Raw genomic sequence first — 144,179 nt, 5'->3', positions numbered from 1 at the left:
GGTCTTTTCTCTTTCAATCCACACGAGGACTCGCTGGCCCCGCCCTCTACCTCTGACGTCATGACGTCATCACATTTCCCGCCGAAGGGGACGTCACGTGACCCACGTGATGATGTCATCGCGTCAGATCGCGATGTTGTCGATCTAGCTCTGTTTAACCAGAGCCAACTTGAAAGGTAATAACATTGGTTACAGACAATTAATGCTAGAGGTAATAACATTGGTTATAGACAATTATGTAAGTCACTGTAAGAGTCTCTTAGTGGTTTTGCCACACATTTAAGGGGAAGCTAGATAAACACATGAGGGAGAAGGATATGCTGATGGGGTTAGATTAAGCAGGGTGGGAGGAGGCTCGTGTGAAGCAACATTCCCGCTAAGCCACCACTCACTGGCTTCTACAGAGAAGAAACCGTGCATGCGCGAAAATTTGATTGGGCTGCGCACCCAGTTAAAGGGACCGCGCACTAAAAAAAAGAGGGAACATTGGTGTGGAGCATAAAAAACCGGCATAGACCAGTTGGGTTGAATGGCCTGTTTCTGTGCTATAAATTCTATGTACAGTAAAAGGTCCCACAGCACTATTCAAAGAAGAGCAGAGGAGTTCTCTCCAGTGTCCTGGCCAATAGTGATCCCTCAACCAACACCTACAGCAGATTATCTGGTCATTTTGACATTGCTGTTTATGGGATCATGCTGTGTGTAAATTGGCTGCCGGGTTTGCTACATTACAACAGTGACTGCACTCCAAAAAGTACTTCATTTGGCTGTAAAGTGCTTTGGGACCTCCTGAGGTTGTGAACGGCGCTATATAAATACAGGTCCTTTCTTTCTCGTTCTTTCTGGGCAAAGACAGGATTGAGGTTGGCTGCGATGCTCCATGTGGCTGAATAGCCCACTGTCCAGGTTCACACAAGCTATGCACTGGAGAGGCGGCAGCTGCCTGTGTAACTGTAGCCCAGCGTGAGGAGGGGAGAAAGCTGACAGGGGAAAAAAGTATGCCCCTTCTCTCGCCTTGTCATTGCTCCTACATTGGTTTTCTCCTCCACCCCACACACTCAGATGAGCCACTAGGAGAGTGTTTTTTAACAAATAAGTTCGTAAAAGAAATCAGCACTGAACAAAAAGAGGAGCCGGGACTGAGAGTCCAGTTTACAGCCAAGGGTAACACTCAAGTCTTGCCACCTCCAGACTATTAATGGTGCCAAATGGCGACTGAGGTAATTGGGTTTTATGGCTGACAAACACACAGGATTCCACATGGAGAGGGACCTGTAATACTTCCCAGCAGAGTGATAAATGGAGATAGTTCATTGCATACAGCCACCAACCCTCCTCTTGAACAAGACGCGAGCTTAAAGAGAAACTGCAGCCAACTGACATCTGTCATTCAGTGAGATCCTCCCTGCCTCTTTGAAGCGGCCTCCAGTCCCTTTGATTTACAAGTAAGAACAACTTGAAGGGCCAGTCTCCATGTGTTCCATCAGACGTGTGATTTGAGCACCAAAGAGGGATTTTTTTCACCCCCCCCCTCTTTTCTTTAAAAGGGGGTATAGTAACCAGGAATTTCAAGCCTGGAATTCCTCGTGACAATGGCCCTTTAACAGACGGGACAATGGAGGATCTGTGCAGTTTTTCTGTCAGCTCGCTGTACTGTACAGCCTCACAGAGACAAAGAGTGGGGCCTGCTCTTTGTGAATGAGCAGCGTGGAATCCACTGCAAAGGCAGAAATGTCAAGAATTCCCCATTCAATGGAGACCGAGCAGCCCCTTTTAGGCGGGAGGGGGTTAAAAGCGACAGCATCAAAAATAAATGGAAAGATAAACATAGCCAAGCAGTGCCAGGGTTTTTTTTGTGTTGTGTGTGAGTTTAACAAAAGCAGGAGGGCCTCCTGAAAAAACAGCAGCACAATGATCACACCGAGGTTCCCAGTTACATGGCCTCCTGCTTAAAAACAGGAGCTAGGCCTCAGCTGATGCTCTGCTGGTTTGTACAGTGAGAGCCTGAGCCATACAGATCAGGCCTGTCCCGGGTTCAATCCCCGGTCTATGCTAAGTTAGCTGATCTCTGGGATCAACGACAGCGAATTCTATTACTGGCTTCGCTACTCCTGATTGTTCTCCAGCGACCTCTACTGGAGACGGAATAACAACAGAAAATGCTGGAAAAACTCAGCAAGTCAGGCAACATCCGTGGAGAGAAATTTGAGTTGACGTTTCGGGTTTGACCCTTCTTCAAAACTGGAGAGAAAAGGAACTAGATCGAAGGCAGGGCTGCGATCGGACAAAAGAATAAAAGAACCAAAAGAAGTAAAAGAGATTAGAAGCTAGACGAGATGGTAATAGGCTGTGATGAGGTGTAAAGTGTACTGGCAGGGCAAAAGATAGCTGCCAGGTGTGAGAGAGAAACAAAAGGAAAGCGGGGGGGGGGGGAAAGGAAAGGAATGGAAAAATATAAGTGAAAATGAAATAGGGGCCGAGGTTATGATCTGAAATTGTTGAACTCGATATTGAGACCGGAAGGCTGCAGAGTGCCTAATCGGAAGATGAGGTGCTGTTCCTCGAGTTTACGTTGAGCTTCCGTGGAACAGTACAAGAGGCCAAGGACGGTGAGGTCCGAGTGGGAATGGAGCGGTCATTTCAATTCACCGCTCCATTCCCACTCGGACCTCACCGTCCTTGGCCTCTTGTACTGTTCCACGGAAGCTCAACGTAAACTCGAGGAACAGCACCTCATCTTCCGATTAGGCACTCTGCAGCCTTCCGGTCTCAATATCGAGTTCAACAATTTCAGATCATAACCTCGGCCCCTATTTCATTTTCACTTATATTTTTCCATTCCTTTCCTTTCCCCCCCCCCCGCTTTCCTTTTGTTTCTCTCTCACACCTGGCAGCTATCTTTTGCCCTGCCAGTACACTTTACACCTCATCACAGCCTATTACCATCTCGTCTAGCTTCTAATCTCTTTTACTTCTTTTGGTTCTTTTATTCTTTTGTCCGATCGCAGCCCTGCCTTCGATCTAGTTCCTTTTCTCTCCAGTTTTGAAGAAGGGTCAAACCCGAAACGTCAACTCAAATTTCTCTCCACGGATGTTGCCTGACTTGCTGAGTTTTTCCAGCATTTTCTGTTGTTATTTCGGATTTCCAACATCTGCAGTATTTTGCTAATCTACTGGAGACGGGCCTGTTTGGACATTGGGAGAGGACAGGATTGAACATAAGAACAGGAGTGGGCCATTCAGCCCCTCGAACTATTCAATTAGATCATGGCTGATCTGTATCTTGACTCCATTTACCCACCTTTGCTCCATATCTCTTAATACACTTGCCTAACAAAAATCTATTATTCTCAGTCTTGAAATTTTCAACTGACCCCTAGCCTCAACAGCTTTTTTGGAAGAGAGAGTTCCAGATTTCCACTAGCCTTTGTGTGAAGAAGTGATTCCTGACAGCACCCCTGAATGGCCTGGCTCTAATTTTAAGATTATGCCCCCTTGTTCTGGACTTCCCCACCAGGGGAAATAGTTTCTCGGTATCTACCCTTGAACACCTCCGTAACATCGCCCATCTATGCCCCTGCCTCAGCTCATCCGTTGCTGAAACCCTCATCCATGCCTTTATTACCTCTAGACTTGACTATTCCAATGCACACCTGGCTGGCTTCCCACATTCTACCCTACGTAAACTTGAGGTCATCCAAAACTCAGCTGCCCATGTCCTAACTCGCACCAAGTCCCGTTCTCCCATCACCCCTGTGCTCGCTGACCTACATTGGCTCCCGGTTAAGCAACGCCTCGATTTCAAAATTCTCATCCTTGTTTTCAAATCCTTCCATGGCCTCGCCCCTCCCTATCTCTGTAATCTCCTTCAGCCCCCCGCCCGCCCCACCCCCCCCCGCAAAATATCTGCACTCCTCTAACTCTGGCCTCTTGAGCATCCCTGATTTTAATTACTCAACCTTTGGTGGCCGTGCCTTCAGCTGCCTAGGCCCTGAGCTCTGGAATTCCCTGCCTAAACCTCTCCACCTCGTTACCTCTCTTTCCTCCTTTAAGACGCCCCTTAAAACCTACCTCTTTGACCAAGCTTTTGATCACCTGCCCTAATTTCTTCTTATGTGGCTCGGTGTAAAATTTTGTCTTATAACATTCCTGTGCAGCACCTTGGGACGTTTTACTACGTTAAAGGCGCTATACAAATACAAGTTGTTGTTGTTGTTGAATGATTGAATGAATAGCCCACCGACAAGGCTCTTTCATGGATAATGGTCACTCCGGGGTGACATACCAGAGAGTGAGAGACACCAATGCATTCAAGAGAGGAAGGGAGCGGGGAAAATTGGTGGTGGGGTAGGGAGAACCAAGAGACAGTGCTTCCAAAAGGTTTCAGATAAACGTTGCAGGGCAGATATTCTTCTTTGTTGCGTCTGTGAGCGCTCAGTTCCCTTTTCATCAGGTTTCCAACCCCACTCCAAGGCTTCCTCAACTGGGTGGTGTGGGACCAGCAGGTGGAGGCCCAGCATGGTTATTGGAGTAAGGCAGCAGAGGGTCGTTCCTGGTCTCCTGTATAAACTCTCCTTTCTCTGCACCCATGGGCTGCCCAAACAGAGGGGCACCTGAAGAAATAACAACAACTTGCATTTACGTAGCACCTTTAACAAAGTAAAACGTCCTAGGGTGCTTCACATGAGCATTATCAAACAAAGTTTGACACCGAACCACATACAGGGAAATCAGGACAGGTGGCCAAAAGTTTGATCGAAGAGGTGGGTTTTAAGGAGCGTCTTAAAGGAGGAGAGAGAGGTAGCGAGGCGGAGAGGTTTAGGGAGGGAATTCCAGAGCTTAGGGCCTAGGCAACAGAAGGCACGGCCACCAATAGTGGAGCGATTAAAATCAGGGATGTGCAAGAGGTCAGAATTAGAGGAGTCCAGAGATCTCGGAGGGTTGCAGGGCTGGAGGAGGTTACAGAGATAGGGAGGAGTGAGGACATGGAGGGATTTGAAAACAAGGATGAGAATTTTTTAATTCGAGGCGTTGCTTAACCAGGAGCCAGTGCAGGTCAGCGAGCACAGGGGTGATGGGTGAACGAGGCTTGGTGCGAGTTAGGACATGGGCAGCAGAGTTTTTGGTCACGCTTTTCTGTCCACATTTATCATTGTCAATTGTTATGTCAACAGTTCCCATTTAATCTTAAAATAAAAGCAAAATACTGCAGATACTGGCACTCTGAAATAACAACAGGAAATGCTGGAAACACTCAGCAGGTCAGGCAGCATCGAGGAGAGAGAAACCAGAGTTAACGTTTCAGGTCCAAGACCTTTCAACAACCCAAAAATGAATTGAACAACTTTAGATCTTAACCACTGCTCCCATTTTCTTGCGGACGGCAGGTTCTGGTAATGGAGCATGGCCGTCCCAGAGCTCCGGGGGATGGAGGAGGTGTGGGCTAGTGCTTGGGGTGGAGATTCCCCTATCAGTACACGGCCGGTGGGGGGGTCTGCACCCCTGCCTTTCTTTCGCCGCATTCCCGGGCCACGGGAGCCTTCTGTTCTTTGCCAGATTTTCCATGCTTCCTCCCCCCCACTCTCTGCTATTCTGCTGTAAACATTCCCACCTCCTCTAGGCCCATCTTTTGTTACCATGTATATCCCATTATCACCTCATTTTGCCTGGCATCATCATCCCTTTTGTCATTTAATCACTCCTGCCCTCCACCTTATCACAGACCTTCCTCTTTATTCTTTCCTCCCCCACCCACCATCTTTTCCCTGGTTCTGTATTTGCTTAAAAGCTGTTGTATCTCTAACAGGTCAGAAATGGGGATGTTCACTGATGACTGCACAGTGTTCAGCGCCATTCACAACTCCACAGATAATGAAGCAGTCCATGCCCGCATGCAACAAGACCTGGATGACGTTCAGGCTTGGGCTGATAAGTGGCAGGTAACATTCATGCCACAGAAGTGCCAGGCAATGACTATCTCCAACAAATGAGTGTCTAACCACCTCCCCTTGACATTCAATGGCATTGCCATCACCGAATCCCCCCACCATCAACATCCTAGGGGTCATCATTAACCAGAAACTTAACTGGACCAGCCACATAAATACTGTGGCAACAAGAGCAGGTCAGAGGCTGGGTATTCTGCGGCGAGTGTCTCACCCCCTGACTCCCCAAAGCCTTTCCAACATCTACAAGGCACAAGTAAGGAGTGTGATGGAATACTCTTCACTTGCCTGGATGAGTGCAGCTCCAACATCACTCAAGAAGCTCGACACCATCCAGGACAAAGCAACCCGCTTGATTGGCACACCATCCACCACCTTAAACATTCACTCCCTCCACCACCGGCGTACCGTGGCTGCAGTGTGTACCATCTACAAGATGCACTGCAGCAACTCGCCAAGGCTTCTTCAGCAGCACCTCAGAAACCCGCGACCTCTTCCACCTAGAAAGACAAGGGCAGCAGGTGCATGGGAACACCACCATCTCCAAGTTCCCCTCCAAGTCAAACACCATTCTGACTAAGAAGTATATCGCCGATCCTTCATCGTCGCTGGGTCAAAATCCTGGAACTCTCTCCTTAACAGCACTGTGAGAGTGCCATCACCACACGGACTGCAGCGGTTCAAGAAGGCGGCTCACCACCACCTTCTCAAGGGCAATTAGGGATGGGCAATAAATGCTGGCATTGCCAGCGACACCCTGATTCCATAAAAGAATTTTGAATTTTTTTTAAAACATCTGCTTCTGCTGAAAGGTCATCGACCTGAAACGTTAACTCTGTTTCTCTCTCCACAGATGCTGTCTGACCTGCTGAGGGTTTCCAGCATTTTCTGTGTTTACTCCCATTTAATCTCAACTGTCACGATGTAGTTGCTGGCTCTGACCACTAGGTGGCCCAGTGGAGTGAGGTTCTGAAGCCTCTCTCCCAACAACCTTTGAACCTTTGAAGGTGGCAGGACAAGGTGAGATGGCTGTTTAAAAAACCATACAGGATCCATGGCTTTATAAATAGGGGCATAGATTACAAAGGCAAAGAATTTACGGTAAACCGTTATAAATCACTGGTTAGGCCCCAGCTAGAGTATTGTGTCCGATTCTGGTCATCATACTTTAGGAAGGGTGTCAAGGCCTTGGAGAGGGTGCAAAGGAGATTTACTAGAACTTGCATCTTTCTCCAGTTTCTCTCCGATCTCCCATCATGCCCTCTCCGTGCTCATCTTGTTCATGAGTCTCACTTCGTGTTTCCTCGACCCTATTCCCAATAAACTGCTGACCACCCAACTTCCTTTTCTGGCTCCCATGTTAGCTGACATTGTTAACAGTTCTCTCTCCTCAGGTACTTCCCCCTCTCCTTCAAATCTGCCATCATTACCCCCTCCTCAAAAAAAACAACCCTTGACCCCTCCGTCCTTGCAATCTACCGCCCCATCTCCAACCTCCCTTTCCTCTCGAAAGTCCTTGAATGTGTTTTCGCCTCCCAAATCTGTGCCCATCTTTCCCAGAACTCCATGTTTGAATCCATCCAATCAGATTTCCACCCTTGCCACAGTACCAAAACGGCTCTTATCAAAGTCACAAATGACATCCTATGTGACTGTGACCGTAGTAAACTCCCTCCTCATCCTTCTCAACCTGTCTGTAGCCTTTGACACAGTTGACCACTCCATCCTCCTCCAATGCCTCTCTGCACTTGTCTGCTTCCATTCTTATCTATCTAATTGTAGCCAGAGAATCACCTGTAACGGCTTCTCTTCCCACCCGTGCATCCTTGGGCCCCTTCTTTTTCCCATCTACACGCTGGCCCTCGGCAACATCATCCGAAAACACAGCGTCAGTTTCCACATGTACACTGACGACACCCAGCTCTACCTCACCACCACCTCTCGCGACCCCTCCACTGTCTCTAAATTATCAGACTGCTTGTCCGACATCCAGTACTGGATGAGCAGAAATTTCCTCCAACTAAATATAGGGATGACCGAGGCCATTGTCTTTGGTCCCCGCCACAAACTCCGTTCACTAGCCACCAACTTCATCCCTCTCCCTGGCAACTGCCTGAGGCTGAACTAGACTGTTCACAACCTTGATGTCATATTTGACCTTGAAATTAGCTTCCGACCACATATCCGCGCCATTAATAAGACTGCCTATTTCCACCTCCGTAACATTACCCGTCTCCGCCCCTTGCCTCAGCTCATCTGCTGCTGAAACCCTCATCCATGTCTTTGTTACCTCTAGACTTGACTATTTCAATGCACTTCTGGCTGGCCTCCCACATTCTACCCTACGTAAACTTAAGGGCATCCAAAACTTGGCTGCCCATGTCCTAACTCGCACCAAGCCCCGTTCACGCATCACCCCTGTGCTCGCTGACTTACATTGACTCCCGGTTAAGCAATACCTCAATTTTAAAATTCTCATCCTTGTTTTCAAATCCTTCCATGGCCTCGCCCCTCCCTATCTCTGTAATCTCCTCCAGTCCCACAACTGTAGTGTATGTACCTTTAAGGGGAGAACTACTTTTTACAGCTCCTGTATACTGTAGTACCGGCAGTGACCACACCTGTATATAAACCCTGAGTAGGGATCTGTACTGTTAGTTTTGGAGTGACCCTCATCCAGTAACCACCTGTTGATTGTTCCTCTGCAGTCTCTGTCTATTTGTTGAAGGACACCATACATCAAGATTCACGGATTTAACTTTGGCGATGAGTCGATTCGAACCTACCTGCAACTCTGCAGAAGAAGGCCGACTCCAGGGGCACGGGCGTCGACCATCCGGCGGAGACTCCAGCGAGACGGGCTGGCAGCAGGTACGGCGCAGACCCTTCCCGGACGGCGGCGGCTGGAGCTGACCGACGGCACAGGGGAAGGCCGAGCAGCATCGACAGGGTAAGAGAGAGGGTAAAGCACACAGGGCGCAGCCGGGGTTGAAGACCGAGCGGCGTCAACGAGAGAGGCGCGTAGGAAAACGCGCAGAGCGCGGCCGGTGTTCAAGGGCTGAGCAGCGTCCGCGGGGGAAGAAAGGAAAGCGCGGGAGATGCCATTTGAGCCGCAGCGGAGAAGAAGGGAGAGCGCGGGAGATGCCATTTTTGAGCCGCAGCGGAGAAGAAGTGAGAGCGCGGGAGACGCCATTATTGAGCCGCAGCGGAGAAGAAGGGAGAGCGCAGGAGATGCCATTTTTAGCTAGTCTAACCACACCCAGGGATGCCGAAGAGTGGCAGTGTCACAGCATTCGACAATGAAGTCGAAGATTGGGCGACATATGTAGAACGCATAGAAGTGTACTGCAAGGCGAATGAAGTGCCAGATGCCAGGAAAGCACTGGTATTGTTGAATTCCATGGGTGCAAAAACATATGGCTTACTGCGAAACCTAGTAACCCCAGAGAAGCCAGTGGAAAAGGATTTTGAAAGCATAGTGGCAATCCTACAGGACCACTTAAACCCCACACCGCTGCTGATAGCAGAAAGATTTAAGTTTCACAAAAGGAACCAGCATAAAGACGAAAGTAATGCTGAGTATTTAACGGAACTGCGCAAGCTATCGAAACACTGCCAGTTTGGAACGGGACTAGCAGATACTTTAAGGGACAAGTTTGTGTGTGGGCTTCAAAGTGAAGGAACCCAGAAATGACTTCAATCAGAAAAGGATCTTACGCTGGACAAGGCTTTCAGCATGGCAGTATCACACGAAGCAGCCGCATGGGGCGCTGCAGAGATACAACGGAGACCGCAAGAATATGGCACAAATGAAATGTCATATGGAGCAGTGAAGTGTTATCGCTGCGGCAGAACAACACACGACCATAAGGATTGTTGGTTCAAGGACCAAGTGTGCAGACAGTGTGGAAAAGTAGGACACATAGCAAGAGTCTGCAGGTCGGGAAAGAAAACCAGCAGCAAGAAATCTCCACAGGAGAAGTACAAAAAGGTACATAAGGTGACGGAGAGTAGTTCAGACGAACAGAAAAGTGATACAGACTCCGGAAGCAAGGAGCTGGGTTGTCTGAAACTACATAATGTAATCAAAATGGAGGATCACCAAACTATCTGGGTCACGCTCAAGATAGACGGAGTCCAAGTGAAAATGGAATTGGACACAGGATCAGCCCTAACAGTCAAAAACCAAAGGGACTACAAGCGGCTATACCCTTGAGAGATACAGAGATTGTCTTGAAGACGTACACGGGGCAAAAAGTCTACCCCAAAGGAAAAATAAGGGTGAACGTTATATATAACAGCAAGGAAACACCAAAAATGGACCTATATGTATTGCCAGATGGAGGACCACCACTACTAGGACGTGAATGGATCCGGAAGATACAGCTAGATTGGCATTCCATACAAGCACTGACTGTAGATGCCAAAAAGGATGACGACGTCACACCTGGACGACTGTCAAAAATGCTAACTGACGCACAAGAAGTGTTCCAGGAGGGACTCGGAACACTAAAAGGCATAACAGCGACGATCAAAATAGAGGAAAATGCAAGCCCAAAGTTTTTTAAGGCCAGACCGGTGCCTTATGCGATCCGCCCAGCCGTCGAAGCAGAGCTGGAAGGTTTGGAACGTTCTGGAGTACTGTCCAAAGTGGACTGGAGCGAGTGGGCTACACCCATCATTCCTGTAATGAAGAGGTCGTTGAGTAATACGCCTGGGGAACCAAAGAAGGTTCGCATCTGTGGGGACTTTAAGGTGACAGTGAACCCAGTCCTTCACACGGTACAATATCCGCTTCCGCGGATTGAAGATATTTTCGCCTCGCTATCTGGAGGAAAACGCTTCACTAAGATTGATCTGGCCCAGGTGTACCTGCAAATGGAGGTGGAAGAAGCCTCGAAACAGTACCTCACGATCAACACTCATAAAGGTCTCTACCAATACAACCGGCTGGTGTTCGGGGTAGCATCAGCTCCGGCTATTTGGCAAAGGGCAATGGATCAAGTCCTGCAAGGGATTCCAGGGACCCAGTGTTATTTGGACGACATCCTGGTCACGGGCAAAAATGACAGTGATCACCTCGCCAACCTGGAGCAGGTGCTCACTAGATTGAAGGAATATGGGCTCCGAGCTAATCGCCACAAATGCAAGTTTTTCCAGAAGCAGATCTCGTATTGTGGCTACGTTATTGATGAAGAGGGGTTACATAAGTCCCCTGAAAAGATTGAGGCAGTAGTCAAGGCTCCAGCACCGGAAAATGTGTCACAACTGAAGTCGTTCCTCGGGCTGGTGAACTACTACCATAAGTTCTTGCCGAATTTGTCTACAGTACTACACCCACTGAACACCCTACTGCAAACGGGGGTACCATGGAAGTGGTCTTTGTTACCTCTAGACTTGACTATTTCAATGCACTTCTGGCTGGCCTCCCACATTCTACCCTACGTAAACTTAAGGGCATCCAAAACTTGGCTGCCCATGTCCTAACTCGCACCAAGCCCCGTTCACGCATCACCCCTGTGCTCGCTGACTTACATTGACTCCCGGTTAAGCAATACCTCAATTTTAAAATTCTCATCCTTGTTTTCAAATCCTTCCATGGCCTCGCCCCTCCCTATCTCTGTAATCTCCTCCAGTCCCACAACTGTAGTGTATGTACCTTTAAGGGGAGAACTACTTTTTACAGCTCCTGTATACTGTAGTACCGGCAGTGACCACACCTGTATATAAACCCTGAGTAGGGATCTGTACTGTTAGTTTTGGAGTGACCCTCATCCAGTAAACACCTGTTGATTGTTCCTCTGCAGTCTCTGTCTATTTGTTGAAGGACACCATACATCAAGATTCACGGATTTAACAACAACCCCCTGAGATATCTGCACTGCTCCAATTCTGGCCTCTTGAGCATCCCTGATTTTAATTACTCAACCTTTGGTGGCCGTGCCTTCAGCTGCCTAGGCCCTAAGCTCTGGAATTCCCTGCCTAAACCTCTCCACCTCTCTTTCCTCCTTGAAGACGCTCCTTAAAACCTACCTCTTTGACCAAGGTTTTGGTCACCTGCCCTAATTTCTCCTTAAGTGGCTCGGTGTCAAATGTTGTCTTATAACACTCCTGTGAAGCACCTTGGGATGTTTTACCACATTAAAGGCACTATATAAATACAGGTGGTTGTTGTTATTGTTGGTACCAGGGATGAGGGACTTCAGTTATGAGGAAAGATTGGAGAAGCTGGAATTTTTCTCCTTAGAGCAGTGAAGATTAAGGGGAGATTTGATAGAGGTGTTCGAAATCATGAATGGTTTTGATAGAATTGATGGGGAGAAACTGTTTCCAATGGCAGGAGGGTCAGTAACCAAAAACACAGATTTAAGATAATTGGCAAAAAATTCAGGGGGGGAAATGAGATGAAATATTTTTTTATGCAGCGAGTTGTTGCGATCTGGAATGCACTGCCTGAAAGGGTGGTGGAAGCAGATTCAATAGTAACTTTCAAAGGGGCATTGGATAAATACTTGAAAAAGAAACATTTGCAGGGCAATGGGAAAAGAGCTGGGGAGTGGGACTAATTGGATAGCTCTTTCAAAGCGCCAGCACAGGCATGATGGGCCAAATGGCCTCCTTCTGTACTGTATCATTCTATGAACTCCATCACCAATTTGTATATAAGAAAACATCTATTCAATAATTGACTGTGGCCAACACCACAGGCTAATTATGAGCATATTTAAAATGTTTGACCGCTGGTGCATGTGTCACAAGTCTGGAGGATGTGGGGAGATAACCAATTGGTCCATAAGGCTCAAGTGTCATGTTCCCTAAAATTCAGCTAATCAAAAAACATTAGAGGCTTGCCAAGCCACAGGCTATTTCATTCTGTCGCAAACAATTTGCTTTCACATTCCTCAGAAACAAGTGAGAAAGACATTTCCTGCTTTGACCATTATCCGTTTGCTGCTCATTTTCCCCCGAATTCCACCCCCTCCGCATCCTCATTATTTTAATGGCTATTGTCATGGAACCACTGATTTGTCAACCTGCTTCCTTTCCGTTCCTGTCCCTTTGCATCATATTTCTTCGGGAGCCCCAAGTGACAGCCCTCTGCTCACTCACTTGTTGATTCAGCCTTTCTTTCAGAATGTTTGTTTTTTGGGCCATTTGCATGCACAATCTTTCCACGCTTCACGACAGCACGATTTTCCTGGACCGTAACTAGAGAGAAACCGGTCACACAGCGAAATAGAAAAGAAAAGGGGACCCACAATAGTGAAGAGAGAAAAGGTAAAAGGGAACAGTTGAGAGAGCTGAGAGAAAAATCATAATGCAGAGAATATGGCTGAAGATTTAAAACAAATTAAAGGAAGAAGTAATGACAGAGAAAAAAATACTGCCAAATATCAGCAAAGAAGGAAGCAGAGAAAGAAGTTGCATTTATGTAGCGCCTTTCAGGACATTGCAAAGTGTTTTACAGCCAATGGAGTATTGTTTGAAGTCTGCTGTAATGTAGGAAACGTGGCAGCCAATTTGCGCACAGCAAGATCCCACAAACAACAATGTGGTCATGACCAGATAATCTGCATTTAAAACAGCATTTTCTGTTTTTATTTCAGATTTCCAACATCCGCAGTATTTTGCTTTTGTACCGGATAATGTTTTTTTGAGGGATAAATATTGGCCAGGACACCCAGGGGGAACTTCTCTGCTCTTCTTGGTCCAAAGGTGAGCCCAGTGGTAAGAACTGCTTTAATTCTGTGGAGTCGGGCGTGCTCCTCCAGGCCACATGAAACCAGCCTGAGCCTCTGCCACTCCAGCTCCCCCACCACAGAGATTGGGCCACCACCACACCCCTTCCCCCCACCCCCGTCCACGACAGACCCACCTTCCTCTGGCCCGGCTGCCAGATATTGCAGTGAGCTGCCCCAGGGCACTCAATTTGCGGCTGCAGTCCGCCGGCCCTCAAAATGGGCTGGGTCTTCCACCAGAAATATTGAGTGACTGGTCAGCCAGCCACCTGAAGTCTGCTCAGGATGGGGGGGGCAGAAATCTACCCATCAATGTCTACCACTTCAAGTTTTGTTATTGGTTTATTTCAGTGTGCACCATCTCCCCTGTGCTCGCTGACCTACATTGGCTCCCAGTTAAGCAACGAATCGATTTTAAAATTCTCATCCTTGTTTTCAAATCCCTCCACGGCTTCGTCCCTCCCTATCTCTGTAATCTCCTCCAGCCCTATAATCCCCCTAGACCTCTGCACTCCGCCTATTCTGGCCTTCATCTGCCTAGGCCCTAAGCTCTGGAACTCCCTCCCTAAACCACTCTGTCTCTCTTTCCTCCTTTACGGTGCTCCTTAAAACTTACCTCTTCGGCCAAGCTATTGGTCACCCGCCCTAACATCTCCTTATACGGCTCGGTGTCACGTTTTGGTTTTTTATGATAAGGCGTTTCAGAGACGTGTTGAGATGTTTTAGTACCTTAAAGGCACTATATAAATATAAGTTGTTGTTGAATTTAGGACTTGTTTATTTCATAGCAACAGGAGTAGGTCATTTGGCCCCTCACGCCTGCTCCTCCATACAATTAGATCATGACTGACCTGCACCTCAACTCCCTTTTCCCGCCTTTGCTCCCTATCCCTTGATACTTACCTAACAAAAATCTATTGATCTCCATCTTGAAAGCTCCAAATATCCCCCGGTATCCACAGAGTTTTTGGGGGTGACTGAGTTCCAGATTACTACAACCTTTTGTGTGAAAAAGTGCTTCCTGATTTCACTCCTGACTCTAATTTTAAAATTGTGTCCCTTGTTCTGGATTCCCCCACCAGAGGAAATAGTTTCTCTAGTAGGTCTGGGGAGATTTTGGGCTCTGGCAGCACTGGAGAAGGGGGAAGTCTTTGTGTTGGCACTGGGGAGAGAGATATCTTTAAGGTTGGCAGCAATGTAGAGAATGAATTTTGAACTATGAGGGACAGGGGCATTCAGGGGCTTACCAGCATGGGGAGGTGGTTTGTGGGGTTTGGCAGCATTGAAGAGGATATTGAATTGTGAAGTGGTTAGCTTTTGGCCTGCTCTGTGGTAGAGGTCATGAGGAGTGAGGTGCTTTCAAAGTAACCTTGGTGAGTTGCCATAGTGCATCCTGTAGATAGTATATATTGTAGCCACAGAGGGGGCGGTGAATGGGGGGGGGTGAGGGTGGGGCGGATATTGAGTCCAGTGGTGGGGGCACTGATCAAGCAAATTGTTGTATCCTGCATGGTGCTGAGCTTTATAAATGTTTTTTACGGTGTTGAGCTTTATGAATGGCTTATGGCTGCACGCATGAGTGGCGAGTAGTCCATCACACTCTTGACTTGAGCCTCGTAGATGGTGGAGAGGCTATGAGGGGTCAAGGGGCGAGCCACTCATCACAGCCTATACCCTGCTCTTGTAGCCACGATGGCGATATTGCTGTTCCTGTAAAGATTCTGATGACCCCCGAGATGTTGATGCTGGGGGCTCTGCAATAATGGAGCCATTGGAGGTCAGGTAAAATGGTTGAGCTTTCTACTGTTTTGAAATGGCCATTAAAAAGGCACTTACATGATGTGAATGTTACCCAGGTCTTGCTGTAGCTGCCATGGACTGCTCCATTATTGGAGGAGTTGTGAATGGAGATGACCACAGTGCAATTGTCAGTAACTGCCCTATTGCTGACTGTGTGATACAGGGAAGTCTTTGATAAAGCAGCTGAAGATAGTTGGGTTGAGTGAGGACACTCCCTGGGGTTGCAAGATTACCCTCCAAACACCACAACTATTTTATTTGGTATCAGGTTCAAATTCACTATAGGGTGGGTTTGCTCTTTGATCTAGTTTTACTAGGGCTCCTTGGTGCCATACTCAGTTGAATGTTTCCTTGATTTTGAGGGCAGCTACTCCTACCTTGCTCTGCCATTCAGCTCTTGCTTCGATGTTTCGATCAGAGCTGTAATTGGGTCTAGAGCGGAGTGGCTCAGGCCCAACCCAAATCGAGTTTTAAAAAAAATCATTCACAGGATGTGGGCGTCGCTGGCAAGGCCAGCATTTATTGCCCATCCCTAGTTGCCCTCGAGAAGGTGGTGGTGAGCTGCCTCTTGAACCGCTGCAGTCCGTGTGGTGAAGGTACTCCCATAGTGCTGTTAGGGAGGGAGTTCCAGGATTTTGACCCAGCGACGATGGACGATTGGCGATATTCTTCCACATCAGGATGGTGTGAGACTTGGAGGAGAACTTGCAGGTGGTGGTGTTCCCATGCGCCTGTCCTTCTAGGCGGTAGAGGTTGGGGTTTGGGAGGTGTTGCCGAAGAAGCCTTGGTGAGTTGCTGCAGTGCCTCTTGTAGATGGTACACACTGTAGCCACGGCGTACCGGTGGTGGATGGGCTGCTTTGTCCGGGATGGTGTCAAGCTTCTTGAGTGTTGTTGGAGCTGCACTCATCCAGGCAAGTGGCGAGTATTCCATCACACTCCTGACTTGTGCCTTGTAGATGGTGGAAAGGCTTTGGGGAGTCAGGTGGTGAGACACTCTCTGCAGAATACCCAGCCTCTGACCTGCTCTTGTTGCCACAGTATTTATGTGGCTGGTCCAGTTTAGTTTCTGGTTGATGGTGGAGGATTCGACGATGGTAATGCCGCTGAATGTCAAGGGGCAATGGTTAAATAGATAGTCATTGCCTGGCACTTGTGTGGTGCAAATGTTACTTGAGTGTCACTGGGCAGGTTATTAATGAGTGGGTGTTGCACGGTGGGACTATTAATGACTCATGCCATCACTTTATTGGTGAATGGGATGATGTCGCTAGGATGATCATGGCTGGGCAACAGTTATCCTGTTTTTTGTGGCTAAGACAGTGGGGCAGGTGTGTTTCTGTTTTGTAGAAAGCTGTGGGCTACCTCCAAGGAGAGTAAATTGAGCTTGTAGTGGGTTACCTTTTCTTCAAGCACACAGACCTCTACTTCCTTTATCTTGTGCTTCACTCTTGAGTATCCATTATGGAGTTCTATGACCTCTGTCAATGGACTGGACATTAGACATAAAATTTTCATGTGACTTTCTGGATTTCTGTCTTTCAGCTCAGGTGGTTATCTGGGGATGTCAGTTTAGTTTGGGTTATTGTGTGTGTTCTGGCTAGTTCTGTTCAGGTAATCCTCCAAGGCAGGACCTGGTCTATGGGTAGTGGAAAGGCACATATTGCTGCAACTGGTATCACACTCATGGAATTGGCTAGATGCAGGGCAAGAAGACCTGGCCCACTGCATGGGGTATGGTGGAGAATTTTAGGGGCAGATGTACACAGGAGGGGGGAGTGGGAAGGGTCTTCTCCTCGTTATTTTATCAGGCTGAAATGGGGGTGAGGGCAAGAGAAATCTGTTCATCCTTTGGGATACCAGGGTCCCTGGCAGGAGAGCAGGTTGGCAGCTCCTTTAGAGGGGGTTGCTAGCCGGGTAGCAGGAGGCGAGTGCAATTAAGCAGCAAAAAATTACATGGCATCTAATTGTCCTATTCTCCACACAAGTCTCCTCCCACCCTATTTCCTCTAACCCTATTAGCATATCCTCCTCTCCCTTTCTCCCTCATATGTTTATCTAGCTTCCCCTTAAATGCATCTCTATGCTATTCACCTCAACTACTTCTTGTGGGAGCAAGTTTCATTCTCACCACTCTAAGTAAAGACATTTCTCCTGAATTCTTTATTGGATTTATTAGTGATTATCTTATATTTATGACGCCTAGTTTTGGACTCCCCCACAAGTGGAAACATCTTATCTACATCCACTCTAACAAACCCCCATCATCACTCAGCCTTCTATTTCCTGATTGTTATAACCTCTCAGTTCTGGTATCATTCTTGTAAATCTTTTTTACACTTTCACCAGTGCCTCTATATCTTTATTGTAATATGGAGACCAGAACTGTGCGCAGTACTCGAGTTCATGTCGTTCACTGTGAGGCACCTGTTTGGACCATGACAGAAGCACAGTCAGTAGCAGAAGCTCATGGATCTGCAGGCAGCATTACTCCTTCAGGCACTGCTCCCACCATTACCACGGTGCATCGCCCAGGCATTTTGGGCAGGTGATTTAAACGGTTGAAATTAGACTCATCTCATAACAGACTGAAAGCTCGTCTCTTCTTGCATGTACCGATCTAGTCATATTGGACAAGGTCATCCCAAAACTTGATTGGTCTGTATTAACTGCTCTCAGCCAGGATTGGGCCAAGTAGCATAATATCTTGCCTTTGTTAGCTGTTCAGCGATTCTGCGAATCATGCAATGATGTTAACGAGGCCAAATGAGTTGTTCAGTGGAGAATACGATTTGGCACGGCTACGAGGCTGCCACATTTCCTCACAGAACAGCCATCTTACAAGTGTCGAGGCCTTCCACAGTTGGTGGGTACAGAGGCCCATATAAAGAATGGTCACATGGGAGAAAAATCCATGGCCACACTTGGCCCCATCTTACATGGTTTCTATACACATGCACTTTCCAGCAGAGGTCACAGGATAGTGATCAAAAGCAGAAATGTTTCAGGCTGTGCTGGCTGAGACCAGTTAACTCAGACCAGGGTTCAAACAGGTGACCCTCCTTGCCAGTATATTAAAAGCACCACACTTACTCACCGAGTCATGAGGATACTCCTGTAAAATGGGACGGGTCTTCTGTTTCAACAACAAAAACAGGCACCAACTGTAGTCCCTTCAACTTCGTCTAAGCAGTGGGAGTGAACGGATCAAATTCCTAAAACTCAAGATGGCTGCTTTAGGCAGTGACGTTTGTAGTAGAGATGATGCAATCACAGGCATCCCAATGCCCTGACCAGTCATCCAATGCCAAAGGCCTGGCAAACAAACCCAAAATTTAGATCAATGGTAGACACTTTGGGGGATCTGCAACTCCTTTTCTCCTCTACACCATTTGCCTAGATGTCCAAGCAGACATGGTATGTGGCTCAACCCAGTCCTCGTACTTCCTCCCCTGAACTCCATTGTGCCAGGAAGAGTCAAGCTTGGATATTCGAGACCAGCAGATCATTCTGGGAAGAAACAATTGTGCAATTAAGGTAACAGGTGAAAGGCAGATCGTTGGGAATGAGACTACGGATATCATCAACCCAAGGGGAGACAAGGTGAAGTAGGGGGCAGAGGGGATCCGAAGGCCTACTTCAGACAGGCTAGGGTAGAGTACAGTGAATAAAGCACCTAGGGCATGAATTTCTGAAACAGATAATGCGCCTGGCGATTTCCCCTGTAGCCCAACATCAAGTATGTGGAGTGTCAAACGAAGGTTGTTCCTGATCTGAGACATCTCATTAGTAGGAGAGGTTGCTACAATTTGTCTCCATGCCCTGGGCAAGGGAAGAAAAATAGTCCAGAACTTCTACTTCTGACCTCTATCCAGTGAGACCTGCTGGAAAGTATTTCACAGAATCACAGAAACCCCACAGTGCAGATAGAGGCCATTTCGGCCCATCGAGCCTGCACCGACACATATTCCACCCGATCCCCGTAACCCCACGTATTTAATCCCCCTAACACTAAGGGTCAATTTATCATAGCCAATCAACCTAACCCGCACATCTTTGGACTGTGGGAGGAAACCCACGCAAACACGGGGAGAATGTGCAAACTCCACGCAGACAGTCGCCCGAGGCCGGATTCGAACCCGGGTCCCTGGCGCTGTGAGGCAACAGTGCTAACCACTATGCCACCGTGCTGCCCTTTTGTGGGCAAGTCAGGCTCAGCTCCAGTTTGTGTTTCGATGTGGTTTAGCTGCTGAGCTATATATTGTTGCCCTTAGAAATGAGATGATGTGTAGGCCCCCCCTCCTTTCCCCATAACCTTTAACAGTTTTTGTTTTAGCCACTTGTTTCTGGTGCTTCACCGACTTGCCTTGTTTTTGTTGGGAGCCAGCACACGTGGTGGAAAAGGGGCACAGCAGCATCAGGAATGGGATACTTTAGATAATAAAATGGAAGCCACTAAAACTTCCAAGAAAAATTGAGGGCTTAACTGCTTTATAATGCCAGAAGCACTGAACTTCAACAGCTGTTCTGAATTATATATCTTTTGTATTGTGAATCAAATGTACAGCAACTTTTGTTTGTAATTAAATACCCAGATGCATCTTTAATAGATCAATTTTTATGATACTGTAGCAAGCCACAGCTTCCTGTTAGTTAGCCTGTCCGCTGTTTTTTAAAGAAAAAAATCATTTTCAGCACTTGGGTGTCACTGGCATTTATTGCGTATACCTAGTTGCCCTGAGGTGGTGGGCCTCAGTGGCTCGCTAGGCCACTTCAGAAGGAAGAGTCAGCCACGTTGGTACGGGACTGGAGTCACATACAGGTCTGACCAAGAAAGGACGCCAGATTTCCTTCCCTAAAAGGCATTAGTGAACCAGTTGGGTTTTTACGACAATCCAACAGCTTCATGGTCACATTTATTTATAGATTTTTAAAAAAGCAAATGAATTAAAATTCTCAAACTGTCATGGTGGGATTTAAACACTCATGCTCTGAATGATTAGTCCAGGCCTCTGGATTACTAATCCAATAGCATAACCACTACACTGCCATACTCTGTTTAACTGAACAGCAAGGCAAGTTTAGTTTGCATTCTGGGAATTGTAATCTAGCAGCATCTCGCGGACACTGGCGCATTATGAAAGTTGTAGTCCACTAGTATGACATGTACTGGTCTTCTGAGCCCCGTTACTTGGTGGAACCGCAGGTACCTGGGGATCATGCAACAATGCTCAAAGCCCTAGGTTAACAGATTTCTGAATGGAAAAGTTCAGAAGTTTAAAACACGAGTACTCTACAGGGGCTGTTTGCCAATTCTTGATTGATAGTTTTCAATTCCATTTGCTAACTGGCAAGGTCCCTACTTGTTCCGATATCTGAATCAATTAGAAGAAAGTGCAACATTCACACAATACCCAAAAATATGTAGAGATTACTTATCTCAGGGTTCTATTTCAGTGAGCTCTGGTCCACTGATTTAGGGTGTCATGTGATCCCTTTGTAATTGCTCCGATATTATAACCCATCAATCAGGGCATGCACAGCAAGGAAATTAGTTCCAGTGTCACTTCACGTCTGCTTTTAAACCACCATTTTTTCACATTCTGCAAGAGTAGGCTAAAGAAATGAAACAGAACGTAGGACTTCGACATAACCAAGATCAAAACTCTTGTAAATCAAAGAACAAATCTGAATTTTATGGAATCAGAACGGATCAGAATAAAATTGAGTCACACTGTTCATTCCCATCCATTATTCCACACGTAAAGTCTTGAAGCCATCCAGGGGTATTCAATATTCAGGAAGGACAGGAAAAAGGGAAAAGGAAGTGGGGTAGCATTGCTGGTTAAAGGGATTAACACAATAGTAAGGATATTAGCTCTGATGATGTGGAATCTGTATGGGCAGAGCTGAGAAATACCAAGGGGCAGAAAACGTTAGTGGGAGTTGTATACAGACCCCCAAACAGTAATGCTGAGGTTAGGGATGGAATTAAATGGGAAATTAGAGACACGTGCAATAAAAGCATAGCAGTTATCATGTGCGACTTTAATCTACATATAGATTGGGCTAACCAAATTAGTAACAATACTGTGGAGGAGGAATTCCTAGAGTGTATACAAGATGGTTTCCTGGACCAATATGTCAAGGAACCAACCAGAGATCAGGCCATCTTAGACTGGGTATTATGTATGTAGGATTCGCAAAAATCCATGAAATACAGTATACGGGTAGGGCCCCTGAAGTGGCCACATTGTGAGAACACAGAATGGAGTTGGCAGTTCTCATGGCCCAGTTCAAAAGGACACACACACAGTACCTTAAAGCAGTCTGAGTCATCATCGATTAGAAGAATCCAGAACCTTACTGTTTTTGATATTGTAATGTGGTTACAGCAGTAAACAAAACTATTAGCACCTGGAGGTGCGCTAATCGCTGGCAGAGCGGTAACTGATCTCAGAAACCGCTGAGCACACACAAACGGAGGGACACTAAACGGATTCCCATTATGGCAAAGCGGTAACCGATCTCAGAAACTGCTGAGCACACACAAACGAAGGGACACTAATCGGATTCCCATTAGTTCGATTTGCGAGCAGTTAAAACTAATGTGCTTGCTTTTGTTAAAGCAACCTTAACAAAGGAAAACGGTTGATTTGGCGCCAAGATTAGGGCCAGAAGAGAGTATAACCATTCAGGTAAATCGTCAGCAAGCCAGTCTAAGATTCGACCAGAGTAAGGAAGACTCCTCCGGAGACGGTTCACACCGTGAAGTCCAAGTTCAGTTACCATCAGGAGTTCGAGGACCGCGCGGAACAGAAAACGGCTCGAGGATTTCGGAGGACTTCCAAAGTTTGTACAGGAGAGCGAGTCCAGGAGCCGGTCCCATAAGGAAGGTCGGAGGTCCCGGACGACACCAACTAACAGGGTCCAGGAGCCGGTCCCATAAGGAAGATCGGAAATTCCAGACATAACAAGAAGTACCAAGGTCCAGAAGGGTTTTGAAATTCTGGTGAGCATAAAGGCCCAACTCTACCTAACTGACATAATTGAGGTATATTCAGTAACGGGAGGGATTGTAACGTTAAGGGTATTTGTAAGTCAGGAGTGTGATTTATCCCTCGATGTGTCCGTGCGCTTCCCTCACCCCCGCTTTTAGCTTATCGCTATTTTAGAACTGTTTATATGCTTTAAAGTTATTTTTCTCAGTGTATAATTTAGTCCTCTGTGAGAAACGTTATTTTTCGTCTGCATTTATTCTTGCCATTTTTCTCTGTGTACATTCTCTTTCAAAAATAAAGATCGTTTTTGATTTAAAACTCAATCTGTCTCATCTGACCATTTGTCTTCCGAGTCACGAGTTGGGCCAACACACAAAGGTTGTCTGGCAATAAGCCCAGTGTCTAGAACAGTGAGGGGGGAGCGCTTCGAAACCGCTCACGAGTAGTGCGAAAATCAAAACCGATTTAGCACACCATAAGCTCGTTAAAACGACCCCTTACAGAATGGCGACCGCGGCAGGACACTGGCTACAGAAACCTTGTGTGGTGGACAAAGACTCGGGTGAGACAGATGTGATGGAAGATAAGTTAGCTTCCTACGTGTGTGGGAAAGTCAATGTAGCGAAAAAATGGGTGTATGACGTTAGGAGCCGAGCATCCCCTAAAGGCAGCCGCTCAGTGGACGGCTAGTAAAAAGCACCGCAAGGGCATTGAGAAAACGGTATGGCTCATGTGTTACAAAAAGCAGGTTCTGGTACTGGACCACGCGGTGGCCAGTAAAGAATCTAAGATTAGGCATTTGTCCCAAGAGCTGCAGGAAAAGGTTGCAGCAGAAGGGAAAGTGCTAGTGGCCCTGGAAGCAATAAGCCAAGAGAGGGCAGCGATGGTCCGGGATCATCGGGGGAAAGTAGAGCACATGGAAAGCCAGGCCGCTGAAGTACAGCATGAGCACCAAGCCAGGGGAGAAAGGCTAAAGGGCAAGATAGCGGAGTTAGAGGGGAGTGCTAGTTTTAGGGTAGAACATGTTGAGTACCAAGCAAGAGAATCTAGGGAAAGAGAAAGGAAGTTAAAGGCGGAAATTAACAGTCTCACGGGGGAACTTAAGGCACAGGAAGAGAAAGTAGCCGAGGTAAAAGCAGCTTGTAAGGTGGCTTGCGCTCAGGGGTTTGAGGAAGCAGACCACGGCCCCTGTAGGCAGGAAATTGAAAGCCTACGTATGGAGTTGGCCAAAGCAAAGGGGATGATATGTCTCATTAGCCCAAAAATCGGCCAGGCCGAATTTAACGTCAACCCAGTCAGGGCAGTCCCGCAGGCAGCCCCCAGAACAAAACGGGTTAGGGAACCTGAGGTTGCACAGCCACCACCCCTAGCCCCTAGTTTTCCAGAGGTCTGGGAACAGGAGCAGGTGGGGGATGAAGAACCCCAGGTAGACCAGGCTAGCCCAAGAGAGAGTCAGGGACCGGGACCGGTGTACCCCATTATACAGCGGAGGTACGGACCACCCAGTAATGACGGGGAAACTGGGGACATCCAGAACCAATTCCAGATTCCACACGGTACGCAACAATTGCATTCCATGGTGAGCTACATCCCCAAGCTCACCATGAGGAGGGACCCTTCCCTGCACTTTAGGGAGATAGAGCAGGCGGCCTGTGTGAATGACTGCGATGAGGCAGAAAGGGCCAAAATGATGCTGTTCTCCCTGGGTAGCGATCTCCTCCAGACGCTACCCGATGAGTGTAAGAGGGGTCAGGAGAATTATGGCAAGCTCAAGGAAGAGATCCTGGAGGCCATGGGGATGAACGAGGGGAGTCCGTTCTCCCGGGTAGAGAGAACAGTCCAGCTCCCCGGGGAATTCCCGCAGGCGTTCGCGGACAGGCTGTGGCCAGTCTACCAGGATGCGTGCCCGGGAATGCCGGCGCGAGCGCACCTGGACGAGGAACCGTTAGTTCACTGGCTAAGGTGCCTTACGAATAACTCTCTGCCCCGCGTTCGAATGCAGTCAATGGCTTGGTTCGACCCCCGAAACCCTCTGACCACGGAGGCGACGGTAATCCGTCAACTCACAGTCACTTTTAGAAATGGTAGAGATAGTGAAACCCCCCCCGAAAAATGGGAAGGTTTGAGAGGTCAGGCCTGGTGACCAGCCCCGTAAGGAGTGGCGCCAGGAAGGGAGCCGTCCCAACCAAAGCAGGCAAACTTGCTACAGTTGCGGAAAGGAAGGGCATTGGCGCAGGGACTGCAAAAATCCTTGGAAGGATAATAGGGAGAAGGTCCCAACTGCCCCAGCCCAAGCCCCGGCTACAACCCCGACCTCTGCCCCAGGAAAAGAAACGGAGCCAAATGCTCAAGAGCTGCTGGACATGATGCTAGCTTCAGTGAGATCATTGGTCCTCACAAAGGGTAAGATAGCAGCCACCACCGGTCCAGTGGTTCCCCCAACCCCTTCCCAAGGTGGCCCGCAATGACTGGAACCCGCGCAGCCCGTCTATCTGTGTGCGCTCCGGTATAACGGATGGAAGAGACCGCTCGTGCAGATGGAGGTAGAGAAGGGTACGGGGACTTATCTGTTGGATACGGGGGCTTCCTGCACCGTGATTCATACGGAGAATCCCAGCGCCTCACCTCTGTCTAGCGGGGTTCCATACGTCTTATCGGGGTTCACAGGGGCAGAGCAGACGGGTGCGTTCTCCAGACCGCTCTCGATCCGCTTGGGCACACTACACACAAAGTGGACATGTGTCCTGGCGAGATGGGACGCGGAGGGAGGTAAAGGGATCCTAGGGGCCGACTTCATCGTCGGCCATGGGATCCTCGTAGACTTCAGGAACCATTGTCTTTGGGGGGCCAATACCGGGAAGGAAAGTGGAGTAGTAGTAATCCCGGGAAAGGATGGGAAGGGAACCCTGTGTACCATGAAGCCGAAAGGGAGTTACGACCTCGGTGAAATGATGGAGGGTATCCCGGTAGTATTTAGAGCCGAAGTGCAGGCTCAGTTAGGTGCGTTCGCCACGCACAAACACGACTGTGGGAGAGTCGTCAGCTTTGAGGTCAGGGTAGATGGGGATCCCATGGCCCGGCCCCAAAAGCAGTACAACTTCCCAAAGGAGGCAGAGGCTGATATGGAGGTGGCCATATCAGCGCTGGTACAGCAGGGGGTGCTAAGGCCTATAGCCACCCATGTGAACTCTCCGCTTTGGCCGGTTAAGAAACCAGACAAATCCTGGAGAGCCACGAACAGCAACATCCCCGCATGTGCCCCTACAGTGGCAGCAGTGGCCGACCTCATTGGGAGTATTCCCGCATCCGCGACCACGTTCACGGTGCTGGATATTTCTAATGGGTTCTGGTCAATCCCTGTGCGGAGGGAGGACCAGTATAAATTTGCCTTTACTTTTAAGGGGCAACAATATACTTGGAACTGCTTGCCACAAGGCTTCCACAATAGTCCCAGCATTTTCCACCAATGCATGGTGGACAGCCTGAAGGAGTTCAGTCAGCCCCTTCAGTTAGTGCAGTATGTGGACGACCTGCTCCTGTTCATCGACACGGTCGGAGAGCACGGCCCACTGCTGGCTGAATTGTTGGAGCTGCTGACCCGAAAGGGGTTTAAGGTTAACCCAAAGAAGGCGCAGATCAGTCAGAAGGAAGTCAAGTTCCTGGGGCTGACCATCCGCGCCGGAGAAAGGGCCATCGATAGGGCTAGGAGGGAGGCGGTACAGGAGTTACCAGTCCCCGTCACTATAAAGGGTGTGAGGTCGTTTCTAGGGCTAACCGGGTACTGCCGAGACTTCATGGAGGACTATGCGGCCATGGCAGCCCCGCTACTCCGACTCCTGCACAAGGGAGTGGAGTGGTCGTGGGATGAAGGATGCCAGACCGCGTTCGAGCTCCTAAAAAGGAAGCTGCAGACCGCACCGGCCCTGGGAGCGATAGATGGGGGAAGGGAGTTCTTCCTGGAGGTGGCGGCCAGCGGGGACAGTCTGAGTGCTGTGTTGCTCCAGGAGCGACATGGCAAGCTGAGACCCGTGGTTTACTCCTCCAGGGTGCTCACCGACGTGGAGAGGAGCTACTCGGTTTGTGAGCGGCACCTTTTGGCCACACACTGGGCTGTGAAAAGATCCGCCATCTTCACAGGCACCTCCCCCATCACCCTCCTCACACACCACACGCCCACCAAGATGCTTTTAGATGGAAGGATTAAGGATGGGACAGTAAGCAGTGCCCGCATTGCGCACTGGACCCTACTCCTCTCACAAATGGATCTGCGGGTAAAAGGCCTGTGCGAGCCCAGATTAGCCACCAACCTGGCTTACCCTGGGACAGCCCATCGGTGTTCTGTAGAAGGGGTATGGGAGGTTGACGTGGGTCTCCGGGTTGGGACCGGCCGTGAGATCTACGTGGATGGTTCCAGCATGGTATCTGCTGGAAAACGGCTCACGGGGTGCGGAGTTTATGACCCGACGGCAAACATTGCGTTGGCAATTAAACTCCCCAGCACCATGAGCGCCCAGCAGGCAGAACTGTCCGCTGTGGCGTATGTGGTCACCCACCCCGAAGTCTTCCCTACCCTGTACACGATTTGCTCGGACAGCATGTTCACATGCAATTCGTGTACTGAGTACCTGGCCATCTGGTCCCGTCGTGGATTCACTTCTGCGGATGGGAGACCCTTGGTGGTCAAGCCCCTGCTGGAAAAGATCCTGGCAGCCGTGGGGGAGAAGGGGGAGGTCTTCATCCACAAAGTGAAGGCTCACTCCTCCACAGAACCTCGCGGTCAGGGAAACCAGCGAGCTGACGCACTGGCGAGAGAGGGTGCCATGTCCGGCATTCTCTGGGACCCCTACGGGCCTGGACCAGTGGCAGCTGTAAAAGGCAGGGATGGGATTCAGAAGAGTGTAGGGGTAGCACTAGCCCCAGACCTCAAATCGGTCCAATCTCAGGACCCTGCCCTGAGAGGGGTATTTAACGCGGTTAGCGAGGGGAAGAAAATGGAAGGCCCATATGGCACAGCATCGCTTTCCATAAGAGAGGGGATGCTGTTTAGAGAAGAGCAGTGGGTGGTGCCTCAGCAGCACCGGAGGGAATTCCTTCAACTGGCCCATGAGGGGCTGGGAGCGGGGCACCCCGGGCCTGAGGTCACTTGGCAGCAGGTAGAGCAGGCAGGATGGTGGCCAGGACTCCGGGAGGACGTCTGGGAGTTTTGCGCGAACTGTCTTGTGTGCGCGGCAAATAACCCCGACCCTCACAGGAGGAAGGTGCCAATGGGACACGTTAGGAGGGTAGAGGGACCATGGCAGTCAATACAAATTGACTATATTGGACCCTTACCCGCCACCCAGGGAGGCTATAAGTATTGCCTCGTTCTGGTGGACGTGTTCTCTAAATGGGTTGAAGCCTTCCCCTGCCGAACAGCCACAGCGTTAGGAACTGCAAGAATCTTGGTGCGGGAGGTGTTCTCGAGATGGGGACTGCCCCAGTTCGTGGAAAGCGATCAGGGAAGCCAGTTCACCGGCCAAGTTATGCAGAATACCCTGATGCTGCTGGGCATTCAAGGGAAATGGCACGTCGCCTACAATCCCCAGTCATCTGGGATTGTGGAGCGGATGAACCGCACCTTAAAAGAGAAAATAAGGAAGGAGATAATGGGTTCGCCCCAAAGGTGGGCAGAAGTCCTGCCTCTTATCCCCATGGGGGTCCGCGCCAGCCAATCAAAGAGTACGGGGTACTCTCCGCATGATCTCATGACCGGCAGGGTCATAAGAACCCCCACTCATGTCCTGGCCCCAGTCCTAACGGAGGGGCAGCTAAGGGAGGTGAATCGGGACAAATTTGCCCGCACGCTCCTTGAACGCCTCTAAAGGATTTATGAGGGAGCCACAGGTAACATGGGGAGGCAGCATCAGGGAAATAAAATGCTGCTCGAGCCCAGTAAAACCCATCGCTGGGAGGTAGGGGACCTAGTAATGGTAAGAAACTTCGCCCGTGTGGGGAGTTTCGAGCCACTTTACATGGGTCCCTACAGTATTGTAGATCAGGCCAGCCCCATGGTGTATGCTGCGAAACTGCCCCGGCGCACTAAATGGTTTCACATTAACCAATGTAAACTGTTTAAACCGGAGGCAGGGAAACAGGCAGCGGGGGCTGAAAAGGCCAGTAAAGAATCAAACGCTGTAGGGGAGCTGCAGCCACAGGTCACACAGGCTGGATGTGCAGCCTGCGTGAGGGGAGGAGTTGTCCCATCTAAGCGGGAGACTCCCCCATTGTTCTGGGACCCAGGAGGGGAGGAGCCGGAGGTCCTAGGTCCTGTCCCTGGCCAAAGTGAAGCCGAGTCGGAGGACGAAGTTCCCGCCCCCGACAGCGGTGAAGGGGAGGAGCCAGAGGTCTTGGGTCTTGCCCCTCAGTGTAGCATTGAAAAGGTCTGGCCGCCGGTTACTGTAAAAAGACACCCCCGTAGGAAAGCTGTGGGAATTTTAAACAGTTCACAGCCAGCAGCTACAAGCTGCTAGGGACCAGCAGCTGAAACTGAGGTGGGAACGCCGCAGGGGGAGGCCTGCGACAGTCCCCACAGATTTTAAGCTGGCCGTCCGGAGACGGACGGCACATGTACATACACCATAGTTTGCTAAGTAAGGTTTAGTTATTTGTAAATTTAGTATGTATGTATAAGGTTTTTCTGAGGTATGGTGGCATTTTGGAACGGTACAGAGTGGCAAGTTAAGTGAGCTAGGGTCGCAGGACCCACTCACCCCACACCCAAGCCATGGAGCCCGGCTCGAACATTCTCTTTTATCTCTCCAACAGATATTAATCCAATGATGCTACTAAGAAGCATCATCCTCGCGGCCCTGGTGGGCCTCAACATCGCGTGGCGAGGGGAGACGGAGGATCACCACATCTTCGGATGTACCGGGGAAACGGCGCCCCTGGCTCACGACGGGCAGGGCCTGCGCAAGGCAGAGGAAGTCGCTGGATATACCCACGAGGGCAACTGGCCGGGTTGGCTGGGATCGAACGCCACTAAATACTCTAATGACATTGGTTTCACTTATGGAGAAGTTTCACTATTGTGTCCGCAGGTCACGATCAGGGCCACGCAGATCAGTGTTACTGTGGGAAAACGAATTTGTTTAACGTGCAGGGGGAACGTCCCCCTGGATAGGTGGTGGTGGCTCAGGAAACTGAGCAAGGACATGGGGAACCCCAGAGGACAGTGGGAAAGATTAGGGAACAACACTCACCGGACCATCACAGGGCTGACAGTGTGCTGGGATAAATGGTGGGAACCCGATCAAGGGATTTACGTAAGTATGTGGGGTTCAGGAAAAGTCTGCCCCGCAGGTGTTTCCATCATTTTCCACAGCCAGTGGCAAGATAACGGGAGGGGGATGGACTGGGAATCGTGCTTGGACGCATGCGCGGTCCCCTACTCCCCAATCGCAGTTAATGCCACTGAGTTAGTGACCCGCCCCCGACAGCCCCTGCCCACGACACCACGGACGGTAACAGAGGGGTGCCCCACCACCACCACCGAGGGACCGGGGAACGGTTTAGTTTTAGTTCCGACTGATCAAATGGCTTACCAGGGGGTCCATTACGCAGTGGCCTCGGTCATCCTCAACCTGACTGAGGTGCACCTGCCGGAATGGTGCCCCGTAGAAACAGGAAGGCTATATCAGGCCCTGCTAAAAGAGACCCTGCAGAAGTTCTTTGAATTTGACTTCGCAAGGGTCAACAGGACCAAACTCTATACCGAGGGCCACAAGGAATGGGAGCAAGTGGGGAGACAAAGAAGGGGCGCCGTGAACAACTGGTTCACAGGGTTTAACACTGGGTCGTCCATCATAAATAGTTTGGACGACATTGAACTGCAGCAGCAGGTCAACAGGTTAAAGACCCAGTTGAAGGGAATCCTCACGGACGAAAATCAGGTGGTGGGTTCGGAGCTCCATGAGGATCAGGCTATGACTCTCCACTTAAAAGAGATCATAGCAGAGCTGGAGAAGCAGGCTCGGACGGTCAATGCTCTCATTAGGGAGGACAGGAACGCCTCAGATCAGGCTGCCCAGAATGAGGTGTGCGTACTATATGGAGCATGGTTGCTGGGCGAGGGCCGCAGCAATCTGGAGGACTTGAAACAGGGTTTGGTCCCCTCCTGGATCAGTAACAAACACCTCGCAGCCCTCCACCCTTTTGAGAACGCGTTAAGTCCATGCCAGCTCCGGCTCGCTTCTGAGGCCTACCCAGTCCCGGTGGACTGTGGTCGCTCCAACCACACCATCATGGGGGTCGTCGTGCGGATCCCCATAATGAGGACAGCCCGACCTGCGCCGGTGTATAGGGTGGTGAACATTGGAGTCATTCGGGGGGGAGCTCATGTCTGTTTTGCAGAGGTCCCACCCTACGTCGTTAAGTGGGAGCATGCTATGACGGGGACTGACTTCTCGGGGTGCCGTAGCCGGGGAGCACACATAATCCTGTGTCCCCAGCACTTGAACGCCTATTCAATACCACAATGCGGGTTCAGGTCTGCTGACGCTAAGCCTATCAATTGCACTATGGAAGCCATGGCACAGGGCCATGTCCCCCCACAGGTGGCATACATAGGAGGTGGGACATAGTGTCGCCACCGCAGCGTCTCACTACCGGCACGGACAGCACGGCTGGTGCGCGGTCAGTGACAGCAGCTTCTGTTTTAAACCCGAGGCAATAGTTCAAGTGGCACAGCTGCAGATTATCCCGATCCCCGAACCATCCACTGTTCACCTCACCGTTAAGGAGAATTTCACTGATCTCCAAAAGTACGTAGCACATTTTGGTTTTACAATTCCCTCTCCCAGAACACCTAACCGCGCTACTCAAAGCGGTCGCCATCTCGCAGAAACACTTTTTCCACTTTGGAACAAAAGACCGTTGATATAGGGGCAGAAATTCAGGATATAGTGGTTCAACCGTGGTGGGACCTTTTTGATAAGAGAGGTCCCATCATGGATCCGACTGGCTTCCCACAGTTTGGTGGCGTGCCAACTGGGGATAGTTTTGTACCTGGTCTGTGTACAGTGCAGAAGGAAGGGACACAGCAGGGAATTCCCTAGTCAGCCGAATTGGCGGGGCCACTATGTCAGTATAAACGGGGAGTCGCCTGTGTAATTACTGTTGTTCTGTACCTTGTTTGATTTCGCATATTGTATTATGATTATTCCGTTATGACTCTAGGTGAGTCTGTATATTGTTTAAAGGTTTGTCTCCAACAGGAAAGGTTTTCTCAAACTTCATTGTTCGGAATGAGGAAAGTGTGGGCGAGGTACACTCCTTAGCAAGGTAAATTACGGGGAAGGTCAGTTGGGGAGGGAACGGATTTGCGCTCACCCAAAGACATTTTATGATACAATGAGCATCTTCAATCGTCTTTGTATCACGGGGGGACTGTAGGATTCGCAAAAATCCATGAAATACAGTATACGGGTAGGGCCCCTGAAGTGGCCACATTGTGAGAACACAGAATGGAGTTGGCAGTTCTCATGGCCCAGTTCAAAAGGACACACACACAGTACCTTAAAGCAGTCCGAGTCATCATCGATTAGAAGAATCCAGAACCTTACTGTTTTTGATATTGTAATGTGGTTACAGCAGTAAACAAAACTATTAGCACCTGGAGGTGCGCTAATCGCTGGCAGAGCGGTAACCGATCTCAGAAACCGCTGAGCACACAAACGGAGGGACACTAAACGGATTCCCATTATGGCAAAGCGGTAACCGATCTCAGAAACTGCTGAGCACACACAAACGAAGGGACACTAATCGGATTCCCATTAGTTCGATTTACGAGCAGTTAAAATTAATGTGCTTGCTTTTGTTAAAGCAACCTTAACAAAGGAAAACGGTTGATTTGGCGCCAAGATTAGGGCCAGAAGAGAGTATAACCATTCAGGTAAATCGTCAGCAAGCCAGTCTAAGATTCGACCAGAGTAAGGAAGACTCCTCCGGAGACGGTTCACACCGTGAAGTCCAAGTTCAGTTACCATCAGGAGTTCGAGGACCGCGCGGAACAGAAAACGGCTCGAGGATTTCGGAGGACTTCCAAAGTTTGTACAGGAGAGCGAGTCCAGGAGCCGGTCCCATAAGGAAGGTCGGAGGTCCCGGACGACACCAACTAACAGGGTCCAGGAGCCGGTCCCATAAGGAAGATCGGAAATTCCAGACATAACAAGAAGTACCAAGGTCCAGAAGGGTTTTGAAATTCTGGTGAGCATAAAGGCCCAACTCTACCTAACTGACATAATTGAGGTATATTCAGTAACGGGAGGGATTGTAACGTTAAGGGTATTTGTAAGTCAGGAGTGTGATTTATCCCTCGATGTGTCCGTGCGCTTCCCTCACCCCCGCTTTTAGCTTATCGCTATTTTAGAACTGTTTATATGCTTTAAAGTTATTTTTCTCAGTGTATAATTTAGTCCTCTGTGAGAAACGTTATTTTTCGTCTGCATTTATTCTTGCCATTTTTCTCTGTGTACATTCTCTTTCAAAAATAAAGATCGTTTTTGATTTAAAACTCAATCTGTCTCATCTGACCATTTGTCTTCCGAGTCACGAGTTGGGCCAACACACAAAGGTTGTCTGGCAATAAGCCCAGTGTCTAGAACAGTGAGGGGGGAGCGCTTCGAAACCGCTCACGAGTAGTGCGAAAATCAAAACCGATTTAGCACACCATAAGCTCGTTAAAACGACCCCTTACATGTAATGAGAAAGGATTAATTAGCAATCTTGTTGTGCGAGGCCCCTTGGGGAGGAGCGATCATAATATGATGAATTCTTCATTAAGATGGAGAGTGAAGTAGTTGATTCAGAGACTAGGGTCCTGAATTTAAATAAAGGAAACTACGATGCTATGAGGCGCGAGTTGGCTAGGATGGATTGGGGAACGTTACTTAAAGGGTTGACGGTGGATAGGCAATGGCAAACATTTAAAGATCTCATGAACTACAGAATTTGTTCATCCCCGTTTGGCATAAAAATAAAACAAAAAAGGTGACTCAACCGTGGCTAACAAGGGAAATTAGGGATAGCATAAGATCCAAGGAGAGGACATATAATTTGGCCAGAAAAAGCAGCAAACCTGAGGATTGGGAGCAGTTTAGGATTCAGCAAAGGAGGACAAAGGAATTAATTAAGAGGGGGAAAATAGATTACGAGAGTAAGCTTGCAGGGAACATAAAAACAGACTGTAAAAACTTCTATAGATATGTGAAGAGAAAAAGATTGGTGAAGTCAAGTGTAGGTCCCTTGCAGTCAGAATCAGGGGAATTTATAATGGGGAACAAAGAAATGGAAGACCAATTAAATAGAACCAAAGTATGTGTCTTCACAAAGGACACAAATAACCTCCCAAGAGATGTCAGGGAAACATAGGGTCTAATGAGAGGGAGGAATTGAATGAAATTAGTATTTGTAGGGAAATGGTGTTAGGGAAATTGACAGGATTGAAGGCCAATAAATCCCCAGGGCCTGATAATCTACATCCTAGGGTACTTAAGTGGCCCTAAAAATAGTAGATGCATTGATGGTCATCTTCCAAAATTCTATAGACTCTGGAACAGTTCCCATGGATTGGAGAATAGCTAACGTAACCCCATTATTTAAAAAAGGTGGTAGAGAAAACAGGGAATTATAGACCGGTAAACATGGCATCGGTAGTGGGGAAAATGCTAGTCCATTATAAAAGATGTAATAGCAGAGCACTTGGCAAACAGTGACAGGATCGGACAAAGTCAACATGGATTTACAAAACGTAAATCATGCTTGACTAATCTACTGGAATTTGAGGATGTAACTGTTAGAATAGAAGGGAGAACCAGTGGCTGTGGTGTATTTAGACTTTCAGAAGGCTTTCGATAAGGTCCCGCATAAGAGACTAGCGTGCAAAGTTAAAGCACACGGGATTAGGGGTAAGGTACTGTCTTGGATAGAGAACTGGTTGGCAGACAGGATGTAAAGAGTTCGAATAAACGGGTCTTTTTCTGAGTGGCAGGCAGTGATTAGTGGGGTGTATATAAAAATAAAATGATCTAGACGAGGGAACTAGATGTAATATCTCAAGTTTGCAGAGGACACAAAGCTGGGTGGGCATGTATGCTGTGAGGAGGTTGCAGAGAAACTCCAGTATGATTTGGACAGGTTGGGTGATTATACTGCATTTGCCATGCATCTGCCCAATGTGGATAAATGCGAGGTGATCCACTTTGGTGGCAAAAAACAGGAAGACAGATTATCTGAACGGCAATAGATTGAGAAAAGGGGAAGCGCAACGAGACCTGGGTGTCCTTGTGCACCAGTCGCTGAAGATAAACATGCAGGTGCAACAGACAGTTAAGGCAGCAAATGGTATGTTGGCCTTCATAACGAGGGGATTCGAGTACAAGAGCAAGGATGTCTTGCTGCAGTTGTACAGGGCCTTGGTGAGACCACACCTCAAGTATTGTGTGCAGTTTTGGTCGCCTTATCTGAGGAAGGATGTTCTTGCCATGGAGAGAGTGCAGCAAAGATTCACCAGGCTGATACCTGGGATGGCAGGAATGACGTACGACGAGAGATTGGGTCGATTAGGCTTATATTCGCTCGAGTTTAGAAGAATGAGGAGATCTCATTGACACTTATAAAATTCAAACAGGACTAGATGCAGGAAGGATGTTCCCGATGGCAGGGGAGTCCAGAACCAGGGATCAGTCTAATGATAAGAGGTAAGCTATTTAGGACTGAGATGAGGAGCAATTTCTTCACCCAGGGAGTGGTGAACCTGTGGAATTCTCTACCACACAAGGCAGTTGAGGCCAATTCATTAAATATATTCAAGGAGTTAGATACATTTCTTAAGGCTAAAGGGATATGGGGAGAAAGCAGGGACAGGGTACTGAATTTGGATGATCAGCCATGATCTCATTAAATGGTGGAACAGGCTCGAGGGGCCGAACGGCCTACTCCTATCTTCTAGGTTTCTCTTTCTAAGCCACAATTGTACAGTGTGCACTGATTTAACACGACTTCTGAAAGAAATTGCACAAGAATATATCAATTGTAAACAAATTTTATTGAACTTTCATCCAGATAAAATTGCACAAACATCAATTTAGGCTTTCAAACACACAGGAATAAGAAGTGTTCCAGGTCAGTAACCCTCATTCTTTGGTGCAGAGGCTGGGTCTTACATTTCAGAGGTAAATTATACAAAAGGGGGAAACAAAGAATTACCCGTCACCTTACTGTAAAGACAACCCCCAAGAGGAATTCTCTTTTAAAACAAACACTTTTCTGGTAGTCTAGGACCCCAATTTCCCCTCTCTTAAGCAGTGGTTACCACCGATGAACATTAAATGCTGGGTTGTTGCACAACAGTAACTTAAACAATACTGCTTGGACATCTTTAAATACAGAAACAGGCTCCGTCATTTTGAGGCACTTGTCTAAGTTTGAGAAAAGGGCCTTTGAACACTTGCACTAGACATTTTAATGCTATCCCCTTAATCTAGAACACAGACTAAAGTTAAAATTAGAAAAAAAGAGGCAATATGCAAAATCACTTCTTACACAACTCAATAGAACTTTTGATTTTACTGTAGCTCTGCCTCTGTAAAATAATTTGAGCCCAGAACTTAGTTTCACTGTTTTTAGAAAACAGCGAAAACTTCTTTAAGCTATATATTACGTCTTCTCAACCAGGATTTCTGGATCTTGGACCAGACACTTAAATTCTCAAGAATAAATTTTGAATAAAGTCTGCTTAACTAGTGGTTTGAAACCCAGTTTCACAATATAAAAAAACAACTTAAGCACTTCATAAAATCAGTTCACAAAAACAAAATTTGTTTAAACAAACAGCACATCAGGTGCTCCCACTATCAACTGGGGTCACATTTTGTCAATGAAAAAGTCAACAACTCCTTTGTCTACATTTTAACAACATCCAACTATTCGGTGTGTGAAACGGGTTATTATATTTCCAAATCATTCAGCTTCGAGTAAACGGCACTGGCTTGTAAATGGCCAAACCCGGCAAGACTTCAATTGAACCTGCTGGCAAGCTTAGAAAACCATCAACTCCAAGTGAACTTAATCAAATTTCTACTTTGCAGGCATGCACAGACCAAATTTCTACTTTGCAGGCATGCACGGACCAAATTTCTACTTTGCAGGCATGTACGTGGATTATGAACAACCTAACTGGCCTATAGTCCAACTGCGCCCCAAAACCTACCTTACCCTCGACTCCTCCCCCGACCCCAAGCATGGCACTGCCACCTCTTTCCTGCAATTAACCTGAACAGACAGATCTTCTACTCTTTTGGTACATCGATTCGACTTGTAGAAAAAGGAAACCGAAGGTATGCCACGTTATCAACTCAATACCCTTAACGAGAAACTCCAATCATTTGATCAAACACTCGCCCATCTGCCACCATCCACAACACCTCCCACTATAGGGACCTGCAAGTGAAAAAACATTTTGGAACAGTAATAAGGGCAAACATCTTTTGGGCCAGCATGTTTACCAAGTTGATGTGAATGAACCACCCCACATTTTGTGTGTGTATATTATATATATATCCATAATGTGCAAAGGCGAAGAGGTTTTTGTTTGGCCTGCTCGGTGATGTCACTAAATCAAATCACAGTAATTATTCATAAAATGGCAACATCCAGCACAGAGCAGGGCTAGATAGAAAACTAGTCACCTGCCATCACGTTTTCCTGGAGCTTCCCTTTGATGCCAAGTTGATAGAAAATGCTTGGGAGTTATGTAGTCTTTCATACTTGTAAACAATGTATTCAACAAGGAAAATCCCCATTGTAAGGAGGGAGGAAGGAGTACTGCTGAGATTGTTAAAAGGGTGCTTTTTTTTTTTTGCAAAACTGTTTTCTGAAGTTGAACTTCAGATGCTATCAAACTGATGATCCCAACTGCACGCTGAACGTGAATTTCTAAAACGGTGGCTGGAGGAGATAACTTAGCTTTACCAGTAAGGTGTTTTTTACATCAACCAGCATTCATATACTTTTGTCCAAAGCCCTTTTCAGCAGCTGATTCATGGGTTCCATTAAAATCCCGATATCAAAAAACTGCACATTAGCCCCCGGTGCAAGCTGTTCGCCCAATGGCAGGTGAGCCAATTAGGTTCCAACATGAGGTAGTTTGAAGCTGCTGTGGAAAGAAGCACCGAGGTAGACAAAAGCCATTACCTGACAAGGCACCAGAACCACATCTTGCACCCCGATTACCTTCAGAGATGGTAGGATCACTTCCCTGAGAATTATGCATCATTTAGACCCTAGTCTCTGAATTATTGGCTTCTTGGGGTCCTGCAAGCTGATCTTTTGTAGGTTATTTGAGGTAAGGTACTGTGCCTGATTAAAAGTTTAAGAATTGTGAACATAATCCATTAAGCACTTTTAGTGAATTCTCTCTGCATTTGCTTGTAAGGCTGTGTGAAATTGTTTTGTGAATTCTGAAGCTAAAACAGACTATGGGGATTTGTCCAGTTACAAAATTGGAAAGTGATGAGTTTTAAACACTCCAAGCCCTGACTCACCCAATTCAAAATGTACAGAAAACTGAATGAAGATCATAAGTTACCAATTGGATAGCAGACACTTAAGCCAAATAGGAAAGATTAAAGGATGAATTTTTAAAATAAGGACTTCATCTTCTCCCCTGAACCCAACCTTTAACTTGAAGTTTTACATCTGGAAAAGGGCACCTAATCTTTCAGATCAATAGATGGTCTCATTAAAACAGAATGTTCAAAAGACAAATTCAAAAACAGATTTGACCAACCACTCCACTGAATGTTATCTGATGACCTCATTATGAGCAACATGATCAGAGGGGTCATCACACTTTAGATTAACAAAGTTCACCAGGAGCCATCAACAAAGCACAGTACTGGACTAGAGTCATCATAACTGCATCATTCTGCCCAGACGACCATTTTGAATCCTACATCATACCAATAACCTGAAACTCAATAACTAAAGGTATATTTTGAACACTGGGTTTTAATGAAGGACACATCCCATAATCTTTTTTAGAAGGTTCAATTTGGTTTGGAGATTGCATCAATTCTGCTATCCCAAGGGAACGCGATAATATGGTAATGATAACCAAGTTCTTACTTGGGTTTGTAAAAGTTTATTTTTTGAATTATATATATTTTTTAAAGGCTGATTTCTTTTTTAAAACAACCCAAATGGGGCTGACAAGTGTGTGCTTGTATCTTTAAATTTGTGCTAAAAAAGGGCTTCAAGAGATATCTCGAAGGCAGTCCACCCAAAGTTGTAACTGCATAAACCTCAAAGCTAAAGAGCACAGCATTCAAAATACAGGAACTAGACTTTGTAGGGCTTTATTTAATTCTAGACTTTGTAGGGTTTTATTTAATTCTAAAGACAAAACTTATTTTATACTTCAAAAAGTTGGAGAGTTTGAATGTATATTTCAAATTGATGGGGCTCCTCAACAGTTTTGCATTAATTAACCACTGCTCATGAACAATTTCCCAATGTGTAAAACAAAAGCCATTCTATGCTACAACATCTAACCACGACATATTCAACCAACTGCTACAATCCATCTGAAGCAGCACATTAGCCAGTTTCACCTTGAAAGCTAATCAGATCCATTAGGGAGCTCCTGATTATGTAGGATACAAACATTTTTACATGGAGTCTGTTCCACACAAATGCTGAAGCAATTTCCAATCTTACTGAAGATTAACTAGAAACCACCACCCTTCTCCAGACTAGGGGGCTGTGGACCTCACTTTACATCAATGCTGCCCCATTATGATAGATTTCCCATTACAATTTTACCGGCTAGCCTGGCTCTTCCTCCAGCCCTGCCAAGAACTCAAAAGTAAGGCATTGTTTCAACCAGCTGGGAGCAGGGATAAAAACAGCCAAACTGATGGAGTTTTTGCACTTGAACTCTATCCTTTGTGGTTCAGAGTTGAGCTCCAACTGTGTTCAGAGGTTGGCCTGGTAATTCATTCTTCATCTTTGTGCTTGGCCTGCTTAGCAATACCGACCATTTCTAGAGCAACCCCTTGATTTGGGAAGCTGCCCTAGATGAGTTGACCTTCAGTAATGTCTCCAAAGCAAGCCTGCTTCCATAACTGAGCATGTCACTTTTGATCCAAAAATCAGGTCATGCAGTCTTATGAAGAAAACAGTGCCACATTTGGAAATCACCAACCTTCATAGCTTTTAAACATTTGGACCCATTTCCTTTCCAAAAGGCAATGCCCAATCATTACCGTAAAGATAGAAAAGATCATTTTTGCAGACTGCAGCATGGCTAAAAAGTGAAATGGAAATGGGATTGTGTCTTTAACTCTGATCATCAAACTAGCAAGGCAGGAAACTAATGGAGCATCTTAGCAGGTCAGATGAAACTGGCTCAGAGTTAAAATTATACAATTTATGGCTGTTAACCACTTCTAGATTTTGCAATAATATTCAGTGTGGATTCTGTAAAATGTCAAGTTTATATGCTGCGGTTCCTAGACTGTAAAAATACTGTTTTTTCTAAAATCTGTATTTAAGAGAAGGCGGTGATGGAAATAATTTGCATAAACTTAATTTAAAATAGTTTTAAAGAGACATTGTCTCATTTCTAAACTAATTGGTCACTTTTGGGCTACAGGGAAAACTGAAGATTCAGAGCTGGAAATAAATCCATGGATTCTACCCATGTTCCTACTACTACAGCATATATATATTTCCTTAACTATTAGCTACAACCAGAATTCTGGCATAATATTCACATAACAGCGCTGTTACAATCAGCAATTATTGCCAGTCCTTATGGGTCTTCACAAGTGTTACTACTGCTCCAGCGCATGACACACACAAACCATTACAATCATGCTCTGTAAAGAATTGACCTATTCTCTGCTTAAGGGACACAACAATGCAAACCCCATTGTCTAAATCCCACCAGTAAAGAACTGGCCAGCTCTTCTCGAAATACAACAGAAATATTGCAAAAAGAACCAGTCACATCCAAATCCATCATCACTCAACGAAGCACTGGATGATTGAAGATTTCCCTATTTAGAAAGCTTGGCATGGAGAATGAATTGGGATATTCAAGTTAGGTGTACATTTCATTTCTGTTGAGAGCATGTGTAACAGTGTGTGTGCATCAAGCAGTGCCACACCAAGCAGGACCAGTGGACTTTCCCCACCCTGAACTCATTTTTCTGCAGATTCCCAACTAGGACTAAACAAGACCCAAGGAAAAAGTGATACTGTCTTTTAAATCAGCCAATTCACACTTCCAACACAAAGTAATACTGCCTCGGAGACCAAATACAGCCTACCAATTCAGTAGGAAATTGATTTTTTTGTTTTTTTTGTTTGTTTTAAATACAGGTACCTGAGGTAGCAGTCGAGGTAAATATATTTTGATTATCCCAGGTGCCTTAATATACTTTGATCTTCAGGGTATCAAATGACAACCCAAATCTTCCTTACACAAATACCCCAAATAAACACTCAGAAAAACCCTCAACAACTTCTATGTTCACCATTATGTGCATCAGGCCAAAGAACATTACACCCTAAAAACAAAAAACAAAATGAAGAGGTATTTAGTTTACATTCAGGTGGAGTGTAGGGCTACATTCAGAAAGTGTGTAGGGCTAAACATACAAGATATTCAATATCAAATAATCCCTGAAAACAAAATGTATGCAGGTAGGCAGCCAAAGCCTTTATCAGTCACCCACAAATGGCCATTTTTAGGCTGTAGAAGTGGCCAATAGTCTTCCTACCTGAGAGATTTTTCTTTAAATAAAGCTACAGGACAATTTTAATACTAAGAAACAAGTCTTTGGATTCAGGTCATAAAGGCACCAATTGCCTGGACACATTTGCACAGTTCCATGGAAATATCCAAACATTAGTCAGCCCAACATCTGCAGGCAGTGAGGTAGGTCTGCTATAAATTTATGTAGTTTTGAAGTAGTCTCACAGCTCACACTTTACCAACATGAGGTAGATGACTGCAGCACAGAAAAAAAAATACCTGTCTTCTCTAGGGAAAACAATTAAGACATTGTCCCTGAGCAACAAATCCACAATATAGAAAAACAAGCACACAGCATTATTAAAACAAGAGGATACGATTGTTGCCAAAGTCAACGACTACTATCAGTCCATCTGGCATCAGGGCTATTCCGGACGGACGATCCATCTGCCCAAAGCCGCTGCCTTGGGTCCCAAACTTGCACAGGAAGTTGCCGTTTGGTTCGAAGATCTGAATGCGATGGTTCCTGGAGTCAGCTACGATGATGCGCCCTTCTTGGTCAATAGCCACACCCTGAGGTCGGAGGAATTGACCATTACTTGTGCCTTCGGAACCAAGGAAACGTGCCGACTGGAAGTCGGGGTGGATTACCAGCAGCCGGTGGTTGTTGAAATCTGTGACCACAAGGTGTCCTTCATGGTTAAAGGCCACTCCACGAGGAGAATCAAAGTGCTTCCACAATGCTCCCTCAAAACCATATTTACTTACAAAGTTTCCATCTGGGCCAAAAAGCTGAACTCGATGATTGCGAGTGTCAGACACCAGGATCTTTCCATCAGTATTGACTGCAACATCCCAAGGGTAGTTGAACTGGCCATTCTTGCTTCCTTTCTCCCCAAACTTAAGGATGAATTGTCCCTCAAAGGTGAAAACCTGAATGCGGTGGTTGTCCTTATCGGCCACTATGATACGACAATTCTGATCACAGGCAACACCAGCAGGACGATCAAATTGCCCAGGTCTGGCACCTGCTGCCCCAAACTTGTGGTGGTAGGTTCCACTTGGCGTGAACACCTGAACTCGGTTGTTGCTACGATCAGCGATGATAATATAGCCCTCTTTGTTGACACAAACTCCCCATGGCCGGCAAAGCTGCCCATCTTCATCCCCTTCTCCGCCAAAGGAGCAAATTGGAAGCCCAATTCCAGCGTAGTTGCGACCCGCTTTGACAATTACTCGAAAGGGACTGTTCTCAATATGCTGGCCGCGAATCGTGACAGAGACCACATGCTCTCCTTCCAGATGTGGGGAGTAACTAACCGTGTAGGTGCCATCGTGATGATCAAGGACATCAGCCCGAAAGAGGCATCCGTCAGGTCCCATGATAACAACGACCACCAAATCACCACCTGATGATCTCCCTTCGCCAGTGTGATCCTTGGTGATCACAGTGAAGCTGCTCAATTTCCCACGCAACGCCCGTTTCAATCCCTCTCCAGTGGCTGTAGATATGGGGGCATATGCACTGCTACTGATTATGCCCAGTGACTTGATGGCTTTGTACAGTACACCATCAGGTGGAATGAATGAAAGTGTGTCATCGTCTTGAGGCTGGAGGAGATTCCGAAGTTTCTTCAAGTCCTGGATTTGGACAAACATTTGCTCTTTTGCCAAGAGTACATCCACATCTCGCCCATCCAATAGGGCTTTTTGCACACAGTCTATAGTGCTCTCCAGCCTGGTTAAATTCTCACGCAGCGCTTCCACCTGGAGGTGCAGAGTCTTGGCCTTCATCTGCCGGATCTTTTCTACCTGTTCACGAGAGAGAAAAATTAAAGGAAACTTCATTCAGAATATCCAAGTTATTCCGATGATTTCTCCCCCCATAAAAAAATTTTACCCAACCAATTTTCTCCCCTCATTGGCAAAAAATGTTGGTTTACGTTTTGCCCTCCGATGCCTTGCTTCAGTGGCCTATTTTTATTAAATATGAGCCCAAAGAGCCAGGCCAGATCCTGTCCTCAAGACAGCCACACCTGACGTTTTCCCAGTCGGGGTTACTGGGTTAACAATCGGAATCAGGTACTGAAGCAAGACTTCCCTCTAATTTAGGGGGACTGAATCCAAATGAAACACCCAAACTCCCACCCAATTGAGATCAGCTCATGCTGGAAACTATTTCTTTCTAATCTGTTATGATTCAACTGCATACTATATTGATCCGAATTATTGAAGGAGCACTTAATGCTGTGCAATACACTATTCATTACCTCAAATTGTTCCCAGCAAAAACCAACCACAATTAGGCCCTAGCATGACACAGCTTAAAATGCTCTCCAGGCACACCAAAGCTTGGAAGGACAAAAATCTATAATTGTGCTGAAGGTTCTTCACGTTGATGAGCACAATGTACAAAAATATCTTCTTGCACTCAGACACAAGCTACTGGATTTCTGCAAAACCCAGTGATTTGGATTTTAGGAAATGACGACAAAGGAAATAAGAGGCTAAAATAAAACAGGAAAAGGAGTGTTACGACAAAGGTCAGGTACAGAATGCAGTAGAAAACCAGGCAGAATAGTGTGTTCAGGGAGAAATTGAAAAGGGATACAAAAAGGGCAAAGAGAGTATGAGAAAAGATTAAGATGGAAGCTAACTATTTGTTCTGTCTGCTGCTACTGCACAGGTGTAAACCAACTGATTTGTTTTCTTGAAGGGAGAAGAGGAGAGGAGAAATGAAAGGGATTCTGTCAACACTGTTCAAGCCCAAGGCACAAACCCGCATATACTAATTCAGTAAAAATGTACAAGAGACACAATGATGCAGAAATCCAGCGCTTCGAGTTTGAATCCATTCCACTGAAGTGACATCACCTTGATGGGTACAAAAAATGTTAAAATAATTCTGGAAACTGCATGCTTCTGGGGAGATCAAATTGACAGCAATAGTAATGTATTGGGAAAAGAGGAAAACAGAAGCGGACGACAGCTAAATTCACTATGTAGCTATACTGAGCTACTAAAGACTAGGAAGGTCTTGATACAACTGGCCTCAGTGGCCACTTCTGGGGCAGGGGAAGGGGTACATTGAGGAAGAGAGAAGTGGCTGAGTTTTCTACTCCTGATCACTACCCACTGCTAGAAAGTACATAGAGACTCTGGCTTAATGATATTAGCTCAACCAGTGTTCCCCATCATTTTCTGGGGCCGCGCAGGCCATTCAAAAGTCAGCACGTGCTTAAATTTAAAAGCCAGCTCACTGGCTGCGCGGGACACCTGGAACGGCCGCGCGGCTTAAAGGGAACATTGAGCTCAACTATGATACAACACCCATATTACCATAGTCCAACAGCTGCAACTCACCAGCTAAGCACAGGACAATAGAACTATATTGCAGCATGAGTTACCACCTTCAGGAGAAGGGGGGGAGGAACAAAAACTGACGAGAAAGGTTAATTTGGGTTCTCATGCAAGAACACAGCTTCAGTGGTGAACCACAAACCCAATGAGATCAACCAGGTTGTTCAAACACCATAGTTCACATCGTAATCTGCAAGAGTAACTCACCTTTCTTAATAGGTCACATTCGCGTTCCTCTAGAGCCTTCTTGTGCCGTGAAGTTACTGCTTTGACTTCTGATCGAATCACTTGAGCTTTCATCTCGACTTGTTCCACCATGGCCCTGACTTTCTCTATACTGAGCTGTAAGGAAATGGTGGGGGGGAAAAGTATAATTAATTTGAGCCACCAAAATACCTCTTCATACATTTACACAAACATGCCAACAGACTCACGGCAGCTTCCTATGTTCTCAGGCGCCACAGCAATCAATGTACAAGGAGTGAGCGAGTGTCAAGTCAGGGCTTGTGCTCAGCTAGTCAGAGTACAAGTTTCACAATTAGCCTTCCCTAGATTGCAATTCTTTTCCCAACTGATTTTCAGTAGAACTGTTCCTAACCAACTCTATTACCCACCACCTGAAAATTGACTCACTGACCTGCACCATTTCCCAAAACTTCAAGTCTCAAGATGCTATTCTATCCAATCCATCTTTAGAGATGAAAATTCCCAGGAAATTTCAAATGAAGAGCATGAACTTACTTGGACCTTCATCTTATACAGTGTCAAGCACAAAATCTCCCCCCACCCCCTCCCAAAAGTTCACAACCCATCTACAGGGAGTATCTTCACAGGTCCTAGCCAGCAATGTGCCACCCAATGACCAGTTTTGCATTCATGAACCAGGACAGCAAACACAACCTTGGCTAATTTTTTCTTTTCCCTCCCTTATCCAGCAATACAGTAGCCAACTGGGCACTCTCCATTCCAGGTTCAGCAACTTGGGCAAGGTACTGAAGAGTAGCCAGTATGCATGAGTTTTGTTGTGTAGCCACCTTACACAATGATGCAGAGCTTTAGTAAGGGGGAAGCCCAGATAATGGGAGCTGTTAGGCTATTTGAATGTTTGTAGAGGGGCAAGAGAAATCACACCAGTTGCAGAACTGTCTGTAGCCAACATCTACACTTTCCAAGGACACCTTGTGGTCACAGATCCCAACAAGGAGTGGGGATCAGGACTAGCATCATTAATTTTGCCCTCCCTAACCCAGGGGCACTGTGGCCATCTATCACACCCTACTGCAGCATACAGGATCAACTTTTTGGGTCTGTATGGCTCAACTTTCACAGCCTTAATCAGCTGCACCATTAGGGCATCTATAGACAACTGTTTTAACATGGACAGTTGCGACAACATTAATCCACCGTACAATAGTAACCTGAAATTTCTACTGCAAATGGAGCTGCAGCCATTAATGCAGAACTACTTTGATTCAATTCATGACCAGTCTAATTTCATTCCCAGACTACTCGACACCCGTCTAGGTTCTTGGTGTAAGCTGTGGTAATGTTAAGAAAAGGGAGCTGCTCAGAATGAATACCAAGAGGATCAAATTCACTCTGGATTAGCCGGCCAAAAATTTCTGATGTTTAGTCAACGGGTATTAGAAGGGAACAGGTTGATATTCTCATTTTACAGCAATCTAGATGTGTTTATTTTTAATCTAAATGGTTTGACTGACAGGCAGGAATGCTTGCATACTGTGGTTTGAGCTGGAGTAGACTAGGCTCTATGTGGAAAACCATTTCAACATTTACAAAATGGACCCAACATCACACGAGCACCTCACCAGATGTCATTTGGAACACTGTTACAGCCTAGGACCCTTCAATAAAGAGCAGACTCATGCCACCTGCTCCTGACTTTATCTTACTTGCTCAGTGCATGAGCAAGTGATTTGTAACCTCCAGAAATATCATGAGTATTAATTTTTGGTCAAAATATGGGTTACAGCTAGAAATTGGGAGCATCCTCTTCTGATCCAGACACAGATCCCTGATGGCACGCCTGTTTGTGTTGGTGAACTTAATCCCAACTGCATAACCAGTTCATGAAATAAACATGTTACCATGGAAGTTTTTTTATCCCTTTTATTTCATGGACTGGTTATGCAATTGGTGATGAAGTTCACCAACACAAACAGCCCATTTGTTACTAAATCCTGAGCATGCCCTGGTGCTGCTGTTTATGCTGGAAAGTAACTGGAACTAGTCACTAAACTGTGCAAATAAATTTTCCTTTGTTTCTTTACCCCACTGTGTAGTATATAATTTAAAAAGCCAACTGCTAGTATGCTGTTCGCGCACATCCTATTGATAGGCATGCTGGGGTCATCAGCCAATAACAGCGTTTGATACTTCGCCTTATAGATGAGTGGGGAAACCAGGTTTAGGCTTCCCTTCACTAGCCCAGAGCACTAAAGTCAATTGTAGCATCCCAGAGTTGCTTCTAGCTGAAGGAGGAGAATTCTAGGTTCAATCTATAGAACTCTGTATCACACACTTACTAAGCTTTAAAAGGAGGTTTTATAATGTGGTTCTATGAAGATTACTCAATTGTATGCATCTCTATTCTTTCTCCATTCCACCCAAACTGCTGAGCTCCCAACATGAATTTCAAAAACTCTATAGCCTTGATGCAACTGTGAGTTCTTTGTTATTTTTCCCATTGTAACCTTGGACAAGTAGAGAAGGAAATTGCATCAAAACATAGCTCCTCTCGTTCTACATGTACAGAGTGCAGCTCAAAAGGCTTTATGCTATTCAAAGTAATATTGTTCCAAAAGCCTTCCATCAGGACCATCAAAGCATAGTTTTTCCAAGGACAAAATTTAAAGCTCAAGTCAGGTTTTCTATCAGAAAAAAAAACAGGAGATAAGAAGAGACTGGACATTAGAAACAAATGCAGAGATCGGTCAAATCTCAGGAAAAAAATCAAAACATCTTTCTTGGTATGTTTTTTCCAGCATTTTCTTTTCTTAAAGATTTAAAGAACAGAGTTTAAGCACTTGTAATGTAGCTTCATTTTGGAAGGGGATCCCCCAGTCCTCAAGGGGAAATTTGAATTGAAGCAGACTTCATTTTCAGCAGCTATCAGCAATTTGTTTGCAAACAGCATAATTTTCGGGATGCAACATAAACTTCAATAATATCACAAGGAGATGTCCCTGTGGAGCTCAGAATGAAGAGCATCAGCCTAGAAACTTAACTTGGGCATTTACAGCCAGGTCACTCATTACTGGTTGCTAAGGAGTTCAGCTGCAACTGTGCTAGCAATATGGGAAGGCAGCAAACCTCAAATGATACATCATACTCCCAAGCATTTGTGGGGAGGGTAGAATTGCCCCACATGTTAAGATGGAAGGTTTATGCCTGCCACTTTGCTGTGTTCCAGCCATATCTCAAGAGGAAAAGCTAAAGGAATCACCCCATGCCACTAACTCACCTCATATGAACTTAAGAAATAAGTGCAGGAATAGGCCATACGGCCCCTCGAGTCTGCTCCGCCATTCAATAAGATCATGGTGATCTTCGACCTCAACTCCAGCTTCCTGCTCTATCCCCATATCCCTTAGTGCTCAAAAATCTACCGATCGCAGTCATGGTCTTTTACAAAACACCATCTGCAGAGCTCCGGGAGAGAGAGAGAGTGGTTCTGCCTGACCCCTCAACCAAGTAACTGTGCATGGCTCAAGGAAAACAGGCATCATCCTCAAACCAGGACCACTTGGCTCCAGACCTCATTACAGCCTTGGTCCAAACTTGGACAAAAGAGCTGAATTCCAGGTGAGGAGAGTGACGGCCCTTGACATCAAGGCAGCATTTGTCCGAGTGTGGCATCAAAGAGTCCTAGTAAAACTGAACTCAATGGGAATCAGGGGGAAAACTCTCCACTGGCTGGAGTCCTACCTAGCACAAAGGAAGATGGTTGTGGTTGTTGGAGGCCAATCATCTCAGCCCCAGCACATCATTGCACGAGTTCCTCAGGGTAGTGTCCTAGGCCCAACCATCTTCAGCTGCTTCTCAATGATCTTCCCCCCTTCATAAGGTCAGATGTGGGGATGTTCACTGATGATTGCAGAGTGTTCAGTTCCATTTGCAACTCCTTAGTGCCAGGCAATGACCATCTCCAACAAGAGAAAGTCTAACCACCTTCCGTTGACATTCAATGGAATGACCATAGAATCCCCCACCATCAACATCCTTGGGGGCAGGTCACCATCGACCAGAAACTTAACTGGACCAGCCACAAATACTGAGGCTGAGCAGGGTAGAGGCTGGGTATTCTGCAGCGAGTGACTCATCTCCTGACTCTATAAAGCCTTTCCACTATCTATAAAGGCACAAGTCAGGAGTGTGATAATACGCTCCACTTTCCTGGACGAGTGCAGCTCTAACACTCAAGAAGCTCGACATCATCCAGGACAAAGCAGCCCACTTGATTGGCACCCCATCCACCACCTTAAACATTAACTTCCTCTACCACCAGCACACCATGTCTGCAGCGAGTACCATCTACAAGATGCACTGCAGCAATCCTCAAGGCAACTTTGACAACCTCTACCACCTTGAAAGACAAGGGCAGCAGGTGCATGGGAACACCACCACCTCCAAGTCACACACCATTCTGACTTGGAAATATTTTGCCGTTCCTTAATTGTGGCTGGGTCAAAATCCTGGAACTTCCTATCCAACAGCACCGTGGGAGTACCTTCACCACACAGACTGCAGTGGCTCAAGGAGGCAGCACACCGCCACCTTCTCAAGGGCAATTAGGGATGGGCAATAAATGCTGGCCTTGCCAGCGACGCCCACATCGTGATTGAATTTAAAAAATGTATAACAATGTTAACAGATTTAAAACAAGCATCATTAAATGCATATTTCAAGTGTACACCTATGCAATATGATCTATACAAATACACCAAGCAGCACTGTACATCCAGAATTTGAATCGCAGTAAAGACAGCTGCCCATACAGTGCCAAGATGGCTCTGATTCGACTGTGGAATCAGTTAATACTGCAGGCATATACCGAGTCCAAAATAGTAGTAATCCTACAAAAGGACATACCAAGGAAACATGTCACAACAAGGGAATGCCCTACAAGTGTCCTGAAGAAGCTGGACCACAGCAAGGTAAACTCTTTGTAAAGAATGGATGGAAGAGGAAAAACAGAGCAGGGAAGAAAACCATTACAAATTACCATTTTTGAAATCAAATATGAAATTTCCCCTATAGCAATATTTTGTAACGTCCTCCTAGTCTGTCCTCGCTAATTTCTTAGAAACATAGAAAAATAGGAGCAGAGGTAGGCCATTCGGCCCTTCGAGCCTGCTCCGCCATTCAATACGATTATGGCCGATTCTCTATCTCAATACCATATTCCCGCTCTCTTCCCCTTACCCCTCGACGCCTTTTGTGTCTCGAAATCCATCTATCTCCTTCTTAAATATATTCAGTGACTTGGCCTCCACAACCTTGTGTGGTAGAGAATTCCACAGGTTCACCACCCTGAGTGAAGAAATTTCTCATTAGTCCTAAATGTCCTACCCCATATCCTGAGACTGACCCCCCAGCCCGGTCAGAAATTTATGTTTCAAATGAAATCCCCTCTCATTCTTATAAACTCTAGTGAATACAGGCCTAGTCGAACCAATCTCTCCTCATAAGACAGTCCTGCCATCCCAGGAATCCGTCTGGTGAACCTTCGCAGCACTCCCTCTATGGCACGTATATCCTTTCTTCTTAGGTAAGGAGACCAAAACTGCACACAGTACTCCAGATGTGGTCTCACCAAGGTCCTGTACAACTGTAGTAAGACATCCTTGCTCCGGTATTCAAATCCTCTTGCAATGAAGGCCAACATACCATTTGCCTTCCTAACTGCTTGCTGCACCTGCATGTTTGCTTTCTGGGCTCTGGATGCCGAAAACACTGATACCGCAACCAAGTGGGCATTCAGTGTGTGAGCAGGATAGTCCTGATTGTAGAGAGTATTATGACTTAACTCAGTCCTGTCCTGCTATTCCATTCATTAGTACAATTTTATCAATGGGTCTTTCTTACAACTTCAGTGTCAAACTCAAGGATATGTTATGCTCAGAAGAGGATTTAAACAAACAAATTCTTTTTTTAAAGGAACATTAAACCCAGAGTTAAAAAAAAACTGCAGTAAAGGCAACACTCAGGTTTGATTCCCTGTCAAATTAGCTAAACTCAAGCAGTGGACCACTTGAGCCACTAGAATTAGGCTGGGGACGGGGAGGAGAAAGTCAGCACAGTTCACCCTCCCGATTACTGTCCAGTAATTTTCATTGGAAAGTGCCATGGACAGGACTGAGTTAAGCTATAATACTCTCTACAATCAGGACTATCCTGCTCACACACTGAATGTCACTTGGTCGAGGTATCAAGAGTTGTCAGCATCCACAGCCCAGAGTGCGTTAGCGCGTCCAGGTGACAAAAAAAAAGCTAAAAACTGAGTGGATAGATCAACATGAGAGCGGGTGCGGAGAGAAGATTGATTATGTGCATTTACAGCAGTTTGTTTTTAATAAATATTAATTTACAGAAGTAGCCTCGTCATTAGTGCACATATAGGTAAAGTAACATGTAATACTGGATGTTGGTCCTGTAAGGCAAGGACAAGGCATCTGGTAGAGCTAGTTGAAGCCCATGGAAGGGGCCACAATTGGCCAGTGGTGCTAGCTACCAGTGGATAGTTTGGGAGGGAACTTTGAGGACAGAGTAAAGCAAAGGATTGGGCTACCAAGCTTGTTAAGTCACTTGTTCAGGAGTGAAGACAAAGATCCATTGGTCTCAGCTGGCTGGCTGTTTTCCCTTCCGCCCATCCCCTCATTCCAACCCAGTACTTTGAAGTAATTCAGCAAGCAGATGTAATGAGAGCCTAGCACTGACAAACCACTCAAGGAAAGGGGACCACATCCATAGGCATATGTCTTGCCTCAGGATTTGAACAGGACTGTGGTCCATGGTATGCGGTTTCAACCAGAGCATGGTGGGAGGCCCAACTCATGCCACAGCAATGGAACATTCCAACTTGCAGTGATTATAAAATAATTCAAAAACCACTACACCGAGACTAAACAGATAACCACAGCTAATCACGCAAATTTAATTTTAAGAGCAAATCTTCCTTTGTGAACACCAATGCTTTAAGTATCACAGAATCACAGAAACCCCACAGTGCAGATAGAGGCCATTTCGGCCCATCGAGCCTGCACCGACATATCCCACCCGATCCCCGTAACCCGTACACCAACACATAACCCCACTTATTTAATCCCCCTAACACTAAGGGTCAATTTTTATCATAGCCAATCAACCTAACCCGCACATCTTTGGACTGTGGGAGGAAACCGGAGCACCCGGAGGAAACCCACGCAAACACGGGGAGAATGTGCAAACTCCACACAGACAGTCACCCGAGGCCGGATTCGAACCCGGGTCCCTGGCGCTGTGAGGCAACAGTGCTAACCACTATGCCACCCAAGTATCTTACGGTTTATTTGATACTTCACAGATCTCAGACAGTACCACACTCAAGTCCTAGTTTTGGCCAGAGGGTGGAAAAAAGAACTTCATCATAACTCTGGAATCAATAGGGTAGCTCAGGTCTTTCTAGTAAGGACTAGGGTCTTTGTCAATAACGACATTACATTCCTATTCTAGAACTTCTTAAAGTTTTAAAGAGTCATGAAATGTTATCTTACTTTAGGAATGAATTATATGTATAAATACCTAAGCTTATTTATTGGGAGCAATGGGAATGATAGAGCTGAAGCACTGTACGGAGTAACAATTAGAGACCAATATTTAAAATCTTCTGCTTCAGCAAAAGTATCTGCTCTGATCAATTCCAGGATACTCTAAACTTGTAACAGTAATCCTAGGATAACCAGGGAGTTTATATTTCCAATTAAAGGTGGGCCAGTCATCTCTAAATTCTTCTCAGATTCCATTTTGTTTCAGAATCCTAGATTGAGAAAGGCGGGGGTAGTTTGCATCCTTTTACAGAGTGCCAGACCAAAAAAAACTCTGAAATAAGAGGGGGAGAGATCCTGACATCCAATATATCATGCACAAACTTACCAGGCATTTTTCAAGCAGTCCCGCACCCAACCCCAACAGTCATGCAATCCTGCTGACAAGACAGGCCAGAAGCAACTCACTCCATTCCTGGCAGTAAAACCTGTCTCCAATCCTGCACCCACACAAACCAGTCAGTTAATTGCTGGATCACTGCTGACTCAGGAATTCCACACCACAAAGGATCGTCCAAGCTACTGCTTACCAAAGCCTAGACTTTTGTTTCTGATGAAGGTAGTTAACCCTTTCAGGCCAACTGAAAAAGTTGCCTGAATTTATCTGCAGAATGCTATTCTTTAAAGTGAGCGTGGGAGCAGTGGGTTCAGAAGCCTGGGTGGGGTCCCTGTGTATGCATTACAAACATGAAACCATGGGTATTACTTCCACATCATTCCAGCCACTAGAAAACATACTTCTCTTTCTGGTGTGATGTCCACATTAACAGCTTACATGAAGAATTTTCCATATTGGGTTTCAAAATCAGTTTTTCTACATATGCAATGCAGCCTTTCGCAGTGCAAGAGCTCACTATGAAGACTTGACATTAATCCAGACTAGCTCCATTATCTGCACAAACTACTGCTACAAGGAGCTTGTCTCTTCTGGCCCCAGTACAAAATGTTTTTTCAGCTCTCGTCCCACAATATCAAGAGGGTAAGCAGATGATTTGTTCCCCTCAAATCAGACAATAAGTATCTGTACAGCCCATTTCTCCACCCTCCCGCCGCCCCCCCCTGCATTTCTAAAATCAGGACTCACTTCACCTAGGGGACATTGGCACATTTTGTTCTCAGTTGCTGTACAGGTACTGCTGGTGAGCAAGTTAACCGAAGGGCAGGCATTATTGATGGCTCGCTAGGTAGATACACTGTCAGACTTAACACTGAACCATACAGATCCGAGATTCCAGTTCAATCCTGTTAGGATAGTCTATGTCAGCCAAGACGATTGGCTTTTGAGGCCAAGGATACAGGTCTTTTGACAAAAATGTATGGTTTCACTATTAAATTTTTGATTCAGCTGCTTTATATCCCCTTTCATGCTGATTCAAGACCAGACCCTCAGGTCACAGGATATTTTGCAACAGAAAAGTTCAGACAGGCTAGCTGCAGGGCTCCACAAGATGCAAGTTTCTACAGCAAGCACGGCGGGTTATTTAAATTTTAACTGTTTAACTGACCATAAGCCATTCATAATCAAAAACCATTGCCAAAGGTTGGCTTTCTGTGGATCTGATGTAATTATGAGATGTAATTATGAGATGTTGTCATCTGTTGCCATTTGTTTCAGTAGATCTTGAAAGCAGTTTTGAATACTTCTGTAGATGCCTTGGCAAAGATCAAAAAATCAGGCCCAGGGTAGTGGGTTTGATTGACAGTTGTATCAGACTTTTGAGAAGGGGACGTGATCACAGACAGCTTGGACAGGGCATTCTATTGACTATGGGGTGGAACATCCCCTGATCTCCCGCTGATCAGCAGCAGAATTACCAGACAAATGGCGTAAATGGCCATTTACACAGCTTTGCCGTGGCTTCTGAAGTTGCAGTGGCAGACCGGGGAGAAGAAGGAAAAAAAAACCACTGTGGAAATTCTATCGCCATGTGTTTAGTCTACAGCGAGTGCTTCAGCTTTGCAGCCAGCAGCCAGAGTGCTCGGTGTTGACCAGAAGAGCTGGGTCAATTCGGAGACTGTGATATGTTACACAGCACAAGTAGAAAGTTTATGTTTTAAAGTCTCTGTTTAGAGCGAAAAAAGTGAATGGTATTTTATTCACCAAGGAGAGCAGAGAAATGCAGGATTCACTTTTATACCATTTACATCTTATGTAAATAAAACCAATGTTGGTTCAGTCTCTGCTGAAGTGTAGATTCATTCCACTTTCAGAGAGAGGAGACCATGAGGCAGTGCATGATCCAGTCCAGTAGCCAGTGTACAAAGCAAGGGTCCAGAGTCATGATCCCTGGGTCTTGCCATTATTTACTCAGATAATGGACAATAAAGGCAGCATGTTGGGTCCGAGCGTGTGAGGTGTGCTCAGGCTGAATCCAAGAAAATATCTAGCGTAAGAACCAAAAATTTGATCACTATGTAGCAGCCTTGCCAGAAATGCACTTATTGACACCAGGGAAGATAACATCAGGCTTGGCCGTGACAACCCCCCATAGACCAATAGTTGACATTCTTTGTCCCGGCTCACAAGTTAGGTCACTTCAGGAGGTGTACTGGAAAGCAGATTCCATTCAAGGAACTGTAGAAAAGGGAAGTTGAAACCAAACCTAAACTGAATCCCATTATTTCACCAAAGCTTGTTCAAAGCACTGATATACTGCAGCATTGAGGTGGGGGAAACAGGTGTAGAGGCCAGCTCAGGTTCAGTGCTGCTCCTGAAGTGCAGGCATTAGACACCAAGCTCAGGCCAAGCACTACCCCCTATGGGAAGCTCAAGTGCAAGGAGGCTGCTAATCATTTAGGTGGGGGGAGTTGGCAAGTCGAAGATGCAGCAAAAAGCAGAACTGTTAATCTCACTTTTCACCAACTTAAAACTTCCCATTCATTCTTTTAGAACAAAAAGGTACAGCACAAGGTTATTTAAATAGCAGGTATTGTATAAAAGCAAAATAAAATTACTTTGAATTTCATTAACAATTTGAGGATGCTGAAAATATTAAACAGCTAAACTGATAATGAATAGCCAAACACATGCCATTTCAATTGCTGGCACTTGAAGTTACAGATTTACTAACTTTTTAAACAGTCCTGACTGTATAGCCAGAGACAAATTCATTGCAGCCACATAGTTATGACAAAGTTTGTGTCTCATTAGAGGCCTTTACAAGATCCATTAATCTGGCAAGTTTCCCAGTTTTCTATTTCTCTCCAAAGCTCAGTCTGCTTCCATGCTACCAACTGGAGAAAAATACTAAGAAAATGAATGCATTTGTTGTACTTGCAGTTCCCCATCCCCACAACTGATTCATGTAAAAACTTGGTGACTCATCAAGTCAGGACAGCTTAACCAAACCAAACTCCCAACAGCCATTGACAAGGAGCGTCAGCAATAATGTAATGAGGACAAAAGCAACACAACACAGATCATCTCTGTTCTATGACATGCTTAACATTACATTTCATCTTCAAATGTGCATTTAGGAAGGTGCTTTACTGAATGCCAATATATCTGCACTGCAGTGAAAGGATCGTGTAAATACAGTCTTCACAGACATTTGGCAGCATGCCCAATTTATTGAGCATGGCTGATTTGGTAAAAGGAATGTAAATATAATCCAGCCTCTCCATTTAAATGGTCTTTAGAATTCAAGTCAGATCTTTTTGAACTTGAAGAAATGAACCAACTAACTTTCAAGGCCTTAGGATCAGTGTCTTTATAGTTAAATTGTGTCCGACATATAAATCACATTAGTAGAACCTAGATTATACAAGATGAGGTTAGCTGCTTGCTTATGAAATCAAGCCATGGTTGTTCAGTCAGCTCCTGAAAGTGGAACTGTTCCATAATGTTAAGCCACCACTCACTTGGACAACAAAACACATTATGCTGTTCATCTTCACAAGTACTTTTAAATTCCACCAAATCGGAATGGAAGGAAGCTTTGGTCAGATTGATGAAGTATGCACTTCCAAATTGGAACTCTTCGTATTTACTATGAATCTATATAAAAGTTGAATTTTGTGGAATTTATTTTATAAACCAATTATATACATACTCATATTATAGACTATAAATTGTCACCATCTCACAAAAAGGGTGAAAAAAATTGTAATTCAGTCCATTAAAAATTGATAAAGCACACATCTCTGCTCTGCCTCATTCTTGTATACACCAACAACTCAAGCTTAAAAAAGGATAGAACTTATAAACTTCACTGAGTGCGCCATTAGTTGAGTGGGTAAATGCAACTCGCCCAACTAGCCAATCTTACCATGAAAGAAGCGGAGAGACTTTCTGACCATGTCTCAAACAAGTCCAATGCAGTCTCCTCAATTTACAAAAGGTCAAACTTTACAGTAGGGTTCACTGGATAATAAATAGCACGAAGCCTGACTGTATTCTTTCCCCATCCAGGGGCCACAGAACACAGAGTCCAAAGTCAGTAACTTATTGTTGCCCCAACTTACTCAGCTTAGAATAGAGATCGAACCTGGGACATCTGCAACCTGTATGGCTCACTACCACACCAGATGCATGCTCTGAACAAATGAGTCATCAGGGGACAAACTAAAGTTTGGGAGGCTAGGGAAGAACAGTGGAAGGAGTATATTTTATAAAAGAAATTCTCCGTAGAATGTTGTTTGATGGCAGGGGATGTAAATTTCTCAGCCTATGACATGGCTTTCTGGGGTCCTATGGCTCTCAGGCAAGGTTTAAGTCAATAGGGCACATCCTGAAGCAACTGCACAGGAACAAGCATCAATGGTGTAGCCAGAAAACTGACAAAAAGGCTAAAAATGTTCTTCCATTAACAAAAAATTACACCAGAGACATTCCTTTTTATTTGATGAGCTCCCTGAAGGAGGAGGTGGTTACTGCTCCAATAAGCACAAAAACAAAGCGGCAGCTTAGTGAAGGAGGTTGCGCAGAACATGCCAGTGACAACTAACCTCTAGTACCTCTGCCGCAGCCTTGTATGCAAGCACTGACCATGGTTTATCTTTAAGGGAGTGGTCTTTCTGAATGTTGCTTAAACTTGAAATCTCTTAACAGGACAAAAATTAAGCCGGAACATTCTGAAGGCCAGTGCGCATTTGAACAACTGAGTCAAGAGTCTTGAAACAGGCATCTCCAAGTGAAAAAAATCATTTTTAGTAACGGAAATTAACAAAGACAAAATTCTATTGCTGGGAAGGACTTGTTATGCATTGTGCAGTCAACAGACGGCATCCCGGCTCATTTAGAACAGCTCTGGCCCCAGGCTAAAGAACCGCACACAAGTTTCCTGCAGTTACCCTGGTTCACCAGAATTTTAGGCGCAGCAGAAAGGAGTCATTTTTCTGGTGTTTCATTGCAATTTTAAGCCTTTTTAAAAAAAGAAATCCTCATTAAGACCAGCTCTGTATTTTCAGTTTCTTTGAATGCATTTCTATGGCACCAGTATGAGTCACATTAAAAATTGAAAAAAGCTTCCATGAACTTGTATTAGAGGCAAAGGATGTACAACAATATCCTATAATACCCCACATAAGGGCAATAGAGCTACAGTATATAGTTTGTTTTTCCAGACTGGAGGGAAGTATAAGAATTAAAAGGACAATTGCTCTTTTTGATATATGTTAATGTCCTGGACTTGGGGGTACAAGGCATGATTTCATAGACAAACGGGTGAAATGGGCAGACGTGGCAGATGAAATTTAATGCAGAGAAATGTGAATGGATTCATTTTGGCAAGAAGAATGAGGAGAGGCAATATAAATTAAATGGTACAAATTTAAAGGGGGTGCATGATCAGAGAGACCTGGGGATATGCGTACTCAAGTCTTTGAAAGTGGCAGGGCATGTTGAGAAGGCTGTTAACGCATACGGGATCCTTGGCTTGAAAAATAGAAGAGTACAAAAGCAAGGAAGCCATGCTAAAACTTTATAAAACACTGGTTAGGCCCCAGCTTAAGTGGTGTTCAATTCTGGGCATCACACTTTCAGAAGGATGTCAAGGCCTTGGAGAGGGTGTAGAGGAGATTTACTAGAGTGGTACCAGGGATGAGGGACGTCAGTTATGTGGAGAGATTGGATAAGCTGGGGTTGTTCTCCTTGGAGCAGAGAAGGTTAAGAGATTTAATAGGTGTTCAAAATTATGAATGGTTTTAAAAGAGTAAATAAGGAGAAACCGTTTCCATTGGCAGGAGGGTCGGTAAACAGAGGACCCAGATTTAAGGTGATTGGTAAAAGAACCAGAGGCGACATGAGGAAACATTTTTTCCACACAGAGTTGTGATCGGGAATGCAATGCTTGAAATGGTGGTGGAAACAGATTCAATAGTAACTTTCAAAAGGGAATTTGATTCTATGACAATATCCTATATGAAACCCAACATCGAATGTATCTGACGTTTTATTGAGAAGCTCAGGTGAAGACCAAGGACTGTAGTGCCTGCTTAGATGGAGCAGGACAGAAGGGGAAGAGAATCATGAAGTAGTGATGAGGTGGCAACAATCTTTGGGTTTGAAAAGCTTGCCGATTGCAGGAAGGTGGGAAGACCCTGAGGTAAAGAGAGCCACAGTCTCGAAGGCCTGAGAAAGGAGTTGTTGCAGTAGGAGATATTGTGAGCAGTCTTCATTTCAATGCAGTGAGGAGAGGGAGAGGCTGTTGGGAGGTTAGGAGGATAAAAGAGGAAAGTTCAGTGAAGGACTGACCATTGTCAAATCGATAAAATAGAACCAAGGTTGGCCGACAGAGATTGGAGCCATCAGAAGAAACTTCTTTACTCGCTACCACAGGGAGTAGTTGAGGCAAATAGTGTAGATGCATTTAAGGGGAGGCTAGATAAGCATATGAGGGAGAAGGGAATAGAGGGTTACGCTGACAAGAGTTAGATGATGAAAGACGGGAGGAGCCTCGAGTGGAGCATAAATGCCGGCATGGACTGGTTGGACCATATATCCTATGTAATGCATGTTCTTAAACATGCTGTGCCTAATGTGCATGAATGACTGGAACCTAAAAATCGGCAGAGTTAGGAAGGAAATTTATGCATAAATTGACTGACAAAAGGGGCACACGAATGGGCGTAACTTCCACAGGAAATTCCACCCCTTGTGAATCATTCTGTGCACCCTTGCAGCTGCACCTAAATATAGTCTGCAGCATCCTCGCCTCGAATATCAGAAAAACAAGCTGAATGAGAAATACATCCCAAGCAACTAAGTGGACAAACCACTTCTTTGCAACACTTCATTTGCCCTAAATCTTAATCCTCCAATAGCTTAGTGGGTAAATGCAAGGAGGAATGTCCCTAGTCTGTGCCATGAACTGCAGCAGCGGGAGCATAATCAGTTATCAAGCAGACAGAAACCAGGGCTCGTGCTCTAACCAGTACCCATTGACCCTGGTGGAAATGTGCACTAACAGGCTTTTTAAGACATGATTAGAGTCAAGTATGGTATCCTTGCAGTTAAATAACCTGCCATCATATGGGCAAGATGTCAGAGGGCTCATTACAAGGAAGAGGATATCATTCTAGGATGTCACCTTCAGGAGACAAGAATGTTAGCATATAAAAAAAAACTGAAGTTTATGGTTTGTTGTATTTTTAAAAAATTCAGCCACATCACTCTTGCAAAGGTTTGTATCCTCATTTCTAAAAAGTAAAACCTAATTTTACAACATTAAACCCCAACTACAAGTACACTATTCATCCCTACAAACCAGCCAACTTCATTTTGTGTATACAAATTATTTTCCCAACACGAAGGTATGTCCTAGCAAGATAAAAGTTTTAGGTATACCCGCAAGCAACATTTGAACAGCAGCCCAAAATAAATATACTGCTGGTGTAAGCATTCATTTAACTTTGAAACCACAATAGGAAAATCAGTGCACAACATGAATAGATGACCGTTGTGAGTATTGCACACACCCCTCTAACAACCCTTTGGTTGGTTATGGGGATGGGGGGGGCGCGCGGGGGAAAGAGAAGCCATGATGATAGACAAGTTATTGACATGGTAGTAGCCCAAATCCAAGGGGGGCAGTTATGCTGGCTTTTAATATCGCCCCCCGCTTATGACTCAGCAAGTTTACACAACTGATAGCTAAGCCATACAAAACAGAAAGGTCCAAGGTTCAATCACCAGTTAAGTTAGCTGATCTCATCATTCTCTGGGTTAAGGAAAAAATCTTTGGCCAGGGCTCTAGCTCCCCAACACAACTGAGCAAGCCCCTGCTGGAAGTGTGCATGTATGCTACAAGAGAACAGAATTAGGCTTCACTGCAATTTTCTTCCTTTTTCACCTTTTCCCCCCCCTCCACCCCAAGTTGGCGATCTTGCTGTCCAGGCTTACACATGAATAGTTCCTCGGGTGCTATATTGGAGGGTGAAAAATGTTTATTAAATGTACAATGGATATGTTTGAACTTTTATAACCATAAATTTAACAAACTGAAGAATGTAGGGCATAGACTAGGAGTGGGCAGATATGTGGTAAATACAGTACCAACATATGTTGTACATTTTGGAAGAGAACACCATAGACTATATTAGTAAAGTTCCAAATGGAGTGGAGGAACATAGATCATGGGGATACACAAACAGCAAAATTGTAGGTGGAAAAAAGTTATAAAAGCACAAATGAGATTCTGGTTTTGATTACTAGGATCCGTGAAAATAAAAACAAAGTGGCAATGAATAATCAGAAATAGACTTCTACAAGTGGTTTGCAATTTGGACACCCATCGACTTGCATTTATACAGTGCCTTTAACATAGAAACACTCCAAGGTGAGTCACAAAAGCCAAAAATAGATGTCGAGCCAAAGTTTTAAGAGGGGTGACTAAAAGTTTGGTCGAAGAGTGGGTTTTAAGGAGCATCTTGAAGGAATGGAGAGGCAGAGGGGTTTAGGGAAGTAATGCCAAAGCATGGGGCCTAGGCAGCTGATGGCACAGCTGTAAATGGTGGGGTGAAGGGAAAGGGGATGCACAAGAGGCCATAGTCAGAGTAATGGAGAGGAACAGAAAGCGGCGCATTCATCTTCAGATAGGATAAATAAAACATTTAAACTAGAGAAGGCCGGGAGGGGGCGGAGAGAACAGAAGGGAGGAGGAGGGGACAACAGTGTGGAACTATTAGTAGAAAGTCAGGTCATACATACAACAAGGAATTAACTAAGATGCACTTACAAAAGAAATAAAGTGGATAAGTTAGAAGTATAGATAAAGAGCTAACAGATACTTGCTTAAAGGAAGAGGATAAGTGAGGAACAAATCTGGCTAGCTATGGGTGCTGCAAGAGGATAGCGAAAGAAAGGCGTGACCTGGCACTGTACATTGGGGAAACTTTATGTGCTGCTGAGAGAACAGAACTGCAAACTTAGCAGAGGCTCCAAGGATGGATCTAGAAGATAAAAAGGGGTAAATGTCAGCAGTAGGTATAGGGTACAGGCCACTACAAATAAAACAAATGCACTGCTATGGAAGAAGTGATAAAGATCAGTGCTGAGGCCTCAGTTGTAATGATGGGGATTTGAATCTTCTTGACATAGACTGGGACTTACTGTGGGGACAATCTGTATGCATGAGGACGTTTATTGAATTATTTTAAGGATCTTTTCTTAAACAGAAGCTGAGGAAACCCACAAGTGAGAAGACAAAACTGGAGGCAGATGATGATTTGGGGTGTTGTGATCATGAAGTTAGGCTGAAATGAAAACAGAACAAATGAAGACTCAAGAACAATGCATATGGGAGTTATAACCAGACTTACTCGAGTTACTTAAAGTTCACGTTTACAAACCTGAATAGCCTGCCGGCCTTGTTGCGCATCTGCCAACAACTGTAGGGTAATTTCTTTGGAGTCCTGTACGGCATCCTGGAGGTAGACAAAGCTGTGCCCTACATGACGGCTCATTGTGCATTCTCGACAAATCGGTACGGCGCAAGTATCACAGTACAGACGCATCACCTGGAAGAGAAAAAAGCCATCAACGTTGGTTATCATTTTAAATTGGGGGGGGGGGGGGGGGGCAGTTTAATCTGAAGTCGAGGCTAATTTTGCTAACGAAAGTGAAACTTGCTCTGACCAAAGAGAGAACGGAGCTCAGATTCTAAAAAAAATCTCAAAAGCAACTGTAGTTTATTCCACTGAAATAATAGTGCAGCTGTTTCTGTAGAACAAAAATATTCCAGATTATTTATTGCAATCATGGCCCTATTTATCTCCCAAAAATCATAGGATTGTTCAGCTAAAACAATATTCCAAATTAATTTCACAGTATGGCACATTATAGGTGCAATACTATGTCTTTAGGAGCAAATACTCCTTCACCCTCGTGCCTCCCTTGGCCACAGGTAGCAGATAGCATAGAATGGACCAACTCCCAGGGTTCCATTCGTGCTGCTCGGAATCTGGTGCTAGGAGGAATACAACTGCCCAATGACAAGTCCCACCAGTCCCCGTATCACTATGGGAGAACGTGCATGGTCTTTACTTAGCACCGCCCACGGGCATTGGAGAAAATATCACTAAAACTATGTCTGGGGGGAATCTTGGGCATCAACCTAGTTCCCACCACTCAATTGCACACAGCAGGACGAGGTTCAAAGATTCCAGCGATCAATTAAATATATGGGTCATATGAGAAAGAAGGAATGTGTTTCAATACCTGTTGAATTGTTCCTATTGTTTGTGAAGTTAGCAATTGTCAAACACGACTCATTTGTCTACACACAAGACATATACAAACAGATGTTCAAGAGAAGCACTTGCAATGAACACTAAAAAATGAAAATCCTGGAGATCAAATAGTAGGTGGGGCGCCAAACTAGAGTCCAATTAAATATTATTTAGCAATTAACAGATGTCAGATTTACCTGGAGATGTAGGCTGGGGCAGCAAATCCTACTTTATTTAGGATAGCAAAATACTGCGGATGCTGGCAATCCGAAATAACTTCAGTTTTTTCAACTTACTTAGTGTTACATACACATCTAGATTCCCCTTTACTGGTACAATTCTAAACAGGTTGCACATTTTTCACATGTGCAACAGTAACCATTTTCACTGGATTGATGGCAATACAGACTGCATATAAAGCACACTGTGAAGACAACAGGAACTGTGGCACTTACATAACATAAGAAATAGGAGCAGGAATAGGCCATTTGGTCCTTCGAGCCTGCTCTGCGATTCAAGATCATTGCTGATCTTCTACCTCATCTCCACTTTCCTGCACTATCCCCATATCCCCTTGATTCCCTTAATATCCAAAAATCTATTGATCTCTGTCTTGAATATACTCACTGACTGAGCCTTTAAAGCCCTCTGGGGTAGAGAATTCCAAGATTCACCACCCTCTGAGCGAAGAAATTTCTCCTCATCTCAGTCCTAAATGGCCGACCCCTTATTCGGAGACTGTGACCCCTGGTTCTAGACTCCCTAGCTGTGGGAAACATCCTCCCTGCATCTACCCAGTCAAGCCCATTTACTATGGGTCTAGATAAAACTTTATCACAGACCACAGGCACAGGATTTGAACATCACTAAATGATACATGCCACATTTCAACATCCCAGATGAACACAAATTAGTAAGTCTTGAAGCAATATCCAGTCATGTAGGGTGGTGGACCATTAAACAACCAACGGGAGGAGGAGGCTCCATGAATATCCCCATCCTCAGTGATGGTGGAACCCAGCACGAGTGCAAAAAGACAAGGCTGAAACGTTTGCAACCATCTTCAGCCAGAAGTGCCAAGTGGGTGATCCATATCGGCCTACTCCTGAGGTCCCCACCATCACAGAAGCCAATTCAATTCACTCCGCGTGATATCAAGAAACAGCTGAGCGCACTGGATACAGCAACGGCTATGGGCTATAATGCTGAAGACTTGTGCTCCAGAACTAGCCGCACTCTAGCCAAGCTGTTCCAGTACAGCTACAACACTGGCATCTATCCGGCAATGTGGAAAACTGCCCAGGTATGTCTTGTCCACGAAAAACAGGACAAATCCAACCCAGCCAATTACTGCCCCATCAGTCTACTCTCAATCATCAGCAAAGTGATGGAAGGTGTCGTTGACAGTGCTATTAAGCGGCACTTACTCACCAACAACCTGCTCACTGTTGCCCAGTTTGGGTTTTGCCAAGACCACGTGGCTCCTGACCTCATTACAGCCTTGGTCCAAACATGGACAAAGGAGCTGAATTCCAGAGTGACTGCCCTTGACATCAAGGCAGTATTTGACCGAGTATGGCATCAAGGAGCCCTAGTAAAACTGAAGTCAATGGGAATCGGGGGAAAACGCTCCATTGGCTGGAGTCATACCTAGCACAAAGGAAGACAGTTGTGGTGGTTGAAGGTCAATCATCATAGCCCCAGGACATCGCTGCAGGAGTTCCTCAGGGCAGTGTCCTAGGCCCAACCATCTTCAGCTGCTTTATCAATGACTTTCCCTCCAACATAAGGTCAGAAATGTAGATGCTCACTGATGACTGCAGTGTTCGGCGCCATTCACAACGCCTCAGATAATGAAGCAGTCCATGCCCGCATGCAACAAGACCTCGACGACGTTCAGGCTTGGGCTAAGTGACGGGTAACATTCGCGCCACAGAAGTGCCAGGCAATGACCATCTCCAACAAGCGAGAGTCTAAACACCTCCCCATGATATTAAATGGCATTACCATCGCCGAATCCCTCACCATTGACCAGAAACTTAACTGAACCAGCCACATAAATACTGTGGCAACAAGATCAGGTCAGAGGCTAGTTATTCTGCAGCGAGTGTCTTGCCTTCTGACTCCCCAAAGCCTTTCCACCATCTATGAGGCACGAGTAAGGAGTGTAATGGAATACTCGCCACTTGTCTGGATGAGTGCAACTCCAACAACACTCGAGAAGCTCGACACCATCCAGGACAAAGCAGCCCGCTTGACTGGCAACCCCATCCACCACCTCACTCCCTCCACCACCAGCGTACCGTGGCTGCAGCGAGTACCATCTACAAGATGCACGGCAGCAACTCGCCAAGGCTTCTTCGGCAGCACCTCCCATACCCACGACCTCTTCCACCTAGAAGTCAAGGGCAGCAGGCGCATGGGAACACCACCACCTCCAAGTCAGACACCATCCTGACTTAGAAGCATATTGCCGATCCTTCATCGTCGCTGGGTCAAAATCCTGGAACTCCCTCCTTAACAGCACTGTGGGACTACCTTCACCACACGGACTGCAGCAGTTCAAGAAGGCAGCTCACCACCACCTTCTCAAAGGGCAATTAGGGATGGGCAATAAATGCTGGCCTTGCCAGAGACGCCCACATCCCATAAACAAATAAAAAAAAATATATATTTCACTTGAAAGCCCTCCCCATTTACAAACTCATTTCCCACCTTAGCTTGTTCCAAGATATTGCAACAAATCTTTCTTCACCGTTTTCCCACAATGAGCAATCCCTTCTATAAATGTGTGGCCTATCTCCCTGTAGACTGGTTGCACCTTGTGGACCCACCATTACATGCAGATTTGTCAACATTTTGGCCAATACACATGTGCAGAATAGCAGTAATCCTATAGAGAATTGTGTCATGTCAGACACACACTGCTGCTACCTCAGCAGGAAGACTGGCAGCAAATTGGGAAGACCCAATCAAAAAAAAAAAAGGCCTTAATCTGTCAGTTTCCCATACATCTGACTGTGAAACAACTGGGCTTTGGGAGCCAGTGGCCAAAGATCAATACAAGCAGCTCAATTTACCCCAGGTCAACCATAAAAAAACCATATTCATGCATTTCAAAATGCAACTTGCTTCAATGGGAGACAATTGGTTCCCTGCCCAACTCCTACAGTATGTGTGCAAATAATGGTACAAAAAAAAAAAAAAAATCACAAGATTGATTCTGATAGAGTTCATTCAAACCCATTTGGGCTCATCCTCCCAAAATATCATCTCCAACAGCCTTTTATTTCTGCATTTAGCTGATAAATTGGTCAAATTAAATGTTAAATTCAGCAGTGGAGCACCTGCTTCATAAAGAAATGCTCCTTGATGCCAGTCAGAACTTTATCATAATCCTCGCCCTGCTTCTCTACTCTTTCTAAACACAAGAAAAAATAAACCCAAAACAATATCTAAGCGTCCATAAAGGTCTGCTCGGACATTTTAGGCAGAATCATCAAGCAGTTTGTTCCTCATAGCTCTTCCCTCCGACAGGGAGGGGGGCGGGGGAGAAGGCGGCGATCAGCCTCACCGCTCGCTTTTGCACAGCTTCTGGGACCGGTATGGCCACAACTGCAGAGTATTACAGATACAGCCAGAATAGGCCACTATGGAATTTCAGCATGACCTCTGGATTCGAACACAACTAATCAGGCAATATAAATTGAAGATATTTACTTTGTTACAGATAAATTTCAAGGTCCTGATAACATTCAGATACTGTCTGCTATTAACTGAATTGTTGGAGAGGGGATGAGAAAGGGGGAAAATGTATACAGGAAAGCGATTTCAAGTTGCGTCAAGGATGCTAATGTTCTTTTCACCATAAATGATCTTGTCTCTTCATCCCCAAGAGAAAAAAAAATCCAGATACACGCAGCTTAGTTCACTTTAACTTGATGCAAATGCATTGCATCAGTACCGTTATACAGACATGATTATGTCATCCAGATGGATGCCAGAATAGCACTGCTCAAAATCGGAGATCATAAGTTTCAATGTGCTGCTCTCCCGGACAATGTTCCCCCTAAGGTGCACAGCCGCACACCAATCGGGAGGACCCGCGCAGGCCACTCACCAGCTGCTGCCACTGGAAAAGATACCGCACAGCAAATTTAAAGGGACTGCACACCAAAGAAAAAAAATTAGAGGGAACATTGCTCCCAGTTACTTGTTGCTATTCCAGGCAGATCAATTGTGCTCTAGAGATTCCCCAATGGTAAAAGGAAGTACAACAATTTTAGCGATGTAAATGTGAGCTCCAGATTTCCCCATCTCTATACTGGAGTGGTACTTGTAGTGTCCGTGTGTAGATAAAGACACTGAAGACAGGAGTTGGTTCATAGGTATTTACTAAGCAAGTCTGGGGGGGGGGGTTTCTAAAGGATATACACAATACACAGGCTTATATAGCCCAAGTGGCAATTACCGGCATTACGCACACCTGGGGCTCTTAAAGGCACATACACCACAATTCCTCCCCTTCTAGCTAACTAGTACATCATATTTTAAGTAATTATTAATTACATGTTATATGCAAAATAATATACATTGCTGTATTAATTAATTATAAGTTAGTCTCTCAGGAGGCTTCCTGACTCGGTCCGGATAACGCCTCGGGGGTGTCGTAGTTTCTGGTGGTGTAGTAGGTTCTTCTGGCAAGGCTGATTCGGCTTGAAGGCCAGTGTCGGGTTCATCGGGCTCCAGTATCACCGGATCGGAGGTAGATATGGGTATCTCTACTTCATCGTTAGATGTATAGAGTGGTGGTGTAGGTTGTCCCTTTTCGGATGACTTGATCAGCATGGCGCCTTATTATGCTGTCTCCGATGTCCACGGTATACATCAGTGGTCCTAATCGTGTGCAGATAGTTCCAGGCTGCCATTTCTCGGTACGGTAGTCCCGGGCCAAAACCGGTTGGCCTATCTGGAAGGCCCTAGTTGGCCTTTCATTCATGCCCTGAAACTGCCGGTTCTCCACGTCCCTTCGGATGTTGGGCTTGACCAAATCCAGCCGGCATCTTAGGTTTCTATTGTAGAACATCATGGCGGGAGTTTGGTTAGTAACCATATGCGTTGCATTCCTATATGCAAATAAGAAGTTATCCACCTTGTGCTGAAGTTTTGTGTCTTCATTACCCATGGCCTTGATGGCCTTCTTAAAGGTCTGGACAAACCTTTCAGCCAATCCATTGGTGGCGGGATGGTATGGGGCGGACGTGTAGTGCTTTACCCCATTGTTCTGTAAGAACTTTCTGAATTCTTCGGACACAAATTGCGGTCCATTATCAGAACATATCTGCTCCGGCAGCCCATTCCTGGCAAATATGGTCCTTAATACTGTGATGGTTTTTTCCGTGGTGGTGGAGGACATCTTTATTACCTCCGGCCACTTGGAGTGTGCATCAACTGCGATTAAGAACATTGAGTCCATAAATGGACCAGCAAAGTCGATGTGCACCCTTTGCCAGGGAGATGAGGGCCACTCCCATGGATGTAGAGGGGTCTGTGGTGGAGCATTTTGGACCTTCTGGCATCCTAGGCAGCTCTTGGTCAGGTCTTCGATGTCTCCATCGATAGCTGGCCACCATACAAACGCCCTAGCTAGGTTCTTCATTTTCACTCCACCCAGATGCCCCTCGTGAAGCTCCTTTAGCACTTTATCCTGGAGTTTGGGTGGAATCACCACTCTGGATCCACACATCAAGGTTCCTCGGCACACTGACAGCTGTTCTCTTCTTTGCGAGAATGCTGGCAACAGTGGTTCGCCATGTGCTGGCCATCCCTTCACTGTTAAATCGTAGACCCGAGAGAGAGTAGGGTCATTTCTTGTCTCCCTTTCAATGGCAGAATTTGTCACCGGTAGACATTCCACTATGGTAGAGTGGAATATCTCTACTGGGTCTACTGTAGGTGCCTCTTCTATCGTTGGCAACGGTAGGCGTGATAAACCGTCAGCATTCCCATGCTGTTTTGACCCTTTGTATTCAATGTTGTATTGGTGTGCCCCTAGAAAAAGGGACCACCTCTGTAGTCTTTGTGCCGTCATAATGGGGACACCTTTTTTAGGGTTGAATATGGAGATGAGGGGTTGATGGTCAGCAAGGTAAATTTTTGTCCGTGTAGGTAATGGTTGAATTTCTTCACTCCCCATACCAGGCGGAGTGCTTCCCTGTCTATCTGGGCATAGTTACGCTCAGCTGAGTTCAATGAGCGTGACGCAAAAGCTATCGGCCGTTCCGAGCCATCAGGGAATCTATGGGACAATACCGCTCCTATGCCGTAAGGGGATGCATCGCACGCCAGTCTGATTGGTAGTGATGGGTTGTAATGAGCCAAAATTTTCTCGGATGTGATTAAGTCTTTACATTTATGGAAGGCACGTTTACAGTCTTCGTTCCATTTCCAAATCACTCCTGTCTGTAGAAGATCATTAAGAGGGTGTAGAATAGTTGATAAGTTCGGTAAAAATTTATGATAGTAATTTATTAATCCCAGGAATGACCTTAATTGTGAAACATTTTCAGGTGCTGGGGCTTTTATAACTGCTTCAATTTTTTCAGGTGACTTATGCAACCCTTCCTTATTAATTATGTGGCCACAATATGATATCTGATTTTGGAAAAATTCGCACTTGGGGCGATTTGCTCGTAGGCCCCGTTCTTTCAGCCTAGTGAGCACCTGCTCCAAATTGGCAAGGTGCTCGTTGTCGTTTTCTCCTGTTACAAGGATGTCGTCTAGGTAGCATTGAGTCCCCGGAATCCCTTGCAGGACTTGCTCCATAGCTCTTTGCCAGATAGCTGGAGCTGATGCTATTCCAAAAACCAGTCGATTGTACTGGTACAGGCCTTTGTGTGTGTTTATTGTGAGATACTTTTTAGGGGTCTCCTCAACTTCCATCTGTAGATATGCCTGTGCCAAGTCAATTTTTGTGAAACGTTTCCCTCCGGATAGTGAGGCGAAAATATCTTCTATCCTCGGAAGAGGATACTGTACCGTGTGAAGGACCGGGTTTACAGTCACCTTAAAGTCCCCACAGATGCAAATTTTTTTCTGTTCCTCAGAGTTATTTTTCAATGTTTTTTTCATGACTGGAACGATGGGTGTTGCCCATTCGCTCCAATCTATTTTGGATAATACGCCTGCCGTTTCCAAATTCTTCAGCTCTGCCTCGACTGCCGGACGTATTGCGTATGGCACCGGTCTTGCCTTAAAAAATTTTGGAATTGCTGTATCTTCCACTTTTATTGAGGCGGTGATGCCTTTCAAGGTTCCTAGTTTCTCTTGAAACACTTCTTTGGCGTTGGCCAAGATGTCTTTTAATCGTTCAGGTATGATGTCATCCTTGTTTTTTTCCTTACTGGTCACCGTCAGTGCCTGAATGGAGTGCCAGTCTAAACGTATCTTCCTTATCCATTCACGTCCCAACAACGGTGGACCACCATCTTGTAGAATGTATAAATACAACTTTTGTATTTCTTTGCCGTTGTATACCACAGGCACCCTTATTTTTCCTTTGGGGTAGACTTTCTGCCCCATATATGTTTTTAAGATAATGGATGTGTCTTTTAGAGGTATATGCGAAAATAGCCTCTCGTAATCTCGTCGATTTATTACGGTCAGAGCTGATCCTGTATCTAGCTCCATTTTAACTGGGGACCCTGCTATTGTGAGGGTAACCCAAATGGTTTGGTAATCCTCTTTGGCAAGTACATTATGTAATTTGAGACAGCTTAGTCTCTTGTTTCCGGAGTCGCTATCGCTATTCTGGTCTTCGGAGCTACTGTCCGTCATCATTTGTACCTTCCTGTACTTTTCTTTATTGATTTTTTGTTTTCTGTCAGTGGATTTATTTTGTCCAGATTGGCATACCCGTGCAATGTGTCCAATCTTACCACATTGCCTGCATGCTTTGCCCTTGAACCAGCAGTCCCTCTGGTTATGGGTGGATCTGCCGCAGCGATAACATCTTCCGAACTCCTGTGTCATTTTATGGGTGCCGAAGTCCTGTGTCTCTTGTTGTATCTCTGCAGCTCCTTTTGCTGCTGCTTCGTATGATACAGCCATACTGAAAGCTTTGTCCAATGTTAAATCTTTTTCAGAAAGCAGTCTTTTTTGTGTTCCTTCACTTAAGAGACCGCAAACAAATTTGTCTCGAAGATAATCCGATAGTCCTGCTCCGAATTGGCAGTACTTTGATAGCTTTCTTAATTCGGTTAGGTAATCAGCGTTACTTTCATTCTTGTGTTGATTTCTCTTGAAGAACTTGAATCGTTCCGCTATCAGCAGCGGTGTTGGGTTTAAATGCTCCTGCAGGGTATCAACAATTTCTTTAAAAGTCTTGTCCTTTGGTTTGGCTGGAGTGATTAAATTTCGTAACAGCCCGTATGTCTTCGCGCCCATTAAGTTCAGAAGTACTGAAGCTTTTTTTTCATCTGTTATTCCATTTGCAGTGCAATAAACCTCTACTCTTTCCACGTATGTGGTCCAATCTTCTATTTCGCCATCAAAAGCCTCAACATTACCAGATTTTTCTCTCTGTAGCAACGATATGGCGCTTCCCGCGCTTTCCCGCCGCTGCTACCGATAACAACGCTGTTTTACTGTGGTTTCCGTTTATTCACTGTTGGAGACGCGTTCCCGGCGGAGGTCTAAACGCTGACCTGCTTGCCGCGCCGGCCGTCTCTCGAGTGCACCCTCCCAGTCCGTTATTGCTTGCCTCCGATTTCGCTGCCTGTCTCAGCTGTAGAGCCCACCGCTGGAGCTCCAGCCTGACGCCCAGGAAGGATTAGCGCAGTACCTGTCACCAGCTTGGCCAGCTGGTGAAACCACAGTTTCTCTTACTTCCTTGAGTCTTCTGGACGCTGGAGGAATCGATGTCCTTGAGGTGCTGCCGAATTGCAGGTAAGTCCATTTCCACTTCGTCGCCACTGTAGTGTCCGTGTGTAGATAAAGACACTGAAGACAGGAGTTGGTTCATAAGTATTTACTAAGCAAGTCTGGGGGGGGGGGGGGGGGTTTCTAAAGGATATACACAATACACAGGCTTATATAGCCCAAGTGGCAATTACCGGCATTACGCACACCTGGGGCTCTTAAAGGCACATACACCATAATTGCTCTTAAAGGCACATACACCACAGTACTGACTGTGGAAGGAGTGCACATTTGCAATCAACAGCACTCGTAAAAATGACTTTCCCTCTACTCAAGGGGGCATTACTGGTACTTTTCATGACACAAATAACTGAATAATTACAGAACCGTGGCATAGACAGTTTCATTGAACACTCCAAACCACTGACAGCCTGAATCAGCATTGTGTACTTTCTTCCAACACAACTTGCATTCATTGGAGAGGCAGTTCCATAACGAGTCCGCTTACAAACTGACATCTGCATGATTATACAGGTTACAAGTGGGAGTGTGTGCCGCTGTATTCATTATCTCCTAACTACAGTGTATTGCACTAGAGAGCACATGGGTTTCTTACCACTTTCTCCTGTCTAAAGAACCTGCATTTATACAGTACTTTTCACATCCTCACGACTTATTTTGTAGTGAAATGTGGACGCCAATTTGCACCTACTCTGAAAGGCAGTAGACAGCACACTGTCAGGCCACTACATTCAGGCTGAAACCAAGATGTATTTGCAAGTTAGATAATATATAGCAAAGAAATACAATACATTGCTAAAGGCACAAATACGTAAACAAAAACGATCACTCCCATTAGAATGTATTTTTCAGTTTAATAATCCACAAGATTTTTGTATTTATGGTCTTTTGTAGACATCCCAGTGAGGCTCCTACATCAACTTCACAAGTACAGATCAACCGAGGATGCAATCACAACTGCTCTACACTCGGCACTGAATCACCTAGATGGTAAGGAAACCCACATCAGAATGCTGTTCATAGGCTACAGCTCAGCATTCAACACTATCGTCCCCAACAAGCTGGCCACCAAACTCCAAACTCTTGGCCTGAACACTTCCCTCTGCAACTGGACCCTGGACTTCCTAACAAACAGACCCCAGTCTGTCAAATTAGGTAACCACACCTTCCCCCGCCCCCCCCCGACCCTGAACACAGGGGCCCCACAAGGATGTGTGCTGAGCCCCCTCCTCTACTCCCTCTTCACCCACGACTGTGTGGCTGTTAATGGTTCCAACACCATCATCAAGTTTGCGGATGACACCACGGTAGTAGGCCAGATCACCAACAATGATGAGTCAGCCTACAGGGAGGAGGTCCAGCATCTCGTGAAGTGGTGCGCCGATAACAACCTGGCCCTTAACACCAAGAAAACAAAAGAAATCATTGTGGACTTCAGGAAGTCCAAAGGCGGAAGTCACACCCCCATCCACATTAATGGGGCTGTGGTGGAAAGGGTGGACAGCTTTAAGTTCCTCGGAGTCCACATCACGGAAGACCTCTCCTGGTCCCTCAACACCTCCTCTCTGGTGAAGAAGGCCCAGCAGCGCCTATATTTCCTAAGGAGGCTGAAGGGATGTAATCTGTCACCCCTGATCCTCTCTAACTTTTACCGCTGCACTATAGAGAGCATCCTGACAAACTGTATCACAGTATGGTATGGCAGCTGTAGCTACTATGACTGGAAAGCCCGGCAGCGGGTAGTTAAAACTGCCCAACGCATTACTGGCACCCGGCTACCGACCATAAAGCACATATACCAGAAACGCTGTCTACGGAGGTCACGGTCCATCATCAAAGACCCTACCCACCCCAGCCACAGTCTGTTCGCCCTCCTGCCATCTGGGAGACGCTACAGATGCATTCGCACCCGTACGACCAGATTTAGGAACAGCTTCTTTCCCAGGGCTGTCATCCTACTGAACTCCACAAATAAACCCTAAAGCCTGCACATCTGCCAATGCACTTTATTATGGTTATATTTATGTTAATATACTACAAGCCAAATGTATGTTGAATGTTTAAATGTCTTAATCCAAATGTACACTCTCGGGAGCCGCAAGCCTACATTTCGTTGTACTGCACTTGTGCACTATAATGACAATAAAAGTTGATTTGATTTGATTTGATTTATCCCAGGCCCAAAGTCTTTGAATGAATAGCTATTAAGGTACAGTGGAGCTCACTGTGCATGGAATGCCTTGACAAGGTGCTCCAATCTTGCCAAGTTATGACATTTCTGTTAATTCTTGAACCATTAGCACCTAGAAACAAAGCCTTTGCCTATTTGCTACTTTACACATTAAAACAGCAAATGGTTTCCAGACCTCCATCTTGGAATTGGGCAAGGGAAGTCCATTTTCATTTCAGCTACTTCAACATCACATATGACATGGAAGGCTTCCCCTGTTTGACAGGACAAAAACCCTTTTGTCACACACAGCTCTGAATTTGGTGACATTCAGCAGAGCCAATTGACAACAGAAGAAAAGGATGTCAATCCCCACTGCATTAACACAAGACAGACGCAAACTTTAGCCTAGCAAAGATCAGGATATCGACCCTACTACTGAGTTTTGTCTCTCTGGAACTATCGTGCAGTTCTCTGAACAGATTCTTTGTTCCCATCTCTTCTGAGGGCATCAACTCATGCTGGTGTACAGCTCCAGAAAGGACCAATTCATCGCCAGCATCTCATCTAAAGAGTAATTCTTCATACAAGAGCATAGACTACGTCAGCAGGCTATGTAACCACAGGTATCACAAAGCCCTATCCTGCCCTCACCCAGGGTCTAGGCATTCATTTTCCAGTTGTCAAGGGAAACCTTGAATTCTCCCCTCTTACACCAATTCCATGGGTACCTGCTGCCACCCTACCTGAAATCAGCTAACCAGAACAGACCACGGTTGAAACGGAGTTTTAAAAAGCATTAGGGGAATAGCAGAGATATGTGAAACAGGAGGGGAGGAGAGTCACAGTAAATTTAGTTCAAAAAGCTTCTTTTCCCTCCTGTTAAAAACCCTAAACTATGAAACTCTATCTCCAGAACTCTTCCTCAAAACACTCACCTGTCTTCTGCCTTGGTGTACAACCCATTGTATCCAATTTGGACAAAATCATCTATGTATTAACTGAAAACAACTATACCAAACCCACTGAAAAGCAGAGCTTGAGGCATTCCAGCCATTTACCCACAGGCCAAAAGAAACCTAACTTCTTTAAATACTTTCAAGACACACAGCAAGGCTACCAACTAACCAGGCTGAGTAAAGTCCTGTTTTGTATGGAATTAGCATACAAAACAAAGGCTCCATTTCCATTGAGATCCTTCTTGGGGGGGAGGGGGGGGGGGCAGGAGGGAGGGAAGAATAGGAAACATGATCAGGAGGTCAAGAGAATCACCTTTCACTCCCTCCCCCAAAGGAGTACAGCAAAAGGAGCATATGCTAAACGCCTCAATGAGACCATTGCAAAGAAAACGCTAAGTTCATGAATAGCTCCTCTGGTGGTCACACAAACACACGCAGCTTTCTTCCAGCTTTTTTTTTTAAACAGATGCATTTAATGGAATGCCATGCTTCTGAAATCCTATACTCGCAGCAGCACAACGGTGAGGAGGAGGGGCACTATTCTTTCAAAGTTCAAGGAATTAACAAAATGGATCCAGCAAAGACGTACACATATGCATTAAATGTTCTTCGTTCAAAACTACAAGATTACTAGGAATAAACAAGAAGCCGCCCCAAAGTGGATATGTGCATTTTGTCACATTGAAGATTCTAAATTGCAGTAATGTGCATAGATGACCACATCAGCTCAGAGTGGTAAGTATAAACTCCACTGTGGCCCACACTGCATTTGATGTAACCTGCTTTAATAACAGGCACCTATTTGTTCAAACAATTTAAAGAATCAAATGTGATATGCACCACGAAAACAAATACTTTTTCCAGAGACTTCCTAATCAATACTATGCTGCAAGTTATCCAGATGATTCTTTCTGAAATCATTTACATTTTGCACATTTTAAATACTATAAAATTGTCACTTTTAGTAGAAGTGAAATTAAAATGATTTAATTCATCTAGTCACTAGTTCTACAAGTACATACCACAGTACCTCATCAGCAAGCCTTTATAGCAACATCCATGGATTCTGTTAACACTTGTTTCCAAGGCAAAATAGTCACATCTGCTTTTCCAATGATTTCCATATCAACCTCAAACAAGCTTCACATGCAGAACTATTGATCAGTTCATTAGCCATTAACTTGGTGACATATTCCTAAATTGGATTCAACATTTCAAATATTGAACAATTTGAAAAATTAGATTGCTCATTATTTTATATTCCCGCCACTCAATGAAGTCCTCAATTTACTGTAGGAGGCACAAGTAGTTCAGGAGGGGGGCGGGGATCTGCCAAAACCTGGCTCTTGAACTATAACATAGCCAACATGAATTCAAAATGCTGCTTTATCCAACATCTACTTGTTGTAGAACTCCATGGCTGGTGGAGAAATGCATATCCTGAATGTGTCGTGTAACTACTGCATTTTGCCTGCCAGGCAGGCATTAACATTTTGAGAGGGGCAGGAAGTTTTGAAAATCCAGGGCCAAACAGGAACGCATTTATTAGAAATAAATGCTGTACAACTTGGTTTATTAGTGACTTAATAGCACATGAATACACTCAATGGGTTAGTGCAAGTGGCAAATACTTGAAGAATTTATTACTGATTCAGCACCTCCAAATGATGTGCTATTTAAAAAAAAGAGCTGGGCCAGAGAAAAACTAAATATTCAGTTGCTGACTCATTAGAAATATCCCTTTGGCAAAAATGGCTAGCTTCACTTTTGTTTAAGGCAATTCAACAATTTCTATTTCACAGGCATAGACAATTTCATTCATCATTAATCCAGGCTGTCCTGCTCCTTCAATGGGAAACAGGGTAGAGAAGAGAAAATGTTTTAACTGACTGCATAGTTTCTTTGCCAAATTTACAAAAGGAATCGTCACCTGGAGATTTGAGTTCAATTCCTTTTTGAAAAGAAAAACAGTGCAAGTACTGAACTAACCACTAGTAATCTTTACTTTTCAATATTTCAGTCACCATCTCCTCTTCCCAATTGTGAAATGTAGCCACAGTGATTGAAGTTCGAAGCGATCAAAAATTGCCAGTGTAGGTATATAACTACAACACAAAAACTAGACAACTAAGCAAACAAATCTAATGATTTTATGATTCCATTGTACATTAAGAACGCATGAAGCTTAAAGTCCTGGCTCCCCCAATCTGTCAACTAGAGTATAGAGTGTACAACTAGTCACTTGGACGTATGCCAACCTACGCTGCCACTGGCAACATCCCAGATGTGAAATGTTACTGTATTAAAACCCTTCTGAACCACAACACTGCCAATTGTCAACAAGAAGTGCTGTGTAACAAACTGATTTGCAAAGATAAGGTTTATAAGCAGCACACTTCACAAGTTGGTTTTCCAAATTAGAGATTAGGCTTACTTCTGCAACCACCTAACCTGCTTTCCAAATAATTGAAGTCACACAAATTCATCAGCTGCAAATTGGTTTGCAGTAAGCAAACTGGCTCAGTTGGTAGTATTCTCAGGAGTCCGAAGGTTGTGGGTTCAAGTCCCGCTCCAGAGACTTGAGCACAAAAATCTAGGCCGGCACTTCAGTACAGTGATGAGGGAGTGCTGCACTGTCGGAGGTACCATCTTTCAGATGAGATGTTAAACCGAGGTCCCGCCTACACGCTCAGGTGGATGTAAAAGATCTCGGCACTATTTTGAAAAAGAGCACGGGAATTATCCCCGGTGTCCTGGCCAATATCTATCCCTCAATCAACATCACAAACAGATTACCTGATCATCATCACATTGCTGTTTGTGGGAGCTTACTGTGCGCAATTTGGCTGCCGCGTTTCCTATATTACAACAGTGACTACACTTCAAAAGTACGTCATTGACTGTAAAGTGTTTTGGAGGTCATGAAAGGCGCTGTATAAATGCAAACGTTTCTTTCTTTCAAACATTTCTGTAAAGTAAGATGTGAACAGAGGGTATAAAGTTTAGGCCATTAGTGTTTCTATCCTACTCACCACAAATGAGTGATTCCCAACACACAAAGGAAATCTTGCTGTCTATTAGTCAACAAGAAGTCAAACACAAGAGTCTGATTGCTAGAATGGCACTGCAAACCAATATTTATACTCCAAAAACTTATGTCCAATCAGACAAACTTCTGAATGTTTCAAATGTCAATAGAAAAAAATATTCAAATACAAAAGGCACCACATGCAAATCTTTCGCCCATCATTCATGTACTCACATCGACTCCCAGTTAAGCAAACCTCGATTTTAAAATTCTCGTCCTTGTTTTCAAATTGCTCTATGGCCTCGCCCCTCCCTATTGCTGTAACCTCCTCCAGCTCCACAATCCGAGATATCTGCGCTCCTCCAATTCTGGCCTCTTTAGCATTCCCGATTTTAATCGCTCCACCATTGGTGGTCGTGCTTTCAGCTGCCTAGGCCCTAACCTCTGGAATTCCCTCCCTAAACCTCTCTTTGCTCCTTTAAGACCCTCCTTAAAACCTACCTCTGACCAAGCTTTTGGCATCTGCTCTAATATCTCTGTGGCTCGGTGTCAAATTTTGTTTTAGAACGCTCCTGTGAAGCGCCTTGGGACGTTTTACTACGTTAAAGGCGCTTTATAAATATAGAAATTGTTATAAAAATCAGATTCTCCAACAAGTTTACCAATAGAATAGCATACATTTGAATGTTTTTTTTTTGAAAAATATACAATCAGGCTTCAGACATCAACAGCAGCTTGAATTTATATAGCAGTTTTGGATGACATCAAGTTTACAGAGGGTAGAACGTGGGAGGCCAGCCAGGAGTGTGTTAGAATAGTCAACTCTAGAGGTAACAAAGGCATGGATAAGCTCCCAAGTTCAATGTTTGGCCTGTGCCAAGTTAAATGATCTCAGTTAAAAAACAGTAGAGGGTAACATCTGCCTCAGTATGCTGGGCTTGCGGGGGGTAGAAAAGACAGGTTCCCACTACGGATTAAGTGTGGACATATATGGACATTGGGTGAGCTAAGGATCAGAATTAGCCATGGTTTTGTCCCCGCGCCACCCCCACACCCACCCCCAGCCTGACTCACAATCTACACTAAATAGCCAAGATGTGAGGCACCATAGGACAGCCTAAACCCACAGCACTGCACCCTAATAAGAATTAAGTGTTTTAAGCAAAAGAGGGGCAAACAAATATTAGAAACTATTTCCATCATGTAGCTCCTTTAAACAACAAGTATATAAAAACTCACCATTCACTTCCTTTTCTCTCTGAAAGGCAGCACCATAAAGCAAAGACAGGAAGACACTGAACAATGGAAGATGCCTTTGAAAACTGAGCACATATGGCAGTAGCTATTTGGAAAACGATGAAAGGAGAGCCCGTGTCAGAAAATAAAAACTTCTCCGTACCAATCTGTTCAAAGCTACCAGGTGCCCAGATACTACATACACCTTTTTCTGCTCCTATATCTCCTCCCTCCTCACCCCCATCTCATCATATAAGCTGGAGATATATGCTCCAGTCTGCAGGATGTTCTCCGATAATGACTGATGAGATTTTTTTGTTTAAATAATTAACCATGTACCATACCTATGCAGCATGAACACCTGGTTAGCATGGCCACTACTGGCTGCTGGTATAAGTGTCGGCGGGAATCTCGAGCGGCAGAGCGGGGCTGTAAAAGTCCCAGAGACCAGGTAAGGCGTACCAGTCTCCAGTCTGGAAGGAGAGAGGTAAAAAGTAATCCAAGTGTGACGTCACCAGAAAGCGGGTAAGTGATTGGTTGGTAAGTATTTCTCCCTTTTTAAGCTTAAATCTCTTTGGTTTATAGTTTCTATAAGGTGTGATATTCACCATCTAGAATCGGGGCAGAGGACATTTAAGAATAATATTAATGAATTTAATTAATTACATAGAATGGGAGATCAGGCGATGTGTTGCTGCTGCAATATGTGGGAGCTGGTGAACACCATTGATGCTCACAGTGATCACATTTGCAGTAAGTGTTGGCTGCTCGAGGAACTCCGGCTCCGTGTTGAAGAGCTGGAGTCCGAGCTTCAAACACTGAGACACATCAGGGAGGGGGAGAGTTACCTGGGCTCTGTAAATCCCCAAAAAACCAAAGTCCTTGTGTTCCAGCAAAGATCCAAACATCAGGGACCCAAAATAAATTTCACAGTAGGAACAACCAAAATTGAACAAACCACTAACTACACATACTTGGGCTTAAAAATCAGTTCTACGGGAAACTTCAAACTGGCTGTGAATGAACTGAAAGAGAAAGCAAGAAGGGCTTTCTATGCCATCAAAAAATCAATCCAAATAGAAATCCCAATTAGCATTTGGCTCAAAATTTTCAAATCAGTAATTGAACCAATTGCACTCTATGGCAGTGAGGTATGGGGACCGCTAACTCAACAAGAATTTGCAAAATGGGACAAACACCCAATTGAGATCCTACATGCAGAATTCTGTAAAAGTATCCTCCGGACTCAAAGGAAAACAGTAAACAATGCATGCAGGGCGGAACTAGGCCAATATCCATTAATAATCACTATCCAAAAAAGAGCCACCAAATTTTGGAATCACCTACAAATGAGCAATCCCCAATGCTATCACTACGACGCCCTGAAATGCCAAGAGCTGACCATAAAGAAGAATACCCTCAGTCAACTAGTCCTGGGACTCAGTGAAGTAACTACTAACAGTAACCAGCCCCAGGACAGTGACAGGGTAACACAAAGAATTCGACCCAACACAATCGTCGCTAAGCAAAAGGAAAAATATCTGACATATTGGGCAGAAACAACAAAAACCCAAAGCACTCAATTGCTACTTGGCCCTAAACAGACAATACAACATAGCTGATTACCTGACCATGGTAAAGGATAACAAACTGAGAAGAACCTTGACAAGGTACAGACTTAGCGAACATAGCCTAGCGATCGAAAAAGGCAGACACAGGCAGACCAGGCTGCCAAGAGAAGACAGGATATGCTCTCACTGCAGTCAGGGAGTAGTGGAGACAGAGATGCACTTCCTCACAGCCTGCAGAAAATATCAGGGCATCAGGGAGAATTTCTACCAAAAATTCTCACAAATATGCCCTGATTTCAGAAATCTGAATGACAACCAAAAACTCCCATTCCTACTGGGAGAGGAGAGAAGCTGTGTAACACTGGCGGCACACTATGTTACAGCTTGCCATGAACAGAGGGACAACCAGTAAACTAAGAAAAGAATATATATAAACAATGCGAATGTATATTTATACACTCAGGGATATACCTGTTTATACACTGTATGAATAGAACTGCGTTTATGTGCTAAACCATAAATGTATTTTGATGCTTTGGCAACATAAGATGTAACTTATCATGCCAATAAAGCGATTTGAATTGTGAATTGTGAAATTGTATCACGAGGTAGTCACACCAATTAGATTAATTAATTCAGATGTAGTCCGTGGCCAGGGTCAGGATGGTGTGACTAGAAGTGAGGCAGGTACGGGGATCCAGGAGGTAGTGTTGGAGGAGCCGCAGCCCTTGCTCTTGTCCAACAGGTTCGAGGCTCTTACTCCCTGTGGGGACAGGAGCAGGGACTGCAGGGAGGATGAGCAACCTGGCCACAGCACCGTGGAGCAGGGGGCCATTCAAGTGGGGGGGAGTTAAAAGAAATGTTGTAGTGGTAGGGGATAGTATCGTTAGGGGGATAGATAGAGTTCTTTGCAGCCGAGAGCGAGAGTCCCGAAGGCTGTGTTGCCTGCCCCGTGCCAGGGTTAAGGACATCTCCTCTGGACTGGAGAGAAACTTGGAGTGGGAGGGGGGGGTCCAGTTGTCGTGGTCCATGTTGGTACCAACGACAGATAAGACAAGGAAGGAGGTTCTGCTGAGGGAGTTTGAGCAGCTAGGGGCCAAATTAAAAAGCAGAACCACAAGGGTAATAATCTCTGGATTATTACCTGAGCCACGAGCGAATTTGGCTAGGACAAATAAAATTAGAGAGTTAAATGCGTGGCTCAAAGACTGGTGTGGGAGAAATGGATTTTGCTTCCTGGGACACTGGCACCAGTACTGGGGCAGGAGGGAGCTGTTCCGTTGGGACGGGCTTCACTTGGCCAGTGCTGGGACTAGAGTCCTGGCGGGTCATATAACTAGGGCTGTAGAGAGGGCTTTAAACTAACTAGTGGGGGGGAGATTCCTAGAGAGCAAATAATAAAAATGACAACAGAGAAGGTCATAGGCTTAGGTAGCAGTGGGGAAATTAAAAACCAGAGCGTGTCAGGAAGGGGCAGAAGGTATGGAGTAAAAGGTAAAGTAATAAAAAGGGCAAAAGCAGGAACTAAGTGTCACAAAACATCTTTGAAAGTTCTCTATCTGACTGCACGTAGCATTCGTAACAAAATAGACGAGTTAATGGCACAAATAACTACATATGGGTATGATCTTGTGGCCATTACAGAAACATGGCTGCAGGGTGACAATGCCTGGGAATTAAACATACCAGGTTATTTAACGATCAGGAAGGACAGGCAGGAAGGAAGGGGAGGTGGGGTGGCTATGTTAATAAAGGAAGGAATCACTGTAATACAGAGAAATGATATTGGGTCAAAAGATCAGGAGAATGAAACAGTTTGGGTGGAGATGAGGAATAATAAGGGGAAAAACACATTAGTGGGCGTAGTCTATAGGCCTCCGAACAGTAGCAACTCTGTTGGACGGAGTATCAATCAGGAAATAGTTGAGGCTTGTAATAAGGGAACATCTATAATTATGGGGGATTTTAACTATCATATTAATTGGACAAATCAAATTGGGCAGGGCTGCCTTGAGGATGAGTTCATTGAGTGTATTATGGATGGGTTTCTTGAGCAGTATGCAACTGAACCGACCAAGGGGCAAGCAACCTTAGATCTGGTCCTGTGTAACGAGATGGGATTAATTAAAAATGCCCTAGTAAAGGATCCCCTTGGAATGAGTGACCATAACATGGTTGAATTCCATATTCAATCAGAGGGTGAGAAGGTTGGATCTCAAACAAGCGTGCTAAGCTTGAATAAAGGAGACTATGAAGGTATGAGAACGGAATTGAGTAGAGTGGATTGGGAAAATAGATTAAAGGGTAAGACGATACATGATCAGTGGTGTACATTTAAAGGAGTTATTTTACAACTTCCAAAAAATATATTCCACTGAGAAGAAAAGGGTGTAAAAGAAAAGACAGCCATCCGTGGCTAAGTAAAGAAATTAAGGATAGTATTCCACTAAAAACAAGGGCATATAAGGTAGCCAAATCTAGTGGGAGGATAGAGGATTGGGAAAACTTTAAAAGACAGCAAAAAATAACAAAAAGATTGATTAAGAAAGGGAAGATAGATTATGAAAGTAAATTAGCAAAAATTATAAAAACAGATAGTAAGAGTTTTTATAGTTATATAAAAAGAAAAAGGGTGGCTAAAGTAAATGTTGGTCCCTTAGAGGATGAGACCGGGAAATTAATGGTGGGAAATATGGAGATGGCAAAAACACTGAATGAATATTTTATATCAGTCTTTACAGTAGAGGACACTAAGAATATCCCAACACTGGACAAACAGGGGGCTAAAGGGGGGGGGGGGAAAAAGAGCTAAACACGATCAAAATCACTAATGAAGTGGTACTCGGTAAAATAATGGGACTCAAGGCGGATAAATCACCTGGACCGGATGGCTTACATCCTAGGGTCTTGAGGGAAGTGGCGGTAGGGGTTGTGGATGCATTGGTAATAATTTTCCAAAACTCCCTGGACTCGGCAAAGGTCCCGGCAGACTGGAAAACTGCTAATGTAACACCCTTATTTAAAAAGGGCAGTAGACAGAAGGCTGGAAACTATAGACCGGTTAGCCTAACATCTGTGGTAGGTAAAATTTTGGAGTCCATTATTAAGGAGACAGTAACAGGACATTTGGATAATCATAATTTAATAGGACAAAGTCAGCATGGTTTTATGAAGGGGAAGTCATGTTTGACAAATTTGCTGGAGTTCTTTGAGGAAGTAACATATAGGGTGGATAAAGGGGAACCAGTGGACGTAGTGTATTTAGACTTCCAAAAGGCATTTGACAAGGTGCCACACAGAAGATTATTGCTTAAGATAAAACATCACGGGATTGGGGGTAATATTCTGGCATGGATAGAGGATTGGCTATCTAACAGAAGGCAGAGAGTTGGGATAAATGGTTCATTCTCAGACTGGCAATCAGTAACTAGTGGTGTTCCGCAGGGGTCAGTGCTGGGTCCCCAACTCTTTACAATCTATATTAATGATTTGGAGGAGGGGACCGAGTGTAACATATCAAAGTTTGCAGATGATACTAAGATGGGAGGGAAAGTAGTGAGTGAGGAGGACATAAAAAACCTGCAAGGGGACATAGACAGGCTAAGTAAGTGGGCAGAGATTTGGCAGATGGAATACAATACTGGAAAGTGTGAGGTTATGCACTTTGGCAGGAAAAATCGTAGAGCAAGTTATTATCTTAATGGCAAGAAACTGGAAAGTACTGAAGTACAAAGGGATCGGGGCATCCTGGTGCACGAAACTCAAAAGGTTAGTATGCAGGTGCAGCAAGTGATTAAGAAGGCCAATGGAATGTTGGCTTTCATTGCTAGGGGGATAGAATATAAAAATAGGGAGGTATTGCTTCAGTTGTACAAGGTATTGGTGAGACCGCACCTGGAATACTGCGTACAGTTTTGGTGTCCATACTTAAGAAAGGACATACTTGCTCTCGAGTCAGTACAAAGAAGGTTCACTCGGTTAATCCCGGGGATGAGGGGATGGACATATGAGGAGAGGTTGAGTAGATTGGGACTCTACTCATTGGAGTTCAGAAGAATGAGAGGCGATCTTATTGAAACATATAAGATTGTGAAGGGGTTGGATCGGGTGGATGCGGGGAGGATGTTCCCGATGATGGGTGAAACTAGAAGTAGGGGGCATTGTCTTAGAATTAGGGGCTGCTCTTTCAAAACTGAGATGAGGAGGAACTACTTCACTCAGAGGGTGGTAGGTCCATGGAATATGCTGCCCCAGAAAGCTGTAGAAGCTACATCATTACATAAATTTAAAACAGAAATAGACAGTTTCCTAGAAGTAAAGGGAATTAAGGGTTATGGGGAGCGGGCAGGAATTTGGACATGAGTCTAGGTTCGGATCGGTCATGGCCCTGTGGGTAGCGGAGCGGGCCCAGGGGCCGTGTAGCCTGATCCTGCTCCTATTTCGTGTGTCTAATTCTGTTAGATTCAGGAGATGGTTCTGTGATAGTGGATTGGCGGTTAGGATCAGATCAGCCATGATCTTATTGAATGGCGGAGCAGGCTCGAGGGGCCGATTGGCCTACTCCTGCTCCTATTTCTTATGTTCTTATATATAAAAATTAACTTTCTGCCCCAAAACGCTCCTATTTACTTTCCTATCCTGAAATTGCTGAGTGACCATGGTACGGTCAGCAGCCCAATATCTCAACCAACGGACCATTTGTCAGCCTACTTGATCAGGGGTTGGGGGAAAGGAGGAAAAAAAGGAGAACCATTCTAGCTGACCCTAATCATATCTTCACGTGACACCCATGCTTTCAAAGAGAAGTGATCCGAAATTCATTTTCCCACCCCTCCCTAGCCAAAGGGCATAGGCCAAATGGCCACAGTGGCCGGAGCTAGGAAGAATGGGGGAAATCTTCATGGCAGCTACTTCTGATCACTATTCAGGGGCCTTCGCTTGAAAATACACACCGGGTAAGGACCAGATTTCTCCCAGCTGGGATTTCTCCCTCTTAACCCCTGAACTAAATAACCTACCAATATAAAGCCTCATGGCTAACACATCAATGCAGGAGTCCTGGCACTCTTGCAGGCATAGCCCAAAAAAAGGAATCAATGTTTTTCAAGAGGGAGAAAAAAAAACTGACTGTAAATTATGTTCTAGAAAAATTAAATCTCAGGTCAACATCACAGCCATCAGCACTAACAATATGAACGCCAACATCCCAGACACCCTTATAATTAAAAAAAACAATTCAGTCACCCAAGGAATCGGCAGCTACAACGTGACTGGACAGTTCATACAACTACTAGAAAACAGCAATGTCTTACTTCTGCATTTGATAGGAGCCAGGTTTAACTAGTCTTCCCTTCCATTTATTCTGTATATCAATTATTTACAATGTGAACTGATCAAAATTTCAAATGGCAGATTATTGCAAAGTCTGCAATGTTTACAGAATGCAGGTATCAAGAGTTTATTCCCACACCAACTATTCTGTACTGTAGAAACTATTGTTGGTGACTCTTTTGCATCCGTTAAAAAGGATGCTCCAACTGGAGCATGAGGTATTTCCATTTTGAGCACCTATTGTCAACATCAACTACTCCCAGGTTAGATGCAGAGTAGTTTGTGACCTCTGTGCAGTGTATCTTAACCCTGTACTTCAAAAGCACATCTTACTCCAATAGAATAATTTTTAACCATCCAGCCACTTGCTGTGTCTTTTTGGGTGGCCAAGATTGCTAATGTAATGCCAAATTATAGGCAGTTTTGAGTCAAGTTAAGACTGTCCAGGATCATTATAGCCAGAGACTTTCATTCCAACAGTTGAAATAGATTTCAACCCAAATCCAGGGATGAAGCAACAACATTATAACCCACTACATCATTTAGTGCCTCTTTCATTAGTAATTCCTACATTCTGAAAAAGGGAGCACGAGTGTGCTATACATTTTGATTAAATCTGTAGGTTAAGAATTAATTCAAAATAACAGTTCCAACGCTTAAAAACCGGGGGTGGGGGGGCAGGGTGAGGAGAGAAGAGGTTGCAAAGTTAATGAAAAACACAGGCAAATACCCACTCTGGAAAATTATACATAACAATTGAGTTTTTACAAAAAAACTTGGGCCACCCAAAACAAGATGTCTGCGTGCACGAACAGCATGTTAAAAGCTATACCCTCAGCTGGATTTCACTCCGGGTGGAGTATGGACACGATGTTCTTCTTTATAACTTTTCTCTGACCTTTGCCTACAGGGTGGTACAAATGCAGTCAAGTAGACTCCTAGTTGTTGGCACCTCAATGTCTGGATACAAGCCAGCCTCAACTGTTCTGGCAATATGCCAGGACAATTTTCAGTAAGTGCTGGTGATTCATGTCAATTTCACCTTGTCAACGATAATTTCGTTAGAAGCTAGGAAGAGCAGCCAATAGGAGCAGCTCAGTATCAGCAAGTATACTTTACAAGAAATAATCTAAAAGTCCCATAAAAAGACAGCATGTGCATCAGGGCTACCATTTAGCACCTCAGTTTGTGACCCATTGTTAAATTATCCCCTTCCCTCCACAAGATTCCCTGGCTACAAGGACAGGCAGGCACTCTGCTCTCAAGGACCCTGCCAATGCTGTTTCCACAGCTCTACATTTGAACAAAAACTGTGTGGATTTGATGCTAACATTATGCCAGTGCCCAAGGGTGCAAACTGCTTACGCCAAGACCCCAAATAGCTGAGCAACATTACACTAAGTTATCACATCTTAAATCTATAATGCAGTTTAGCCCTTTTTGGAAGCCTAATGTGATAGAAAACTCTTAGCAAGCAATACTGGGTTGACATGGGGCAGTTACAACAATCTTAAAAGTGCTGGCAAATTGAATAGTCAGAGACAGTGAGGACAAACCACTAACTTTCAAAACAAATTTTTCATTCCGACTATCCCTCCCCCCATCACTATACTGTATTTTGTTGTCTTGGGGAGTGGGGGTGTCAATAGGTAGCCCTCATCTTTGCAAACAAGAAAAACTGAATGCAAGGCAACAAATCCACCTCCAACATCACCCATCTCCACCCCTACCTCAACCCATTTGCTGCTAAAAACCTCATCCATGCCTTGGTCACCTCCAGGCTCAACTATTCCAAAGCTTGTGTGGCTGGTTTCATTCTCCATCCTCAGTAAACTTCAAAAACTCTTGCCTGCATACTATCCTGCACCAACCCCAACTCGCCCATCAATCTCATTTTCACTGACCTACATTAGCCCCAAACACCTCAAATTTAGAATGCTCATCCTTGTGTTTCAAACCTTTCATGACATCATGCCACCCCATCTCTAACCACCTCCAGCCCTGTAACCCCCTTCCCCCAAAGCTTTGTTCCTCCGACTCTGCCTTCTTGCACGTCACCCCTCCCCTGCAGCTGCTTATGACCCATGTTTGGAATACCCTCCCCAAACTGATCCACTTGCCCCTGCTCCTTTAAGACCCTCCTGAAAACCCACTTCCTTGCTCAAGTTTTTGACAAACTAGGGAGTCAGAAACAAGCTAAATCCTGTCCTCATCCAAAGTCACTGGATAGGGGTCAAGAACCCCCTGCTTACTTTCCCCTTCCATAGCCCATCAGTACAGAGGACAGTTATAGCAGCCCAACTGCAAATTTCCCCTTTCGAAACAGTAAATCGCAAGCAATGAAGGAATAACACATGCTAAACTCCAAGATCCAACCATTCATTTGAAAGCAGAAAGCAAGACTCAGTCCCATAAAGAATAGAAAATAGGACCATATGCAGCAAACTCATTCCTCTCCTCCCCCTTGGATGCCTAGAGTCTTACCCTAAGCACACAATTCAAAGAGAGGCATGCAAGGTCACATCCCCAGGAACACAAGGTCACCAGTGACAAAAAAGTGCAATGCATTAACAAATGGCAGAAAGGCATTGACAGCAGCTGCCATCCTAACCGTTACTTAGCCACTCAATAAACTTAAGCACATAAGAAATAGGAGCAGGCCATTCAACCTTCTACCTCAACTCCACTTTCCTGCATATCCCTCGATTCCCTTAATATCCAAAAATCTATCGCTCTCTGTCTTGAACATACAGAACAACCGAGCCTCCACAGCCCTCTGGAGTAGAAAATTGCAAAGATTCACCACCCTCTGAGTGAAGAAATTTCTCCTCATCTCAGTCCTAAATGGTTGACCCCTTATTCGGAGACTGTGACCCCTGGTTCTAGACTCCCCAGCCAGGGGAAACATCCTCCCTGCATCTACCCTGTCAAGCCCTGTAAGAATTTTGTATGTTTCAATGAGATCACCTCTCATTCTTCTAAACTCCAGAGAATATAGGCCTAGTCTACTCCATCTCTCCTCATAGGACAATCCCCCCAATCCCAGGAACCAGTCTGGTGAACTTTCGTTGCGCTCTCTGTATGGCAAGTATATCCTTCCTTGGGTAAGGAGAGCAAAACTGTACACAGTACTCCAGGTCCCTATATAATTGCAGTACGACATCTTTGCTCATACTCAAATCCACTTGTAATAAAGACACACGCGCGCGCGCACACACACACACTTATTTCCCCTTTGCCCATCAAAATAGACTCGACAGTCTGGAATGGGAGCTCTTGCCAAATAAAGAAAACTAATAATTTTCCACTGAACCAATAGATTTTCAAGTAACTTTTCATGAATATTTAAGACTTAAGGAAATTTAAATAGAACACTTGTCATCCAGTGTCTGCAGCAAGTCACCAGGTATAGCACGACAAGTATATCTTTCTCTATTCAGTCCTAAATTCAAAGCATCCCTCACTGTATCAATGAGTTCTCTTCCACTTTCTGCAATGCCCACTCTTGTGGCCAGAAACTGTGTCAGTACCAATTTGTGAGCAGTTAGTGGTAAGCAAATAGCAGGTCCATTCAAAACTAGCTTCAGGCTACCCAAACTAAAATAGACTTGCGCAGATAAACCTTTGTTCCATCAGCCCAAATTCTAATTTGGGACCGAGAAGCTAAAAGGACAAGTGCTTGAAACCCATGAACCAGTTTCATTACTTTCTGTATAGGCTATTTTAAAATCATTTCTATAGCAAAACTGTAATTTGACAGATCCGAGAGGCTACTTTGAATGGGAGGTGGCGAGAGTACAATCAACCTCCGTACAAATGCTACCATGGAGGCAAAGCCTTGGTATTTTTTAAATGATTTGCGAATTTACAAATGACTTGTGAACTTTGTGCTCAAGGTGAAGGATGATAGCACACAAGGGACCAGAATATTTCCCATTTTAGGCACCTAGTGTCAACATCATTCACTCCAAGGTCCAGAATAACAGACAAAATGAAGTTCCTTCTGCTCTGCTCCAACAACGTGCCTCAGCCCCAAACTTCAAAAATGCACTCCCTCTGCCAGTGTGGCATTTGCCCATTTCCCAAATCAACCATTCTTTGACTGCCCAAGTGGGATTGCCAAATTCGTGCCAAGTTAAGGACAGCTTTGGTCCCATCTCTTAAGAAGTGAGTTGAGATTGTCCAGGGGAGCCCAGTGCAACAAACGCACCATATATATCCATCATAACCACATTGTAGTCTAAAGCAAAATACTGCAGATGCTAAAAATCTTAAATAAAAACAGAAAATGCTGGAAATACTCAGGTCAGGCAGCATCTGTGGAGAGAGAAAGAGAGTTAAAGTTTCAGGTTGAACGAAAGGTCATCAAGCAGAAACATTAACTCGTTCTCTCGCCACAGATGCTGCTTGACCGGCTGAGTATTTCCAGCATTTCCTGTTTTTATTAACTGTATTCTATTCACTTTCCCCAAGAATTGGGGAAGGGGAGAAATGTTAGTTGATGGCGATTTCAACTTTTTTCCTATTTTTTTGCTACAATGTCAAATCGATGTTATCACTAGATTAAACAGTGTTTGTGCTAACACAATCCACATTACATACAAAGCAAGACTATAAGGGGATAGAAAATCCATTTTTGACCTGACTGATTCCAGGAGGATAAAACCAGTCAGTAACCCTATTCCAGAGTGCTTTCCAGTGATTCTTGCTGGAAGTGACTATGTGGAAAGCATCACACTGGGGGTATAGTTCCACAAACACCAGTTATCCTGCAATACTTCAGCCAAGTGGTCATTACATTATGGATAAAAGTATAAAGCGTGAACAGCTATTCACCCACAGGGAGGGAGGGAGGGAGGGGGGGGAAAAGAGAGAAGGGCATCAATTCAGCCAGATCCTGTCAACAGAGACCTCTTTTGCAACATAGAATCACCAGAGAAGAGGAAAACTAGCTGATGTTTACTATCTTGAACTCAAAGGCACTGAGGCTAATTCCCTCACCACTAACGTCACTGAGATCAGCCACAACGCTGACTTGATCCATTCAATATCCCTTTTCAAGTTCACTTTCTCCTCTCCCGAAGGTAGCAATGCAAGTTCATGCTGGAGTAATTAATTCTCGGGACATTGGGTGGGGAGGTGAGGGAAAAGGCTGGCATTTATTGCCCTACTGCAATCCATGTGGCGAAGGTAGTCACACAGTGCTGTTACCTAGGGAGTTACAAGACTTTGATCCAGCGATGAAGGAACTATGATATATGTCCAAGTCAGGATGGTGTGTGACTTGGAAAGGAAAGTGCATTTATTAACTCAGCATCATCTGTTGTAGTGAAGACTGATACAAATTAGCCATTTAAAACCTCTGCTGTATCTTGGGAATCTTTTAAGGCCCAATCCAGTCCTTAATGCCTAATCTAGAAGCATCCTACTCAATCGGGCTCAGTATCTTACCATGTTTATTTACCTATTGAGAAATGGTCTTTGAAAGACAGCTTGACTGAGCATGAAAACACTGAGGGGCTTCATTAAAAGCTCCCCACCCAATTCACAAGAACAGTGCGGCTATCCTTGGTGGCACGGTGAATTACCTTGGGGGCGGGGGGGTCGTCGAAGAAAGGATCACCATGACAATTTCCTATACACCCGCTGTATTGCTCGCCATTTAACGACTTACAGTACCGGCATAAAAATAGTGGAGATTTCTGGTGGTTAATATACATGGCACATTTACTCCAAGTCATTACCAGTAAGCAAGATGCCTCCTACACATGGAAGATAGCTGAGTAAGCAATGGCAGTGGGCCCAACTGCGGTGCTGTTCATCATTAAAGCATCGAGTATTATCACATGGGGACATTCGCTATGCCTGGAGGAAAAAAATTATGAAGCAGGATACATCCTTAACCGATTCACAGGAATAAACCTAAATATAGATTTCAACAAAATGCCTCCAGCACAGCATTAAATTTAGTTCAGCACCATGGGGTCCCTCCTCTGTGCAATCAATAAAGCTACACAGCTGTGCAGCATTCGGTGGAGAAAGGTCACATGGAGCAGATGCTGCTGGGAATTAACAGAACCTTTAAAATACTCAAAACTAGCAAAAAAAGTTCCGGAGTTCTGTTAAAATTGGCAACATTTCCAGTTGTGGAAATCAGGGCACTTGAAATTAATGAAGCTGGGCTCCCAACATGCTCAGCGCCAAGATAGAAAGTTAACCCCCACCCACTTCCCAATGACACAGCCACAGAAGCCTGCAAGATTCCAGGTTGGATAGAGCCCTCCAAGCAAAGGGAGGGAACCTAGTTGGCCACGTGCATGTTTGCGGTGTGTGAAAGACAAGATGTAGTCCAACTGCAATGATTGGTACCCCATCCCCACACAGGCAAGTACCCTACCACTACTCGTGTGAATCTATACACGTCTATACTGTCTCACTAGATGACACCCTAGTACAAAATACATGACATCTTTCGTATTTTGTTTCCATTAAAAATGTTTACCTGTCCACCTCTTCTGAAGGCAACTTGTGCTGAAGTACATGGTCAATTGATGCCATTGGTCTTCAAGTATTTTGCTCAGGTAGCCATTATTACCCAGGTGTCTAAACAGTGAAATTCAGCAGCCTATGTCAAGCCCAACTGTGTCCTTAGCCAACAGTCTGCAACAGGGACCTTGGACAAACCATGCTGCTCCTCCTCCACACCACCCACAATAAAAATTAACTGTCCACCAGCTCAGCACAATTCCTGCCCTTCGAGGCTACGTCACAACACTATCCCATAAGCTCAGAGGGTTGGCTTTTGTATTTCACCTTTAAATGTCTGAGCCTCCCGACTGTAAAGCTGCATAGGTAGCAGATCCCAGAGGTCTGCCAATGCTCAGAGTTAGTTATCAGGTAGTGTATACAAGTGACCAAAATACATTGCTTTACTTAATACTTCACCAATTGCACAGATCACAAACCCATACACACAATTAACACCAATAACAGCTCAAATTCCCATTAGGCTTGCTCTGTCCATGTCCTAACAGCAGTGAAACACGTGTCCACTTATCTTTTCAATGAAGCAACTCAAGCTTCCTAGGTTTTTAAAGCTGTGACTATAACCAACACTCTTGCAACAAAACAAAAATCTAATCACCATCCCAATCTCTAATAATAACCAGAAATACAGTCACCACCCATTTCCCATGACCAACTCAAGAGTTCCCATTGGGCATTAAATTATGCATGATTCACAATCTCACTTGAACACTGGAAAATCAAAGCATTATCTTGGCCCCAGAAACTTGTGGCTCTTGCCATCAACTCTGCCGCTCATTGGCTACTTGTTCACACTGAGCCAGCATATCAAATTTAATATCGTCATACACATCTACTAATACCCCACCAAATCCCTGCAATCTTACCCACCTTTTCATCCCTACTGGTCCTGACTCCCACTGGTCTTCCCCATCAAAGGTGCAGATGCCAGTCACCCTCAAGAACCTTGCTGATGTGACTATCTTTCATGAAAGGGGCCTGGACACAGATGTTGGAACTATGAGGCATCATGGCTTGGCTTTATAAATCCTTTAAAAATAACACCCCAGATCTGACACACTGCTTCTACTGAAGGCTCTGATGCAAGCTGAGAGCCTTCAAGTATCTTGTCCACAGTTGCTCTTCATGTGCAAGCTGAGGCAGCTAGTTTTGGCAGGGTATTACGTGTTGTGAGCTTTCCACCATAGGGTTGAGGACAACGATCTAAAGCAGAACCCCATCTAATCTTTCTAGCCCAGGGTAAGAATTTGAAGCAAAGTCAAAACTAATTGCTTTCTCTTCCCCCACCCCCATGTCAGCCATGGCTCAGTTGGTAGAACTCTTGTCTGAGTCAGAAGGTTGTAGGTTCAAGTCCCACTCCAGAGACTTGAGCACAAAATTCTAGGCTGAAACTCCAGTGCAGTACTGAGAGAGTGCTGCAATGTCGGAGGTGCCGTCTTTCGGATGAGATGTTGAACCGAGGCTCCTTCTGCTCTCTCAGGTGGACATAAACACTATTTTAAACAGCAGAGGTGTCCTGGCCAATATTTATCCCTCAATCATCACAAAAACAGATTATCTGGTCATCACATTGCGGTTTGTGGGTGCTTGCTGTGCGCAAATTGTCTTTCACTGTTGGTTCACTACAATCATATCAGAAGAGAGTCATGGGGAGCAGTGTTGTAAACATCTCTGTTGTCTTTCAATTTCATACTGATCAAAATTATTTTCCACTAGGATTCTGTGGAGGACACAAAATTACAGGGCGTGGCTAACTAAGGAAGACTGAAGGCAACATCTGGGTGGACAGAGACAAATTGAGCAATCAGATGAAATTTATTGTGGAGAAATGCAAGGTGATACATTGCAGAGGAATAAGGACACATAAATGGTAAAACTTTACAGATGTTTAGGGGCTCAGATACACACATCTATTAAAGTAGGAAGGCATGCTGATAAAATTGTAAAATAAAATCCTAAATAGTATAAAATACAAAGCAAAAAGGCAATGCTAAGCCTACATAAATCAGGTTCGGCCAGTTAGAATATTGTATCCAGTCTGAAGCTTTTTCCTTTAGGAAGGGTATCAAACCTATGAAGGTGGTGCAAAAAAAATTCACTAGGGGAAAGAGGGTTTTGTTTTTCATTAGAGCAAATCCATAAATTAATTCAAAAATTGGGAGGTTTGAGAATGTAAAAAATAAATCAGGAAAAAAGGTCCACTGGTCAGTGAATCATCCAGTTACTAGAGGGCCTAAACAAAAGAAAGCAAGAGCATGAAGAACTTGCATTTACATAGTGTCTTTCATGGTCTCAGGACATCCCAAAACCTAACAACTTGCATTTACATAGTGTCTTTCATGGTCTCAGGACATCCCAAAACCTAACAACTTGCATTTATATAGCACCTTTAACTCAGTAAAAACGTCCCAAAGCGCTTCACAGGAGCGTTTTAAAACAATTTTACACCAAGCCACATAAGGCGATATTAGGGCAGGTGGTCAAAGAGGGAAGTTTTTGAAGGAACGTCTTAAAAGAGGAAAGGTTTAGGGAGGGAGCTTCAGAGCTTATAGCCTTGGCAGCTGAAGGTACGGCCAACGGTGTTGTGGCGATTAAAATCAGGGCTGTTCAAGAAAACAAAATACCGCTGAAGTGTAGTCACTTCACGGCAGCCAATTTGCACGCAGCAAGATCCCAGAAACAACAATTAGATAAATGACCAGATAGTCTGTTTTAGCGATGGTGGTTGATGGATAAACATAGGCCAGGAGAACTCTCCTACTCCTTTTCAAACACGGTCATGGGATCTTTTAAGGCCATCTGTGAAGGTCGATATCTCGGTTTAACGTCTCATCCGAAAGGCAGAACCTCCAACAGTGCAGCATTCCCTCAGTGCTGCACAGAAGTGCCAGCCTAGATTGTGTTCAAGTGTCTGTAGTGGGGCTTGAAGCCACAAGCTTCTGACCCAGAAGCAAGAGTGCTACCACTGAACTGACACCAAAGGATTGAAGGGAATTTTTTTTTTTAATTATATAAAGAGGGTTGTTAGAACAGGGTAGAAGCAGAATCCATATATGTAAAAGAAAATAAAGATATTGGACACGTGGATAGCTTATTCAGAGGCCAGTCCAATGGCCCCCTTCTGTAAAATTCTATCACCTTTAACCACGAAGGAGATACGAGATAAATTAAAACACAGACTCTGAATGAAAGGCCGCATCCTAGAACACTACCAGCTAGTCCAGCAGGCTCATCTTAATACAGTGACCCTTAAGTGAAAAGATATCCACATACCAAGAACTGTTTTGATAAGATACCTCTGCAAAACTCCCATTCTTAGCCTTGTACGTATTGTGCTGCCCTTTTCACATAGGAACAGGAGTTCAATGAGACCAGGGTCAGGATTCATTTGCAATTATGTAGCACCTTATATGTCACTCAGGAAAGCTCCCAAAAGCTTTGCGTATATCAAATTACTTTTTCAGGTCCTGTCACCATTAGAGGCGAACACAATATCACAATCTACATCAATGGTTTGAATGAGGGGATCAAATGTAATGGCCCAGAAATTCGGGTCCCCACGGGTGAGTACGCACTGGGTACTCACGCGTAGGCCCAACGAAAGTGCCAGTTTTGTGCATGCGCGGGAAACCAGAACTTCCGTTCCCTTAAAGGAAGGGGTTCACAGGTCGAACGCGTGTGCTGGAGAGGCAGCTTTTTTGCAGCTTTCTCCGGGAGGGTAAGTCTCCAGCAGTTACTCTTTTAAAAAGCATTCGCAAGGCCTACTTTTAACAAGGTAAGTGGTGAATGAAGTAAAATTAAAACATTTTTTCCACAGGTTTATTATTTTTCAATACTTTAACGAAAGGTAAGTTTATTTCAGCCCTGTTAGAAACTAATTAATTTTTTTCAAAAATGTAAATTGTTTAAAAGTTATTTTATGTAATTTAGTTATTTTAAAAATGTGATTTTTTAAAAATTTATTTGAAGTTTTAGTTATGTTTTGGGGCTGATTTGTATTTATAGTTTTGACAGCTCTTCCTGTCAAATTTATGAATGGGCATTCCCTGCTACCGTTGGCTCTCCATGGCCCACGTGATCCCAGGGGACGCATCGAACTAACTGTGCCCCTGGGATACGCAAGCACTGCACGCCGGCAGTTGGAGGAGACCCAGGATCGGAATACCACGCGGGCCCACAGCTCAACGGCCGGCGCGCTAGATAAGTGCAGGTCGGAGGCTTGCACCCGCGGGAAGCCTCCGACCCGAATTTCTGGGCCAATATATCCAAGTCTGCTGATGATACAAAGCTGTCTGGGAATGCAAGTTATGAGGAGAATGCAAGGAGGCTTCAAGGGGATATAGACAGGCTAAGTGAGTGGGCAAGAACATGGCAAATGAAATATAATGTGCAGAAATGTGAAGTTATCCACTTTGGTAAGAAAAATAGAAAAGCAAGAGTATTTTTTAAAATGGTGAGAGATTGGGAAATGTTGGTGTTCAGAGGGACCTGGGTGTCCTTGTACACGAATCACTGAAAGTTAACATGCAAGGTACAGCACGCAATTAAGAAAGCAACTGGTATGTTGGCCTTTATTACAAGAGGATTTGAGTGCAAGAGTAGATATCTTACTGCAATTCTATAGGGCCCTGGTGAGACCACACCTGGAGTATTGTGTACAGCTTTGGTTTCCCTAACTAAGGAAGGATATACTTACCATAGAGGGAGTGCAACAAAGGTTCACCAGACTGGTTCCTGGGATGGAGGGATTGTCCTATGAGGAGAGATTGAGTAGACTAGGCCTATATTTTCTGGAGTTCAGAAGAATAAGAGGTGATCTCATTGAAACATACAAAATTCTTACAGGGTAGATGCAGGGAGAATGTTTTCCCCTGGCTGGGGAGTCTAGAAGCAGAGGTCAGCCATTTAAGACTGAGAGGAGTAGAAATTTCTTCATAGGGTGGTGAATCTTCGAAATTTTCTACCAGAGGGCTGTGGAGGCTCAGTCATTGAGTATATTCAAGACAGAGATCAATAGATTTTTGGATATTAAGGGAATCAAGGGATATGGGAACAGTGCAGGAAAGTGGAGTGGAGGTAGAAGAGCAGCCATGATCTTATTGAGGCTCGAGAGGCCAAATGGCCGACTCCTGCTCCTATTTCTTATGTTTTTAATAGCTCTTTTGGGCACAGCAAGAACGTTGGTACGGACTCCAGGAGAATTCACCACTTCCAATAATGCCAGAATCAAGTAGTCAACGGTCCGGTTCGAAATCCTCATCCGAGACAACTCGTCAGGATTACACCGACGTGTCGGCCTTGCTACAAAATGTCACGATACATGAAGAATGCCACCCATCCCCCAGAAAAAAAAATACAACTAACCAGCTAGTTAAGACAGAAATAGTAAACAAAACGGTTTCTGTAACAGAGAAGGGAAATAACCCATAGTTTTGTTTTGTCAAATAGGAATGAGCATCAGAGCCAGATTAAGAATTTCTTGGGGCTCTGGGCACAAAGAATATTCGGGTCCCAACATCCATTGAAACACAAATATGTAATAATGAGTGAAGAAATAGGCTCTTGGTATGTTTACACACTTAATAAAAAAGCAAATCATATCACAACATACCAGTTTAATTGAAACTGATCCAGGGCTATATTCCGGTTTTTCTGCAGTCTGGTGAGTTTTACCAGGAGCGCCTGGGCATGGGCCCCATAGGCCAATGTGTTAATCCACCCAATAAGCATTGTGTGTCATTAGAAAATTGTTTTCACGAACTAGCACTTAAAACACTGCAATTATTGGCCAACCATATGTATTAAAAAGTACCAAAATTCTCACCTCTCCAACAAAAATTTGCATTGTTTTAACCCATGACTTGAATAAGTTAAGCCAGAGTCACATCTCGTTTGTTAGTTTTGTAGCAAATTTGTAATTCTTTCAATAAAAAAAAACTTCTTGTGTGAAGGATCCCATTCATGTATAAAAAATGCAGTCCGATATTAACCAAAGGGATAAAAATTAATGAATGACAACGTTGACGCTTACTGCAAGCTACTCGTGGACGGTGCTGCCTTCACGTTGTGACTGGAGAGATCAGCGTGGGGGGACAAAGCCCTTTTGCTTACAGCATGCAAAACATGAATGGACCTAATCTCTTTAGAGTAAATCGCACGCTCTGACTCAGCCCGCCCAACAGCAGGCACCATTTTGTTTGGGAAAAAAAGCAGCCCAGCACCCCTGGATTGGAAGGGGAGAAGGACACGTGTGTGTACACACACAAAACCAAAGCTACAAAAATCAGGCATTTTAAATTCTCCGGGGTGCTGAATTAATTTATTCCTCCCAACTCAACATTCCAAGATTAATCGATAAGTTATTGATATGTTGTGCAATCCACTCTGTCTGGAACATGAATGGACACAGTACATCATTAACGAGCGATCAGAAACACGGGCGGTTACATTACAGGACTTAACAAGACTGCGTTGCTCCCGATACCACGTTTCCCGGGACACATTGTTTCCAGGTGCCAAGCATGAGACTCAATGCCACACTGACACCATCGCCATGAAAGATGGTTGGCGTATTTTGATCGCCATATCATCGCTTGGGGGAAAACAAAAATAATTTACCAAATTAAATTAAAAAAGATTAATTTTTTTTTTTTTTTTAATGTGCACGCCGCCCTTTTAGTTCTTACGCGTGTAAACGCACTGTCGGCAAAAGATTTAATTCTAACCTACAACTTCCGTTTGTATTGATCCATGTCATTCGAAATATTATTATTTATGTAATGGTTTTACACGAAAACGTGAGAAACAAATTACATTGCTCGATTTTACTTAATTCAAAACAAGCAGACATGCCAGCGTTTTGCATCAGCCACGAAGATGTCGACAGCTCCTGTAATACTATATACGAAATTTGTAATCGAAATTAAAATATCGCTGCAACGAATGAAGTATCGGACACTACATTGTAATCATTCCACCCATGGGCTTGGTCTGAGGATCGGCTACAAATCCGCTCAGAACACGTTCCCTCCAGATTGCAAATTAAAAAGAAAATGAAATGCAAAAAAAACCCTAATGGAGTCAAATTGCTCAATAGTGGCACCTACGAGAACAGTTTCAAGTCGTTGCTTGAATTAAAATGATCTGCAACCAAAAAAGGAAAAAAACATGATCACGACCTTTTGGGAATAAAGGTGAATATGCGGTCATTTCACAAGCACTAAACATCGGATTTGAAACATTTTAAACATGGTGAAACATATACAACTGGAATTTTATACAAGACATAAAACTCTCATCTTAAAAACACCTAAAAACAATCAAAAACAGTAATCTTTAATTTAAGTTCGGCTATAACATTTATACACAATTTAATAGACCCTGAATATGCCATTAATCTCCAAAGTATCCCATTTCTCGATACTAAATCAGAACATTTTGAAGAATACTAAGCCAATGTTACGGATGAAACTAGATCAGCTAGGTAGAAATATTGAAGTTCTGAAGATAACCAAAATTAAGTGTTGAACTAGAATGTATTTTATAAAAACTTGCAAATCAAAGAGAACTGTTAAGTGCTACTTATTAAACTAGACAGGAAATTTTTCAATTTAAAAAACACAAATCGTAAAATGAGACTTTACTGCAACTACAGCCGTGCAACGAAAAACATTGCAATTTCTTTTAACCATGCAACCAATATTGCAATTTTTACCATGCAACTAACGAAAAACATTGCAATTTCCTCCCGTGCAACGAACTAAAACAAGTCGCAAATTTTCCCAATGCAACGAACTAAAACAAGTCGCAATTTTTCCGCATACAATGAACTAAAACAAGTTGCAATTTTTCCTCCATGCAACGAACTATGCAATGTTTTAAACCACGCAGGTAACGAATCGTCAAAAAACCTACTTCGTTCTCGTGCTGCTGGCAGTAGCTGACCCGTTCGTGTGTGAGCGGCAGGCTGGGGAAGGGCTGCTGGCTGTAGTGCTGCTGCCTGAAGCGCTGGATGACATGCTCCTTGGTGAGGCGGACCCGCTGGTGCGCCCGCACGCAGTGATCGCACAGGTACTCGGCGCAGTCCATGCAGCGGGAAGTGACCGGCGCGCCCTCGTCACACGAGCTGCAGCCCGACTGCGAGCCTTTGCCGCGGCCCCGGCGCGGCCCGTTCCCCCCGCCGCTGCTGCCGTCCAGCTCGTCCTCGGCCGCCGACACCACGTCCAGCAGGTTGTTGAGCAGCAGCAGCTCGGCCGGCAGCCCCTCGCTGTCGGCGGCCGGCATGCGGCGCTCGCAGATGGGGCAGCCCAGCTCGCCGGGGCCGCAGGAGTTGCTGCTAGAGGAGGAGGAGGAAGCGGTGGGCGGGGAGGGCTCGGGTTCGGGCCCGTTGCCCGGCCGGACACGGTTACTGCCCGGCCCGTTGCCCCCACGCCGCCGCCGGCCGCCGTGCGACTCCAGGCAGGGCTGACAGAAGGAGTGGCGGCAGGGCAGCAGGCGCAGCTCGTCGGCCGCCTGGGGCTGCAGCGCCGCCGGGCTGGAGCGGGAGCGCGACCCCAGGCCGGTGGCCGGCGGACCCCGGGAACAGCAGAGGCCGCACTGTTGTGGTGGCTGGGGCTCTGGCCGTGGCGCCTCCTGCCGGCTCGGGGCCTGCGGCTGAGCCGGGCTCTGCTGCTCTTGGCGCGGCTGAGCCGGCGCGGCCGGCGGCTGCTGCTCCTGGCCGCAGAACGGCGCGGCCATAGCGGCGTCCGAGCGCTGGTAGCAGCGTGGGTAGAAGCGGCCCTGGGCCAGCTCGGCCGGCCTGGAGGGCAGCCGCTCGGCTTCCTCAGCGAGAACCGCTCCCCTGTGCAGCGACCGAGAAATCCACATTGACGGGCCGACGGGGGCTCATATTCCCCCCGGGAGGCGCCGTGTGTGGAGTGGGTCGGGGTGGGCGGGGGGGCTCCCTCACCGGTCTTTCTTTTTGTTTCTCCCCCCCCCAGTCAAATCTCTGGTAGGCCCGCTTTAATCCCCGGTGTTTCCTCGGCCTCTTGCTCTCTCTTCAGCTCCGCTCCCGGCCGCTGCCTCTCCCCGCCGCGCGCTCCATCTTCTCGCACTTTCTGTGTCTCTCGCTGCCGCCGCGCGCCGCTTTTTTTCCGCCTCTTCTTTGGACGTCGGCCGAGGGGGCGGGGCGCCGCCTCCTACGTCACCGCGTAGCTCGGCGTCAGGTGTGCGGAGGAGACCGTGCCCTCCTCATTCATTCATAATTTATTTCATTCATAACTCTGGAACATGTTGTTCCCCCCCACACACATGGGCGGATTCAATTATTTAATAGGAACTGTTATATTTTAGCCCAGGGTGGCGCTACACTTGGCTTCAGCGCTTCTAAACTGAGCTCCTTGTCGCAATGTTCCAAAGAAATTGCTGACTCGACACAAGTGACAGCATTTTAGCCACATGCACTCATTTTAGTTAAACTCTGTAACCCAGGAAGTAAAGCACTTACAACGATCAATAAAGACTCACACACTCTGCTTTTCGTCTTACCATTTTACCAACAAATACACACAACGGTTAAAGTATACATGCACACACCATGCATGTATTGAGATCTCATGCCCAATGACGATGTCTATTACTGATTTTATATTTACTAATCAGAAATGTGATTAGATACATCTGGATTCCCAATTAGCCCCATGTGGCTAGTGGCTAATGTATTGGACAACACTGACTGATTGGAAAGGTTAGTGTGTGTGTTCTAGGTGAGGGAAATATCAGGCTTGGCTGCATTGATCCTCCGCAGTCTGGTGCTTGCATTCACTGTCAGAGATCACACGTATCTAATGGCCACGGGGTTAGGTACCAGAAGGTGGAACCATATTCCGATGAGGGAATCAATGTCTTTATGAGAGGAGAGATGGAGAGTAAATGTAGCCTTGAGGGAATAAAATGTATCAACCACATACTGTGACACTAAAGTCACATGGAGGGTCCCTACCCCAAGCAGAAAGCCATCTGTTGAGCCTATTCTCTATATTTCCTAATACAAAAGCAAAATTTCATGCAGTATTTCATAATCAGACCACAGTATCAGCCTTGGCTTAGTGTTAGTATGCTTATCTCTGAGCCAGAAGGTTGTGGGTTCCAGCCCTACTCCAGAGATTTGAGCACATACTGCACACTTCAGTGCAGTACTGAGGGAATGCTGCATTTCTGGAGCTGCTGCTTTTTAAATGAGGCTGGAAAAGATTCTGTGCCACTGTTTTAATAAGAACAGAGAAATTCTCCCAGTGTTCTGGTCAACATTTATCCCTCAACAACATGACCAAAACCAGATTATTTGGTCATTATCTCATTGCTGTTTGTGGGAGCTTGCTGTGCACAAAATTGCTGCTGCATTTCCTACATTACACCAGTGACTACACACCATCTTGCCGTCCGGAGGAGGCGGGGGTCCCCAATGAACATAACATAAGAAATAGGAGCAGGAATAGACCACTAGGCCCCTCGAGCCTGCTCCACCATTCAATAAGATCATGGCTGATCTTGGGCTCAAAGCCACTTCCCCGCCCGCTCCCCGTAACCCTTCACTCCCTTATCTTGCAAAAATCTGTCTATCTCCACCTTAAATGTATTTAATGACCCAGCCTCCACAGCTCTCTGGGGCAGAGAATTCCACAGATTTATGACCCTCTGAGGGAAGAAATTCCTCCTCATCTCAGTTCTAAAATGGTGACTCTTTATTCTAAAACTGTGCCCCCGCGTTCTAGATTTCCCCACGAGGGGAAACATCCTCTCTGCATCTACCTTGTCGAGCCCCCTCAGCATCTTATATGTTTCAATGAGATCACCTCTCATTCTTCTAAATTCTAATGAGTATAGGCCCAGCCTGCTCAACCTTTCCTCATAAGTCAACCTCATCGTCTCTGGAATTAACCTAGTGAATCATCTCTGAACTGCCTCCAATGCAAGTATATCCTTCCTTGAATGAGACCAAAACTGTATGCAGTACTCCAGGTGTGGTCTCACCAATACCCTGTACAGTTTTAGCAGGACTTCCCTACTTTTATACTCCAACCCCTTTGAAATAAAGGCCAACATTCCATTTGCCTTTTTGATTACTTGCTGTACCTGCATGCTAACTTTTTGTGTTTCATGCACAAGGACCCCCGGTCCCTCTGAACTGTAGCATTTTGTAATCTCTTTCCATTTAAATAATAATTTGCTTTTTTATTTTTCCTGCCAAAGTGGATAACCTCGCACTTTCCCACATTATACTCCATCTGCCAAATGTTTGCCCACTCACTTAGCCTGTCCATATCCCTTTGCAGGTTCTTTGAGTCCTCTGCACAACTTGCTTTCCCACCCATCTTTGTATCATCTGCAAACTTGGCTACATTACACTCGGTCACTTCATCCAAGTCATTAATGTAGATTGTAAATATTTGAGGCCCCAGCACCGATCCTTGTGGCACCCCACTAGTTACCGTTTGCCAACCAGAAAATGACCCATTTTTCCCAACTCTCTGCTTTCTGTTAGTTAGCCAATTCTCTATCTATGCTAATATATTACCCCCAATTCCGTGAGCTCTTATCTTATGCAGTAACCTTTTATGTGGCACCTTATCAAATGCCTTCTGGAAATCCAAATACACCACATCCACTGGTTCACCCTTGTCCACCCTCTAGGACTCTCTACGTGGGATTTCTCCCTTTATCTATTGGGGACTTGGCTTGGAGCAGTCCCGTGCAATAAGGTTTTAAGTAGGTTCACGGACTCCCAGGCTGTCTGCCTTTTCTGCAGCCTGGAGGAGTCCATGTTCCCTGTATATATAGAGTGTGAGAGTTTGCAGCCCCTCTTCCATTATTTGAAGAGGCTGCTGCTCGATTTTTGGCTGCACTTCAGTCCCACGCTCCTGATCTTTGATCACCCGGTGTGGAGGGGTGCGAGCAGATCCTCGGACCTCCTTGTGGGACTGCTCCTTGGCCTGGCCAAAGTGGCCATCAACTGGTCCAGGCAGCGGGTGGTCGAGGGGGGTTGTTCGGCCCGATTGCCTGCCTCTCTTCCACAGCTACGTTCGCACCCGGGTGGCCCTGGAGATGGAGTACGCGGCGTCTGCCAGCACGCTCGAGGCCTTCTGCAACCGGTGGGCACCAGAGGGACTGGAGTGCATCATCACCACCGGGAGAAAATTTGATTTGTTAAGTTTCATTTAATTTTTTACGTTAAGTTACAGTCTATTTGTTTATGGGTTGCTCAAAAGAGTGCACCAGTGACTACACTTCAAAAGTTCTTTATTGGCTGTAAAGTGCTTTGGGACGTCCTGAGGTCATGAAAGGCGCTATATAAATGCAAGTCCTTTCTTTACACACTTCATCATATGATAGCTGAGTCATAAGGGGTAAACTTTGACTTTGTGCAACAGTGTAAAACGATGTGATAGTGAATTGGCAGTCCGCTTTACATCGCACCCCATTGTTATGTCCAATGATGCGAGTGGTTTGTGATCAGTCGCCATGTGGAAAAATCGTCCAATCAGATGTTGCTGAATCTTTCATGTTATGGCCAGAGAGCCGGCACGGGCTCGACGGGCGGAATGGCCTCCTGCGCTATAACCATTCCATGATTCTGTGATTCAAAGCCTCTCCACTTGCGCATATCTACACTCTGCGCTGCTTTTTGGCTGTGGCGTGTAACCAGCCGGTCACAAGGTCCTTCCTGTGGTTTCGGCATCAATACAGCAGCCAGACCATAGGATGAAGAATCTGCTGACGGCCAGGTCTCCCTCTCATGGCCAGAATGTGCCAGTGTAACTGATACTTTTTTAACCTCCCAAAGTGTTTTCTGCCAAGCCCTACTGCAACTTGAAACATTGTTTTACACAGTAGATCCTTCATCGTCTCCATTAAAGGTACTGTGAATTTTCTTAGCTTGTTCACCATAGCTAAGATTTGTTGGGCTTGGGAACATAGAGGCAGGAATTAGCCCCTTGAGCCTGTTCTGCCATTCAGTTAGATCATGGCTGATCTGTTCCTCAACTCCATTTACCAGCCTTTGCTCCATATCCCATGATACCTTACCCAATAAATCTGTCGATCTCAGTCTTGGAAGCTCCAATTGACCCAGCGTCCATAGCCTTTTGGAGGAAAGGGTACCACATTTCCACGAACCTTTGGGTGAAAATGTGCTTGCTGAGTTCACTTCTGAATGGCCTAGCTCTAATTTTAAGATTGTGCCTCCCAGTTCTGGAATCTCCCACCAGAGGAAGCAGCTTCTCTGTATCCACCCCATCGAATCCTTTTATCATTTTAAACACCTCAATTAGATCATCCTTCAACTTTCTAAACTCAAGGGAATAAAACCCAAGTTTATACAGCCTGTCCTCATAATTTAACCCTTTAAGTCATGGTATCATTTTGGTAAATCTGCACTGTACCCCTCTACAGCCAGTATATCCATCCTGAGGTGCGGTGCCTAGAACTGAACGCTGTACTCCAGATGGAGACTGAGCAAAGCTCTGTACAACTGAGGCATAACTTCCTTCCCTTTGTATTCCAACCCTCTTGAGGTAAAGGCCAACATTCCATTAGCCTTTCTGATTATTTTTTATACCTGAGAAATGTTCATTAGTGGAGTCTGGTCAGTGATTGCCTGCATCTTTTCAATTTCTGATGAGTCAATCACACGCCCTGAGAACTTCAACGTGGTCTTCAAGAACTGGCATTCAAGGTACCTCCTTTGTCTTGAAGCTTCCCTCGAGGACTGTTTTGAGTTGGTGAACATGCTCTACTTGGCTCTCCTCATATGCCAGGATATCATCCATTTTGCACAAAATTGTGACATGCACTTCTGAAGGCCTTCCAGTGCTGAGGACATCCTGAGCTATGGTCTCTTGGAATGAAATCATTGGAGCATGTAATAAATGTTAGCAGGACTGCCTGTTTTGAAAGTGGTACTTGCCATAATCTGGAATTGGCCTCCAGTTTGGAGAATACTTTTGACTTTCTCAGCAAAACTAAATTCTTCTCTACCACTGTTAGTACATGCTTCTCATTTGGCCAAGTCAAATCCACACAGATTCATACCTGGCGATTTTGTTTTTGGGCTGTGATGATACCAGTTCTTCGATTTGAAGCTGTTTCTACTGTGAAAGAACAGCTAAGGAGGAGAGGGAGGTGGAGAGAAAGTGGAGTTTAGGGAGGGAATTCCAGGTGGTTGAAGGCACGCTCATCAATGGTGAGGAGTAAGGAGTGGGAGTTGGCGGGGAGGATATTCACACGAGGATGGATTCAGAGAGTTCCGGGGAGGGCATAGGGTTAGAGGAAGTCACTGTATTAAGGAGTGACGAAGCCATGGAGGGATTTAAACATAAAGTTGATTATTCTAAATTTGAGATGTTGGGAGTACTGGGAGCCAATGTAGGTCAGCAAGGAGGGGTATAAAAAGAAAAAATGAAATACTTACATTTATATAGCACCTTTCATGACCACCGGATGTCTCAAAGTGCTTTACAGCCAATGAAGTACTTTTGAAGTGTAGTCACTGTTGTAATGTGGGAAACACGGCAGCCAATTTGCACACAGCAAGCTCCACAAACAGCAATGTGATAATGACCAGATAATCTGTTTTTGTTATGTTGATTGAGGGATTAATATTGGCCAGGACACTGGGGATAACTCCCCTGCTCTTCTTCAAAATAATGCCATGGGATCTTTTACGTCCACCTGAGAGAGCAGATGGGGCCTCAGTTTAACGTCTCATCCGAAAGATGGCACCTCAAACAGTGCAGCACTCCCTCAGCACTGCACTAGATTTAGAAGGCCAATGAAATGTTGGCTTTCATTGCTAGGGGGATAGAATATAAAAATAGGGAGGTATTGTTTCAGTTGTACAAGGTATTGGTGAGACCGCACCTGGAATACTGCATACAGTTTTGGTGTCCATACTTAAGAAAAGACATACTTGCTCTCAAGTCAGTACAAAGAAGGTTCACTCGGTTAATCCCGGGGATGAGGGGATGGACATATGAGGAGAGGTTGAGTAGATTGGGACTCTACTCATTGGAGTTCAGAAGAATGAGAGGCGATCTTATTGAAACATATAAGATTGTGAAGGGGTTGGATCGGGTGGATGCGGGGAGGATGTTCCCGATGATGGGTGAAACTAGAACTAGGGGGCATAGTCTTAGAATAAGGGGCTGCTCTTTCAAAACTGAGATGAGGAGGAACTACTTCACTCAGAGGGTGGTAGGTCCATGGAATATGCTGCCCCAAAAAGCTGTAGAAGTTACATCATTACATAAATTTAAAACAGAAATAGACAGTTTCCTAGAAGTAAAGGGAATTAAGGGTTACGGGGAGAGGGCAGGAATTTGGACATGAGACTAGGTTCGGATCGGTCATGGCCCTGTGGGTAGCGGAGCGGGCCCAGGGGCCGTGTAGCCTGATCCTGCTCCTATTTCATGTGTTTAATTCTGTTAGATTCAGGAGATAGTTCTGTGACAGTAGATTGGCGGTTAGGATCAGATCAGCCATGATCTTATTGAATGGCGGAGCAGGCTCGAGGGGCCGATTGGCCTACTCCTGCTCCTATTTCTTATGTTCTTATTTTTGTGCTCAAGTCACTGGAGTGGGACTTGAACCCACAACCTTCCGACTCAGACGAGTGTGCTACCCACTGAGCCACAGCTGACACTGTTATGATGAGCAAGCGTGACTTGGTGTGGAAAGGATATGGGCAGCAGAGTTTTTTTTGATAAGTTGAAATTTATGGAGGGTAGAGGATGACAGGTTGGCCAAGAGAACATTGGAGTAGTCAAGTCTGAAGGTGACAAAGGCATGGATAAGGATTTCATGAATAAGGGCTTCAATAGCAGATGGGCTAGGGTAGGGATGGAGGTGGGTGATGTTACGGAGGCAGAAATAGGCAGTCATAGTGATGCAGAGGATATGGAGTTTGAAGCTCAGCTCAGGGTCAAATAGGCTGTGAATGGTCTAGTTCAGCCCGTGACAGCAGCTGGGGAGTAGAATGGAATCGGTGGCAGGGGCTGAAGACAATGGTTTCAGTATTCCCAATGATTAGCTGGAGAAAATTACAGTTCATCCAAGACTGGATGTCGAGCAAGCAATCTAACAGCATAGAAGCAGTGGAGGGGGCAAGACAAGTACCGGAGAGGTAGAGCTGGGTGTCAGCGTACATGCGGAAGCTGACCCCGCAATCCACTTTGGTTTGTTTCCATAGTAAATGTTCCTATTGTGCGGTCACTAACTTTTCCCGGGGGCGCTGAATTCCAGAATGTCATACCCAGTCCTGTGTCAATCCTGAAATCGATTACTACATTGTTAATCAGCTTTCTCACTGTCCATTTTTTGCTCCATTTCATTCAGAAAAACATATCCTTGTGAGTCAGAAGGTCGTGGGTTCAAGCCCGATTCAAGGACTTGAGCAAATATTCTAGGCTGATGCTCCAGTGCAGGACTGGAGTATCTCATGCAGTGCAGTATTCCAGGGCACTATTTCGAAGAAGAGCAGGGGAGTTCCCCCCGGTGTCCTGGCCAATATTTATCACTCAATGAACATCACTAAAAACAGATTATCTGGTCATTAGCACAATGCTGGTTGTGGGAGCTTGCTGTGCACAAATTGGCTGCTGCGTTTCCTGCATTACAACAGTGACTACACTTAAGTACTTAACAACAGAAAATGCTGGAAACACTCAGCAGGTCAGGCAACATCTTGGAGAGAGAAAGTTCAAGTTCTGACGAAGGGTCACCAACCTGAAACGTTAACTCTGTTTCTCTCTCCACGGATGCTGCCTGACCTGCTGAGTGTTTCCAGCATTTTCTGTTGTTATATCAGATTTCCAGCACCCACAGTATTTTGCTACTGTACGCTTAAGTACTTCATTGGCTGTAGAGTGCTTTGCGACATCCTGAAGTCATGAAAGGCACTATATAAATGCAAGTCTTTTTTTTCTATTTACTGAGGGAGTGCTACACTGTTGGAGGTGATGCCTTTTAGATGATGGTCGACCAAGACTCTGTTTGCATGTTGTGGTAGAGGTGATAGAATCTGTAGCACAATTTACAAGGGAGGGGTCCTGACCAAGAGTCATCCCTCCAGCCCCATCAACAAGAACAGATTAAGTGCTCATTGATCATTTGTGGGACCTTGATGTATACAGGTATATTGTTGTATTGACCAACATAAGAGTGGCTGTACTTGACAGCACCTTCCAAACCCACGACCTCTACCACCTAGAAGGACAAGGGCAGTAGGTGCATGGGTTCCCCTCCAACTCACACACCATCCAGACTTGGACATATATCGCCGTTCCTTCATCGTCGCTGGGTCAAAATCCTAGAACTCCTGACATAACAGCACTGTGGGAGCACCTTCACCACACAAATGGCAGCAGTTCAAGAGCAGTTCACCACCACCTTCTCAAGGACAACTAGGGATGTAGATAAATGCTGGCCTTACCAGTGTTGCCCATATCCCAAGAATGGCACCAATGGCTTTCCCTACCATTCATACTACCTTGACAAATGTGGCGCTGATTGTAGCACATGTGGCACTTCATGTCTCTATCCTGGCATAGCTCTCTGGGAAATAGAGCTGGATATATGCACCTGTCTTGGGTTTTGGTACATTGGTGAGCTTTTCTCTCATTTTGTGGCTTTACTTCAGAGTTTACCTTGGTTGGGATACTTGCAAAGGCTGGTAAGTTTCTCCCTGTGCCTTGAGCTGATCTACATTTGCTTTCCCATCTGGCTGTTTTTTTTTAAACTTTGGCCTGTTGCTTTTTAGTAGCTTCACTCTGTCTTGCCTGTTATATTACCTTCTGAAGTGTGAGGTCAGGGTCGAGCTGAATCCTATCCAATGGCCTTTCATCTTCCAGGCCAGCTATAATGTAGTCATGAATCATTTCATGGTGGTGTGCGTCATACTTGTGTAGGTCTGTGACAAAAGTGTTTACAGAATCCCTCTCTTTTTGGTTACATTGGCTAAATTTTTCTTGAATATATCTGTGCACCAGAGCAAGTCTCTAATTCTTTCCACAACTGTCTAATGTAGGCCCCTTTCAGCTTAAAAGAGCAGACTAATGAAAGCTTCCAACCCCTCACACATGTCAGTGACTCTCCTCAGCTTTTAACATAAAATGGAAGCTTTCCAGTAACTCAAGTCTCTAAATAAGGTCTTAGAATCACTGAATCATACAGCACAGAAGGAGGCCATTCAGCCCACCATGCCAGTGCCAGCTCTTTGAAAGAGCTCTCCAATTAATCCCACTCTCCCCACTCTTTCCCCATAGCCCTGCAAATATTTATTTTCCAAGTATTTATCCAATTGGCTTTTGAAAGTTACTATTGAATCTGCTTCCAACATCCTTTCAGGCAGTGCTTTCCAGATCACAACAACGCGCTGTGTAAAAAAAATTCTTCTCATCTCCCCCCTGGTTCTTTTGCCAGAAAGAAAGAACTTGCATTTTGAGCACAGGAAGATCCCACAAACAGCATTGCAATAATTACCAGATAATCTGTTTCAGATGTTGGTTGAGGGATAAATACTGGCCAGGAGACTGAGGAGAACTCCCCAGCTCTTCTTCAAATTGTGCCTTTTTACGTCCGCTTGAGAGGGGCAGACGGGGTCTCATCTGAAAGACGACACCTCCAACAGAGCAGCACTTCCTCAGCACTGCACTGGAGAGTCAGCCTGGATTTTGTGCTCAAGTCTCTGGAGTGGGGCTTGAACCCACAACATTCTGACTCGAGTGTGCTACCACTGAGCCAAGGCTGACACCTCAAACTGGATTAACATTTTGTCTAAAATAATGGATCAAGGGAAATTCATTAACTTGTTCCTTACTGATTACACATGGCATGATTTCAACTCGTGAGTTTTAATAACGAGAAGATATCCATGTCTGTCTGAGGCTAATTCCCTGCTGTATGGAGAAGTTAGTCCCTTGGTCTCTGGAGCCCCTGAACATGCATAATATATTAGCATTATCCTGTAACCTGAATAACTCTATACAGTAGTTAGCAGTCAGCACGGGAGAGCGTGAGCCACACTCCACAATACAGATAAATCGGCTCCATTCCACATTCAACTGAGCAGGACAATTGAAATAAGTACTTTTGTTTTATATAAAGTAGCATCTTAGGTTACTAGTAGGCACGCTACTTGTTACATAGTTACATATCGGTGGATGCAGTAATAATACATAAACTGATAATGCCTGCTACTGTGAGAGAGTCTGGAGGAGGGAGGTGAGAGACAACAAAGAAGGAAATAAAGAAAAGCTTGTTAGATCTTCCAAGAGTGTTACACCAGGTGGGCTGTCCTTCCAAGTTGTGATTCAAACTGTGTCAGAACAGCTTTCCCCAGGCTACTTTGTCCAAAAGTACATCGCCATGGTGATGAAGAGACAGATACCGCTCCGGTGCCAGGATAAGATGCTGTTCAACATCCCATCTCCTCTCTTTTGTCTTTAATAAAAGAAGACACACACTTAGCAGGCCATTATGCCAAGTGCTACATTTAATGCCTGAATCTCCCAGCCTTCTCGTCCCCAAGACGAAACTTTACAAACTGCCTTATTTTGGAATGCTACATTTCCTTTATTTGATGACTTGATGTCAGTTTGGCCCAGTGATCGCACTCTCTCAGTTCTGAGTGAGAAACCTGTAGGGTACGAAACCCTTCTCCTGGGCCTTGAGCACATGCAGGCTGACACTTCAGTGCGCTCCGGAGGGAGTGCAGCATTGTCGGAGGCGCCATCTTTTGCATGAGATGTTAACCCGATGGTCACATCTGTTTGTACAAGTGGACACAAAAGATCCTTTGGCACCATTCAAAGGAGAGCATGAGATTCTTCCATTAATTTGGCCAATATTCCTCCCTCAACCAACACCACCAAATATGGATTCATCTCATTTGCTGCTTGTGGGATATTGTGATCAAATTGTCCGCTGCATTTGCCTTCATAACAACAGTGACTGCACTTCAAAGAGTAATTAATTGGCTGTTAAACACTTTGGGAGGTCCTGAGTTTGTGATAAGGTGCTATCACCCCTGTTCTCGCAGACTGGTCAACCAGCACCTCAAATTTACATTTCCCATCATTGTGTTCAAATCGCTCCATGGCCTCACCCCTCCCTAACCTCCTCCAGCCCTACAACCCTTTGAGAACTCTGCATACCTCTAACTCTGGTCTCTTGTGCATTCTGACTTCCTTCGCTCCACCATTGGCGGCCGTACCTCCAGCTGTCTAGACTCTAAGCTCGAGGATTCCCACCCTTAAACCTCTCTGCCTATCTACCTCTCTTTCCTCCTTAAGATGCTCCTTAAAACCTACCCCTTTGACCTGTCCTAATGTCCCCTTCTTTGGCTCGGTGTCAATTTTTTGTTTGATAACGCTCCTGTGAAGGGCTTTGGGACGTTTTACTATGTTAAAGGCGCTATATAAATGCAAGTTCATTCTTTAATTTTCTCCCGGTACTGAAGGTGGTGAATGCTGGGTGTGTATCACACTCAGGTGGCCATTCTCCATGTGTGCGTCCACACTGGATAGGGTAGGGATTTTGGAAAGTGAGAAAGTAGCATGGTGCCACAGAAGGTTAGCAGCCTGCAAAGTGCAGATCATGCAGAATGTCCAATGATTATCTGGTCATTAACACATTGCTGTTTTTGGACCTTGCTGTGCACAAAATGACTGCCTCGTTTCCTACATTACAACAGTGACTACACTTCACAAGTATTTCATTTGCTGTAAAACGCTTTGGGACATCCACGAAAGAAAGACTTGTATTTATATAGCGCCTTTCACGACCACCGGATGTCTCAAAGCGCTTTACAACCAATTAAGTACTTTTGAAGTGTAGTCACTGTTGCAATGTAGGAAACGCGGCAGCCAATTTGCGCACAGCAAGCTCTCACAAACAGCAATGTGATAATGACCAGGTAATGTTTTTTTTGTTTTTACGCTATATAAATGCAAGTTCTTTCTTTTAATCCTGGAGGATTGGCAACCCCTACTCCCCTTCCTAATCCCCACCTTCCCTGCGAGCAGACACTGAGCCTACCTCCGCCTGGCGCAGTAGCACAGATGAGATTGAGGGTCAAGTGCCGCTTATCACCCATCCCCCACCTTGGCACTGTGCGCCAGGGAGACCCTTGCAGGCGGGCTCTGCTTCTCTGCCTGCGGACCTCTCATGCTTGCAAAGAAAACTTTTGCAGCTGGGTAAAATAAATCGCCACGGGCAACAGAATCATCATTCCCACCCACACAATATTAAATACAACTTTTACTCATTTCCTGTCACAGAATCATCACAGATCCAGTTCAACACAACAACACTGGCTACGGGCGCACAAACTGCCTTATTTTTTCCCCCGGCGGGGGTGGGGAATGGTTTTGAAAGTGGTCAATTCAGGCTCCAAAAGGAGGTGGTGTAGTTTTAATTACAAATCACAGTGGAGAGCAGTGAAGGCGGTGGGGACGCTCAGTCTGCTAGATATCCCAGGAACAAAAGGCCTGACTGACAGCATCTCCAAGACTCAGGAAGTTTGTGGTCAGACAGATCTGAACATTCATCCACAGCAATTTGTTGCAACTATTATTTGACTTTTGGAAATGAACAGGAAAAGGGCTGACTGCTGCAGGCGATTATTTGGAAACCCAGACAGGGTAATAAGACATTTGAAGATGTTTCAGTCCAAGCATGTTTGATCGGTGAACAAACTCATTTCTTTACCATCTCCTTCTTAACCCTTCGATTTACAGCCTCGCTATTTTGTTGGCTTCACACTTTGGGGGGCGGGGGGGGGGGATGAGGGGACAGGGGACAGAACACCACACCCACCCCCTCCCCCGCCTCCATTGGCTCAGTGGGTAAAGGCTGCGTGTAACTGGAGTGCCGTCTTTCGGATGAGACGTTAAACCGAGGCCCCGTTTGCTCTCTCAGGTGGATGTAAAAGATTCCATGGCACTATTCGAAGAAGAGCAGGGGAGTTCTCCCTGGTGTCCTGGCCAATATTTATCCCTCCATCAACACCTATAACAGATTACAATAGCAAAATACTGCGGATGCTGGAAATCTGAAATAACAACAGAAAATGGTGGAAACACTCAACAGCTCAGGCAGCAGTGAGGAGAGAGAAACAGAGTCAACGTTTTGAGTCGGGGACCCTTCGTAAGAACTAGAAAAAGTTAGAGAAGAGGGATTTTTAAGCAGGGACGGGAGGAGGGGAGGAAAGAACAAAGGGAAGGTCTGTGATAGGATGGAAGGCAGGAGAGATTGACTGACAAAAGCGATGATGGTGCAAGGCAAAAGGAAAGGTAATGGGACAAGTTAAGAAACAAAAGATGACTCTAGATGAGGTGTGAATGATGATGGCAGCATCATTAACAGTTACCATGTGAGAAAACAAGAGAGAAGAAAAATAAAGAAATACAGGGGCCGAGGTTATAGTCTGAAATTGTTGAACTTGATGTTAAATCCAGAAGTCTATAACAGATTATCTGGTCATTGTCACACTGCTGTTGTGGGAGTGTGCACAAATTGTTTGCCGCGTTTCCTACATTACAACAGTGACTGCACTTTCAGCATGAGATGAGTGGATGGTGATTTGGGAGGAGGTGAATGGACAAATGTTGCATCTCCTGAAGTTGCCATGGAAAGGACAGCTGGAAGAGCGAACGAGGATATCCTCTCCGAAAGGTGGAGTGAAGACTATGTGCTCAGTAGTGGGATCATGTTGTTGGCAATGTTCTGTTTAAGCTGCGTGACGGCATAGTGGGTCCGAGCGTCCTGTGCAGCCGGTGAGCTGGCTTTTAAATTGTGAAAAAAATGTGCGCGCGTGGAATTTTGAATGGGCCGTGCAGTCCCTTAAGGTCCCTCAAAATAAAATGACAGGGAACATTGGTGACGGAAACAGCAGAAGCTGATCTGCTGAATACGGAGGCTGTTGGGTGGAAGGTGAGGACAGGGGGAGCTGGGGTAAGAGCAGAGTCCTGAGAAATGGATCGGACATGGTCAAGTGTCCAGTTGACCACTGTTTCGGGCAAGCTTCAGCTTGAGGATAAAGGATACATTTCAGAAGCTTTGCTGTGGAAATAAAGACTTGCACTTCTATAACCTTAGGATCTCCCAATGAAGTACTTTTGAAGTTACTGTTGTAATGTAGGAAACGCGGCAGCCAATTTGTGCACAGCATGCTCCCACAGACAGCAATTTGTTAATGACCAGATAATCTGTTTTAGTGTTAATTGAAGGATAAATATTGATCCAGACTCCGGTGAGAACACCCCGCTCTTCTTTTAACAGTGCCACCCGAGTGGGCAGATACGGCCTTGGTTTAGCGTCTTACATAAGAACATAAGAAATAGGAGCAGGAGTAGGCCAATTGGCCCCTCGAGCCTGCTCCGCCATTCAATAAGATCATGGCTGATCTGATCCTAACCGCCAATCCACTATCACAGAACCATCTCCTGAATCTAACAGAATTAGACACACGAAATAGGAGCAGGATCAGGCTACACGGCCCCTGGGCCCGCTCCGCTACCCACAGGGCCATGACCGATCCGAACCTAGACTCATGTCCAAATTCCTGCCCGCTCCCCATAACCCTTAATTCCCTTTACTTCTAGGAAACTGTCTATTTCTGTTTTAAATTTATGTAATGATGTAGCTTCTACAGCTTTCTGGGGCAGCATATTCCATGGACCTACCACCCTCTGAGTGAAGTAGTTCCTCCTCATCTCAGTTTTGAAAGAGCAGCCCCTAATTCTAAGACAATGCCCCCTACTTCTAGTTTCACCCATCATCGGGAACATCCTCCCCGCATCCACCCGATCCAACCCCTTCACAATCTTATATGTTTCAATAAGATCGCCTCTCATTCTTCTGAACTCCAATGAGTAGAGTCCCAATCTACTCAACCTCTCCTCATATGTCCATCCCCTCATCCCCGGGATTAACCGAGTGAACCTTCTTTGTACTGACTCGAGAGCAAGTATGTCCTTTCTTAAGTATGGACACCAAAACTGTACGCAGTATTCCAGGTGCGGTCTCACCAATACCTTGTACAACTGAAGCAATACCTCCCTATTTTTATATTCTATCCCCCTAGCAATGAAAGCCAACATTCCATTGGCCTTCTTAATCACTTGCTGCACCTGCATACTAACCTTTTGAGTTTCGTGCACCAGGACCCCCCGATCCCTTTGTACTTCAGTACTTTCCAGTTTCTTGCCATTAAGATAATAACTTGCTCTACGATTTTTCCTGCCAAAGTGCATAACCTCACACTTTCCAGTATTGTATTCCATCTGCCAAATCTCTGCCCACTTACTTAGCCTGTCTATGTCCCCTTGCAGGTTTTTTATGTCCTCCTCACTCACTACTTTCCCTCCCATCTTAGTATCATCTGCAAACTTTGATATGTTACACTCGGTCCCCTCCTCCAAATCATTAATATAGATTGTAAAGAGTTGGGGACCCAGCACTGACCCCTGCGGAACACCACTAGTTACTGATTGCCAGTCTGAGAATGAACCATTTATCCCAACTCTCTGCCTTCTGTTAGATAGCCAATCCTCTATCCATGCCAGAATATTACCCCCAATCCCGTGATGTTTTATCTTAAGCAATAATCTTCTGTGTGGCACCTTGTCAAATGCCTTTTGGAAGTCTAAATACACTACGTCCACTGGTTCCCCTTTATCCACCCTATATGTTACTTCCTCAAAGAACTCCAGCAAATTTGTCAAACATGACTTCCCCTTCATAAAACCATGCTGACTTTGTCCTATTAAATTATGATTATCCAAATGTCCTGTTACTGTCTCCTTAATAATGGACTCCAAAATTTTACCTACCACAGATGTTAGGCTAACCGGTCTATAGTTTCCAGCCTTCTGTCTACTGCCCTTTTTAAATAAGGGTGTTACATTAGCAGTTTTCCAGTCTGCCGGGACCTTTGCCGAGTCCAGGGAGTTTTGGAAAATTATTACCAATGCATCCACAACCCCTACCGCCACTTCCCTCAAGACCCTAGGATGTAAGCCATCAGGTCCAGGTGATTTATCCGCCTTGAGTCCCATCATTTTACCGAGTACCACTTCCTTAGTCTTGTCCGAATAACAGCACCTCCGACAGTGCAGCACTCCCTCAGTACTGCACTGGAGTGTCAGGCTGGATTATTTGTTGAAGTCTCTGGCATGGGACTTGAACCCACGACCCTCATGACTCAAGAAATGAGTGCTACCATTGAGCCATGGCTGACACCAGTGTGAAAATCACAGCAAATGGCACAGAGAGCAAGAAACTGGTGTGGGATGGGGAGATGGCATCCTTACAGGGGGCGGGATGGGTAGAGATATAATCAAGGTGGTTGTAGGATTCTGTGGGCTTATAATAGGTATCTGTGGAAAGCCCATCACCAAGGATGGGAGAGAAGTCCAAAAAGGGAAGGGAAGAGTTAGACATTATGCTCTTTCCACCTCACCCTGGAGCAGAATACAACACATTTCCACATCAAGGGGTTTGGGTGATTCATAAACCACAAGAATGAAGCTTAACCAGTTTGTATCAACATCATCTCAACTCCCAGGTATCTGTGAACAGTCTGGCTGCATTATTCTTTATAACAAATATGAATTTAAGTTTAAAAAAAGCCTTTCTCTCTTCCCCTGCCTGAACTTCGGTTCCACTCACCCTCTCTGTACCTGGCCACGCGACTATTCTTTGTGCGGCAGGAAGTGCCAGCAGGCCATTCAACCTTGGAGTGATCACAGTCTACCCTTATCCTGTTCTCACTCAACACAGGTTACCAGACAGGGATCAGGAGCAGGGAATCTGGCTGATTATTGCCCATCATAGCCCAGGAGCACTGTGTCCAGCCTGTAATATCCCAACCCCCGCCAAAAGCGAGAGATCATTTCAAATGGTGCGGCGTTTAGCATTTCAATAGCTGAGCTGAGGCAGTTGGTAAGCACACTGCAAATACAGCGCAGGCCCGCACATGGGTAGCAAAGGGTTTCACTGGTGTTATCAGGGATTACTTCACTACGCAGTACAAGCGAGTCATCTACCTTCAATATTTATCAACCGTTAACTTAGTGCTTGGGGGCAACGACCTGTGTTTTAGGGAAACTCTTTGGGGTGAATTGTCATTCTTACCAACGGGCAGAGAATTTGCGCTTTCAGAATTTGAGTTTTTCTCTCCACGAATGTTGCCTGACCTGCTGAGTTTTTCCAGCATTTTCTGTTGTTACTGCACTGGGAGTGTCAGCTTAGATTATGTGTTCAAATCCCTGGAGTTAGTAAGCCAGTGAAGAGAGAAAGTCTGAGATGGGCATCCTGCTCATTATCAGCCAGGGGATGGGCCGGGGACCCTACAATTAGGAGACGGGCCGGGGACCCTACAATTAGGAGACAGGTTCCTTCCATGTAGAATGCTGCACAAAGCTCCTTTGCTTCCAGCTGGTGACCAGATGTTAACAATACCAGGCCCTGCCCTTTGACCTGATCTTGTGTCCACATATCTGTGATCGCCACCCACCTGCGTCTCTGGGGGGCTTGCTCGCAGGCCCCCTATTTGGATAACTGACACAGAAGATGGTCCAAGGAGAGCAGTCCCCACCCAAACGGCCACAGTTTTCAGCCAGCTGGTGAGCTGGAGCAATCCCGAACCCTCTCAAGACGTCACCTTTGACCTTTGACAACGAGTTAGCAGCGATCACGGCACAGCTGGCCTGTTATAACTAGGAAAGGTGAAGAAATAGTTGCAGAGCGGGGGTGAGGGGCGGAGATTGGACGAGACTTTCAAGTACAGTGCGGGTGTAAAATGGGCGATATCCGATCGGGTGGCCATTAAGCCAGTGGAAAAGAAAATCCAGTGGGACGTATATTGGGCGGCTGATCCGATATTTTACACTGCCGCGAAGGTTGAAAGTTCGAGCCCTTGTCCGTTCACATCTCCCACCCTCATCCACCCAATTACTCAAATTAAACACAACAGCAGAGAGCCGCAGAGCAGGCGATTACCTCTCAGGATGACACGGGCTTTTAAACTGGAACATTTCACCTGCAGTGAGAAGCAACCAGCAATTTTCAACGTGTACGACAGGCTTTTTACCGACTGGGTCAAGAGAAGCTGGCTCTCAGTGTGTATAGGCATAGCCAAATGGGTGGGTGAGCGCTACAGGCTAGGTTTGGACTGACTTGGCCGATCTGAGAGGTGGGTGCAGTATGATGATACAGTTGCCTTGGGCCACAGAGGATGATTGGAAAGCAAAAAAAAAATCACTGTCCCATTTTTGATAATTATCCAGCAGCACCTGCCTGAAAGTGTGTGTGTGTGTGTAGATGTTGAGTGAAGACTCGACTGTGCTGCATCCCACAGTCAAATAGCCCACCAACACTCACCATTGAGGTTCATACATGAAGAATGGCTGTGTGGGCAGGGAAATGCTGGCTCGTTACTATTTACAGAGGAGGCGGAGGAGAAACAGGACCTGGGGGAGGGGTTGAAGAACTGAACGAATGTACGCGTTGTTTATCACCCATTGGTCTCTCAGCCCCACTCCTCTGGGTCTGTCTCCTCCTTCATGCACCTCACCTTGTTCCAGCTCTCTGACCTCCTTTAAATCCTTATCGTTTACCAAGCCCCAGAGTTTCACACCGAAATATCCTCTAATATGCACTAAGCACCAATTTTCAATCCCCTTGCCCGCTCTCATCTGAGTTCACTGCCCTCTCTAAACCTCTCCCTCTGCATAAACTCTCCTACCCAGAACCAAGGCCACCCCCTCAACCTTGCCACCTCCTGTGGCCTCTCTACTCCTATGGTCTCGCTCACTGACAAGATCATTTTCAGTCACTTCCTTGTATCCCACATCCTCCTTCCAACCTTGTTCTGCATCTGCCTCAAAGATCTCCCTCAACAAGTCACTTCAAGTGCATATTCCCACGCCCAACTGCCTAATCCTTGGCCCTCCATTCGCCATAATTCGGCGGGTGTTGATTTGCTCAACCATTCCCTCCCCTCCATCTCTGATCGCCTAGTTGCCAGCAAAACCTTTACTGTCTCCCACCTTGGTCATTGGCCCTGGTATGACCCCCATCTTCACTCCAGTTCAAGGGGTGCAGACTTGAACATATCTGCTTCACAGCTAGTTTAGCTGTCCATCACCAGAACTGGCTGGACCACACCACGTCAAGCGCTAGTGGGTCTCGCTCTCCTCTGCCAAATCTGCTCACTACTCCAGGATCATCCTGGAAAGCAACGATAACCCCCTGCTTCTTTTCTCCACTGCCAACTTAAACCCCTCTGCCCTGCTTCCTCACCTCCAACAACACGTCTGAGGAGCTCACTGACTACTTTGTCACCAAGATTGAGACCGTATAGTTAGCTGCCTCTGCTGCTACCCCCTTCCCTTTCCCACTGAACTAAACCTTGCACCCCCCCAATCTAGCCCTCAACCCACATCTATCTCTAGTTTCTTTTCCATCTCCCTTATGCCCTCTGAGCTCATTTCATTCATTAGACCCACCTCCTGCTCCCTTGACCCCCATTCCCACAAACCTTCTGACCACCCAACTTCCCTTCCTGGTCCCTATAGTAGCTGACAATGTAAACAGTTCACTCTCCTCAGGTACTGTCTTCCTCCCTTTTACATAGAAACATAGAAGATAGGAGGAGTAGGCCATTCGGCCCTTCGAGCCTGCTCCGCCATTCAATGAGATCATGGCTGATCATCCAAATTCAGTACCCTGTCCCTGCCTTCTCCCCAGATCCTCAAGAAATATATCCAACTCTTTCTTATATATTTAATGAACTGGCCTCCACCACCCTCTGTGGCAGATAATTCCATAGGTTCACCACTCTCTGGGTGAAGAAATTCCTCCTCATTTCAGTCCTAAATGGTTTACCCCTTATTCTTAGACTATGACCCCTGGTTCTGGACTCCCCGGCCATCAGAAACATCCTTTCCGCATCTAGTGTGTCCAGACCTGACAGAATTTTATAGGTTTCGATGAGATCCCCTCTCAATCTTCTAAACTCCAGCGAGTATAAGCCCAATCGACACAATCTCTCCTCGTATGTCATTCCTGCCATCCCAGGTATCAGCCTGGTGGATCTTCGCTGCACTCCCTCCATGGCAAGAACGTCCTTCCTCAGGTAAGGTGACCAAAACTGCACACAATACTCAAGGTGCGGTCTCACCAAGGCCCTGTACAACTACAGCAAGACATCCTTGTTCTTCTACTCGAACCCTCTTGCTACGAAGGCCAACATACCATTTGCCTTCTTAACCACCTGCTGCACCTGCATGCTTACCTTCAGCGACTGGTGCACAATAACACCCAGGACTCTTTGCACTTCCCCTTCTCCCAATCTATTGCCATTCAAATAATTATCTGCCTTCACTTTGGTGGCAAAAACAGGGATAACCTCACATTTATCCACATTATAGTGCATTTGCCATGTTTCTGCCCAATCACCCAACCTGTCCAAATCATACTGGAATTTCACGACATCCTCCTCACAGCTTACCCTCCCACCCAGCTTTGTGTCGTCTGCAAATTTGGAGATATTACATCCAATTCCCTCGTCCAGATCATTAATATATATTGTGAACAGCTGGGGTCCTAGGACCGATCCTTGCGGTACCCCACTAGTCGCTGCCTGCCACTCGGAAAATGACCCGTTTATTCCAACTCTTTGCTTTCTGTCCGTCAACCAGTTCTCTATCCAAGTCAGTACCTTGCCCCCAATCCTATGTGCCTTAATTTTGCACACTAATCTCTTATGTGGGACCTTATCGAAAGCCTTCTGAAAGTCCAAATACACCACATCCACTGGTTCTCCCTTATCTATTTTACCGGTTACATCCTCAAAAAATTCCAGTAGATTAGTCAAGCATGATTTACCTTTTGTAAATCCATGTTGACTTTGTCTGATCCGGTCACTGCTTTCCAAGTGCTGTGCTATTACATCTTTTATAATAGACTCTAGCATTTTCCCCACTACCGATGTCAGGCTTACCGGTCTATAATTCCCTGCTTTTTCTCTACCACCTTTTTTGAATTGTGGGGTAACATTAGCTACCCTCCAATCCATGGGTACTGTTCCAGAGTCTATCGAGTTCTGGAAGATGACCAGCAATGCATCTACTATCTCTAGGGCCACTTCCTTAAGTACCCTGGGATGTAGACCATCAGGCCCTGGGGATTTATCGGCCTTCAGTCCCATCAATTTTCCCAACACCATTTCCCTACAAATACTGATTTCTTTCAGTTCCTCCCTCTCATTAGACCCTATGTTCCCCGGCATCTCTGGGAGGTTATTTGTGTCCTCCTTTGTGAAGACAGAACCAAAGTATGTATTTAGTTGGTCTGCCATTTCCTTGTTTCCCATTATATATTCCCCTGATTCTGACGGCAAGGGACCTACGCTTGACTTCACCAATCATCATCACCCCATTCCCAACAAAGCAACCCGTTGACCCCTCTATCCTTGGGCCATCTCCAACCTACCTTTTCTCCTCAAAGGACCTGAACGTGTTTTTGCCTCCCAAATCTGTGCCCATCTTTCCCACAACTGCATTTGAATCTCTCCAATCAGGAGCATAAGCATTGAAAGGGCCTTAACTAAAGTCACAAACAACATTCTCTATGACCATCTTTCCTCATCCTCTCTGCAGCCTTTGATGCAGTTGACCACACCATCATTTTCCAACACTTCTCCATTATCCAGCTTGCTTTTGCTCGATTCCACTCTTGCCTATCTGAGCAACTCTAGCAATGGCTTCTCTTCCCACACCATTACTTCTGGAGTCTAATGATCTATCATTAGCCATCTCCTCTACATGCTGACCCTTTAGACATCATCAGCAGACATGGGGCCAGCTTTTATATGTATGCTGAGGACACCCAACTTACCTCACCAACACCTTTTAACCCTACATTACAGCAGTGACTACACTTCAGAAGTACCTTCATTGGCTGTAAAGAGCTTTGGGATGTGCGGTGATCATGAAAAGCACTATATAAATGCAAGTCTTTTTCTTTTAACCCCTCCACAGCCTCTCCTGTCAGACTGCTTGTCCAATATCCAGCCTTGGATCAGCTGCAATTTCCTCCAGCCATTGTCACAAACTCCATTCCCTTGCCATGGTCTCAGGCTGAACCAGGCCGTTTGCAACTTTGACATCCTATTCGACCGAGTGGAGCTTCTGATCCCATATTCTTTGCATCACAACAACAGCCTACTTCCACCTCTAACATTGCCCGCATCTGCTCCGACCTGAACCCATGTCACAGAAACCCTCATCCATACCCATCACCTTCAGACTCCACTACTCTCCTGGACAGCCTCCCATCCTCACCCTCTGCAAAACTTCAGCTCATCCAAAATTTGGCTGCCCATTGGTGCTATCCTGCACACCCATCACTTCTACCTTGCTGACCTACATTGTCTCCCAGTCCCACACACTTTAAAATTCTCATCCTCATGCTTAAATCCCTTCATAGCTTTGCTCACCTCTGTAACCTTTCCAGCCCAATAACCACCCCTCCCTCCCACCGAACACACCATTCCTCCAACTCGAGCCTCTTGTGCATCCTCCCTTCCTTTGCCTCACCGTGCCTTCAGCCAACTAAAACCCCATTCTCTCAAATGCTCTCTTCTCCTTTAAGACCCTCCTTAAAATCTACCTCTTTGACTAAGCTTGTGATCACCCCTTCCAAAATCTCCTCCTTTGGCTCTATCCATTTTCTAATTCCTCCATTAAATGCTTTTGGACGGTCTTCAGGCGCCATCTAAATGCAAGCTGCTGTTTGATCCGTACTGAAGACCAACATTTTTAAACAGGGAGAAGGAAAGGAATACTGTAAAACATCCAGGCAGCACAGTTAAATGTGCCATCCATTTTACAAAATAACAGTAGCCCTCCCCCTTACAATTATCTCCCGTTGCTTACTGAAGGCAAATCAGACATTGAAGGAACGCCAACAGCGCTGGAAGTGGCTCTCCCAAGTGACCATTCGTCACGTGTGAGCTTGGACATTTGAGTGTCGACAGGATATTTCAGCATGGAATGCATCACAGTTGAGCCTGATCCTGCCCTCACATGCACTACACATTCGGAATCCCTTATCCAAGCTCAGTAGCACAGTCATGTGCCCACTGATCTATCAGGGAAGCTGGCCAGAAGATTTAAAAACACTCGGGACAGCTCTTCCTCCGCAATCTCCACAGGAGTGACCGCACTGTACCAGCAGACCCATCGCCCAAATATTAAAATCTGAGGCAGTCACTAGCATCGTGTAGCATATCACAATATTTATTCAATATCCATTTGATTTTGTGTAAACAATTATTGATTGCTTTGTATATTTTAATAAAACTTTAAATACAATTAATTGTCACTGATGTAATACGGTTAAGGGAGAAGATCGAAGTTCTTCAGCGGTGATCTTTGACCCACGCGGGCCATTGTGCGCTTGCCGCTTGTTCACACCCCTCACCTCCCGCAGGCGATGGGTTAAGACACTAATACGTTGATGGGAAATCATTTGGTCCATGGGGTAATTATTCTGCTGCCACTGTCCTCCCCTGTACACAGTCTCTGCAGTTGTAAAACACTGCAGGCCCCATACAGCTCAATGCACTGCAAGGTGCTTCCCTGGCACGGTGCAGCGGGCATTAGCATTTCGCCGCTGGTCCCGTTTATGCGGAGGAGATATTAAGACTTGACTTGCTGGATAGGAATTCATTCGGGTGAAAGAAAGACTTGCATTTATACAGTGCCTTTCACGATCTCAGGACGTCCCAATGAGCTTAACAGCCACTGAAGTACTTTTCGAAGGTTAGATGGGGTTGTAATGTAGGAAATGCAGCAGCCAATTTACACACAGCAGGCTCCCACAAACAGCAATGAGATAATGACCAGATAATCTGTTTTAGTGATGTTGGTTGAGGTATAAATATTGATCAGGACACCGGGGAGAACTCCCCTGCTCTTCCTCGCATAGTACCATGGGATCTTCTACATCAGAGAGGGCAGACGGTTTAACATCGCAGCCGAAAGACGGCACCTCCGACAGTGCAGCACTCCGTCAGTCCTGCACTGGGGTGTCAGCCTAGATCTTGTGCTCAAGTCTCTGGAGTGGGACTTGAACCCACAACCTTCTTACTCAGAGGAGAGAGTTCAACCAACCGAGCTACGGCTGACAGGGAAAGACAAAGAAGGGAGCACATATTAAAAAAAAGAGAAAAGATCTGAAGACAGACTGTGGGCAGTAGGTACACTGAACATTTCAGCCCTGCTCCATTTCACCAGAATGCTACCAGGGTTAGATTGAGGAGATTACATAAACTAGGCTTATATTCCCTGGAATATAGAAGGTTAAGGAGTGATCTGATTGAGGTTTTTAGGATTTGATAGGGTAGATAGAGAGAAACTTATTCTGCTGGTGGGTGAGTCTAGGACAAGGAGACACAACCTTAAAATTAGAGCCAGGCTATTCAGGAGAGAAGTGTAGAACTTCTTTCCACAAAAAGCAGTAGATACTAGCTCAATTAATAATTTTAAAACTGAGATTGATAGCAAACGCTGCGAGGGCCCCTCCCTCCCCCCCAGGTCAAATGGATTTTTGCCAACTCCTGGCTAGGATGCTCAGTGGTGACATTCCATTGTTTTCTTTGGGAGGGGGATGTGCAGGCACAGGGAGGCACCACAGAACGACAGCCCATCACCGGGTGGCACTGACAAAAGCCTCGGAGATATCAACAAACACCCCGGGTCACAAGAGCACACAGGGGCTTCTCAAACAGCTCAAAGTTCCAGTCAACGAGCTGAAGACTCCGGGTTTGATCCCTGACCTGTACTGAGTAACTGGAGCTCAGCTAGGTTGGCAATGGAAGTGTTCCAACTGGCTACAAAGGCCCCGGGCTCAGCTTCCTGCGCCCGGCTGTTATCCTGCGCTGGAAAGTAGCTGCGTGTGGACAAGGTGCCGCTCTGCCATGATTCTCCCTCCACTGGACGACATTCACTGCCGAGAGTCACATCAGCAATGTCCACTTGGCCGAGGTATTGAAAGGTGACCGATGTCTGAGGAACTATATCCCAGTAGGGGAGATGATGCTTTGAGGAACAGAGGGGGCAGGGGTGGGGGGAAAACAGCCATAGGGGTTAATTTACACAAACTGAAACGTGAGGTAGCGATTCATTGCTGAGCGAGTTTGGTTCACAAATTTTAGCACTACTTGACCTTTGACCCACCCACTAGTTCAGCAACACTCTGCTGTGGGGGGCAGGGAGGGAAGGGGAGGCTTGAAGCTAGAAACGCCCGAGCACAGATCCACCTGGGGTGTGTACACATAAAGGATCTCCCGCAACGGCTCTCTAGCCTCTCAGTAATTGCAACACGGGAACTGTGGGGTGACTGTTGAGAAGCAGCGAGTGTCCCCCCCAGCACAGACAGGACTAACGGGAGGACCACGGTCCGAGGTGCCTGGGGAATCTTGGCGAGGGGGGCGGCGACGGCAAGCTGTCAGCTGAGGGGCTTCCAGCAATCGGTTGGTAAACAAGTGTCCAGGAACAGCTCCTCCTCCTCTTACTGCTGCTTCCTCATCTGTCGTCGCTCCTGCCGTCTCTGTTTCTTTTCAGATATATCCGGATTGGTGGGGGGCTCTGCAGTAAACCAAGGCCCGAGGATATTCACCCACAGCAGGTAAAGAGCCCTCCCTGGTGCCTGAAACACATAAGTCAGTCAGTTAGTGTCAGTCCAGGCAGACGGGTTCAACTGGAACTCTTTATAATACTATATAAATGCAACTTCTTTCTTATATAGCCGGATATGCAATATTTATTCAGGTTTTTTTTTTTACCCTCCCCTCCACTGTACGGTTCCACACATGATGTCAGCTGTGGCTCAGTGGGTAGCACCCTCGCCTGAGTCAGAAGGTTGTGGGTTCAAGTCCTGCTCCAGAGACTTGAGCACATAATCTGGGCTGGCACCCCAGCGCAGTGCTGAGGGACTGCTGCACTGTCAGAGGTGCCATCTTTCGGATGAGACGCTAAACAGGCCCCGTTTGCCCTCAGGTGGATGTAAAAGATCCCATGGCACTATTTGAAGAGCAGGGGAGTTCCCCCCAGTGTGTTGGCCAATATTTATCCCTCAACCAACACCTAAAACAGATTTGACTTTGCATCTAACACTGTGCTTGACCGGGCAAGCACTTGATGGTGACACGTTGTGCGAGAAGTAGACAACTACCATACACAGTGGGAACCCTGGGCGACTACCCCTTCCTAAGACTAGGGTACAGAGACCAATTACACTGCTCCACCGCGGCACTGAATGAGATGGCTTGACTCAACACGGAGCAGTGGTCGAATTGGAGACCTTGTTGGTCGGAGCATCTCACTGGGGGAAGTGAAGCCTCGAGTATTTAGGCACGGACTTCAGTTATAATGAAAAACCCTGCCTGTACACATAGAAACACTAGCTGGTAAGGTATGGAATATGGGATTCATGCACTTCCCACGTTTGCTTTGCAGGCTTTCTGGACAGACAAGCGCAATCCAGCTTGTATAGTGCATGGGCATTGCCTTTAAAGACAAGTGCCTCGCCGCCTGCCTTGGGCAGAGCAAAGGTTGCCATCTACACAACACACGCTTCTGCCCGTGCGTCCCGTTACTTCTCTAGCTGCCCCCACCCCAGTAATTAACATGTAACTAGCAATAGCAATTCCCTCAGCTAAAGATCCCCTCAAGTTGTTGACGAGCTGGTGGATGCAGCAAGCACTTACCAGAAGCCACAAGTACCAGAAGTACATGGATACGCAGCTGAGCACCTGCAGGATGGCAGTGAGTAAGATCACATCCTTCAAATGCCTGGAAGGCAAAGAACAGCAGGTTAGCACCAATGGAGGTGAACTCTACAGAGCACGGTGGCCTAACTTTACAGGTGCAACAACATGCATTTATATAGCACCTTTAACGCAGTAAAACTTCCTAAGGCACTTCACAGGAGCGTTAACAAAATTTGACACCGAGCAACATAAGGAGATATTACGATGGGGTGACCAAAAGCTTGGTCAAAGTAGTAAGTATTAGGAAGCGTCTTAAAAGGAGAGCGGGGTAGAGAGGCGGAGAGGTTTAGGGAAGGAATTCCAGACCTCGGCAGCTGAAGGCACGGCCATCAATGGTGCAGTTATGAAAATCGAGGATGTGCAAGAAGCCAGAATTGGAGGCGTGCAGAGATCTCGGAGAGTTGTAACAGAAACATAGAAGATAGGAGCAGGAGTAGGCCATTCGGCCCCTCGAGGCTGCTCCGCCATTCAAATTCAGTACCCTGTTCCTGCCTTCTCACCATATCCCTTTAGCCTTAAGAAATATATCCAACTCCTTCTTCAATATATTTAACTAGCTAGGGAGCCCGGCGTTGCCGGGGCTGTTTTGGGGCAGGCGGTTTAAATCGAGTGGTAGGCTTTGGGGCGATGTCTGTGTCCGTTTGTGAATCTGGTGCTGGGTAACATTTTAAATCGAGTGGCAGGCTTTAGGGCCCTGTGTGTGTCACTGTCTGTGTACGTTTTGAAAGGTTGAAAAATGAAAGTGAAAGTACTTATGGCTTTGGGGCCCTGTTTGTGTCCCTTTGTGAATCTGGTGCTGGGTAACATTTTAAATCGAGTGGGAGGCTTAGGGCCCTGTCTGTGTGCTTGTATGTCTACCTTTTAGAAGGTTGAAAAATGAAAGTGAAAGTACTTATAAAACGTTTTTGGTAAATCTTATGTTATTTTTAAAAGACATACTAACTTTGAAAGTCCTTTTAGCTGCAAGCTGAAGTCATTTGAGGTGGAAGGTGAACAGAGCTGCTAGTGAAACAATGGCTGGACGCTCCCCGAGATGAAAACGAATAGTCCCGCCCACACACACACCGATTGGCCAACCATCAGGGGACCGTACTGTAGGATTGGTCAATCGTGACGGAACAGGATTGGTGGAACCTTGATGTCAGTCAATCAATGCTAGCAGATAATGAGTTTAATTTTGAAGGTTTTTTGCATAAGGCGCGAACAATTTTCGTCCGACCGAAAAGTAAATACGCTTAAAACCGTCTCTGAAGCGTAAGCTTTCTTTGGAGGTAATGCGCGCGTAGGTACGCCCTGTAACTTTTGAGTGTATACCCGAAACATGCACAGGAAATGATAGACAGATAGACAGAATGACAGAAGTACCGCTTTATATATATAGATAGATAGATGAATTGGCCTCTGCTGCCTTCTTTGGCAGAGAATTCCACAGGTTCACCACTCGCTGGGTGAAGAAATTAAAAAATTTTTTTTTTATTCATTGATGGGTTGCGGGCGTCGCTGGCTAGGCCTGCATTTAGTGCCCATCCCTAATTGCCCTTGAGAAGATGGTGGTGAGCCGCCTTCTTGAACCGCTGCAGTCCATATGGTGTAGGTACACCCACAATGCTGTTAGGAAGGGAGTTCCAGGATTTTGGCCCAGCGACAGTGAAGGAACGGCGATACAGGTCCAAGTCAGGATGGTGTGTGGCTTGGAGGGGAACTTGTAGGTGGTGATGTTCCCATGCGTCTGCTGCCCTTGTCCTTCTAAGTGGTAGAGGTGGCGGGTTTGGAAGGTGCTGTTGAAGGAGCTTTGGGGAGTTGCTGCAGTGCATCTTGTAGATGGTACACACTGCAGCCAGTGCGCCGGTGGTGGAGGGAGTGAATGTTGAAGGTGGTGGATGGAGTGCCAATCAAGCGTGCTGCTTTGTCCTGGATGGTGTCGAGCTTCGAGTGTTGTTGGAGCTGCACTCATCCAGGCAAGTGGAGAGTATTCCATCACACTCCTGACTTGTGCCTTGTAGATGATGGAAATTCCTCCTCATCTCAGTCCTAAATGGCTTACCCCTTATTCTTAGGCTGTGACCCCTGGTTCTGGACTCCCCGACCATCGGGAACATCCTTCCAGCATCTAGTCTGTCTAGTCCTGTTAGAATTTTATAAGTTTTGATGAGATCCCCTCTCATTCTTCTAAACTCCAGTGAGTACAAGCCCAATCGACCCAATCTCTCCTCATACGTCATTCCTGCCATCCCAGGTATCAGCCTAGTGAATCTTCGCTGCACTCCTTCCATGGCAAGAACATCCTTCCTCAGATAAGGTGACCAAAACTGCACACAATACTCCAGATGTGGCCTCACCAAGGCCCTGTACAACTGCAGCAAGACATCCTTGTTCCTGTACTCAAACCCTCTCGCTACGAAGGCCAACTGGAGGTTAACACGGGCAATCAGTGCACTCTCAGACTCAGCTAGCACTTTGGTGCTAAGACCCTAAAGGGAATAAAAAATCTCCCTTATGCTAGCACCCTTTAATACTGTGTGAGCAGGTAGCTTCTCCGGTGTTAATGTCAAACCTGATCCGCAGGCTTTCAATCCGTCGCCTTTCCCTGGGTTGCCTCCCACTGCCTCAGCTATTCACTAGTTCTTTGTTCCTCTAATGTCTTTACTGCTTCTCTCCATTGTCTGAGGTATAAAGATCATCTCAGCCGTCTTAACGACCTCCCGCTTTTTGTTAAGCAGGTTACAGCTCACTCCCATTGATGCGTCCTCCTCGTGTTTATCCCCCCCTCGCTTGGATTCAGGTCGATGTTTACTGCTGCAGCTCACAGTCGAACTGAATGCCCACCGTCACCACAGAAACACACATCAGCAAACAGCGGAGGTTTGGGGAGCTGGGCGGGGGCAGGGAGAAATAGTTCCACCCTGCCGGACTTCATTAATATTCACTGCTACTGCTGCCACTCATTCCTAGGGCCAGTCACTGCTCATTCCTTCATGCCCAGTGTCCTGTCCCATCTCATCTCAATTCTAGCAAATGTCTTCGCTCTTTCTCCGCCTGAAGATGCTGGGCTCCAGTGGCACATAGAAACATAGAAGATAGGAGCAGGAGTAGGCGATTCGGCCCCTCGAGCCTGCTCCACCATTCAATGAGACCATGGCTGATCATCCAAATTCAGTACCCTGTCCCTGCCTTCTCCCCATATCCCTTGATCCCTTTAGCTTTAAGAAATATATCCAACTCCTTCTTGAATATATTTAATGAATTGGCCTCAACTGCCTTCTGTGGTAGAGAATTCCACAGGTTCACCACTCTCTGGGTGAAGAAATTCTTCCTCATCTCTGTCCTAAATGGCTTACCCCTTATCCTTAGACTGTGATCCCTGGTTCTGGACTCCCCGGCCATCGGGATCATCTTTCCTGCATCTAGTCTGTCAAGTCCTGTTAGAATTTTATAAGTTTCAATGAGATCCCCCCTCATTCTTCTGAACTCCAGCGAGTATAAGCCCAATCGACCCAATCTCTCCTCATACGTCATTCCTGCCATCCCAGGAATTAGTCTGGTGAATCTTTGCTGCACTCCCTCCATGGCAAGAACATCCTTCCTCAGATAAGGCGACCAAAACTGCACACAATACTCAAGGTGTGGTCTCACCAAGGCCCTGTACAACTGCAGCAAGACATCCTTGTTCCTGTACTCAAACCCCCTCGCTACGAAGGCCAACATACCATTTGCCTTCTTAACCGCCTGTTGCACCTGCATGCTTACCTTCAGCGACTGGTGCACAAGGACACCCAGGTCTCGTTGCACTTCCCCTTCTCCCAATCTATTGCCGTTCAGATAATAATCTGCCTTCCTGTTTTTGCCACCAAAGTGGATAACCTCACATTTATCCACATTATACAGCAGCTGCCATGCTTCTGCATAATCACCCAACCTGTCCAAATTATACTGGAGTTTCTTGGCATCATCCTCACAGCACACACGCCCACCCAAGTTTGTCTCATCTGCAAACTTGGAGATATTACATCTAGTTCCCTCGCCTAAATCATTTATATATATTGTGAATAGCTGGGGTCCCAGGACTGATCCCTGCGGTACCCCACTAGTCACTGCCTGCCATTCGGAAAATGACCCGTTTATTCCAACTCTTTGCTTCCTGTCTGCCAACCAGTTCTTTATCCAAGTCAGTACCTTGCCCCCAATCCCATGTGCCTTAACTTTACACGCTAATCTCTTATGGGGGACCTTATCGAAAGCCTTCTGAAAGTCCAAATACACCACATCCACTGGTTCGCCCTTATCTATTCTACCAGTTACATCCTCAAAAAATTCCAGTAGATTAGTCAAGCACGATTTACCTTTTGTAAATCCATGTTGACTTTCTTCGATCCTGTCACTGTTTTCCAAGTGCTCTGCTATTACATCTTTTATAATGGACTCTAGCATTTTCCCCACTACCGATGTCAGGCTTACCAGTCTATAATTCCCCGTTTTCTCTCTACCACCTTTTTTTTTTTTTTAATATAAATAGTGGGGTAACATTAGCTACCCTCCAATCCATGGGAACTGTTCCAGAGTCTAGCGAATTTTGGAAGATGACCAGCAATGCATCTACTATTTCTAGGGCCACTTCCTTAAGTACCCTAGGATGTAGATTATCAGGCCCTGGGGATTTATCAGCCTTCAATCCCATCAATTTCCCTAACACCATTTCCCTACAAATACTGATTTCTTTCAGTTCCTCCCTCTCATTAGACCCTATGTTCCCTGACATCTCTGGGAGGATATTTATGTCCTCCTTTGTGAAGACAGAACCAAAGTATGTATTTAATTGGTCATCCATTTCTTTGTTCCCCATTATAAATTCCCCTGATTTTGACTGCCAGGGACCTACGCTTGACTTCACCAATCTTTTTCTCTTCACATATCTATAAAAACTTTTACATTCAGTTTTTATGTTCCCTGCAAGCTTACTCTCATACTCTATTTTCCCCCTCTTAATTAATCCCTTTGTCCTCCTTTGCTGAATCCTAAACTGCTCCCAATCCTCAAGTTTACTGCTTTTTCTGGCCAATTTATATGTCTTCTCCTTGGATCTTATGCTATCCCTAATTTCCCTTGTTAGCCACGGTTGAGTCACCTTTTTGTTTTATTTTTATGCCAAACAGGGATGAACAAATTCTGTAGTTCATCCATGCGATCTTTGAATGTTTGACATTGCCTAACCACCGTCAACCCTTTGAGTAACATTCCCCAATCAATCCTACCCAACTCGTGCCTCATACCATCGTAGTTTCCTTTATTTAAATTCAGGCCCCTAGTCTGAGTCAACTACTTCACTCTCCATCTTAATGAAGAATTCTATCATATGATCGCTCCGACCCAAGGGGCCTTGCACAACAAGATTGCTAATTAATCCTTTCTCATTACATAATACCCAGTCTAAGATGGCCTGATCTCTAGTTGGTTCCTCGACATATTGATCCAGGAAACCATCCCGTATACACTCCAGGAATTCCTCCTCCACAGTATTGTTACTAATTTGGTTAGCCAAATCTATATGTAGATTAAAGTCACCCATGATAACTGCAGTCCTGTCACCTCACCCCTGTGGTAAATTATCAAGCGGACAGTGATCATGAGGTTAACAGAAAATGCTGGAAACACTCAGATGATCAGGCAGCATCGAGGAGAGAGAAACAGAGTCAACGTTTCAGGTCAAATCCTTCATCAGAACTGGAAAAGGTTAGGGAAGAGAGATTTTTAAGCGGAGCAGGGAGGAGGGGAGGAAAGAACAAAGGGAAGGTCTGTGATAGGATGGAAGGCAGGAGAGATTGACTGACAAAAGGGATGATGGTGCAAGGCAAAAGGAGAGGTAATGGGACAAGTTAAGAAACAAAAGATGACTCCAGATGAGGTGTGAATGATGATCGCAGCTACCAAGTGAGGAGAGAGAAAAATATATAAAGAAATACAGAGGCCAATTTATAGTCTGAAATTGTTGAACTCGATGTTAAGTCCAGAAGGCTGTAAAGTGCCTAATAGAAAGATGAGGTGCCGTTCCTCAAGCTTACGTTGAGCTTTAATGGAACAGTGTAGGAGGCCGAGGGCAGAGAGATCAGAGTGGGAGTGGAGCAGAGAATTGAAGTGACAGGTGACCGGCAGCTCAGGGTCCCCCTTACGGACTGAACAGGTGTTCCACAAAGCGGTCACCCAATCTGCGTTCGGTCTCCCCAATGTAGAGGAGACCGCATCGTGAGCAGCGAATACAGTATACTAGATTGCAAAAAGTACAAGCAAATCGCTGTTTCACCTGGAAGGAGTGTTTGGGGCCCTGGACAGTGGGAAGGGAGGAGTTAAAAAGGCAGGTGTTGCATCTCCTGCACTTGCATGGGAAGGTGCCGGGTGAAGGGGCTGGGTGTTGGGGGTGATAGAGGAGTGGTCCAGGGTGCCGCGGAGGGAGTGGTCCCTTCGAAATGCTGAAAGTGGAGGGGAGGGGAAGATGTGTTTGGTGGTGGGATCACGCTGGAGGTGACGGAAATGGCGGAGGATGATACGGTGAATGTGGAGGCTGGTAGGGTGAAAGGTGAGGACAAGGGGAACTCTATCGTGGCTCGGGGAAGGGGTGAGAGCAGAAGTGCGGGACATGGAACGGACACGGTCGAGGGCCATGTCAACCACAATAGAGGGGAATCCTTGGTTGAGGAAAAAGGAAGACATATAGCGCTAGTATGGAAGGTGGCATTATCAGAGCAGTTGCTGCGGAGACAGAGAAACTGGGAGAATGGAATAGAGTCCTTACAGGAAGCGGGGTGGGAGGAAGTGTAGTCCAGGTAGCTGTGGGAGTCAGTGGCCTTATAGTGGATGTTGGTCGATAGCCTATCCCCAGAAATGGAGACAGAGAAGTCAAGGAAGGGAAGGGAAGAGTCGGAGATGGACCATGTGAAGGTGAGGGAAGGGTGGAAATTGGAAGTAAAGTGAATGAAATTACCTAGTTCAGGGCGAGAGCAGGAAACGGCACCAATACAGTCATCAATGTACCGGAAAAAGAGGTGAGGGAGGGGACCTGAGTAGGACTGGAACAAAGAATGTTCCACATATCCCATGAAAAGGCAGGCATAGCTAGGACCCATGTGGGTTCCCATAGCAACACCTTTAATTTGGAGGAAGTGAGTGGAGTCAAAGGAAAAGTTGTTCAATGTGAGAACAAGTTCAGCCAGGTGGAAGAGGGTGGTGGTGGTGGATGGGGTTAGTTGGGCTTCTGTTCAAGGAAGAAGCGGAACGCTCTCAGGCCGTCCTGGAGGGGGATGGAGGTGTAGAGGGATTGGACGTCCATAGTGAAAAGGAGATGGTGGGGGGATGGAGGTTTTTCTACATCTCCAACCCCCGCCAGTACTCTGTTTGTCTCTCCACGATGCTGCCTGATCTGCTGAGTGTTTCCAGCACTTCGTTGCTTTTTCAGATTTCCAGCATCCGCAGTATTTTGCTAATGTATTAGTGGTCATGGGGTGGTAACCCTGGCTGATTATCCACTATCGCCCTCTCCCCACAACCCAGGAGCACTGAGGTTCGAGATCAGTTAGTTCACACAGAATAGGGACCAAGCATGAGACCTCCCTGCTTTACAAGAGTCTGTTTACTACCAACTAATTGAGGGAAGCTCAAACACCCATTTTCCTCTCATTTGTGCTGGGATTTTGTTGTCACAAGAGCAAATTAGGATAAAAACAGAAAATGCTGGAAACACTCAGCAGGTCAGGCAGCATCTGTGGAGAGAGGAACAGAGTTAATGTTTCAGGCCGATGACCTTTCATCAGAACTGGAAGATGTTAGAGATGAACAGCAAATACAGTGCCTGGTAAAGAACACAAGGGGAGGTCTGTGATAGGGTGGAGGGCAGGAGAGATTAAATGACAACAGGGATGATGATGCAAGGGAAAAAGAGGGTGGTAATGGGACAAGTAAAGAAATAAAGAAGCAAATTAGTATATAAACAGAAAATTCTGGAAATGACTATGTTCTGTTTACACGAACCGAAGTAACTGCATTGTTTCAGCTTGAGCTAAATCCACCGTACAATCAGAGGAACACCCACCGGAGACTCAAGACACCGCACAGGCTATTCCCTACACATGGTCTAAGTCCGATAGCTGCAGCACTGTGGACACTCACTCTGCCATACCCTGCTCCATGTTCAGGTCGATGCCTCCGTCGAGTAGGGCCTGGTCCGGGGAGAACACCGGCAGTGCCATTCCCTGCATCCATCTGTAGCTGAAGCTGTACACGACCAGGGCAAAGGCCAGCAATCCCTGTGGCAGAAAGAGAAAGGGCTTCATTAAAAGGGAGACAGCAGTACAGGCCCAGTTTTGACAGTCAGCAGCAGAGCCACACAGAGCATCCACCCCTTAGCTAGGCTCAGTTCGTGGACCTCAGCAATAAGTGCGTTACAATTGACCTCAGTACCGCAGGTTCGGCGAGGGAAGAAGAATATCAGCCAGCTGCAGCTGGAAAGGGAGCCTGGGATGGACCGTGGGTAAGAACCGGATCAAACGGGGTGTGTGTCACATTCTCCCCACCCTCATTGAACAATCTGCAGGAGCTCACTGTCCGCGATCACATATGTGGAGAACAGCCACTCAGGTGGGGGCACTTCCTCAACCTCTTCAGGTGAGACCAACAGCTCCTAACTCCACCGACACTTCCCCCTCCCCCCCAAGCCGCTGACTCTTGCTGGGGTATGAGCTTCACCCACCTTCCAGTGCTAGTTGCCCAAGGGTCCATTCTTCATGTGCAAACCTAGGCGGTGAGCTTCAGCAGGCTATTTGACCAACAGGGGGGGGGGGGGAAAAAGAGGACAGGGGAGCTCACTGCCAAGCCCCGTTCTGTCCACAGTAACAGGATGACTTAAGCAGGGGGGATTGGTGGGTGGTGATAAAGAATCGACTCTGGGATGTTCCACTCTGCGTGGTTCAGTTACACACGGCCCTTAACCAACTCAGCTCCAGAGAAAAGTGAGGCTGTCCCTTTGGAACATGTGATGCTCCACCATGAACATCTGCTGGGGAAACTTGGTGTTGTGTGACAGGAGCTCTTCTCCCTCTTCAAATAAAACAGGTTCAGCTCCTAGAGTCTCACCCAAATAAACTGTGACCTCCAGGCACTGCAGACTTTATTTTCTGCTGCCTGATCAAAGTTAGAGAACTGCGATTTCCCTCACTGAAATTAGTCTCTGTGCATTGGCTTTTGCTGGAGGTTTGATCGCAGATTGGGAGACCCATGGATAAAGGTGAGGCCCGTTACAAAAGCACGGGAGGGGAGGGGGCCATCACATTACAGGACACTGGGGAGGGGAAGGGGCTGTCACATGACAGGACATAAGAACATAAATAGGAGTAGGCCATAGGGTCCCTCGGGCCTGCTCCGCCATTCAATAAGATCATGGCTGGTCTACTAACTCATCTCCACTTTCCTGCACTATTCCCATATCCCTTGATTCCCTTAATATCCAAAAATCTATCAATCTCCGTCTTAAACATACTCAACGACTGAGCCTCCACAGCCCTCTGAGGTAGAGAATTCCAAAGATTCATCACCCTCTGAGTGAAGAAATTTCTGATCTCAGTCCTAAATGGCCGACCCCTTATTCTGAGACTGTGACCCCTGGTTCTAGAGGCCCCAGCCGGGGGAAACAGCCTCCCAGCATCTACTCTGTCAAGCCCTGTAAGAATTTTGTATGTTTCAATGAGATCATCTCATTCTTCTAAACTCCAGAGAATATAGGCCGAGTCTACTCAATCTCTCCTCATAGGACAATCCCGCCATCCCAGGAATCAGTCTGGTGAACCTTCGTTGCGCTCTCTGTATGGCAAGTATATTCTTCCTTAGGTAACGAGACTAAAACTGTACACAGTACTCCAGGTGTGGTCTCGCCAGAGCCCTATATAATTGCAGTAAGACGTCTTTACTCTTATACTCAAATCCTCTTGTAATAAAGGCCAACAAATCATTTGCTTGCCTAATTTCTTGCTGTACCTGCATGTTAACTTTGTGATTCATGTACAAGGACACCCAAGTCCCTCTGAACATCAACATTTCCTAATCACACCATTTAAAAAACTCTGCTTTTCTATTGTTCCTACGAAAGTGGATAACTCCACATTTCTCCACATTATATTCCATTTGCCATGTTCTTGCCCACTCACTTAGCCTGCCTATATCCCCTTGAAGCCCCTTTGCATCCTCCTCACAACTTAAATTTCCCATCTAGCTTTGTATCATCAGCAAACTTGAATATATTACATTTGGTCCCCTCATCCAAATCATCGATATAGATTGCGAATAGCTGAGGCCCAAGCACTGATCCTTGCGGCACCCCACTAGTTACAATCTGCCAACCCGAAAATGACCTGTTTATTCCCACTCTCTGTTTTCTGTCCGTTAACCAATCCTCAATCCATGCTAGTATATTACCCCCAATCCCATGAGCCCTAATTTTGTTTAATAACCTTTTGTGTGGCACCTTATCAAATGCCTTCTGAAAATCTAAATACACCACATCCACTGGTTCCCCCTCATCTATTCTGCTAGTTACCTTAAAAAACTAACATTCGTCAAACACAATTTCCCTTTCATAAATCTGTGTTGACTCTGCCCAATCTTATTACTTTCTAAGTGCGCTGTTACCACATTCTTAATAATAGATTCTAGCATTTTCCCTACTACTGATGTCAGGCTAACTGGTCTGTAGTTCCCCATTTTCTCTCTCCCTCCTTTCTTACATAGTGGGGTTACATTTGCTACCTTCCAATCCGCAGGAACCATTCTAGGATCTATGGAATTTTGGAAGACGAGTCAGTCATAACGGCACAGAAGGAGGCCATTCTGCCCATCGAGTGTGCCGGCTCTCTGTAGAGCAATCCACTCAGTCCCATTCCCCCGCTCTATCCCCGTAGCCCTGCATGTTTATTTCCCTCAAGTGCCTATCCAGTCTCCCCTTGAAAACATTGATCGTCTCCGCTTCCACCACTTCCGTCGACAGCGAGTTCCAGGTCCTCACCACTCGCTGCGTAAAAAAGTTTTCCCTCACATCCCCCCCTGTATCTCTTGGCAAAAACCTTAAATCTGTGTCCCCTAGTCCTTGTACCATCAACTAGTGGGAACAGCCTTTCCCCGTCTAGCCTATCCAAACCCATCATAATCTTGTACACCTCGATCAAATCACCCCACAACCTCCTTTGCTCAAATGAAAACAAATCCAGCTTCTCCAACCTGTCCTTGTAGCCAAGATCCCCCATCCCCAGAACCATTCTGGTAAATCTCCTCTGCATCCTCTCAAAGGCCTTCACATCCTTCCTAAAAAGTGTGACCACCAGAACTGGAAGCAATACTCCAGTTGTGGCCTAACCAGCACTTTTTAAAGGTTCAGCATAACTTCTCTACTTTTGTGCTCAGTATCTCTATTTATGAAGCCCAAGATCCCATATGCTTTGCTAACCACACTCTCAATATGTCCTGCCACCTTCAGGGACCTATGCACATTAACCCCCAGGTTCCTCTGTCCCTGCACACCCTTTAAAACTGTGCCATTAAGTGTATCTTGCCTCTCCCTGTTCCTTCTGCCAAAATGCATCACCTCACACTTCTGTGTTAAATGCTATCTGCCACTTGTCTGCCCATTCTGCTAGCCTTTCTATGTCCTGTTGCAATCGATTGGCATCATCACTATTTGCCACACCCCCAAGTTTGGCATCATCGGCAAATTTAGAAATCTATTCTGTATTCCAATATCCAGGTCGTATATATATATATATATATATATAAAAAAGCAGTGGCCCCAGCACTGACCCTTGGGGACCACTGTACCATTCTCCAGTCTGAAAAACAGCCATTTACCACAACTCGCTGTTTTCTGTCCTTAAGCCAATTCCTTATCCAAGCTGCCACTGACCACCTATTCCATGAGCCTCAATTTTGTTAACCAGCTTTCTGTGATACTTTGTCAAACGCCTTCCAAAAATCCATGTAGACAACATCCATTGCATTCCCTTCATCAATCCTCTCCTCCCTGTTACTTCATCAAAAAATTTAATTAGTCAAACACGATCTGCCTTTTACAAATCTGTGTTGGCTCTCCTTAATTAGCTTAAACCTCTCCAAGTGCCCGTTAACTTTTTCCTTCATTATTGTTTCTAAAACTTTACCCACCACTGATGTTAAACTGACTATAGTTACTAGGATTGTCCTTACACCCTTTCTTGAACAATGGTGTCACATTTGCCACTTTCCAATCCTCAGGCACTTCCCCCAGATCTGGGGAGGATTGGAAAATTATGGCAAGCCCTTCCCGCTATCTCCTCCCCCAAATCCCTTAGCAACCTGGGATGCAAGCCACCTGGACCAGGTGACTTATCCACTCTAAGCATACCCAGCCTTTCTAGTACATCCTATCTATCAATTTTCACCCCTTCCATTGCTTCTACCTTTTCCACTTCTAATATTGTCAGCATCCACCTCCTTAGTAAACACCGATACAAAGTACTGAGTATTCTAGGCTTGCCCTGCGACTCTAAGCATATATCACCACCTTTGTCCCCAATAGGCCCCACCCCAACTCTTACAACCCGCTTACTGTTTACATGCCGGTAGAAGATTTTTGGGTTCCCTTTTATGTTAACCGCCATTCTACTCTCATTCTCTCTTTGCCAATCTTATTTTCATCTTCACTTCCCCTCTCAACTTATTGTATTTGGTCTGGTTCTCCCTTGAAGACTTCACCTGACATGCATCATACACTTTTTTTTGTTTCATCATCTTTTCTATCCCCCTTGTCATCCAAGGAGCCCTTGCTTTGGTTCCCTTACCCTTCCCTCTTGTTGGAATGTACTTAACCTGTACTTGGAACATCTTCTCCTTAAAGATCACCCATTGTTCCGTTAGTTTTTCCTGTCAGTCTTTGGTTCCATTTTACCCTGGCTAGATCCTTTTGCATCCCATTGAAGTTAGCCCTATTCCAGTTTAGAAGTTCCACTCTAGATTGTTCTTTGCTCCTCTCCATTGCTAATCTAAATCTTATGATACGATGATCACTCATACCCAAGTGTTCTCCCACAGACACTTGGTCAACCTGGCCCACCTCATTCCCCAGCACCAGAAATGTCATGTTCCTAGTTGGGCCAAGAAATTCCTGAACACATTTCAGAAATTCCTCCCCCTCCTTTCCCTTTACCCTATTATCCCAATCGATATTTTGATAATTAAAAGTCCCCCAATATCACCACTCTATAGCTCTTGCATATCTCTGCGATTTCCCTGCAGATTTGCTCCTCTACCTCCCTCTCACTATTTGGAGGCCTGTAGAATACCCCAAATAGTGTGATCATACCCTTTTTGCTCCTCAACTCTAACCAAATGGATTCTGTCCTTGTCCCCTCAAGAACATCCTCCCTTTCCAACACTACAATGTCTTCCTTCATCAGCACTGCCACCCCACCTCCCTTTTTTCCTTTCTTATCTTTTCTGAACATCTTGTACCCTTGAATATTAAGTGCCCAGTCCTCACCATTTTTAAGCCACGTTTCCGTTAATGTCACATCATATTGCCACACGGCTAATTGTGCTTGTAGCTCACCTACCTTGTTCACCACACTTTGTGCGTTTAGAATTTTTCATAGTCTTTCCTAGTCTGCTCCCATCTAATATGGTACTATTTCCACCTCTAGTACTACTTTCTTCTCTAGTACTATCCAACACACTCTCTCTTTTGCACCTTATTCCTCTTTTCTACTCCTATATGCTGGTGCCCATCCCCCTGCCAATATTCAGGAAAGATAGGCAAAAAGGAAAGGGAAGTGGGGTAGCATTGCTGGTTAAAGAAGGGATTAAAACAATTGTAAGGAAGGATATTAGCTCTGATGATGTGGAATCTGTATGGGTAGAACTGAGAAATAACAAGGGGCAGAAAACATCAGTGGGAGTGGTATATAGACCTCCAAACAGTAATGCGGAGGTTGGGGATGGCATTAAAAGGGAAATTAGAGAAGCGTGCAATAAGGGCACAGCAGTCATCATGGGTGACTTTAATCTACATATAGATTGGGCTAACCAAATTAGTAACAATACTGTGGAGGAGGAATTCCTGGAGTGTTTACAGGATGGTTTCCTGGACCAATATGTCGAGGAACTAACCAGAGATCAGACCATCTTAGACTGGGTATTATGTAACGAGAAAGGATTAATTAGCAATCTTGTTCTACGAGGCCCCAAGGGTCGGAGCAATCATAATATGATCGAATTCTTCATTAAGATGGAGAATGAAGTAGTGGACTCAGAGACTAGGGTCCTGAATTTAAATAAAGGAAACTACGATGGTCTAAGGCGCGAGTTGGGTAGGATTGATCGGGGAATGTCACTCAAAGGGTTGACGGTGGATAGGCAATGGCAAACATTCAAAGACCGCACGGATGAACTACAGAATTTGTTCATCCCAGTTTGGCATAAAAATAAAACAAAAAGGCGACTCAACCGTGGCTAACAAGGGAAATTAGGGATAGCATAAGATCCAAGGAGAGAACATATAAATTGGCCAGAAAAAGCAGTAAACCTGAGGATTGGGAGCAGTTTAGGATTCAAAGGAGGACCAAGGGATTAATTAAGAAAGGGAAAATAGAATATATGAGTGTAAGCTTGCAGGGAACATAAAAACTGACTAAGCTTTTATAGATATGTGAAGAGAAAAAGATTGGTGAAGTCAAGCGTAGGTCCTTTGCAGTCAGAATCAGGGGAATTTATAATAGGGAACAAAGAAAAGGAGGGCCAATTAAATACATACTTTGGTTCTGTCTTCACAAAGGAGGACACAAATAACCTCCCAGAGATGTCGGGGAACATAGGGTCTGATGAAAGGGAGGAACTGAAAGAAATCAGTATTTGTAGGGAAATGGTGTTAGGGAAATTGACGGGATTGAAAGCCGATAAATCCCCAGGGCCTGATAATCTACATCCTAGGGTACTTAAGGAAGTGGCCCTAGAAATAGTAGATGCATTGCTGGTCATCTTCCAAAATTTGCTAGACTCTGGAACAGTTCCCATGGATTGGAGGGTAGCTAATGTTACCCCACTATTCAAAAAAGGTGGGAGAGAGAAAATGGGGAATTACATCGGTAGTGGGGAAAATGCTAGAGTCCATTATAAAAGATGTAATAGCAGAGCACTTGGAAAGCAGTGACAGGATCGGACAAAGTCAACATGGATTTACAAAAGGTAAATCGTACTTGACTAATTTTTGAGGATGTAACTGGTAAAATAGATGAGGGAGAACCAGTGGATGTGGTGTATTTGGACTTTCAGAAGACTTTCGAGAAGGTCCCGCATAAGAGATTAGCGTGTAAAGTTAAGGCACATGGGAT

The 144,179-nt window shown here is 45.5% G+C and overlaps 2 protein-coding genes across 2 annotated transcripts in view; both read right to left on the bottom strand.

Moving 5' to 3' along the window:
- Positions 1–35,549: 35,549 nt before the first annotated feature.
- Positions 35,550–102,157, bottom strand: trim71 (tripartite motif containing 71, E3 ubiquitin protein ligase). Its single transcript, XM_085991019.1, has 4 exons — positions 100,833–102,157; positions 62,259–62,426; positions 44,851–44,985; positions 35,550–43,095 (listed from the first exon to the last, which is right to left on the bottom strand). Exons 1-4 carry the CDS (start codon positions 101,781–101,783, stop codon positions 41,644–41,646), a joined length of 2,706 nt encoding a protein of 901 aa, XP_085847145.1. The 5' UTR covers positions 101,784–102,157; the 3' UTR covers positions 35,550–41,643.
- Positions 102,158–125,236: 23,079 nt separating this feature from the next.
- The window catches only part of tmem208 (transmembrane protein 208), a 34,050-nt gene continuing 15,107 nt past the window's right edge, over positions 125,237–144,179 (bottom strand). The window contains exons 4-6 of the mRNA XM_085992026.1: positions 136,948–137,084; positions 128,731–128,815; positions 125,237–127,670 (exon numbers count right to left, since the gene is read on the bottom strand). Of these exons, the coding sequence (XP_085848152.1) occupies positions 127,533–127,670; positions 128,731–128,815; positions 136,948–137,084 (360 nt within the window). The 3' untranslated portion in view covers positions 125,237–127,532. The remainder of the gene's footprint in view (positions 127,671–128,730; positions 128,816–136,947; positions 137,085–144,179) is intronic.

The sequence above is a fragment of the Somniosus microcephalus genome, chromosome 6 (genome assembly GCF_052327205.1).
Source record: "Somniosus microcephalus isolate GS21.2 chromosome 6, FLI_Smic_1.0, whole genome shotgun sequence".
NCBI classification, from domain to species: Eukaryota; Metazoa; Chordata; class Chondrichthyes; order Squaliformes; family Somniosidae; genus Somniosus; species Somniosus microcephalus.
The sequence above is the reverse complement of the archived record's forward strand: the minus strand, read 5'-3'. Positions and strand labels throughout refer to the sequence as shown.

Excerpts from the sequence above, each read along its gene's own strand:
- trim71 (XM_085991019.1), bottom strand. The coding sequence starts at position 101,783 with ATGTGGATTTCTCGGTCGCTGCACAGGGGAGCGGTTCTCGCTGAGGAA. Across the intron at positions 44,986-62,258 it reads AAGGCCGGCAGGCTATTCAG|CTCAGTATAGAGAAAGTCAG; the intron begins GTTTGTAAACGT and ends ATTTCCTTACAG. Across the intron at positions 43,096-44,850 it reads AATGTGACCTATTAAGAAAG|GTAGAAAAGATCCGGCAGAT; the intron begins GTGAGTTACTCT and ends TCTCGTGAACAG.